Below are 144,179 nucleotides of genomic sequence, written 5' to 3'. Positions count from 1 at the left end.
AAGCAAGAATATGCAACACAGCTGCATAAAGAGAAGTACAGCAAGTAATGTAATCAAACCACTTCATAGTGGGTAAAAGGCAGCCATTCCTCAACTCTCTGTGAATGGTATTCATGGCCTTTGATCAGTGGGTTTTGGTCAGTGGTTGTTGATCAATGGTCATAAAAATTTGCATAATTAAGATTAAGGAACTGACCTCCCAGCCCATTGTTCCTTCAGTGGGCTGGTTTCAGTCATTAATGCAAATGTACTGTTTATAAGATTGAAACCTGCAGTCAGCTGAGACTGAAGTGATTGGATGAGTGACGAAACGTTTCTCCCACAAAACGCTACTCCAGATGAACAGAATCAACTTTTGGAGATTTACTTTCCTGGATGATTGAGAATGCATCAAGACATATTTTCTCATCTAAATGTCCACTGAGCTGTGAACCAGGGGGCGGTAAGGCATCTTAACATTGGTTGCTAACCAGGAAGAAGAAGAAGAAACTGTGAGCCAGGAGGGAGGGGGTGAGTGAGTGATTCGTTCATGCTATGATTCAGCACAGGAAGGGAGGGGGTGAGTAACTGGATCGGCAGGCAGAGGCGGTTTCTCACAAGTTAAGTAGATTATTTTTTAAAGTGGTTTTTTTTTTCCGAAGTCACAAAAGTATGAGTGATAACAATGTGATTGGTCACTTGCAATGTTGAACCTGGAACAACATTTATTATGATGATGTGGGAACAGCATGACACGAGGATATCAGCTTGTGCAGGAGTTTGTTGTAGGAGAAATGCAGACAGGCAGACAGAGGAGAGCTTAAGTTCGACAAGGTACCAAAGCAAATCATTCATACTGTTCAAATAATGTAAATATGCCGGTCTAAGGAGCTTGGAAAGAAAAGCGTCTGGACTTCTTTAAGTTACTTGAAGACGTTTCACCTCTCATCCGAGAAGCTTCTTCAGTTCTAAGGTCAAATGGTGGAGAGTCCCAGATATAAACCTAGTGGGTGAATCCCCCCACAGAGGGACAAAAAATTCAATTCTGTTAAATCCAGAATTGAATTCAAAATCCTGCTCCTCACATACAAGGTCTTAAATAATCAGGCCCCATCTTATCTTAATGACCACCCTATTAGAGCACTTCGCTCTCGCTCTGCAGGCCTACTTGTTGTTCCTAGAATATTTAAAAGTAGAATGGGAGGGAGAGCCTTCAGTTTTCAGGCCCCTCTTCTGTGGAACCAGCTTCCAGTTTGGATTCGGGAGACAGACACTATCTCTACTTTCAAGATTAGGCTTAAAACTTTCCTTTTTGCTAAAGCATATAGTTAGGGCTGGACCAGGTGATCCTGAATCCTCCCTTAGTTATGCTGCAATAGACTTAGGCTGCCGGGGGATTCCCATGATGCATTGAGTTTTTCCTTTCCAGTCACCTTTCTCACTCACTATGTATTAATAGACCTCTCTGCATTGAATCATATCTGTTATTAACCTCTGTCTCTCTTCCACAGCATGTCTTTTATCCTGTCTTCCTTCTCTCACCCCAACCGGTCGCAGCAGATGGCCCCGCCCCTCCCTGAGCCTGGTTCTGCCGGAGGTTTCTTCCTGTTAAAAGGGAGTTTTTCCTTCCCACTGTCGCCAAAGTGCTTGCTCATAGGGGGTCATATGATTGTTGGGTTTTTCTCTGTATCTATGAAGCGCCTTGAGGCGACTTTTGTTGTGATTTGGCGCTATATAAATAAAATTGAATTGAATTGGATTGAATTAATTTCCCCTCTGTAAGCACTTATTGAAATTATCTGAGCACATTACAAGTACATATTTGTTTACTCTGTATGCTCAAATGTGACCCGTTATAGCCAACAGAAAAAAAGCGGAGGCCCGAAAAACAGGTGGGGGTCCTCCACCACCACCACTCACAGAGGCTGAGCAGTTGGCTTCCACATTTTTGATAATGTTGGCAGCATCACATATGATCTTCACAGTGCAGAGAACACAAATTAGCATCCATTACTATAATGAAATAATTTGTTAGTTTGAAATGCTACAGGGAACTATGTACCTGTACATTAATGCTGTGGAAAGACTTCCTGTTCACATAGTCTCCTTCATTTACTGAAGGAGCAATGATTGGAATGTGAGTGCCATCTATACAGCCAATCACGCCTGGGAACCGTGGGAATAAATGTAAAATTTAAGTAGTAGTTCAAATATCACCACATCATGAATTAAGTTTCGTTCATCCTGATACCTGCAATTTTGTGGAATCCCTCTTTGATAAATCGTGTGGGTCTATGACCGGGGAACACCACAGACGAGTACAGGAGACGTTTCAGTGCAACTGTAACATTCCTGACTGCCCGACAGACGGTAGCCTTGGAAACGTGCTCAGCGTCACCAATATTATACAGAAAGCTCCCGTTTGCAAAAAACCGAAGTGCAATACAAATAATATGTACAGAACTGAGAGAATGTCCGCGATGTGTCACATGAGCAATATTAGGCCTGAGGATGTTATTCAAATAAATTATAGATTGTGCTGAAAAACGGTAACGTTCACACAGGAGATCATCAGGAAATGATAAAATGTCCGAACGCGCTCTAATCACTCTCTCCCGGCGGAGAGCTCTGCGGAGAATTTGGGCTTCAACATCTACTGGCTCTTCAAGGAAGGAGCACGCCATATCTGACACTTCCTACAGTCAGGTTTCCGACAAAGAGGCGGAGAAAGTTAGGGTTAGTTGAAGTAAACCTGCTAGGGGGCAGGTTAGCTTCACGGAGTGTGTCGTCATAGTAACTCACTCAGAATTAATCTGAACTCGCTTTGTGAAACCGAAAACCCAGAGTTTTCGTTAACTCAGGGTATACTTACTAGAGATGGCACGATACCACTTTTTTATGTCCGATACCGATATCATAAATTTGGATATCTGCCGATACCGATATGAATCCGATATAGTGTTTTTTTAATCAACAAAACTGTTTTTTAAATATCTTGCTGCATTTTGTATAAGTTCATACTCAAGTTTAAAACAACAACTACACTAAAGCTATTCTGTTATACCTATATGCAAAAAAAAATATTTCACAGTTCAGCAATACTGATCAATCTAATAAACTTAAACCTACACCATCCTCCCTATTCTGGTATTTTAAAGAGTACTTAGCATAAATATTAAGCAACCTAACTAATAGGGTTCCAACTCCCAGCAACAACAAAAATAAATAAATAAAAAATAGGGAACCACCCCTCATGATGCTTAATCGACGTAATCAACCTTAATTTGATGCAGTGTGAAAAAATTGCACAGAAATCAATTATTTTTCAAGAAATATTAAATAGATTCAACATCTTTCTTCAACAAAATTGCAGACTGCACAGATGGTACCTTCCCAAAGGAAAAAGTACTATAGCTTACTAGGGTATATATATTAGACTTAATAGTCACTATATACAGTAATTGACTTCTATTCATTTTACATCAAATTAAAACTTTGGGTGTCAGATAATTATTTATTAAAAGCTAGACATTTTAAATGAGAATAAGAAAGAAAAGTATGTCTTTGTGCCCCCTTTTCCCTGTTAATGCCCTATCAGCCCCCCTGGCTAAACTTTGCTAGATCCGCCCCTGCACAGTTACCAGCCGTCAGCTACGTAGAAAAAGATCCTGGAGTAGAAAGTAATATTAAATACATTCTAACAACAGCTTATCAAGCTTAAACGTGCTGCTGTTGTTCAGCCGCTGGTTTCCTCTTTCTGGTGCAAAGTGGGCCAAAAACAAACTAGAGACACGGACTCGCGACAGAAAAGCCGATCAGCTGATCGTTAAGCAGTTTCATGATTGAAGTAGCAGCAGGAGAGGCAGTCGCTTGTTAAGCTTAACGCAGGAATGCTTTACAAACATTCAGAGATGGACTTACACACTTGCTTTACTTCTCTCGGGATAACTTTGTCGGAGATGAAATGCCGGGTTGCTAGCGAAGCTCCAAATGCTATCCAGACCACCGACAGGTCCCGCATGCCACAGCCGCTCTATCACGTGATGCATACTGCTCCGACGTGCTAACGTTCTGAGGTGAGTTACGGCGTGTTGCAAGTTTTGTGAGGTGCTTTCGTGATATTTAATGAATCGGATTACATTTTTTATTTTTCTCCGATATCCGATCCAGTAATTTAGGTCAGTATCGGACCGATACCGATACGTAATATCGGATCGGTCCATCTCTAATACTTACTCAGAGTTTGCACTAAACCGGCTTCCTGAAATAGGGCCCAGGTCTATGATGATTTTTAGTGCTACTATCATCTAGTTTTGATTCTGGTTCTGTTTTGGTTAAATCCTAAGTAGTCCTGATTTTGAACCATTGTAGTCCTGCTTTAATTCCGGATCAGTTCTGGGTCTCGTTGAATTGGGGTTTAGTCCGCGTGTCTTGATACAGCCCTGATTTTGTTCTGTCTTGCTGCTTAATTAAAAATCTAGTTTAAGGTGTCCTGAATATGTGATATTTTTTTTTTTCTTATATGATGTCAATTCTTTTTTGAAAAAACTCAAAACAGAGCCTAATAAATCTTCAACTTCACAGCATGTTTTTAGTCATTTCTATTTTGCCCGCTTCACACCAGAAAGCGGAAACCAGCGGCTGAACAACAGCAGCACGTTTAAGCGTGATAAGCTGTTTGTCACGGCGAGTGAGCCGTGTGGAGAAATAAAGGAGGATCCAAACGCAGGCACTTGTAAAGGTGTGAGGGTGGTTTATTAAACACAAAATAACAATACTGGGAACAAACTGACTACAAAACACGAACCTGAACATGAATGAGAGCGAGCAGACGCGGTTGACGGTTGACAGCAGGGAAACACACAGACAACGCAGGGTGGATACACAGACAGACCAGCAACTACAAAGACAGAAGACATGACTTAAATACACACAGAGAAACACAGGGAGATTACACACAGGTCGTGGACACAGCTGGGAGTAATTAACGAGACGAGACAAGGGAGGCAAACTGAACACACTCACATGAGATGCAGACCTTCACAATAAAACAGGAAACAAGAGATCACTACACAAAGACGCAGACTCGACAGACAGACAGGCAGAAAATGACACATGGAACTGAACCCACACAAAACATGAGAACAAAAATCCTAAACCACGAGTAAACAGAAACATGGAATTCTAGTAATACGCAACTCAAACAATAGGCAACAATTCCTTAAACCTGAATAAACAGAACATAGAATTCAAATAGTAACTAACAAATCACAAATAATCAAGAAACACCAGACAACCCCAAAGCACTCCAAGATGCAAAATAAACCAAAACATAAGGAACTCAAAATGCTGGGTAGAACCGACCCAGAACCGTGACACTGTTGTTAGAATTTATTTAACATCCTAAGACCCGAACTCTTCCACGGCATGCATTTTTCATTTCTGTTTGATATTTGGACATATTGGGGCCCAATGAATGTAAAAACAGATTTTTAGATTTTTTTTTTTTACCTAATTTTTGTTTCTATGAAAATTGAGTGCCAGATATTTGTTTAAAATTTTGACAGAACAGTAGCAGCATAATGTCCTTGTAAGTGGATATCAGGCCCTTGTACAGCAAAATTCAGTATTTTGGTCTAAATAACTCAAAATGTGATTTCCACATATGTGGACGCCAGGTCCTAGGAGGTTAATATTACTTTGTACACCAGGATCCTTTTCTACGTAACTGACGGCTGGTAACTGTGCAGGGGCGGATCTAGCAAAGTTTAGCCAGGGGGGCCGATAGGGCATGAACAGGAAAAAGGGGCACAAAGACATACATTTCTTTCTTATTCTCATTTAAAATGTCTAGCTTTTATTAAATAATTATCTGAATCTTACACCCAAAGTTTTAATCTCATGTAAAAGGTATAGAAGTCCGTTACTGTATATAGTAACTGTTAAGTCTAATATACCCTAGTAAGCTATAGTACTTTTTCCATCTGTGCAGTCTGTAATTTTGTTGAAGAAAGATGTTGAATCTATTTAATTATTCTTGAAAAATATTTTATTTCTGTGCATTTTTTTTCACACTGCATCAAATTAAAGTTGATTACGTCGATTAAGCATCATGAGGTGGAGGGTGGGGGGTGGTTCCCTATTTTTTATTTTTTTTTGCTGGGAGTTTGCAACCCTATTAGTTAGGTTGCTTAATATTAATAAAAACCAGAATAGGGAGGATGGTGTAGGTTTAAGTTTATTAGATTGATCAGTATTGTTGAACTATGAAATATTTTGGGTGCAGTGTATTTTTTACATACAGATATAGCAGAATAGCTTTAGTGTTGTTGTTTATTTAAACTTGAGCATGAACTTATACAAAATGCAGCAATATATTTAAAAAAAACAGTTTTATTGATTAAAAAATACACTATATCAGATTCATATCGGTATCGGCAGATATCCAAATTTATGATATCGGTATCTGTATCAGACATGAAAAAAATGGTATCGTGCCATCTCTAGTGGTGCCTGTGTAAACTGTAACTGTATTCAATAAAAAGGCTGCAAGGAAGGCTGTTTATTTGAAGTTGGCTAGGAAACAGGTGAGGCGCACTCAGCTCCAAGAGCCTGGTTCCGACCAGCCTCCCTTGCTAGCAAGTAAAATCGATCGATTGCTGTTCGTCTTGCTTCGTTAACGGGAATAAGTCTCTAAACCAGCGGGGCCTGTGGAAGCACAGTGGGGTTTAGTGGGGGGGTTTAAACTTGAGTATGAACTTACACAAAATGCAGCAATATATTAAAAAAACAGTTTTATTGATTAAAAACTACACTATATCGGATTCATATAGGTATCGGCAGATATCCAAATTTATGATATCGGTATCTGTATCGGACATAAAAAATGTCCATCTCTAGTACACACACACACACACACACATACACATAGACACACATAAGAATACGGACATAGTTTGAGCTGTGCAAGTTGGATATAATAATAAGAGAAAACCCTGCAGACAGAAGTAAGATACCTATTTAAAAGGTTTTTACTTTTCTTTCTTTGTAAATGTTATTTTAAATCAAGATCAACAAGATTTAAACCTTAAAGTCAGTTATGATTGTTAATTATGTGGCTACAACTAGCTTTATTTAGCGTTTCCTCTCCAGCTAACACAGTTAGTGTTCTTGTTATTTGCATGAAGTCTACCTGTTGTAAACACATGGAGATACAAACCCCATTCACTGTGTCACCTTAAGCAAAACAGAAAACAAATTTCAAATTTGTTGACTTTGTTCAGTTTCATTTGGAATATATACATTTTCTGAGGCAGAGTAATGTTTATCAGTGAAAGGCACACATTGGTGAACAGGGCCCTGTTTCAGGAAGCCGGTTTAGTGGAAAAACTGAGTAAGTATACCCTGATTTAACGAAAACTCTGGGTTTTCGGTTTCACAAAGCGAGTTCAGCTGCAGCCTGAGTGAGTCACTATGACGACACACTCCGTGAAGCTAACCTGCCCCCTAGCAGGTTTACTACAACTAACCCTGACTGTCTCCGCCCCTTTGTCGGAAACCTGACAGTAGGAAGTGTCGGACATGGCGTGCCACTTCCTTGAAGAGCCAGTAGATTGTGAAGCCCAAATTCTCCGCAGAGCTCTCCGCCGGGAGAGAGTGATCAGAGCGCGTTTGGACATTTTATCATTTCCTGATGATTTTCTGTGCGAACGTTACCGTTTCTCAGCACAATCTATAATTTATTTGGATAACATCCTCAGGCCATATATTACGCATGTGACACATCGCGGACATGCTCTCAGTTCATTGCATATTATTTGTATTGCACTTCGGTTTCTTGCAAACGGGAGCTTTCTGTATAATATTGGTGACGCTGAGCACGTTTCCAAGGCTACCGTCTGTCGGGCAGTCAGGAATGTTACAGTTGCACTGAAACGTCTCCTGTACTCGTCTGTGGTGTTCCCCGGTCACAGACCCACAAGATTTATCAAAGAGGGATGCCACAAAATTGCAGGTATCAGGATGACCAAAACTTAATGTATGATGTGGTGATACTTGGACTACTACTTAAATTGCACATTTATTTTCAGGGTTCCCAGGCGTGATTGGCTGTACAGATGGCACTCACATTCCAATCATTGCTCCTTCAGTAAATGAAGGAGACTATGTGAACAGGAAGTCTTTCCACAGCATTAATGTACAGGTACATAGTTCCCTGTAGCATTTCAAACTAACAAATTATTTCATTATAGTAATGGATGCTAATTTGTGTTCTCTGCACTGTGAAGATCATATGTGATGCTGCCAACATTATCACAAATGTGGAAGCCAAGTGGCCAGGCTCTGTCCATGACTCACAAATATTCCGTGAATGTACACTGAGCACAAAATTTGGACATGGTGAGGTGAGAATACTTTAAAATATATAAAGACCAATTGCTTCAGGGACATTTGAACTGAAGTGTACCCTTCTGTCTTAGGAGAGTTCACTGGCTACTTGCTTGGTGATAGGGGGTATCCATGTTTACCCTATTTGCTTACCCCTTACCCTGACCCTGAACCGGGCCCACAGCAGCGATATAATCTGGCTAATTGCAGGACAAGAGCCAGAATTGAAATGACTATCGGAATGCTTAAGGCCCGGTTCCAGTGCCTGCAAAGACTCAGGGTCACCCCAGAAAGGGCATGTGACATTATTGTGGCATGTGTGATTCTTCACAACATTGCCACAATTAGAGGAGAACACTGTCCTTCTGAACCAAACATCAGCAGTGATCCAAACCATGAACATCCTGACCCTCCCACGGACATACAAGATGGAAGCGCAGTCAGAGACACCATATGTCACAATCATTTCCTTTGACCCATCACCTCAACATGTTGAAAGAAGAATAAACAGATTTTTTGTTCAACTGGCTTTATTGGTCGCCTGTATTTCCTGTACACAAAGTATTAAAAGATGTAAACCTCATAAAGTGTCTCTGTTGCTTCCTCCTCTGTAACAGCTGTCAATGTTTCTTCATTATTTTCCTGTAGTAAAGAAATAAACAACATTGCTGTTCTACTGTAAACTCATATAATCTGTGGAGTATTACTCACAACTGCATGTTGGTCTGGCTCAACAGGAGGCTGCACCAGATGCAGTACACCATCACCATCAACTGATAGAATATGAGGTTTATACAGGTCACTTATAACTTACAAGGGACCAAATGGCAATTAACAAACATACCAATCACCTTACACTTCATTGTTATTATGCTCTCAAAGACAACCAAGACTGAGGGAAGGCAAAATCAGTCGGAAAATAACTTCACTACAAAATAATTCATTATGGTAAAGAGTTTATCAAATGAATGTGTCGCACTGCAAAGGTGACTGTGAAGAAAGGATGTATGCACATCATGTATTATTTTGAATTTACCCCTTATGTAGGCACTTGTGTCTTGCGGGGTTATTGACTCAGAGGATGTCCCCGCAGAGATGCCTTCGGCCACAGGGCGCCCACTGTTTTGGCTGAGGGCCAACTGCTCAGCCTCTGTGAGTGGTGGTGGTGGAGGACCCCCACCTGTTTTTCGGGCCTCCGCTTTTTTTCTGTTGGCTATAACGGGCCACATTTGAGCATACAGAGTAAGCAAATATGTACTTGTAATGTGCTCAGATAATTTCAATAAGTGCTTACAGAAAGAAAATTAATGTAGCCTCTAACTGCAATTGATTTACATCGGACAAAGAGACCAAGCACTATGGCTCATAATACAATTACACCTTACCTGTTTGGACTATATTTTTATATTTCATTTTTACTTGCTGCCAGGAACGTTTGGGGCCTGTTGGGTTGCACCTGCGCTCACATCACATCACAAAATAAAATGTATAAAATAACAAATAAAATAACATATGATAAAATAACGTGTTAAATGGGTGGAAATCCCTAGATCAATGTTTATATTAACACTCACGCATTGACTCTGTTTTGCCATGCATGCTCCCTTTCTTTTGCAGCTGTGGCTGTGTTACTTTTTTCCGCGGAATTTGCATGTTATCGGCATATGCTGCCATCAGAATTTCGGCCTCAAGCGCTGTGAAATACATTGACCGCGCCTTCTTTCCCTCCGTCTCCATGGTGACTCGCTTAATCTGTGCTCCGCTTATCAGGGCTTTATGTATCCTCGTCCGCGCGCTTCACTTGGGGTTAGAGCAACTCCGCGTTGACTGAACTAATTGTTATCAGCCTTTCTGAAACCGAATATTCCGAGTTGGACAGTTCGGGGTTACTCAACCGTGAGTGTCGTTTTTCACTCTGAGTTTTCCAAACCGGCTTCCTGAAACAGGGCCCAGGTTGCAAAGTGCTTGTAAACAATACAAGGAAAAGTCTCGAAGTTCGTGTGAGAGTGGTCTGAGTGATGGGGCTTACTCAGATCGTGGCTCAGATTGGTGAGGTTGGTGGGCAGGGGTGGGATAGTGTTTATTCTGAATGGCCCAGAGGAAGAAGCTGTTTGTGAATCTGGAGGTGATTGACCTCCAGAAGGATGCCCTCAGGTCAGCGTCTGCGTAATGGTGGCACGCACAGATGCAGCAGCTTACAGCAGCTCTCCCTATTTGTGCTATTTTTGTCTATTTGTGTGTTTATCGTGTATTGTACATTTGTCTACCTACACTACTGTACGTTACAGTTGTCTGGACATATTGGACATCGGTTCCCAAATGAACATGACCATCTCCTGAGACTTTCATCGCACACACAACATTCCGGACAAGATAGCGAGACCAACGGGATCTCCATGGATTGTTGTCGGGTCGAACAGGCGACGCGGATGATGAAGAGAGAGGAAACAAAAGCGAGGCTGCAGGGCTGGACTACTGGCTAGGCTGAGGAAGCAGCTAGAGGAGGGCAATATCACCAAAAATATTTATTACGATATACATTTGAAAATTTGCGATTATATTGTCTAGTGACGACATAATTGACACGAGACAAAATACTTTACGACTCCACAACTTTATTAGTGCAAAAACGCATCATGTATTTTCACTTAAACAAGCAGCTGTTTATGTGCATTAAAGTTATATAAAAATTTAACAGTGCAAATGCAAATTCCTTGCTGACAGTTTAACCAAAAGGCATTTCCAGTGGAAACTGCCCGATAGCATAACCATGTATAATATCCACAAAACTTAAAAAGAGGTTATACACACACAATACGGTAATATTATGTTGAAGCACAGTACGTATCACTCCCCGAGGCTCCTGCCTACGATAGCCGTAATGCTCCGACAATCCATCAAGCGGTGCGGCTTCGTAGCTTAGCAAAGTTGTACTAAAACGTTTGACAGATTTTTGAGCGCCGTGTACATAAAATCGTTTCGAGGTCAGTAAACACAACCAGAATTCATACATAAAGCACACGGGATTATAAGGGGCACTGTCGACTTTCAGAAAAATCAAAGCATTGATTTTAAGTGTGCCGTATTTTCCAAAAAACACTACCAAAAATAGTGCTTTGTTGTGTATCTGACGGACGAAAGCTAAACCAGTTCCACACCACTAAAGTTGCAGCATTTTTACAAACCAGTTCTGGTTCATCCGTTTCATTCAACGATCCACTTTCGCTCTTCTCGTTCTGCGTCGCCGCCATGTGCATATGTAAACAAAGGCACTGCGCATGCGCGTTTTACCCATATTCTATCGCGATATTTCATTTTTCTATCGTTGCCCAACATTACACCGGTATTACCGTGAACGGTATGATATAGCCCAGCCCTAGAAGCAGCCACTCAAACCCCCGCTGCCGAGCCTCTACTTACAAACACCAGCTCCATGGTACACAAGACAGACGATTTAGATATACAGCTACGATTAGATATGCAGCTCGTTATGTTTGGGACTGCTGCGTCCTTATCATCACAGAGACATGGCTACCCACACAAATCCCAGATGCCACGTTGCAGCTTGCAGGCCACATACTACACAGATGGGACAGGAATGGTGACTTCGGGAAGAATAGAGGAGGGAGGGCTATGCATCTACGAGAAGGTTGGTATAACAACACTCTCCTGACCTGGAGTTCATGATGGTGAGGTGCAGACACTTTTTCTTGCCCAGAGAGCTAAGTGCTGCAATAATCACGGCAGTCTATATAGCACCGGACGCTAACGTAAACACAGCTTTCCCTCTGCTGCTAAATGCCATCACTTTTCACCAGCGTGTCCACCCTAATGGCGTCCACATCATAGCAGGGGATTTTAATAAGGCAGACCGGAAGAGACTGCAGAGGGTGGTGAACACAGCACAAAGAATCATTGGCTGCCCCCTGCCCTCCTTGTCTGCCATCTACAACTCCCGTTGTCTCAGCACCGACCTGACCGAGTCCTTTTTCTCTTTCTTTGTTGTTATTGTGTTTCTTGTTCTTGTTTTTCTATTGTGGACTGTACTACTCCACAATGGACAATTTTGTTTTTTATCACATTTTTTACGGCATCTGTGTCCGGAGAGTGCGTGAAGGTCCGACCTCCCATTGTTTACAGCAGGGATCAGCTGTTAGCCCTCGGGGCCTTCGCTGTTCTGCCTACCGCCGAGTGAGCCAACATCCCCCATGAGGTGAGGAGGAAGAGAGGTGGCACTCGGGCTGGGATCGGGCGTTGCAGTAAGGTTAGGAGGTACCAGCCAGCGATTCCATCTGTTATTATGGGCAACGTGAGATCTCTCCCCAATAAAGTGGCTGAATTCGCAGCTCTAACCCGACATCAGAGGAGCTACAGGGAGTGCAGCGTGATGTGCTTCACAGAGTCGTGGCTAACTGCGCTATCTCCGGACTCACACATAAACATCGACGGTTTCCATTTGATCCGGGCCGACAGAACAACGGAGAGTAGTACGAAGAGAGGAGGGGGTCTGGCTGTGTTTGTGAATGATAGATGGTGTAACTCTGGGCATTTATCTATCAAAGAGACGCTATGCTGTAAGGACATTGAGCTGCTAGCAGTTAGCATGAGACCGTACTATCTACCGCGAGAGTTTACACACGTGATTATGATAGCTGTGTATGTCCCGCCCTCTGCTAACGCTGCAGCTGCCTGTGAGGTCCTGCGCACTGTAACCAGCAGACTCCAAACACAGCACCCTCAGGCCTTTGTCCTGATCTCTGGGGACTTTAATCACATCTCCTTGTCCTCCACTCTCCCCACCTTCACCCAGTACGTCACCTGCCACACCAGAGACAATAAAACATTGGACTTATTGTATGCCAACAGCAAGGAGGCATACAACTCATCACCTCTACCTCCCCTGGGGGGCTCAGATCACAACTAGGGATGGTATCGTTTAGGTTTTATCCGATACCGGTGTCAAACCGGTACTTTAGAACTGGTGCCGGTGCTTAAACGGTGCTCGAACCGGTGCTTAAAGAATGGAGAACACAAACTTTGTCCAAAAACCTCTTGTGTTTTTATTTTTAGCAGTCTCTTTATTTCTGCAACACGATAACCAAGTTAGCCTTTTCTGTTGATGCAACATACCTCCTTTGGTTGGAACCGGTGCTTTAACAATGGGAAACACAAACTTTATCCTAAAACCTCTCATGTTTAGCTGTTTTTTTTGTAAAAAGTTAACAACGTTAGCCTTTTCTGCAGCTATAGGGCATAGATGATATCACTCTTGGCTGGAATCAGTGCTTAAACAATGGAAAAAACACAAACTTTGTCCAAAAACCTCTCATGTTTAGCTGTTTTTTTGCAAAAAGATAATCATATTAGCCTTCTCTGGAGCGGCATCGCTCTTGGCTGATGGCATGCCCAGCACAAGAGAAAACTCTTTCAGAAGGCGTTGAGGCTGGGACACACAAGTATTTTTCTGATAGGGCAGATAATTTGGGGAGTGTGTCCCTCTTACTCCACCACCAGGCCACAGGGTCTTGTCCAGAGGGAATTCCTGGCAGTGCTTTGTATATTTCAAGCTCCTTCTGTACCTGCTCTGTGATCGAGGGGACTCTACCTGCTTGAGAAGCAGCCTGTTGAAACTCTGTCCTGTTTCTGGACCTTTCTTAGCTGAAAAACGAAAAAAGAAGTGTGAGGTTTGCAAAATAAATAAAGATCAATTTTAGAATGTAGTGGTAGTGGTTGTGTTAGAAAAACTCTGAAATTACATATTTTTCTGGCTTGTCCATGTCTGCATCATCCACCTCGCTGTGTGCTTTGGGGTCCTCGGTGGGAGGCTATGGACACACAGATAGTAAAAGAGCATTCCTTCAACATAGAAACTACGTCATGATGCAAAAGGACAAGATTGTACACATGCAGTGAAAATACTGTGCAACTGCTGCTGTGGCATTTGCAACTGCTGCTTTCTCCAACCTGTCCCAGATGTCAGTAGCTACCTCACCATCTAGCCTGCCTTTAAAACGTGGGTCCATCATCGTGGCCTCCTTCAGAAATTTCTGAAGGTTTTCATCCTTTAAGTAAAACAAGATATAACATAGGAGCTGATACTGAAAAAGGTAACCCTATTTTTCATGCGCATTGATATTGTCTGCAAATACCTGATATCTGTTCTGCAGAATACCCCAGACTTTCTCTTTTATTGAAGAGGTGAAAACACTGTCTTCATCACATCGTCTGAAATGTGCCTCCAGCTTGGCCAGGATGGGGATGATTTGGCTGCATGTGGGAGACTTGTCACTTGGCACACACATGGTTGACGTGTACAGGACTTTCATGCACTTAATAAACTTCTCTGCCTTGAAAAATATTCACAATGTTAAAGGTAACTGACGTAATTTAGCTCTTACAAGTGATGCTGATGTCATTCACTCACTTGTCCTTCTCCATAGGCTTCCTCAGCCGGTGATCCAGAGCAGCTGCCTGGATTGCATCAAACTGCTCCATAAATCTCTCCACCATCAAGAAGAGAGAATTCCAGCGTGTCATAACTTCAAGAATGATATTATGCTCTGGCAAATCTAAAGCACAGATAGACACAAACATATTTTAAATTACTAAAAGAAGGTCATATGAATAACAATACATCTTGATATGTAACTGCATGTGCTACTTACTCGGGATTGTGTGGCAGCAATTATTTTCCCTCCCAAGTGAAATTGCTCCACAACGTTTGATATTTCTTTAGCCACAACTGGACCTGTTTGTGACTCATAAACTGCTTCAGTGCTGAGCACATTCTGCTTCATTTTGCCTTTGTAGATGTAGTGAACAGTGACTGTGAGGAAATGGTCCTGAGCAACACTGGTCCATCCATCACAGGTGATAGCGACCTTGTGCCAAATTCTGGATGAGGTTGCTTTTCTCCACGGAATACCAAGCAGGTATAAGTGTGTTGGATAGATCATCCCTGGATGGGGGCTGATACCTGGGATTAAGGGCAGTGGACATCTCCCTGAATTAAAAAAATAAAAATTAAATTTATAAAAAGAAAGTGTTTTTGACTTGAAATTTAATTCTTTTTTCCACATAAAATAAATAAAACATATAACCCATCTCCCTGAATAAACAGAAAATACATTTGAATTTGAATTAGATTTTTTTCTTCCAGATAAAAAAGAAAAAGTAAAAACACATAGCTCACACTTTATTCAAATATAGTTTACCTATAAACACCTACATCAGTCTGCCCCAGGGCAGCTGTGGCTACAACTGTAGCTTGCCTCCACCAGTGTGTGAATGTGTGTGTGAATGGGTGGATGACTGGGTGTGTAAAGCGCTTTGGGGTCCCTAGGGGGGCTAGTAAAAGCGCTATACAAATACAGGCCATTTACCATTTACTTACAGTGGGGCAAAAAAGTATTTAGTCAGCCACCGATTGTGCAAGTTCCCCCACCTAAAATGATGACAGAGGTCAGTAATTTGCACCAGAGGTACACTTCAACTGTGAGAGACAGAATGTAAAAAAAAAAATCCATGAATCCACATGGTAGGATTTGTAAAGAATTTATTCGTAAATCAGGGTGGAAAATAAGTATTTGGTCAATAACAAAAATACAACTCAATACTTTGTAACATAACCTTTGTTGGCAATAACAGAGGTCAAACGTTTACTATAGGTCTTTACCAGGTTTGCACACACAGTAGCTGGTATTTTGGCCCATTCCTCCATGCAGATCTTCTCGAGAGCAGTGATGTTTTGGGGCTGTCGCCGAGCAACACGGACTTTCAACTCCCGCCACAGATTTTCTATGGGGTTGAGGTCTGGAGACTGGCTAGGCCACTCCAGGACTTTCAAATGCTTCTTACGGAGCCACTCCTTTGTTGCCCGGGCGGTGTGTTTTGGATCATTGTCATGTTGGAAGACCCAGCCTCGTTTCATCTTCAAAGTTCTCACTGATGAAAGGAGGTTTTGGCTCACAATCTCACGATACATGGCCTCATTCATTCTGTCCTTAACACGGATCAGTCGTCCTGTCCCCTTGGCAGAAAAACAGCCCCATAGCATGATGTTTCCACCCCCATGCTTCACAGTAGGTATGGTGTTCTTGGGATGCAACTCAGTATTCTTCTTCCTCCAAACACGACGAGTTGAGTTTATACCAAAAAGTTCTACTTTGGTTTCATCTGACCACATGACATTCTCCCAATCCTCTGCTGTATCATCCATGTGCTCTCTGGCAAACTTCAGACGGGCCTGGACATGCACTGGCTTCAGCAGCGGAACACGTCTGGCACTGCGGGATTTGATTCCCTGCCGTTGTAGTGTGTTACTGATGGTGACCTTTGTTACTTTGGTCCCAGCTCTCTGCAGGTCATTCACCAGGTCCCCCCGTGTGGTTCTGGGATCTTTGCTCACCGTTCTCATGATCATTTTGACCCCACGGGATGAGATCTTGCGTGGAGCCCCAGATCGAGGGAGATTATCAGTGGTCTTGTATGTCTTCCATTTTCTGATGATTGCTCCCACAGTTGATTTTTTCACACCAAGCTGCTTGCCTATTGTAGATTCACTCTTCCCAGTCTGGTGCAGGTCTACAATACTTTTCCTGGTGTCCTTCGAAAGCTCTTTGGTCTTGGCCATGGCGGAGTTTGGAGTCTGACTGTTTGAGGCTGTGGACAGGTGTCTTTTATACAGATGATGAGTTCAAACAGGTGCCATTCATACAGGTAACGAGTGGGGGACAGAAAAGCTTCTTACAGAAGACGTTACAGGTCTGTGAGAGCCAGAGATTTTCCATGTTTGAGGTGACCAAATACTTATTTTCCACCCTAATTTACGAATAAATTCTTTACAAATCCTACCATGTGAATTCATGGATTTTTTTTTCACATTCTGTCTCTCACAGTTGAAGTGTACCTCTGGTGCAAATTACTGACCTCTGTCATCATTTTAGGTGGGGGAACTTGCACAATCGGTGGCTGACTAAATACTTTTTTGCCCCACTGTACATATTTACACCAATAATTTAGAAAAGACTTACAAAGCTAAGCAGCTATGAACATATTAACTTTTACAGTATTATACAGTCTATAAGATATTATTTTTTATGTCAGAGTAATACAAAATTTTTCACCTGAATGATGGTGACTACTCCGTTGAAAATGGATGGGGATCTTTGACTATAAATTTTGTCACTGCCCTATGAATTTTATCGACTTTTTCTTTGGTCATTTTAGCCTTTTTGGCCAGGGTGAAGGGAGTATCTGCCATCAAACAAGAAGACAGCCGCATGTAACTATGACGGTGTTTGCTAGTTCACCTTACGTGCATTAATTTAATAACGTGGTTAGCCTACTCAACGTAAATTACACATGAACAACATTAAGCTACTGACCCAGAGAAGAACGGCTGCTGCTGCCATCATCATCCGTCATCATTTCTGCTACACTGGCAGGGCTAGGGGCCAGGACTCTACTCTTCAGGTTCTTGGGGGATGTTGCTAACTCCGGGTCCGATAACCAAAGATGGACCAGTCTGTCGGATCAAAGCAGTCCTGTAGCTGGAGGATAGCATCATCTGGAGGGGTTTGTTTCCTTCCTTAGAATAGGGAGGGATGAGGAGCAGGTGAGGTGGTCATATTGTCTCAGGTGGGGGAGGGGTGTTGCTCTGTAGGTCTGTTTGATGTTGCACATGGTCCAGTGTCCTGTCCCCCCTGATAGAACATGTTGGTGGAATTTGGGGAGTCCCCAGCAATAATATGGACTTCCTCCAGGTGCTTTCTCTGCTGTTTACTAATGGACGTGGCCTCTAGATCTGGTGGCCTTTAGGTCTGGTTAGGGATGGGTATTGATAAGATTTTCACGATTCCGATTCCATTTTCGATTCTGTTTAACGATTCGATTCTTTATCGATTCTTTTTGAAAAAGGAGAAGACTAAGGTCGAAAAGCTTAGAACTTTGTTTTATATCTTCTCTTTGAACAATATAGAAATTTAGGAGTAACATGACCTTACAAACCCAACAGTGAGATCTTAAGAGATCCACAGCCTACGGCTCTTCAATGGGGTGTCACAGGGTCCCCAGGAAAAGAAAATGTAAATATAAAATAATAAAATAAATATTCTTCTGTAGCAATAACAAAGTATAACATAAATTATTCTGTAGCAATTACACAAGAATATCCAGTAATGTCCTGCCTACAATTAAACACATTCACTTACCAAAGTGAAATCGGGGGCATCTGCTGTGGCAAATGGGTGCAAGCCTTTGACCACAAACTTAGTCACTGCTCGGTGACATTCGTCTATCCTGGCCTGAGCAGTGACGATACCGGTAGACTGCAGCGAGAACTGCCAGCATCTGAGCCAGACTCTGTCTGTCTCTCTCATCATGGTCACCTAAACGCACAGTAATGGCAGGTTTTGTAATAAGGCAGATCGCGCTAACATAATATGCACTGTTAGTTGATTATTTACCTGCCGCATTAATGGGAGAGGACGTGCAAACGTTACCGCTGCTGCTGGGTTGAGATTCACGAGTCCGGAGCGGAATTAAAAACATGACATTCATTTAAGGTCATCGCGTGTTTTGTGAGCAAATGCTTTTGCATATTCGTAGTGTTTCCTCCCTTAAATGAAATATCTACTTTGCAAGTATTGCAAGTGGCCCTGTTGTCATCCGTTCTCGTAAAGTATAATCAAACTTTTGAGCGTTTGAGCCGCCATGTTTCCTGCCAGGTAAATGACGCTCCGCAACGTGGTGACGTCATTCGGGGCGACTGGAATCGATAAGGGAATCGTTTACAAAAATGGCAAACAATTCCAGGGAATTAAAACAGTGGAAACCGGTTCTCAACAAGAACCGGTTTTCGATACCCATCCCTAGGTCTGGTGAGCAGTGACTGTCTATAATTCTACTGTTATGGGACCTGTCCTGAAGCACATAAGCACAGAGCCCACCACCGTTTTCCTTATGGCAGGGGTGGGCAACTCCATTCCTCAAGGGCCAGTGTCCTGCAGGTTCTAGATATCACCCTGGGTTAACAGGGTTAACCTGAATCACCTGAATTATTTTATTACCAGGCCTCTGGAGAACTTCAAGACGTGTTGAGGAGGTAATTTAGCCATTTAAATCAGCTGTGTTGGACCAAGGACACATCTAAAACCTGCAGGACTCCAGGACACTGGCGAGTTGGCCACCCTTGCCTTACAGAGACTTTTGGAGTCCTGCTAACTCCACTGAGGCATCAGGGATGTTTGGATGGAGCCAGGATTCAGTAACAATCAGTAGACAACACCGCTGTCTGCATCACTTGCTGATCAAAGCGTTGCAGGAAGATGCAACGAAAAAGAATAAAAAGCACAAAAAAGATGCACCGTAGTTGGAAGCGCTGTGCTGCCTCATGTGTCCATACGCATCACTATCTTATAAAAATAATAACACAAATAACATACAAATAACAAAGTTTTACAGTTTAGAGAAAAATTATCATCATTTATGATTAATTTCTGTAATATTCTGGATATTTATAAATGAGCTATTTGTATATATTAAAGCAATTTCTTACATTTTGTAACTTTGTAATATATTTGCTTAATTTAAATTAGTTCGGTCTGTTACTGTTCTTAATGTCTTGGAGCTTGTGTAACCTTACTTAGGGAACTTAGGGAATAGTAAACCTGGTGTTACTATTGACTTTAGACGCTCATGTTAAATCTCTGGTCCACTCCTGTTTTTATCACTTGAGAAACATTGCTAAGCTGAGTTCCATTGTATCGCGCTCCGAATTAGAAATTGTCATTCATGCATTTGTTTCACCTCGTCTGGATTATTATAGTTCTTTATTTACTTGTTTATGTAAAGCCTCTTTGAAACATCTGCAAGTTGTTCAGAACGCTGCTGCAACGCTTCTGACCAAGTCAATGTTCCCTCTAATTTTTCACGTGTCTGAGCGAACACACAAACTCCCTGAGTGGTCCCTTTGACCACTGTGAGCGACATCAGACGTGTGCACTGTGGTCACGCCGGCATCTTATCCAAACATGGTTTATTAAAATAATCAAATTACAGCGTTTACATTTATGTTAGACTACTTTTAATTAACTGCTTTAGCCCACTTACAGTAAAAATTAATAAATAAATCTTGTTCATGAGCTGTGTAGTATGTTAACACTATTGGAAGTAAAAATAACTGAACTCCAATTTCGAAAACACAACTTACTTTTTTTTATTTTTATTTTTTATAAAGCTCTGACTTGTATTATGATGATAATAACACAAAAGTTAGGCGCACACAAATTTTATAATAATTTATATAATATAATGTGTTTTTCTGGATACACTGTGCTTTTTCAGCATTCAAAGATTGATGACACCGTGTCAGAGCACTGGCTATGAATTTCAGAAGGATCAGGCCTTAACAGAAAAGTTAGCAATAGTTCTTTTCCTATTACAGCTACATCCACTTCTGTCGTGCCTAGGCTGCTCACTAGGGCTGGGTATCATCACTGATTTCTATAATCCATTCGATTCCGGTTTTCAAAGTCCCGATTCGATTCAACTTAGCCTCAGACAGTCAGAAATATTATAATTCTGATCATTTATCAGTACTGACTTCATCAGAATTGTGAACATCACAGCAGATGCCTTTGTGTGAAAGTAACTGAGAATAAAACACAGAAAAACATGAAGGAGATTTTCCTGGTCTGGCTTTTTATAGCAGATAACCTTAAAAAGATTCTACAATGTTCTGCATATAAAGTTTAAATTTCTTCAATATTGAACAACAGAAAAAAATGGGCTTTCTTGTCCGAGGTCATTTAAGTGAAAAAAAGAAAAGAAAAAGACAGCAGCCACAGCGCTGTAAACAACGGTAGACTGGTGGGTAATAAGCAAATGAATAATACAGAAAACAGAGATTGGAGACGGGAAACTGTTCTTGAAGTACAGAGAGAGATAGAGAGAGAGAGCTAGCTGTGCATGAAGTGTGATTTTAATAGTCGTGGAAGCAAAACAGCAAAATTCATGACGACATTGATCAAATGTGAAGCGCAGTTTGCTGCTTCTTTTGCTGCTGGCTCGGTGAATTTTGGCTGGAGAGACAAAACCTGCAGCTCAGAATCAGCGCAAAAAGACGTAATCACAGCGCGGACCGGACGCATCAGGATCGCTAAGCTCCGACAGCGTGTCCGTCTACGGGCCGTCGGGTGAGAAAGCCGAGAAAGACAAAGTTGATTCTGATGCGTCGGGTCCGTTCTGTGTTTACGTCTTTGTGTGGAGTCCGTGTACCTGCTCTCATTTGCTGTTTGGTTGTTGTTGAAATGGTTTTGTGAGCTTTAATCTGAGAATCTGGCGTTTCTGGCAAAACACAGTTATGTTTAAAAGTCGATTCAGGATTTAATGAATTGATATCGCTTTATTCAAGCTACTCACCTCCCTCTCTCCACCTGCACTTTCAACTGGACCACGGCCAATCAGAGAGGTCCCGCCCCTTACTATCTCTGATTGGTTTAGTCCACGATAGGGGCATAACATGTGTCTGTTGTTGACCACAGGGAAGGTTGCACTGCAAAAACCCACCTCCTTAATACTAGAAAAATACACTTATTTTTGGTGAAGATTTGCTTAAAACAAGTGAAATTATCTGCCCATGGGGTAAGTGTTTTTTTCTTAATAAGATTTCTTGAAATAAGAACAATATCTAGATTTAAATAAAGCTAAAAATAAGTATTTTACACTCATTCCAGGGAACAAATCAGAACATTGAAACTTAAAATAAGCTTTAACCACTTATTGTAGGCCACAAATAAGATAATAAAGCTAAAAATAAGTCTTTTACACTTATTACAGGCAACAAATTAGAACAATTGAAACTTAAAATAAGCTTTAACCACTGATTGTAGGCCACAAATAAAGATAATAAAGCTAAAAAATAAGTCTTTTACACTTATTCCAGGCAACCAATCATGGCTTGAAACCTAAAATAAGCTTTAACCACTTGTTCTAAGTAAAATGTTGAAGAAATTAAATCTGAAAATAGGCATAAAACACTTATTCTAACAAACAAATCAAGGCAAATAATCTAAAAACTAGTACATTAAATCATTTTTAAGAAATTTCTTCTTTTTAAATTTAGCTAAACACTACTTTAAGATTATATTGCTGATTAAGGACAAAACAAAACTGAAACAGAGTAAAAGTGTCCATCTTTATTTGTCCACTTTAACAATAACCTGCAGATAATAAAGATACAATTGAACAGTACAGGTCCAACATTATGAGTTTGTTTAAGTGGTTTCAACATTTCAACAGCCTTAGAGGTTTCGCCATTGCCCCATTAAAATTGACGAGTGACATAGGAAGACCACAAAGATTCAAATTTCTTCCGAATGACACCAAATACCACAAAACTTGTCTGGGTGAGTAAATGAACATTTTCCATTTTAGAAATAAGACCCACATTGAAAAAACAAACAAAAACAAAACAGAAGTGCCCTCTCCTAATCTTATCTGAAATTTACACACTACTTTCCAGTAAATGCATGCCATTCTGCCAGGGCTTTTCTGTAAGATGATGTAGTGTCATGCTCATGAATGGCATCCTGGAGAACTTCTGTCTGAATGACAGACAGCAGGGTTGCCACGCATTTGGGGTAAGTCAGATGGAGTGCATAAAAGTATGCCATCACATATATCATAGCCTCACCAATTTTTTCTTTGTCAAATGTTGTAACTGGTAAATTACCAACAGCAATGACACACTTGCAGCCATCGAACATCACTACTGGACATGACAAGCTTCGTTTCTGGAGGACAGCATCTGGATCTTCTGTAGGCTGCAAGACACAAAAGACATGACAGTCAACATCTTATGTTAATTGTATGTTTTTTTGCTGGGAATTGGTCATAACGTTGGAGATGTCATTATCTTGTTCTTTGTTGGTTACACACATTTTATAGTAGTTTTGACTTATGGTTTATCAAGCGACTCCTTATGTGACCACACTCGTGTACATTAAATACGTTATAAATTAATGAAAACAATAAATTATAGATTTAAGTCTTTCGGCTGAAACTGAAAAAGCATTTTTGAGTCATGTTTGACCGAAATATTTTGTTTGCCAAATTTTCTGTAGATCTTTATAAGCAAATTTTATAAAACTTACCTTCAGGACATGTAGAAATGCTTCAGAAGCATTCCCCATCTTTTTTGGTGGATGGGCAGGTGTGGGAAAGAGGGTTGGAAGAGCCTTCATCAGTGCAAGGTGGGCTTCAGCTGGACAAAGCAGAAACAAACCTTCATAAACATAAATTTTAAAGGATGAGAACTTTGTATTCAAATGGTAAAACTTACTTTTGTCCATGGTCATTGGTGGATTCATTGCCTTCTTTGACACACCGTAGAACTCTACCCTGGAGCAGAATTCTTCCCATCTCAGTTTTACTTGACTGATGAACTTGTTGTTGTGGGGATCCAAAATTCTGCGAAGCTCACCCAACGCCTACAATAGGTTTAAAAAAATAAGTAGACAAATAAAATCAAAATAACTTTACTACCACACCAAATATATTTGAAATTAAAGTGATTATTTATTAACTCTTCCAAAAACTTACATGATGCAATTCTTTAAAGCATGGATATGCATCCAAGATGAGGCAAGCTCTGTTCTCCTCTTTCATGGTGTCTGAGTCAATGAAGGATCTTCTGGCTTCAAACTCGAGGTCTAATAGCTGGGACACATCTTCTTGGTTTGGTTTTGCCTTCTTACACATTTCTTGTAATGTTTTGTAATGTCTTGCTTGTATTTGCCGACTATCCTTGTCAGCTAAGATAGAGAGAAGTACAAGAGCATTTTGGTTTTTCATTGTTACTGAAGTAGACTTCCACAAAACATTAGCTACTACTGGCTGTGTGTTGATAACCATTTTACAAAATTACTAGTACTCACATGAAGTGGAGGCATTGTCAGAATTTCTGACAGGTGATAACAGAGTAGATGCACCACTGGAAGAACTGCGATCAGCATCTTCATCATCAGCTTCTTCATCCCTTGGGTAGAGGTCAGTGAGCCTTCTCTTGGGCCGTCCCCTCTCCGGTGTTGGTCCTTGCCTTTTTACTGGGGTTTTCATATTTTGCAGCCTTTTTTGTAACTTGGCATTAATGCTCTCCTGGTGAAAATACATATATATCATGCCCCCTGAACAAAACAAAATGATTTATATATGAGACACAAATACAAGAACTTACGTGTTTTACGCTTGCATCATTATCCTGCAGCATAGGATAATATTCCACAACTTTTTTAGCCATTGCAGTGATTTCGGTCTTAGAGGGGTATCGCTCCATTTGGCCTTGGCTTGCTCTCAAAAGGGACACCATACTTGTGATTGTATTTCTCACCAATCTGCATCTCAGTTCTTTTGACATGACGCATGCCTGTTCCCTGCCGGAGCAGGCCAACTCCAGGTAACTCTTTCGGCATTGCTCCAACTCACTGTCGGTGTACAGAACATATTCCGGAGGACTGGGGAGCTGCAAGGTTTTCAGCTGGCTTGCATTAGCATCAGCAGTTGGAGGGCCTGTTGCAACTACCCTGGGTGAAGAAGTTGTTTCAGGTTTCTGTGGTAGCGGATGGTCTTCCTGGTTTAGGGTGAGAAAATAAAAATGTCAAGTACTGCTAAAATAAAAGCATACTTTCTGGAGATTAGTTGAACTAAATATTTTTTACATAATACCTCAGGATGAATTATTGACCACACATGTTTTCTTCTGAGAAAGTGCTCAGGCCCAGAAAAAAGGTCCCTCAGATCATCACGGGTCAATGTTAAAAGCATGCGCTCGTCAATGCTTGCAGCTAACAAAAAGACAAACACCAGTTAAACTGTGCAAGCACATAACTGCACAAACATAACTGTTTTTTTAATATATATATATATATATATATATATATATATATATATATATATATATATATATATATATATATATATACACACACACACACACAAATATATTATCAAATATAACCTTTAAGGACAGATACTGTTACATCATCCAGCTTCTCCATTGCTCAGTCACCTGCAAGACAAATGTTTACAATTAGTGTTATGTTAAAAACATTTGAAAAGTTGAATCTTAATTGAGTCCCATGAGAATCAAATTGATTCACGTCAAAGAATCGTTTTGATTGTTCAACATTTTTACCCTTTTTAAAGCTATTATAGAAAAGAAATGTCCAGACAGCCCGGCTGAGGTCTGAAAGGGTTATACAATATTGCCCGGTGAACTTTTACTCACCCAGATTTGTGTCATTGAATTTCATCAATAAGATTATGCTGACTAGGGCTGCCAGATCATGCATCCATTGGACGTAAAATGTACAGCTTATTGCACCAGCAGTATCTGCTCTTACATAACGATCATTAGCTTATAGCTTTAAGTGTTTAAGGTATGTGCTAACTAAAAATAAAGGCAAGATGATAGTTTATTACATTTTAAAGAAATTTGCAGATTGCTCATTGCTATCTAAAATATAAAAGGACACCGGAGTATATTCTCCAGCATCTCACACTTCTGATAATCAGTTGTCTGCTTGACGTTTATTCAGCTGTGTAAAAACTATAACTTTAATCTCAGCCAAACCGATTTACTCAGGAACAAATAAAATACTGAAAAAAGCCAAACAATAACATTTTTAAGTTATTTAAGTGACTTATATATCATGTTCACCTGAGTAGTGAAAGACGGCGGTGGTTTTGAAAATGGTTCGCCCGGAGTCCGGTGTTCTCACGGCTCTAGTGAGCGTTAAACCCCGGCTAGCTATCGAGCTAGTGGGTAACAGACGTCTCCGAAAACGTCGGAGCGCTTTTGAAAATATGTGGTGTCTTGATAAACTGTCCAGATATTTGAAGTTTACACGGCTACATTCTCGCCTGAAAATATGTTAAACGTTTATTTTGTGACCTAGAAAGAGTAATAAGAGAAATTTTAAAACTAACTAGCTGCCGCCATTTTTGGAAACTGAGCTAGGCCGCGCTATGAATTCTGGGATACAGCTTCTTCTTCTTCTTCGGGGTTTAACGGCAGCTGGCATCCTTGCACATACAGTGCTGCCATCTTCTGTTTCAATTTTGAATCGATACACAGCGCTACTTGTTTTACCAACCAGCCTGATTCCTGAATAACACTGTTTTGAGCCCACTTTAATAAATCCAATTAATATCAAAATATTAATTTAAACCCACACCTTGTGAGGGAATACAAGCAGCTAGTAAATCAGTCAAAGACAATTGGAAAACCCTGAATGTGGTTAATTAGCTCTCTTGCTAATTGAAAGAAATTCTCAGTGTGCCTATTAACTTAAGTTAATACAAACGGCTAATACTGCCCCTTATAAATAGCATAGCTAGGAATTCTCACAACATTACAGTAGATACTTCACTAAATAATGTTCTCTGAACCACATGCGAGGGCTGCTAAGCTAACGCTAGCATCCGTTAGCATGCTACATTACTCCTTCCCGCGCTCAAATTAAATTTATTATTCTGTCCGCTTGACTTTAAAACAGTGATTAGACTACACACTACTTACATTCGAAAAATTAAAATTGCTTACCTCTCTTTCTTGACGAAGCTTTCTCTCACAGTTTTTCTTTCAATGCTCAGGTGCAGAAGATTCCTGTGACTCCAAATTCAAACGGAGTTGGGTAACAACTAACATGGAACACGAAGGGGGGTGCACATCTCAATTTTTGCTTCTATATACAATTTAGTGGTTTGTACGTTCATAAAACACAGTCAGTATGATAGGTAAATTTCTTCTTCATTGATTTAAAATAAACTCTTATAGGTGTTATTTCATTTTACCTTATTTGTGACCATTTTTTGTTTTTACAGCTCCAGTTTGTAATACCCCCCTCCCCCCATGAACTTGGTATTTCCCAAACTAGCGCGGCAACAGCTCCACACTGCAACATATTTTTTGCTTGACTTTAGTCTAATACAATGGCCTGTTGGAGGTGTGTGATTTGCTTCATCTTTGTGGCGTTAACATTGAAGTCTCTCTTAAGTCACATTAATACTGCACACAGTCGCAGTCCAGATTTCCGTGTCATTTGTGGAGTCGATGGATGCGCCGAGGATTACCGTGTTTTCAACTCGTTTTACCACCATCTCAGACGCACACATCCACAATACATCTCCACTGGGAACCCGCCTACAGGATGGCTGACAGCTTCATCCGATGCAAATGTATTAGGAGGCGAAAATTTTGGTACAGCCATTTTTGCCGACTATACTGCCGAACCCAGACAAACTGTTAGCAATGGCAATGGCACTGAAGTAGAGCCACCACCACTAGACCCCCCAGTAACATCGGAGGTGTTGGAGGAGGAGCGACAGGAAAGTCAGAACGTGATGGAGCAAGACGCGGCTGAGCTTCAAACACCTCGTCAGAATCAGGTAATGTACTTTATGTGTTTCTGTGTGTACGCGCGCGAATTTTTAATTGTATGTGTGTTGTTTAACCTTAACCAAGCACAGTTACCCCAATTCAGCTTTAGTAAAACCGTAGTAAAGCCTAACTAGAGAAAATGTACTCAGTTCAAGTGAAAATTATAGCTAAATTTAAAGTTATGTGTTTTCTAAGATAAACTACTTGATTAGAATATTTTAATAGGTATGAAGGCCAGTGCTGAATTTCAAATGCATGAATCCGCTGAAATTCAGGCTTGCACAACAATGTAGGCTTAGTTACCATACTTAAACATAATAAATAAACTTATTTACCAGTGTTGTGTACCTGCCTTGGTTGTTGTTAGATGCTCCATGAACCAAGCAGCTTTCAAATTTTTCTTTCAGTTAACTTCAGAGTAGATTCCATAAAGATTGGTTAAGTTTCATTAAATAACTCTTAAATTGTTCATAACATTTGCAGCTTCATTAGCTATCCATTGTAGTATGAATCTTTTAATAGCAAAAATGTACAACAGTTTGGAATATTTCTTTGTTTTGTTTTGCATCTGGTGGAATTTGAAACACATTCTGAGTGAGTCATTTTTCTTACACAATTGTTTTTCTTTTTGTCCTGTAGGGTAAAAGAGAAACTGTTGATCTTGCCAGATGTGCAGCTGCATTTGCTATTGGTGTGCGGGAGCAATGCCACCTATCACAGGTACTGCTTCATCTGATATTATGGGGGTGTCATTGTTAACTTGTTAATAAGTCTGGTTCAATGTAAGGCTGCAACTAATGATTTTTTTTTCATAATCTGTCCACTATCTTTGCAATTAATTGATTGTTTTTCATCGCTGGTTTTATTCAGCTATTACTTTCACCTATATAAGTTATTAAGAACAAATGTACATTACGAAGAAGTTAAGCACAAGAGTTGTGCAGTTCACTGCAATGTATGTAACTCTGGGCACACTCAACAGTTTAAAATAGGCTTAACAGTGTAAAATGTGTTCACTTTTAGGCATAAAAGACAAATGAAGTAGAATTACATAAAAAAAAATAAATGAGGCAATCATTTGTTCACTTTTTCTGTTGTAACCTTTCATGCTCCTCCATCTTGCTCGGTGCAATGTGTTTGTGCCACGTGAGTCATGCATGTGGCATGTCATGCAAAACAATGCCAATTATTGGCTGATTTCTTCTTCTACTGCTCCACTGGTAAATTACAACATTCAGTGGCTCATTAATTTGAGCTAAAGAAATAGAGTTGCATTTTGCTTCTGTTATATTTTCTATTTACGCTTTCATGTCTCTGATGTGTTTTTTTTTCCCCCATCAGAGGAGTGTCAACAACATTGTCCTTGGTGTCCAACAGTATCAAACAGCTCTTCTGACGTCCTTGAGGGGAAAAATAAAGACCATCCTTGAAAGGCAACCTGACAGCAATGGACCTTTACAACAAGAAGTTCTTTCAACACTGGACAACTTTCAGGATCCCTTTCCCATATGTGCAGCTTCAAACCTACAGGACCGTGTAACACAGATGCATTTCAACCCTGTCACACCTGAGGAGATCATCATTTCCAATTATGCCTGTAGAGTTAAAAAGGGAGAATCGAGAGTTCTTGCAATCAAAAACAAGTCTTTCTACTACATTCCTTTGATTGAAAGTTTGAAACAGCTTTTATCCAATTCAAGACTATTTGACATGCTCAGTGCTGGACCTCAGAGTTGCCCCAACGCCAGTTTTTTGTATGACATTAATGATGGAATTATTTTCAAAACCCACCCACTGTTTTCAAAGAAGAACTCTGCTTTACAACTGATACTCTATTCTGATGAGATAGAAATGTGTAACCCCCTAGGGTCACGTGCGAGTGTAAATAAACTACTAATGTTTTATTACACCTTAGGCAACATAGACCCTAAGTTTAGATCAAAGTTGGCTTCCATCAGACTTCTCGCAATCGCAAAGTCTAGGGACATAGATGAGTGTGGGGTAGATATAATACTGCGGAGAATCAATGAGGACTTGAAGTTACTGTACGATGGTGTTATGATTAACACTGTCAATGGGGAATTTTATTTAAACGGAGCAGTTGTTGCTGTGTGTGGAGACACTCTTGCCCAGCATGAGCTTGCAGGATTTAAGGAAGGAGTTGGTTTTGCGTATAGCAAATGTCGTCATTGTGAGTGTACTTTTGATGAAATGCAAGAAAATTTCAATGAACATAGTTTCACCAGACGGACATTGGACGGACACATTAGGCAGTGCATTGAAATAGAAAGGGCAACTACCGAATTTTTGAAATCCTCGCTCAAAACGACTTTTGGCATAAATAGACAAAGCAAATTAGTTGATTTCCCAGGTTTTAATCTCATAGAGCAGATGCCACAGGATATTATGCATGTAATTCTTGAAGGAGTGGCACCAATGGAAATTAAGTGTGTGTTGAAATACCTTGTTTTATCTGGAAATTTGGATTTGGACTTGTTTAATTCTGCCATGCAGAACTTTCCTTTTTCATCAGTGGACATACGTGACAAGCCTTCACCAATTAGTATTGCTACTTTAGCTTCAAGTGACAACAGACTCAAACAATCCTCTGGACAAATGCTTATATTGATCAAGATTGTGCCATTCTTATTGTACAGTGTTGTAGAGAAAAATCCCTTTATCCAGTTTATTTTGGATTTAATTGAAATTGTTAAAATACTTTTTGCCCCAGTTGTGTCTTTACAAACTGTGTCCAAACTAAAAAAAATGATAGAAGATCATCTTAAACAATTCAGGCAACTATTCCCAGAAAAAAATGTAATACCAAAGCAACATTACATGCTGCATCTTCCCTCTCAAATTATTGCCCTGGGACCTGTAATACGTCATATGTGCATGAGATTCGAGTCTAAACACAGTTTTTTTAAACAATGGTCATCCAAATTAAACTTTAAGAATGTGTGCAAGTCTCTTGTAAACCACAATCAGCTGCTGGAGTGTTGCCAAAGTGAAGCAGGAACTGAGCATCCGATATTTGTAAATGAGAAAGAACTAGGTCCTGTATCAGAGGTTGCTAATATGGACCATTTGCAATCAAAGGTTGTAGAGTTTTTGGGGATTGAAGATGCTATACATCATGCCGTTAGAGTAAAGTGGCTTATTTTACATGGAAACAAATACATCTGTGACAGGTCTCTTATACTCATTTCAGCAAATGGTTTAAACCCTATCTTTGGACTTGTAAAAAACATTTTTATTGTTAATAGTGTACTTTATTGTTTTGAATACCAGGTGTATGAAACCTTGGGTTTCAACAAAGACTTTCTTGCCTATGAAATTGCAATTCCCAACCTTGCCCAAGCAACTGAACTGACTGATGTTGAAGACCTACTTGATTTTACGTCATATTACCCAGTCAATTTCAGAAACAGTGTCTATGTTATGACAAAATATAACCTTGAAGATGTCCTTTCTTTAAAAACCTGAAATAAATACCTTCCAATGAGTGACTTTCTTATTTCAAGGAAAAAGGTGAATGTTTCTTATTTTGAGATAATTTTTGTTTTACACTCTATCTAAAAGCTATTTTTGCTTGAAATAAATGTAAAATGGTTCATTTTTAGATATACAGACTAAATAAGGAAAAAAAGTAATATATACTTGAAACAAGTCTAATCATCTAACACATGAGACTGGAAACTAGCTTGTAATGTTCAAAACAAGATGGACAAGATAATCTGGCTAAAATTAAGACAATAAATCTTGTCAAGCTACAAGGAATTTGCAGTGTGCAGATTTTTTTTTTTTGCTACCCGAACAGTTGGTCGCACAGGTGCAACCAAATTTTTTTTTTTAGTCGCACCAATTTGGTCGCATTTGCGACCAAATTGGTCGCACTCTAGAGCCCTGCCGAGACTGTCCAAGCCGGGGCTCGAACCGGCAACCATACAATCGTATGAGTATGAGTCTGTGGTCTGGGAGAGAGTCTGTAACTCTCTGTCTGCAAAACACAGCATATAATGACCAATTTTGGGCAATTAATTATATAGTTACTTCTTCAAAAAAGTAACTCAGTTTGGCAAATAAAGTTTTTTGCAGCTATTTTTTTAAACGCAGCCAATACGTTTTTAAATAAACATTTCAAGCTATTTACAGAACAATCAGCTGTTCTGCATCAAATCTGATGCCACACAAATTATTTGTGCCACTCCAAAAAATATTTCTGTCCACTATGAGATAAAGGAGAACAACAGCCTGATACCTGCAGGCCTGACAACAGGAGATGTATCACTCCTGTAACACCTGTAACATTCAGAAATTGCCTCATTGTTTTGACACACACAACAAAACTATTGACTACACTACACACTGACTACACAAGATTTGCGCTAAACGTCTCAAATCTCTCACATCTCAAAACACCGCCGTCACTCCTAAAACTTCCCCCCGTTTCTTAACAACTAGATGCCACGTCACCATATCATTTTTTGATTTGTTGACATGGTACTTTTTTTGGACCAATAGGAAAGGTGGGGGGTGGGGTTTGTTTTTGCTCACAGGCTTTCGAGCCTTTTTTCTTATAAAACGCCGTTTTTACCGTTTCTTCCTGCAGTAAATATAAACAACGACAGTATTCAGGAAGAAAACCAAACATTGCAGATATTTTTATCACAACTCTGGTTTTACGTGGCCGATCAACACAATTTAAAACCTGGTATAAAGTCCACACTTTTTCCGTCAATTGTTACAAAACAGCTAAAAACCCATCTTTTTAAACTTGCGTTTGGTTGATTTTTATTTTTATGTTTTAGCTTCTGTGAAGCACTTTGTGATTTTTATCTTGAAAGGTGCTATATAAATCACATTTTACTTACTTACATACTTTAAAGTATTCTGATTAAGATTCTTCTCTGGAATAGGAGTGTGACAACTGATTTTTCCTCAAATCTATTATCAAGTTCTTGCTGTTTTTGCTTTTTTATAGGACGAGTATATATTTTCTCTGATTTTAATCTAATTAATTAGGTGCTTCCAAAAGTCTTCCTTTGTTTAAAAGGCTTTGGGATGGCCTGTTGGGCTGTGTTTAAATCCATTCAGTAGTGGCTGTAGCAGTAATTGATATAATCCTCCTGTTGTGTTAATTCCTCCAATATATTAGATATAGGAGATTATAGACAAACTCCAGTATTTACTTGTCAAAAGTTACATATAGTTTAGTTTTCTCTCAGTGCCTCGATGAATCTCCTCCTCAGAGTAACATCTTAGGATGCCTCTGATCCAATGTGGAGCAAACGTCCAAAACAAAAAGCTGCACCTCCACAGAGCCCCTGGAAGTCTTGGAAAGTGGCAGTTTTCCTTACATTATCTTTTCGAAGGACTTTACTATCTAATTTGTGAGGTCACAGTGCCTGTCACCATCTTTCATATACAGTCTATGGATAAGCAGCTTTGTTTTTGCTTGTTGTTGTATTTTCACTTATTCTTCGTTGTTATTGTTTTTAAACTGAATACCGTTATTATTTGTGTGAAGAGAGCTTTCGCTATGTAGCTCATGGCTAATGCTAATGGTGTTTAGTTGTCATAGTTGAGGTAGCTTGATAGCTAATTTGTCAGTGGATTCCATCAGGTTCCCGTCCCGTCCCTCTCCGCTTTGTACGTAATGACGCAGGAGAGCGTCATGGACGGCGTACACTGCGTGACGCGTCAAATCTTCCAACTCAACCGCCGCTTCCTGGCCGGCCCAGGCAGCCGCCTCAGGCCCCGCTCCTCACTGAACCGCTATCCGCTTATTATTGTTATCACACCGACTGAAGAGAGCTCCGCTCCGGCTGCGTGGAGCTGCCGCCGGGATGAGTGGACGGAAAGGCTAAAATTTGCACATCCTCCGCAGAAGTCTCGCCGCTTGGTTAGTGTTTGACTTCTTTTTATTTGTTTGGGTAGTTAAAGGCTTGCAGGGAACTGATTTTTTGTATTTGTCTTCCTCCAATAAGAAACGTTACTGTAAAACTCTAATGGCAGCTAACTCCACGGAGAAGCTCTAAACTGCTTATCACAAGTTTTATTGTCGCAGGAGCTGAGCGCTGCCGTTTTCTGTTTTTATTTTTTGTGTGTGCACGGATATCATCTGCTGCCACTCATTGGATCAACTCTCACAGCCCCATTTTCCTGTCCTTTCACACCCAGCAACATGAACACACAGTGGTACACTCACACATTTATCAGTCTCAATGAAGAAGCTGGAAACCTTCATTACATTTGTTTTAAAGGAGTTTAGATACATATGATGATGGGATTTTTGAGTGGTTGGTTTATTGGCTCTTAGTAATAAAATTGGGAATTTATGTTATTTCATTTCATATTTCCAAATATTATTTTTTTCCATATATATGGATTTATATGTCCGTATATAGGCTTTATTATATGCTTGTCTATAATAAGAATAATAAGTCTAATAAACTGAGTGGTGTGCATTAATCTTGCTATTGTTACAGCAGCGCGAGGCTGAGCGAGGTGCAGCCTGAGGAGCAGCTGCTGTGGTGATGGTGTTGGACTTGGGCGCAGTCTTCATGGATCGGGTCGAGGGTGAAAGAAGTGCTGGGGACCTGTTGAAAACAGACGCTCGAGAAGATCCACCCAAAGCTGTTAAAAGGTGCGGCGTCACAAAAAGGGAGACAGTGTCACACAACGGGCTCGCAGCCCCGACGAGCTGCAGCAGCCAGGTAGTACAGAGAAGATCATCAACATCATCGTCATCAAAATGTGGGACTGCATCCAGAACGCCACTCCGGAGGCCCCTCAGCCTGGAGGTGACATCCCAGCGCATGAGAGGGTCTCAGGAGCAGATGGTGGACCGGAGGATCCTACAGCCTCCTTGGCGCAGTGGTACGGCTGCCCCCTCCCCCCCGGCTCGTAGCCTGACCAGCCCCAGCCTGGGAGTGAGTGGCTGGATGCGCCGTAGTGAAAGCACCTGCTCCGTGAACTACTCCCTGGGGCTGCGGGGCAGTAAGGGGCAAATGCGACCGGCCACCTCCCTCCCTCATATTGCTAAAGGAGTGGGTGGTTCAACACTCCCTACAGCCACCAGGCCCTGCCTGCTCGTTGCCCTCAGACCTCTAAACTTGGAGCAGGAGAAGCAGGCTTTCTTCCAGTCTGACTACAAGTATGAGCCTCAGTTTGAGTATGCGCAGCCTGAGCCCAGGAGCGTGCTGGACAAGTACAGAGAAGGCTCGGGTCTCTTTCTTGAACAGGTGTGTCACATTCAACCAGTCTAACAGTCAGCTCTGAGCTCATGAGATCATGAGGATGATGATAATGATGATGATGTGTTTAACTGCAGGCAGTTGGGATCATGGAGTGTGTCCTGAGGAAGTTTGGCTCCTATGAGAACTTTGAGGAGGTGACTGGTGGCAGCGCTCTGCCTAAAAGTCAGGTGTGGGCTGCTGTGCGCAAATACCTGCAGAAAGAGGGCTGTGTGGGGGAGGTGAGTGCAGTAGCCAGATTTCAGTATATCTCTGCTATATTGTGTCCATTGGCTGAATGCTGAAAATGCTGAAAAAGCAAACAACCCCCCCCCCCCCCCCCCCCCCAGAAGTGTTTTTGGTGAGACAGTAATGTGACAGAACAGCTGCAGAAGTGACAAGCTAACAGTAAACCTACATCTACAGGATTACTTGAACCCTGTGACTGATTTAGCTGAATGACTTTCCACAAAGCAGCCGATGAGCAAAATCTGATGATTTTGTGTGCGTGTTTGTGTCTCCAGGTTGTTGTGCGTCTATCTGAAGAGCTGCTGTCTCAGGCTGTGATGGTGGTGGAAAGCTGTCGTCCTACTCTGACCATTAACCTATCTGGGGCTCGACAGCACTGGCTGGAGGGAATGCTGAGACATGAGATCGGTGAGCAGATAATAATACGTAAGCTTGGTAGAAGTCTTTCCACATGGTTTCTATTCCCCATAGCAGTTGTGACACAAAGAGGTAATTGATTATTATTATTGTTATTGTTAATATGGCTGACATCATTTATGGTTTATAACAGTGGTCCCCAAATCCCGAGCCATGGAACAGTACCGGGTCTCTGAGTAGTTTGGTACCGGTCCGCGAGAGTTGAGGCTCGGGTGTGAAATTTATGGTTTTCAAACTTTTCATGGTTTTTTTCGTTAACTCGGTTTCCCCGGGTCTTTCCCGTGTTGTAGCTGTGCGTCTTATTTTGAAAGAAATATTTATGCGTTACCATAGCGACCGGAGAGCATTAAGGGGCAGAGAGGAGGACGTTACTCTCAGTGTTGTTGTCAGGAGGACGCTGCTAATAAAGTTACACATTTACACAGTGAATTCATGTTTATTATTATATTTACAAACTACCACAAGTTTTTGTCTCAGTCGTATCATTTTATTTTGCTGTATTTATCCGCCACACCGGTCGGTGGCACAAAAAAGGTTGGGGACCGCTGGTTTATTATAAGCTCTAGTCAAATGATTTGATTGAGCTTGAGTTGCAGCTCCCAGAGCAGAAAAATGAAGACTGTTCTAATGTGTCAGAAACTGCCACCAGAGCCTAGCCACGAAAGTGAGTCGGTCCTTAAAGACTCCTGTGTTAAAATACCCAGCCTTACAGCAGAATTAAACATGTGTACACCAATCTATATTTTGGTGTTTATAACAAATTTTCAACTTCATGACAACAGCACGGGGCTGCGTTTTCATACCGTTAGCCTGGCGGTGTCAGAATGGTAGACAACAAACTGACAAATGGTGTCATGCTGGCTATACTTTAATAAATGTCTGTGGTTGAATCAGCAGTCAGTTGCTAAACTTCAAGTGGCCTTGAGGTTTCCATTGATGAAGAATGGACCCACTATCTGTGTACCCCATATACCACACCAAACCATCACTTTTGTTGTTCCAACAGTCTTGGAGGGATCCATCCAATGTGGGTTAGTGTCAGACCAATAGCGGTGATTTTGTTGGTTAACTTCACCATTCACATAAAACTTTTCCTCATCACTGAACAAAATATTCTGCGTGAACTGAGGGTCCTGTTCCAATTTTTGTTTTGCCCATTCTGCAAATTCTGTGCCCCAATCTGGGTCATCCTCATTGAGATGCTGCAGTAGCTGGAGTTCGTAAGGGTGTCATTTGTGAGTAGCTAATATCCTCCGATGTTCGACTAATGCCACTCTCCAGTGACATGCGGCGAGTGCTACGCTGTGGGCTCTTGCTGAATGAAGCTAGGACAGCCACTGATGTTTCTTCATTAGTGACAGTTTTCTTGTGTCCACATTTTGGCAAATCCAACACTGAACCAGTTTCACGAAACTTAGCAAGCGGTTTGCTAACTGTAGCATGGGAGATGGGTGGTCTCGTAGGGTGTCTTGCATTGAAATCTGCTACAATGACCCGGTTACTGCGTTCACCAGATATCAACACAATTTCGATCCGCTCCTCACGTGTTAACCTCTTCGACATGTCAATGGCTGTGAACAAAGAGAAACTTCTAAATAACTCATGAAAGGATAAAGTTACGTTGAAACCAAGCACACCATTGTTTTTCTTGTGACATTACCAATAAGTGTGATGTGTCACATGGCCCTCTTCCTATTGAAAAAACAAAAGTTGTATCCAAGATGGCCGACTTCTAAATGGCCACCATGGTCACCACCCATCTTGAGGAGTTTGCCCCCTCACATATACTAATGTGCCACAAACAGGACTTTAATATCACCAACCATTCCCATGTTATTACGGTGTATCCATATAAATGGCCCACCCTGTATATGTATACAAGTGTGCACATAGCACTGCAGCAGACTGCTGAGGATCTGATTGTTAATAAAGTTGTATGTTCTCTATGTCAAATAAAGTTTGAATTGATGGAGCCTGTGATATTGGGAGTTACAGTGTGCCTGCTCCAAACCCACCCATGTCTGTTCAGAGATTTCCTGCTGTTATGAGAATCTGTTCTTCTCACCGGTCTGCACCTTCGTGCTGATTCCTGAAAGAACCAGATTTTTCCCAGATTACAAATTAATCTGCGGGAGAGTTCAGTGTAATGCCCTCATCAGCCCTGGGCTAAAAAAATCACTGTTACTGCATGCCAGTTAGCATGCTGGTAGCATTTGGGTCAAACCACAGTGGTACATCTGACAGAGTGGTTTTTAGATATGTGTTTTATCAAACTACAGTGTGAAGCATGTGCAGACAGCATGGAGGGCCAGCAAAGTGACTGCAGCAGCTTTCCTTCCTCTCAGGCACACATTATCTGCGAGGTGTGAACAACAGCGTGCAGCCATGGGCCACCGCCGAAGGCAGGAAGCAGTTTGGACTTAAACCAGCTAATCCCACAGAGGAGGGCCTGGCCAGCCTGCACAGTGTGCTGCTACGGAAACAGCCCTACCTGTGGCGCGCGGCTCTGCTCTACTACACAGTGTACCACGCCACCAGCATGAGCTTCAGCCAGCTCTTCAGCCACATAGCACGGTTCGTCCAGGACCCGGACGTCCGCTGGGAGTACTGCCTGCGAGCCAAGAGGGGACAGACGGACACCTCGCAGCCCGGTGAGTGTGCACGCACAAACACACACAAAAAATATGTAAAATTAATAGACTTGGCATTTTCCTAGGCAAAACCTATAAGATTGAATGCAATGAAATGTAACAGTATCAGGTTAGGATTTCATGCAGTGATTAACTTTGACTATTTAGGATTTTTTTTCTTCTATAATGAGTCTCTCCTGAGGGGGGAAAAAGCCTAAAATAACCTGTAATATAATAATATGAACACCCAAACATAAAGCCTGTAATCCACAAAATGATCCCAGCGAAAAACTGTGAAAACGTGTTTTCATGATGTTTGTCATATTGAAATGTTTCAGATGATCAAACAAATTTAAATATTAGACAAAGATAACACAAATAAACACAAATTAAACATCAAGTAACTGTGGTGTATCGCATCTTTGGAAGCATTTACGAGTTCAGTTTCCCAGCCACACCCAGGCCTGATTATCGCCACACCTGTTCACAAACAAGCCCGGCTATAAAAGGTTATAAAGCCACGTCTAAAGCTGCCAGATAACATTCTGGTGATCCCCGAGACTTTTGGGAAAATACTCTGTGGACTGATGAGACAAAAGCATGAATTTTGCTGTTTGCCAAAAAATACTCGTAAATACTCTAGGACAGGGGTGTCAAACTCAAATACACAGTGGGCCAAAATTCAAAACTGGAACAAAGTCGCGGGCTAACGTTAATATTTATTAAAATATATTTATTCCTCCAGATATAAGAATGAATCTTTTCTTATGGACTCAAACACGTTTTGCTGAAAAACTGAATATGGAACAAGCAAAGCTTAATACTAAACAATATATATATATTAGCTGTATAATACCAGTAGGCCAGCTCTAATAGGAATTTGGTATGGCTTCGCGGGCCAAATGTAATTAGGCTGCGGGCCAAATTTGGCCCGCGGGCCAGAGTTTGACACCTATGCTCTAGGAATTACAAGTAAGCCTGCAGTCTGAGAGCAAAGAGCTCTAACGGGGTGGCACGGTTAGATACGGCCTGATTATTCAAGACCTTGTATGTGGGAAGCCAATACAGGAGAAATCTGCTCTCTTTCTAGTCCCTGTCAGGACTCTTGCTGCAGCATTTTGGATTAGCTGAAGGCTTTTCAGGGAGTTTTTAGGACTTCCTGATAGTATAAATGCACAAACTCGTTTTTTAACATCACTCTGAGACAGGAAGTTTCTAATTTTACATGTTACAAGAAAAATGTTTTTATTTCTTTCAGTGCCACTCCCTATATAGGTTTGGACTTTCCCCTTGATAATAAACACGTTCATTTAGAAACTACATTTAGTGTTTACTTGTGTTAGCATTGTCTAATATTTAAATTTGTCTGATTATCTGAAACATTTAAGTGTGACAAACATACAAAAAAAATAGGAAATCAGAAAGGGAGCGCACACTTTTTTACACCACTGTACACCACTTAACACAGCTAATTACTAGTGCTGTCAGCGTTAATCTCGCCAAAATGACATTAATGCCATGACTGCATTAATGCGGCAAATCTCCGTTAGCGAGTCGCCCCGTGCGTGGGGCTGTATGCTGTCAACGCGTTAGTGTGGTTAGCTTGTTAATGCGGTTATGGCGTTAAGATCTTTTTAACGAGTGTAACGCTGACAGCACTAGTGATTAGCTGTCAAGTGTCAGTGTAGCACTCAACTACACCATGCCTCTGTGGACTGTGGTGGTGGTTTTTTGGTTTCATTAATATCAGTTTAGGGTTCTTTTTCAGCAGAGATAAATGATAAAATGAGAATTATGAAAACCTCAACTTCAATGTTCAGATTGTTCACATTTAAATTTTGGAAATATGTGCAAATTGGCTAATATGCAGATATTATTAAAATCCTATTTCTGAAAACCTAATATCCCATAATAGTCCTAACTCTTTAGTCCTTGAAAGGCATCCATCCATTTGCTTCCGCTTGTCCTTTTTAGGGTCGTGGGGGGGCTGGAGCATATCCCAGCGGTCTTAGGGAGAGGCAGGGCACACCCTGGATAGGTCGCCAGTCTGTCACAGGGCTAACACACAGACACAGACAACCAATCACACTCACATTCACACCTATGGGCAATTAACCTATCCACACTAACTGCATGTCTTTGGACTGTGGGAGGAAACCAGAGCACCAGGGGAGAACCCACGCAAACACGCGGCGAACATGCAAACCTCACACAGAAAGATGCCGGCCTGATGGTGGATTTGAACCCAGGAGCTTCTTGCTGTGAGGCAATAGTGCTAACCACCAAGCCTACTTGGAATAACCCTTGAAGTAGAGCAGGGCGATATGACCAAAAATATTTATCACGATATACATTTGAAAATTTGCAATAACGATGTAACTGACGATATAATTGACACGAGACAAAATACTTTACAATTCCACAACTTTATTAGTGTGAAAGACCCCATCAATGTATTTTCACTTAAACAAGCAGCTGTTTTTTATGTGCATTAAAGTTATATAAAAATTTAACAGTGCAAATGCAAATTCCTTGCTGACAGTTTAACCAAAAGGCATTTCCAGTGGAAACTGGGCGACATATCCTCAGCATAACCATGTATAATATGTATAAAAAACAATAATTGCTATAAGAAATTTAATTTGTAGTAAATTCTAAATGCATTTAGGACATTTTTTACTCACTTTGTCTCTTTCACGATGTTATTTCTCTCTCCAACAACGTAGGTTACAATTACATTAGCATGACCTATTATGAAAATTAGGCAATTACGTCATTTGGCGACTTCTAGCGACTTTTTGGACAGCCAATAGTGATTTTCCTTACTGAGGAGTTGCCAACACTGCGTGAGGCTCTAGACTACAGTAGCCGTAATGCTCTGGCAATCCATCAAGCAGTGCGCCTTCATAGCTTACCAAAGTCGTACTAAAACATTTTTTGACAGATTTCTGTGCGCCATGTACCACATAAAATCGGTTCGCGGTCAGTAAGCACAACCAGAATTCATACACAAGGCACACTCTCGATTTTTGAGGAAATTAAAGGATTTCAAGTGCACCTTGTAGTGTGTAAAATACATTATAGAGAAGAAAAGAATATATCGCGATATATATCGTTACCGCACATGCTTCAAATTATACCTTGATATGGTTTTTAGGCCATATCGCCCAGCCCTAGTGCCATAGGGCTCCTTCCATTTCTGAATGATCGCTTGAACAGTGCTCCGTGGGATGTTCAAGGCTTGGGAAATCTTTTTGTAGCCTAAGCCTGCTTTAGATTTCTCAATAACTTTATCCCTGACCTGTCTGGTGTGTTCTTTGGACTTCATGGTGTTGTTGCTCCCAATGTTCTCTTAGGCAACCTCTGAGGCCGTCACAGAGCAGCTGTATTTGTACTGACATTAGATTACACACAGGTGCACTCTATTTAGTCATTAGTACTCATCAGGCAATGTCTATGGGCAACTGACTGCACTCAGACCAAAGGGGCCTGAATAATTACGCACACCCCACTTTGCAGTTATTTATTTGTAAAAAAATGTTTGGAATCATGTAGGGCAGGGCGATATGGCCAAAAATATATATCATGCGGTGGCCCTGAGAGGCCAAACGGACTGCAACTTCAGTAAACACTTGTAAAAAGAAAAACGCTGCAAAAGCACACACAACACAATAGAAATGTTTCTGGGGAGACAATAACCGGACGGACCAGTTGCATGAACCAAAACATGTATGTACGGCTGTATCAAAATTCAGCCTTCTGCAGCCTTACGGTGTGTTCACACCGAACGCGATGGACGCGAATAAAACGCCCCAAACGCCCCTAATTCGACGCGTGTACATTCGTGTCTCAACGCGTGTCCAAGAAAAATCCATCGCGCCTCAAAATATGATATTTTGACGCGCGTGAACCGGAAATGTGGGAGGAATGTGGGAGGGAGTTGTGCCAGACTGGTATCTTTGCAAGATGGCAGCTATCGAGCTAGCGCTTGAAGAGAGAGTCTCCCTTCTCTATGTACTGTGGAGAGCAGAGCAGCAGCGTAAAAGACGTCCTCGCCGTACCTGGGTCCATCAGGTCCTCCAGAGGCATGAGCAGTTTGGTGAGTTTCACCACTTGCTCCAGGAGCTGCGCCTGGATGACGGCCGATTCCAGCGCTATCACCGTCGGCCAGTTTGAGGACCTGCTTTCCCTCGTCGGTCCCAGCATCGCCCGCTTAAACACCAACTACAGACGCTCAATCCCACCTGCAGAGCGCCTGTCCGTCTGCCTGAGGTTAGTAAAACTATTTAATACAGTAGTCCTTTATTGATATCTGTGCTAATATGCTAATCCATCCAGTTATACACTGCTAACATGGATGTGCTATGCTAACAGTGAATGCTGTCGGTGTTTACTGAAAGCAAACTGTGGTACAGAGACGACTCTTTATAATATTTCTAGTGATACTCAGAAGCTCTCATCAAGTCCCGATTTAATTCGATTTATGCTGTTATCAGTGTTTGCATGATAGCATGGCTGTGGTGTCACATCAATGTATGCGCTCGGTGTTTGCTGATATCAAACTGTAGCATTAGGACCACTGAGTTAACCTTTGTAGTGATACTCACTCCTTTTTATTTAGACCTGGTTTAATTCTGGGATAGTTGAATGTTTGTATATAATCCCTGCAGCTGTCAGACTCTATAGCAGGGGTCACAGCCTTTATTAAAACAGAGTTAGATAAAACTGTGAATAGTTTGGTTCATCTCTAGTTACATGGTTCTATCTTGATAAGCTGTCTTATCACAGATTAATTTTTCAAAAATATTAATGATTTAAGCAAGGAAAGGGCTACATGTCAACACACAACTCTTTATTTCTATTAATGTCTTACTTCATTCCTACCTGATTGACATGTTTAGGAATTATGAGTGATTGGCTCACTGTAGTTGTGAAAGTTGCTACCAATCAAATTATGATATGTTAAAGTTAAAACAAAACAGAACTGTTTTAGATATGACCTAATATACATTTTGTAATTATCCTTATAATTACAAAATGTTTTATGTAAGATTTAAGTTTTGTGATTTATATCTGACATCACAAAAGTATTTTGGAATTTGAATAATGTATTTTGTAACTGCAGTACACATAATACTGATTTTGAACAATTTTGTCCAGGTTCCTTGTCACCGGGGACTCCTTCAGGACCATCGGGTTCAGTTTCAGAGTCGGTGTGTCCACGGTGAGCCAGATCACCCCCCAGGCAGCGACGTCCATCTGGGACTGTCTAGTGGACGACTTCATGGCTGTGCCTTCACCTGGAGACTGGCGGTCCATCACAGAGGGATTCCAGGAGCGCTGGAACTTTCCTCTGTGCTGTGCAGCTCTGGATGGGAAGCACATCCAGACAAAGGCACCCCATATATCATATAGGAGACACACACATTGATATACACTAAATATTCATTTCATTTCTTTTTTGTGGTGCCCAAATTGATGCACCTGCTTGATTTTGTTTAAACAATTATTGCACACTTTCTGTAAATCCAGTAAACTTCTTTTCACTTCTCAAATATCACTGTGTGTGTCTCCTGTATGATATTTAACTGACATTTTTTATTGTAACAACCAACGATTTATACAGGAAAATAATGTCTATTAACAAGGTTGCCCAAACTTCTGCATCCCACTGTATCAGTATATTTTGTCATTAGTATAATATAAAATAAATTCTACATGTGTCAAGTTGTGTGCCAACATTTGCTGTGTAGTAGAACTGAGACATTAGTCATTATAAACATTTATTTGAAATAATATTAAAAGTCTCAAACAGAAAAACATTAAACATAAATATATAAAATATAAGAATTTACAGAGAGACAGGAATAAAAAGGACCAGCTGCTCTCCAGAGCAGGAACAAGGCTGAGGAGGAAATGCTCCATTGGAGACTGGTGTGGCCTCTTCAGGGACTCCAGGATGGCCAGCTCCACCGCCGATGGACCGTCCTGGGACCCGTCCCTCATCTGCCTCGGAGCCGTCCTCCTCTGTGGGCCTGTAAAACAGCACAAAACACAAAGAAATGAGAAGGCTGCTACTAGATTTTAATTTCAACATTGAAAAAAAAAAAAAACAATAACAGGATATAATCAGATTGGTTGTAGATATTTAGTAAAGGTGATCACAAGGGAATCCCACCGACTAAAAAGGTATCAGTGCTTGCTGTACATATCTGTGGGTGCAGCAGCAGGAGCTCAGGGACTGGGGATGCTCTGCTGCAGAATCAGTTGGTTCTATCAATACAGTATTAAATGTTAACAGGTTGGATATAATAATCGTAGAGTAGACAGTGGTCCCTCATTTATTGCAGGGGTTCTCAGAATAACTAGCCCCTGGTCACAGTTCTCACAATTGATTCTCAAAGTGCAAACCTTTGTAGATTGCAAAACGTAAAAGTATTATTATGCCGCGGTTTGTCTTCATCTGCCCGCCACTTTCGTGCGCCTTTTTCCCTCACGGTGCAGGTGTCTATTTCCGAATGAGGCTCATAGTTATGGGTGTTTTTGTGCTGTTTTTTCTATTGGACGCGATGGTTATCAAAACCAAACGTGATAAATTTGGCAAGCGCAGGAGATTTGTCAATCAGGCTGCAGAATGCAATGCTGTACTGTGCAATAAAAAATCAGCGAAAAAGCAAAGCAGTGACGGATGAACAGCGGGACCACTGTGTGCTGTTTATTAATAAACAATAAAATATATTCCTAAATGACAACATGCATAAAAGCAGAACGGTATTTGTACGTCAGTGGGAAAATAGCGGTGGCTTGCTAGCTTTTGTGTGGCTTCCCCGGGTCAGTGAAAACTTTCAAAAGAGAAATGAATGAACTTACCAGGTTGCCCGATCTCTTCACATATCTTCCTCCAAGCTCGGTCCTTTTTATTCCTGTCTCGGTACTGAAAGCAGCTGGTGTTGTACAGCTCCGAGTTGTTTGCTACCGCATTGATTAGCCTTCCCCTCCATTGAAGTATGAAAGGCTTTGGCTGGATCTGCCCCTTTGACCTAGGTAACAGCCACGTCACCAGGCTCCTGATTGGTTGTCGCGGCGCGATTTGACGCTGGAGTTCAGATTTTTCCAACTCGAGCGGTAGACGCGAAACGCGCGTATGCACAAAATGCAACACAAAAACTCACGCGCGTGGTTTTATTCGCGAGTCAAACGCGCCAGACGCGCTACACTGACGCGCGTTTCACGCGTTTTGGCGTTTTCGCGACGCAAATCTGCTTCCGAATTTTCGCGGGACCCGCAATCGCGCGTCATCGCGCCTTTCCATTGACTTTACATGTAAACCTGACGCTCTATTCGCGTCCATCGCGTTCGGTGTGAACACACCGTTAAAGTACGCAGCCTTAACGGTCCTCAAGGGCCGCGTACTCAAAGACCGCTGAGGCCGGAAGTGCGAGGCTTGTAGGCTTGTGAAATGGGACGGTCTAGCCTCCGTCGCGCTGCCCAGGTTGCCTAGCAACCATGATACTAACAGCTGGAAACGTTTTATACAGCTTTGTTTGACAGAAATGAAGGAGAACATATTTTGTTCATTTGTTTCTACATGAGCTGTGTGTGATGTGATAAGTATCTGAGGCTGAGACCACAGGACTGTAAAACATGATTTTTGGGCTTCATTTCTATACTGAGCAGTCATTTAAGATTAGCTAGTAAATAACAATTAGCTAATGTTGTTCATGAGACTAAAGTCATCTCACTTTGGTAATGTAAATATAATATGGCCAATATTATATTAATCATTATTAGTTATTACAGCAGTGAACATGAACTCTGAGCTTCAGTAAAGATTCAAGTTGCATTTATTTATATTTCCTATCACCTTAAATCTTCACTTAAAGACAAGTATCTTTGACAGTGTATCTATAGATGTATTATATATAAGAGACAAATATTGTTCTTTTAATATGTTGGCATTATTAAATTTGGCTCAATGCTTATATATATGTGTGGAAAAAGCAAATGTGCGAGCTGTGATAACTGTTTCTGATAGAATGAAGAGTAGACTGATATATGAAATATTCCTTTATTGGGTGAGAAAATCAGACCATGTCATAACTGCTTTAAGTCATACAGAATAGACATCAGAGCCTTAAACAGGCTGACGTCTGCTAAATGGGTCAAACTGGGCAGAAAGTATCCAAACACATAACATCCTTATAGAATATGATGTAACACTATAGATCAACTTAGCTCAGAATATATAAAGCATATAAACAATTACAGCAATATGATGCAACAAACACAGCAGTGCTACTAATCCAAAATACTCAAAACTTCATAGAACTGAAACCAACATTTATTTTTAGCTCCATTCTGCTGCTGATACATACTTTAGGTTTCTGAACATTAAACTTGTTGCTGCCTTTCATAGTGTGTAACTTGAAGGCCCTGAGTACTTTCTCCCACACTGAAAACACTGGAATGATAAAATTATTTGAACATTACCTAATAAGACTGATTCAGGACAGACAATTAGTTATTTTAAACTTTTCTAGCAGTCCTTCACAAACAGGGGACAGTCTGTCTATTCTCTCCATCTGTCAGCTGCTGCTGGCTCTTCCTCCTCCTCTTCCTCACACACTGCTGAGTTTGTCCTGGTGGATCATCAGGGGTGCAAAGCCTCACAGATGATGTGCAGCAGTGGCTCCCTCAGTCTGTCCTCACTCTGGACACTTGCAGTCGTCACACATGGAAATGAAATGTGTGATAAGCTGCAGGATTCAAACACAAGTGTAACTTATAAACACATGTTCATACTTTTATTCCACAATCAGAGAGAAAGAAAAAAAGAGAGAGAGTGCAGGACAGACAGACAGGTGGCAGTCTTAGGTGTACACACTGCTACACAACAGCACCAGAGAAGGAGGATTTAGTGTTTGTGTTATTACGAGTGTAAACAAGTAGAGTTCCCAGATGGTACAGTGGACACACGTGTGACTGCTGTGATTAAGCTCGTTCAAACACACGTTAAAGTCCATTTGGCTCGACACCTCCGAACAGAGGCAGCAATATAACATAGCTAACATTAACAGTGCAGTGAATCTTGCTTGTGCCGTGATATTCAGGACTGCAAACCGAGCAGCATCACTGACTTTCAGCCTGTTGTGTTTGTGGATATATGACTGACTTTAATTATCCATAAAATCATCAGATTCTCTGTAAGATTAAGGTTGACTATCTAACGGCGTATAAAGTAAAGGCTTTAAAACAAAGTAAACACTGAAAGTACAAACATCGCTAATGTCACATAACTTTGCCGGCATGTGGCCAACAGTAATGTTTTAATGTTCTTCATTATTAAACATTTGCACATAAATAAGTGACATAATATTCAGAACTTACTTTTGAAAGTTTACTCTTTGGCCGCTCCGCTTCCACTTTGAAGTGTCTCCCAGTCCCAGTGCACTTGTTAGCATGTTTTGGTTCGTGCAACTGGTCCGTCCGGTTATTGTCTCCCCAGAAACATTACTGTTGTGTTGTGTGTGCTTTTGCAGCGTTTTTCTTTTTGCGGCGTTTTTCTTTTTGCGGCGTTTTTCTTTTTGCAGGTGTTTTTCTTTTTGCAGCATTTTTCTTTTTGCAAGTGTTTTCTGAAGTTGCAGTCTGTTTGGCCTCTCAGGGCCACCGTAATATCACGATATATATTTGAAAATTTGCGATAACGATATAACTGACGATATAATTTCTGCGAGACAAAATACAAATCCACAACTTTACTAGCGTAAAAAAACCCCATCCATTTATTTTACTTAAACAAGCAGCTGTTTTTTTATGTGCATTAAAGCTATATAAACATTTAACAGTGTAAAAGTAATTTCCTTGCTGAAAAGTGGCCTTGCTGTACAAACCTTCATTATTAAAGTACATAAAACAATATAATAAGAAAATAAGCCTTAAAATATATATTTAAATCTCAACATCCTAAACCTTGATCAGCTGTAAAACAGCCTGTTTTAATTTAAGCATTGTTTTCAATAAACTGCATGCTCAAAAAAATGTTTTGTCTCTCTCACATTTCTTTTTGTTGCATGTTGAAGCTGTACTTGGAACCTTGTTAAGATCTAAACATGCAAAATATGATTTTTTTATTTATGTTTTTTCTACATTTTTCAAGTGTGAATTGAATTGGGACTGTATTACAGGTACTGCGCTGCAGTGGTTTGTATCATATCTATCTAATAGACTCCAATTTGTTCATGTAAATGGAGAGTCCTCTTCACTCACTGAGGTTAATTATGGAGTTCCACAGGGTTCAGTGCTAGGACCAGTTCTGTTTACACTACACATGCTTCCCTTAGGCAGCATCATTAGAAGACATAGCATACATTTACACAGCTATGCAGATGACACCCAGCTCTATCTATCCATGAAGCCAGGTAACACACACCAATTAGTTAACCTGCAGGAATGTCTTAAAGACATAAAGACCTGGATGGCCTCAAAGTTTTGGTCATCTTTGCTGCTAAATTCAGATAAAACTGTGTAGGGCTGCAACAATTTGAGTAATTCAAATTATTTAAGTTAAAAAAATTCTCCACCCAAATTCTTAGCTTCAATGCTTCGTTAAATCCACGGCTGTGTAGTGCACCATTGTGTTAAACACAAGTGAGACCCGGGCCCTATTTCAGGAAGCCGGTTTAGTGCAAACTCTGAGTAAGTATACCCTGAGTTAACGAAAACTCTGGGTTTTCGGTTTCACAAAGCGAGTTTAGATTAATTCCAAGCGAGTTACTATGACGACACACTCCATGAAGCTAACCTGCCCCCTAGCAGGTTTACTTCAACTAACCCTAACTTTCTCCGCCTCTTTGTCGGAAACCTGACTGTGGGAAGTGTCAGACATGGCGTGCCCCTTCCTTGAAGAGCCAGTAGATGTTGAAGCCCAAATTCTCCGCAGAGCTCTCCGCCGGGAGAGAGTGATTAGAGCGCGTTCGGACATTTTATCATTTCCTGATGATCTCCTGTGTGAACGTTACCGTTTTTCAGCACAATCTATAATTGATTTGAATAACATCCTCAGGCCTAATATTGCTCATGTGACACATCGCGGACATCCTCTCAGTTCTGTACATATTATTTGTATTGCACTTCGTTTTTTTGCAAACGGGAGCTTTCTGTATAATATTGGTGACGCTGAGCACGTTTCCAAGGCTACCGTCTGTCGGGCAGTCAGGAATGTTACAGTTGCACTGAAACGTCTCCTGTACTCGTTTGTGGTGTTCCCCGATCATAGACCCACAAGATTTATCAAAGAGGGATGCCACAAAATTGCAGGTATCAGGATGAACAAAACTTAATTCATGATGTGGTGATACTTGAACTACTACTTAAATTTTACATTTATTCCCACGGTTCCCAGGCGTGATTGGCTGTATAGATGGCACTCACATTCCAATCATTGCTCCTTCAGTAAATGAAGGAGACTATGTGAACAGGAAGTCTTTCCACAGCATTAATGTACAGGTACATAGTTCCCTGTAGCATTTCAAACTAACAAATTATTTCATTATAGTAATGGATGCTAATTTGTGTTCTCTGCACTGTGAAGATCATATGTGATGCTGCCAACATTATCACAAATGTGGAAGCCAACTGCTCAGCCTCTGTGAGTGGTGGTGGTGGAGGACCCCCACCTGTTTTTCAGGCCTCCGCTTTTTTTCTGTTGGCTATAACGGGTCACATTTGAGCATACAGAGTAAGCAAATATGTACTTGTAATGTGCTCAGATAATTTCAATAAGTGCTTACAGAGCGGAAATTAATGTAGCCTCTAACTGCAATTGATTTACATCAGACAAACAGACCAAGCACTATGGCTCATAATACAATTACACCTTACCTGTTTGGACTATATTTTTATATTTCATTTTTACTTGCCGCCAGGAACGTTGGGGGCCTGTTGGGTTGCACCTGCGCTCACATCACATCACAAAATAAAATGTATAAATTAAAAAATAAAATAAAATATAATAAAATAACGTGTTAAATGGGTGGAAATCCCTAGATCAATGTTTAAATTAACACTCACGCATTGACTCTGTCGGCTATGTTTTGCCATGCATGCTTCCTTTCTTTCGCAGCTGAGGCTGTGTTACTTTTTTCCGCGGAATTTGCATGTTATCGGCATATGCTGCCATCAGAATTTCGGCCTCAAGCGCTGTAAAATACATTGACCGCGCCTTCTTTCCCTCCATCTCCATGGTGACTCACTTAATCTGTGCTCCACTAATCAGGGCTTTATGTATCCTCGTGCGCGCGCTTAACTTGGGGTTAGAGCAACTCCGCGTTGACTGAACTAATTGTTATCAGCCTTTCTGAAACCGAATATTCCGAGTTGGACAGTTCGGGGTTACTCAACCCTGAGTATCGTTTTTCACTCTGAGTTTTCTAAACCGGCTTCCTGAAATAGGGCCCTGCAATAGAAACATATTTAGGAGCAACACATGAATAAAAAGTTTGACAACATTAAGTCCACGCAGCCCTCAGTTTTAAACAAGCAGCAGCTTTCCTGTAACCACCATTAAAACTTTACTGGGAAAAAGCCCGAAGGAGTTCTTTGTTATTTTACTCAGCCCTAAAAAATCTCTGAAATATGGTGCTTTTAATGGGGCTTACACTGGATAGCATTACTTTGTCCCCCAGTAACACTGCAAAGGATCAATCAATCAATCAATCAATCAATCAATCAATCAATCTTTATTTATAAAGCACTTTTCATACAAAAAAAAAAAAAGTAGTACAAAGTGCTTTACATGGTTAAAAGCAGCCCACCCCACCCCACCCTCCAACTCACTCCCCACACTCCAGGGCTGGACTGGGACAAAAAATCGGCCCGGGCATTTTGACTAGAGACCGGCCCACCAAAAATGTGATGTTATTCAGGGGTAAATCCGCAAAGGATTCTGGGAACTTGTGGCAAGAGGTACTAGCGCATGCAGGCTTTCAATTGAACTCAGTTACACAGCGATAAAAAGAAACACAAAAAATGGCAAGAAGCTGTTGTATTATTAACTGCAATAGCCGGTGTTGTGCCAAAAACTGATTGTCTGCCAAAAACTGATTGCTCGTATTTAAATTGGTATAAGTAACTTGTTGGGCTATAATATGTGAAACATATGTCAAATGCATCCCTCAGGGATGACATAAAGTCATCTCTCCGTCTCAATCTCTCTCTGCTGCTCTTCTGTCTCCTCTGTCACAGACTTCTCCACTTTTGATGATAAATCAGCCTGGTGCAACATGTAAGGATTGGCACAATTTGTTAAGATTTTGAGGAGTTTGAGAAACTAACCTTAAGCATAAAATAAAATTTACTATCAGTAACTTCATAGCACCCGCCCAGCAGTATATAAACTCTGTCATGCTAGCTAGTACGCAGTACCAGTTATTCTAAGCGACTGTAAAAAGTCAGCACAACGAAAACAAACTACAACTAAACTTGGTTTATATCTGACACAGATAGACAGCAGGTCATAACTTCTTACCTGAAGTTCAGTTCCTCTGCCACTATGACCGGCGGCCGCCTCGGGTCTCTCCTCCTCTTGCCTCCCCTTTCCCTTATCCACCTGCTGGCCTCCACCACTTGCTGATGTTGCTAAATCTGTGGAAGCTATGCCATAGCTACCGCCAAACAATTCAGTTATTTTTACACATTTGGCAGCGTCTGCCTGAAGGGCTTGTTTCTTTTTGGCCCTAATTTTTTCTGCACCTCCTTTCCTTTTTTTGTTTTCCATTTTCTTTAGTTCGTCTATAAGATTGCTAAACAAGGGGGAGGGTGCATCCGACCTCTTCGGCTGTAATTGGTCCAGCCCAGAGTCGATCATGACAAATCGATCGGCCCATAAAAACAAAATATCGCCATCGGGCATACCGGCCAGTCCAGCTATGCCACACTCTCATTAACATAAACGATGTGAATACACGCATATCCCCCCCTCCCCCCACACACACACACACGCACACTTAAAGAGTAAAATTGGGCTGGGTACGCATGTGCCAAGTGAAGAAACACTATAACAGGGCCACAGCAGCCACGGTCGATCACAGCCCCGGTGCGCAGAGAGCGCCCTCCGAGGAAACACTGGAGATATGACACAATAGGATATGTACAGGGTAAAACGATAAAATAAATAAGAACGGGATACAATATAAATATAAATAGAGTAAGAAGATTAAAAAATTAATAAGACTAAAATCAATAAATATTAGGTAAAGCCTAAATTAATAATAGAATAACCGGATAGAATAAATAAGCAGAAAATAAATAAACGTTAAGTAAAAGCTAAATTAAAAAGGTGGGTCTTGAGCCTGTTCTTAAAAACATGTACGTTCTCTGCGGCCCTGAGCTCCTCCGGCAGGCTGTTCCACAGACGAGGACCATACCACTGAAAAGCTGCCTCTCCGTGAGTATGTGCCCTGACTTTAGGGGCAATCAAAAGGCCAGTACCAGAGGACCTCAGGGTCCGCGAGGGTTCATATGGTAAAAGCAGATCTGAGAGATAAGAAGGCCAAAGACCATTAAGACATTTAAAAACCAATAAAAGAACTTTAAAATCGATCCTGAAACACACGGGGAGCCAATGCAGCGATTCTAAAACCGGTGTAATGTGGGCCCGCCCTCTGGTCTTCGTCAGCACACGAGCTGCCGAGTTTTGTAAAAGTTGTAAAGTTGAAATATTCTTTTTAGGAAGACCAGAGAGCAGGGCATTACAGTGATCAATGCGACTGGTAATAAAAGCATGCATCAGCATCTCTGTGTTGGCCCGAGAGAGAATAGGGCGGACTCTGGCTATATTTTTTAGATGATAAAATCCAATTTTGGTTACATGTTTAATATGTGGGATAAAATCAAGCTCAGAGTCAAAAATAACACCCAGGTTTTTGACTTGTAGCGAAGAACATAGTGAAAATGCCTCTAATTTAGACAAGAGTTTCTCTCTCTGAGCCTCGGGACCGACGATTAAAACTTCAGTTTTGTCCTGGTTAAGCTGTAAAAAGTTTTCTGCCATCCAAGATCTTATATCTAGAATACAGTTAAAAAGGGCATCCATTGGTCTGGTGTCATCAGGAGACACAGAGATGTACAGCTGAGTGTCATCAGCGTAACTGTGAAAGTTCACTCCATGCCTCCTGATGACACTGCCGAGAGGGAGCATTGTTGAAAGTCCGCTTGTTCACTGTAGCTGTTTTATACTACGTTACCCATGATGCACCTCGGTATCTGTACTTCCTGTTGGGAACGTGTTCAGCGCAGCGCTGCACAGATGAGAGGTGTGTCGGAGGAGTAACGTATTAACGTGCATTCGGTGTGAGTTAATACTGCGTGCGTGCTTACCATGTGAGTATTGTAAGATGAGAGTGAGGCTTGTTGACTTTATCTGTGTAATTTGCTATCGCTAAGAGGCTAGTCCCATTGCTATCGCTAAGAGGCTAGTCTCGTTGCTATCGCTAAGAGGCTAGTCCCATTGCTATCGCTAAGATGCGTTTTGTTTGGCCTACTACAGGCAGCCTTGTGTTCAGCCCATATTTCATTCCATATACGACTTACTGTCAAGCATTGTGGTTGTAGGTGGATGTAACTATTTACTATGTTTATTCTCTGAATCGTTGCAATCTGCAGAGGTCTGGTTTGCCAATGTATATACAAGCCAGAAATTCATTTATGGTCTTAGGGTGCCATCTAGTGGCCATGAGGTTATGGCAGATCGTATAACATTACGCTGGAAACCCACAGTACTGTATAAGGGGTACACTGCTATCCATAGTGGTTAATACAAATGTTTGTTCTTTCTGTTTACAGATGACCACACACACACATACCCATATACACACTCACACCCCCGTTACCTGCATGTGAATACTGTAATGCCTCCCTACCAACGCTGTACATCCTGTTGATGTCATCTGCCACCTCTTTAGTAAAGTTATTTGAACTACATCACTGTGGAGTACCATTCCTTCTGACCGAGGACGACTCAGTTGAAGCGTGATCGGCAATCAGTGCAAACATACATTACAAGTGGTCCTTCGAGCCGGATTCGCCTTGGCTGAGTTAATGAGATGGCAAACCCTCAGGATAGAGGTGCATCGAGTAGCCCCCGTCCAACGCGGGAGAAGAAACTTCCAGGACATCTGGTGGACTATGAGCACAACCTAACTGAGCCATCTAGCGCTCCAAGTAGTTCAAGCAGCTCCGACTATGAAGAGGATGAGAGATGGCAGAAGATGGAATCAGTTTGGAGCAGTGTCCTCCAACACATGACTCAACTGCAAGTGTCTATGGAGGAAACTCGTGGGACATTACTGAAGCGGGTGGAGCGTTTGGAGCAAGCTTCTAAACCTGGCAGTCCTCTTCCCCCAGAAACAGGAGCGTTAGAACAACCCCAACATATTTCCTCCATAACAGAAGTTGCACCACTACAACCTAGCAATGAGGTGTTACATGACACCACAACACCGGCGAACATGCCGACGCCAGTGGAAACATCTGCTCCATCACCTCCCCGTAAAGCGAGCCTTCACATTCAGCCAGTGCTGCACCCTGCCACTTATGTAGCTGCATCGACGCCACTCAGGAGACCTGGGCGATGCACTGCTGAACCCTTCTCATATCAGCGATCGGAACATCAGCTCCTGATAAACAGGCCAGGCCAGGTGCAGCTATTACATTCTGCATCCCCAGCTGATCAGCCACTACAACATGCTCATCTTTCAGTGCACCAGCTATCACAGGCTGTGGACCCAATGAGTCTGCAGCAGATGTCACATCCCGCTGCTCCTGTCTTCCAAGTCAGACATCCAGCTAATCCTGTGTACTTGCAGCAACCTTCACGTCCACCAGCGCCTGTGACCCAGCCATCACAGTGGACAGAAGCTCATCGCCCTGTGCCCACCATACTGCATCCTGAAGCTGTGCCTGATCCAGCTGGCAAGCACTATGTTCCTTATCCCTCAGGCAGTCACTACTCATCATCTTCCTCTGCTGAACACCATAATCCGCAGGTTGCCACAACTTACCCAGCAGGAACGCCTCTACCTAACCTGATGGAGATGATGGTGGCATCTTCATATGGCATCCCAAAGCCTAAGCTGGTGATCTTCCGGTCGGGGAGAGAGAGTGACTTCGCCTTATTAAAGAAAGGGCTGGACAGCACCTTAGGGCCACATTCACATCTGGGAGAAGATTACAAGTATCAGGTCCTACTAGATCATCTAGAGCATCCCAGCGCTTTACAGGTAGCTAAGCGCTACATTCACGACCGCACTCCCTACACTAGTGCAATGAGGGCGCTAGAGCAGAGGTATGGACAGCCAAGGCAGTTAGTCCAAAGTGAGCTTAGCACCATATTAAACGCCCCCCCTATTAGAGCTGGAGACTCTCAAGCTATTGAAGACCTCTCCCTGTCGGTGTCCAGCCTGGTTGGGCTTCTCAGTACCATGGATGAAGTAGCAGCCAGTGAGCTTCATTGTGGTTCACATGTGGATAGACTGCTTACCAAGCTCCCTCTGAACTACAGGGACAACTTCATCGAGTACTGTATCACCCGGGGAATCATCCGCAGTGGCAGCAGCCGAACATACAATATGTACGACTTCTCAGAATGGCTCGAACGGAAATCCCAAGTCCTTCAGCTATCCAGACAAGCCTCTCAAATGCCCCCGGACAAGCCACGTCCAGAGAAGAACCTACTCAAAGCCTCAGCAGGGCTCAAGCCACACAACAGATCTGCTTCCATCTACTACGGCCCAAATCCAGCCCAAGCCAAGCTAAAACAGGAGGGAGAATCTACAGCTCCAGATCCGACAGTCCAACCTAAGAAGAAACAGAAGTTCAAACCTTATTGTCCATACTGCGAAGGGACAGAGCATTATCTGAATGGCTGTGATGGATTCAAAAGGCTAGACCTCAAAGCTATGGCTACCTGGATTACCGAGAAGGCCAAATGCTGGCGCTGTGGCCGTAAACATTCTCCAGAGCAGTGCACTCTGAAGAAGCCGTGCAGCACCTGTGGTGACCAGCATTTGTTGGTGCTCCATGACCTGGTTGAGGCCAAGAAGCAGGACCCTAACATACTAACTGTGAGTACTAGTATGGTCTACCTAGACTATTCAAGTCACTCAGGTCGTGTTATGCTTAAGGTAGTACCAATCCAACTACATTATGGGGGCAAATCACTGAATACATTTGCTGTGCTCGATGACGGCTCAGAGAAGACTGTTGTGCTTCCAGCGGCAGTTAAATCTCTAGGTTTGGAACAGGAGGAAGCAACACTCTCACTGAGAACTATCCGTCGAGATGTAATCCAGATGAAGGGAGGCTTTGTCTCATTTCAGGTGTCACCAAGGGCTAAGCCCAAAGTGAGGTACAAAGTAACACATGCTTTCACAGCCCAACAACTGAGCCTAGCTACTCAGTCATGTCCAGTTGAACAGCTAAAGAAGAAGTATCTTCACTTACAGAAAGTCCAGATTGAGGGATTTAACCAGATCCAACCTTTGGTGCTGATTGGCTCAGATAACGCTCATCTCATCACCCCTGTCCGCCCCGTCCTTCGGGGGTCGTCCAAAGGGCCAGTAGCTATCTGCACCAAGCTCGGCTGGGCCATCCAGGGGCCGGCCAGTAGTATGCCTACATCTGAGGGGGACCTGCAGTGCCTGAACATGTGCCTTTCTCCTGCAGAGGCCGTGCATCAAGATGTGAAGCGTTTGTGGCAACTAGATGCTCCCCCCTACAGGACAGAGAAGGAGGTCACACGGTCAAAGGAGGACAGAGAGGCGGTAGCTATGTTGGAGACAAAGACTATCAGAGTCCCAGTAGACGGTGTCGAGAGATACGCCACTCCGCTGCTGAGAAGAAGGGACTTTCCACGGATGTGTGTCTCTCCTGAAGCAGTAAAAGGCCGCCTCAGATCCACCGAACGTAAGCTGGCCAAGAATCCTGATCTGACCCTCACATACAGCCAGGAGATCCACAGGTTAGTAGATTCTGGTTATGTTGTTAAGCTGAGCCCAGATGAGACACATAGCTCTTCCGAGTCATGGTATGTACCCCACCACATGGTATATCACAATGATAAGGCTAGGGTGGTCTTCAACTGTTCGTTTGAGTTTCAGGGGGCCGTCCTGAACCACTACCTCTTACCAGGACCTCCCTTGGGGCCCACTCTGCTGGGGGTATTACTCCGCTTCCGCCAACACCCTGTAGCTGTGAGTGGAGATATCAGAGCCATGTTTCACCAGATTCGGCTGCTCCCAGAGGATTGTCCTCTGCTACGGTTTCTGTGGAGGGATTGTGAAACTGACCGGCCCCCAGACGTATATGAGTGGAGAGTTTTGCCCTTCGGAACGACATGTAGCCCCTGTTGTGCTATTTACGCCCTACAGAGACATGCAAGGGAGCACGAAGACACCCACAAGGACATCTGTGACTCTGTCCACACAGCCTTCTATGTGGATAACTGTTTACAGTCCCTATCCAACCCAGAAGAGGCAAAGCAGCTCATCGACCGAATGAGAGATTTACTCATTCAAGGAGGATTCGAGATACGTCAGTGGGCGAGCAACGTGCCCGAAGTAGTTGCTCACCTGCCCGCTTCAGCTAGATCAGAGAGCTGCGAGCTTTGGCTGAACTTCAAAAGTCTCGACCCACAAGAGTCAACATTAGGACTCAGCTGGCACTGCCCGACAGATGTCCTGGGATATAAGCACCGCCCTATAACCTACTCCACGGTCACGCTGCGCAACGTGTACAAGGTACTAGCTACCCAGTATGACCCCCTAGGTTATATTTGTCCCTACACTACAAGGGCCAAGCTGATTGTACAGGCCCTGTGGAGCACAGAGAGAGGATGGGATGAGCCCATCGAAGGGAATCTACTTCAGTCCTGGCTTGAGTGGGAAGGTGAACTGTCACACCTTCAGCATGTCACCATTCCCCGCTGCTACACTCCTTCTCACAACTCCAGCAATGTGACATACGAGGCTCACATATTCTGTGACGCATCAGAAAAGGCGTATGGGGCTGTGGCTTATCTCCGAGTAATCGATCAACAACTGCCCATCGCCACATCATTCCTGATGGCTCGCTCCAGAATGGCCCCACGTAAACAGGTGTCAATACCCCGGCTGGAGCTTTGCGCAGCGCTCACAGGGGCCCAATTGGCCAAATTACTCCAGACAGAGCTCACCATCCTCCTGAAATCGATCTACCTGTGGACAGACTCTACAACGGTGCTGCAGTGGATCCAGTCTAGTTCCTGTCGCTATAAGGTATTTGTGGGGACTAGAATCTGTGAAATACAGGAGCTGACATCTCCCGAACAGTGGCGGTATGTGACCTCTGACCTCAATCCTGCTGATGACATCACCAGAGGGAAACATCTCGCTGACCTAACTGTCCGCAATCGTTGGTCACATGGTCCACCCTTTCTGTCACAAACTGCTGACACTTGGCCTAAGTCGCCAACAGAGTTCCCGGCATGCAGTGAGGCAGAGCTCAGGAAGACTGCATTCTGTGGGCACGTTTCTGCATCCCCGACTTTACCGGATCCAACACAGTATGCCACGCTAGATGAGCTGATTGCTGCTACCTACCAGACCCAACACGGGGCGGCTGACGCTCCTATTACAGCAGCGGAGCAACTAGAAACAAAAACCATGCTGCTTCGCTCGGCACAGACTGACAGCTTCTCAGAGGAGGCCCGAGCCCTCCAGATCGGGCACCCAGTCCGCTCAGACAGCCGTCTTAGCGTGCTGTCCCCTGAATATGACAGTCTTACCGGTCTCATCAGAGTCGGAGGCCGCCTCCGTCGAGCTGCCGACTTAGATCCAGACAGTATTCATCCCATTGTATTAGCAGCTGAACATCCCCTGACCAAGCTCATCATAAAAACTTATGATGACCAGCTCCTTCATCCAGGTGCGGAGAGGCTGTTTGCGGAAATACGGCGCACCTATTGGATTCTCAGAGGACGTCAAGCCATTAAGAAGCATCAGCACCAGTGTGTGGACTGTAGGAGATGGCGCGCCTCACCTTCTACACCCAAAATGGCTGACTTACCTTCATCGCGGCTGAGACTCTATAAGCCGCCGTTCTGGTCAACGGGCGTAGACTGTTTTGGGCCATACACGATAAAGATAGGTCGTAGAAGAGAGAAACGCTGGGGAATCATCTACAAGTGTCTTACAACCAGATGCGTGCACCTTGATCTCCTCCCTAGTCTTGACACCGATTCCTTCCTTATGTCATTACGCAGATTTATTGCACGCCGAGGAAAGCCATACGAGATGTGGTCTGATCGAGGGACCAATTTCAGAGGTGGGCACAGAGAACTCCAAACGGCGTTTGAAAACATGGAGCCGGACCTCAAGCAGCAACTGGCCAAGCAGACTATCAACTTCTGCTTCAATCCCCCACACTCTCCTCATTTCGGAGGAGCATGGGAAAGGGAAATCAGAGCAGTGAAGTCAGCTCTGCAAGTGGTCCTGAAGGACCAAGTTGTGGTGGAAGAAGTCCTACTCACTGCTCTCATAGAGGTTGAGGGCATTTTGAACTCGAAGCCGCTTGGCTATGCATCGGCTGACATAGCTGACCCAGATCCCATCACACCAAATCTTCTCTTGATGGGGCGGCATGATTCGGCACTACCCCAGGCAGCTTACGGCCCCTCAGGCACTCTTTCTAACAGAAGATGGAGGCACAGTCAGGTCATCAGCGACCACTTCTGGAAGCGGTTCATACAGAACTACCTCCCAGGACTGCAACTCCGACAGAAATGGAGGAGGTCCACTGACAACATGGCTGTGGGACAAGCTGTTATGATTGTGGACTGTAACTTGCCTAGAGGCCTTTGGCCTGTGGGTACCATTGCCAAAGTTTTCCCAGGGATTGATGGTGTTGTTCGAGCTGCCGAGGTCAAGGTTAAAGACAGTACCTATGTTCGCCCGGTAACTAAGTTGGTGGAACTTCCCAAAGTTCCTGAGGACTCAAATGACACTGTTTCAAAATAGAAGGACTCTAGCGGGAGTGTATTTGCCTACAAATACAGGGGCGGCTGTTGAAAGTCCGCTTGTTCACTGTAGCTGTTTTATACTACGTTACCCATGATGCACCTCGGTATCTGTACTTCCTGTTGGGAACGTGTTCAGCGCAGCGCTGCACAGATGAGAGGTGTGTCGGAGGAGTAACGTATTAACGTGCATTCGGTGTGAGTTAATACTGCGTGCGTGCTTACCATGTGAGTATTGTAAGATGAGAGTGAGGCTTGTTGACTTTATCTGTGTAATTTGCTATCGCTAAGAGGCTAGTCCCATTGCTATCGCTAAGAGGCTAGTCTCGTTGCTATCGCTAAGAGGCTAGTCCCATTGCTATCGCTAAGATGCGTTTTGTTTGGCCTACTACAGGCAGCCTTGTGTTCAGCCCATATTTCATTCCATATACGACTTACTGTCAAGCATTGTGGTTGTAGGTGGATGTAACTATTTACTATGTTTATTCTCTGAATCGTTGCAATCTGCAGAGGTCTGGTTTGCCAATGTATATACAAGCCAGAAATTCATTTATGGTCTTAGGGTGCCATCTAGTGGCCATGAGGTTATGGCAGATTGTATAACATTACGCTGGAAACCCACAGTACTGTATAAGGGGTACACTGCTATCCATAGTGGTTAATACAAATGTTTGTTCTTTCTGTTTACAGATGACCACACACACACATACCCATATACACACTCACACCCCCGTTACCTGCATGTGAATACTGTAATGCCTCCCTACCAACGCTGTACATCCTGTTGATGTCATCTGCCACCTCTTTAGTAAAGTTATTTGAACTACATCACTGTGGAGTACCATTCCTTCTGACCGAGGACGACTCAGTTGAAGCGTGATCGGCAATCAGTGCAAACATACATTACAAGCATATACAAATTAAAAAGTATGTGGCCTAAAACCGACCCTTGAGGCACACCACATGTCATTTTATGGGTCTTAGAGGAGCATGTATCCATACTCACCATAAAAGTTCTGTCTGAGAGATAGAAAGTGAACCAGTTGTGTACAGCACCAGAGAGGCCCACCATGTGTTTCAGTCTGTTTAAAAGAATAGCGTGGTCTACTGTATCAAAGGCTGCGCTTAGATCCAGTAGCACCAGGACTGAGAGCTTTTGGGTGTCCCAGTTACATCTAAGATCATTTAAAACCTTTAGGAGAGCAGTCTCTGTGCTGTGGTTCACCCTAAATCCAGACTGGAATATCTCCAGGATCTGTCTATCATTTAGAAAATCAGTAATCTGAGTAAAAACAAGTTTTTCTAAGATTTTACTTAAAAAAATCTTAGAGAAACTTGGAAAAACTTAGAAAATCTTAGAACTCTTGGAGTTCTTTCTGACCAGGATATTTTCTCAAGTGTGTGTATCAAACAAATATGTAACTGCTTTCTTCCATTTTATGGAATATCTCTAAAATGAGAAACATCCTGTCTCAGAGTGACACTAAGTCTTCACCTTACAATATAAGTACGTTGAGGCAACTGTTGTGGTTTGGTGCTATATAAACAAAATTGAATTGAATTGGAAAAAAAGATTTAATTGTGCAACATGACAAATAATCGTAATTGAAAAGTTAGAGGCTATTTAAATCCTGTAAGCATCATTTTACAAGCTCTTCTGTTAATCTCGCTAAATTAAAGAGCTAAACAATCAGAAGTGTCAGTTGACCTTTAAATGAGCAAATCAAAGTGAACTCAAAACTGTAATCTGTAACTTTGATTATTATTTTTGTATATTTCTGTCTTAGGTTGCTTCAGCAAAGATCAGGTGTATCTGGACGGGATCCTGCGGATTCTTCGGCATCGAAGGACAATTGACTTCAAAATGTTAACTTCTTTAGGCAAGGTCAGTCAGACTACCCACAAAAAAGACTTAGAATTAGATTCAGAAGTATTAAATTAAATCATACATGGCATTGAGCTCCCTTCATTGTGTTGCAATATGTGATAATATGTACACTCTCTGCCCTCCACATGGTTTCTACAGTTTGGTCAGAAGTATTGAATAAATGTAAAACTCAAGGACTGGGTACATGAGTTGGCGTTTATGTTGAATGTGGTCCCCCATCTGTTTTGGGGATAACCACCTCAACAGCTACCAACCACCATGCTCCTTGCAGCAGCCTGGAACCCTGCAGAACTAGGCACCAACTCTTTATCCTCTCAAGGATATTTGAGGGTGCATGGCAGTTTGCACATTCAGTTCACATATGTTCTGTGGACTTGGAGAAAGCATTCAACCACATCCCTCGGAGTGTCCTGTGGGGGGTTCTTTGGGAGTATGGGGTGTCCGGCCCGATGCTTTGAGCCATTTGTTCTCTGTATAACCATTGCTCCCCTTTGTCACTGATTCTGTTCATAGTTTTTATGGACATAATCTTTAGGCACAGCAAGGTGTTTGAAGGTTTCTGCTTTGGTGGCTTGGGCAGTACGGTGGCATGGTGGTTAGCACTGTTGCCTCACAGAAGGTCGTGAGTTCGGTTCTACTATCAGGCCGGGAGCTTTCTGTGTGGAGTTTGCATGTTTCTTCCCCGTGTTTGTGTGGGTTTTCCCGGGTACTCCGGCTTCCTCCCACAGTCCAAAGTGGGGATAGGTTAATTGGTAACTCTAAATTGCCCATAGGTGTGAATGGTTGTCTGTGTCTATGTGTTAGCCCTGCAACAGACTGGCGACCTGTCTAGAGTGCACCCTGCCTCTCACCTTTAGACAGCCGGGATGGGCTTTAGCCCTCCCACAACCCTGACATAGATGCTATGGTGCCTTCAGAATCTCATGTCTGCTTTTTGCAAGTGATGTGGTGCTGTTGGCTTCATCACGTGGTGGCCTCCAGCTCACACTGCAGCGGTTCAAAGTCTTAGGCCATGGTTCTCAGTTACAAAAGGGTGGAGTGTCTACTCATTGCAGGGATAAATTGCTGCCCCAAATGGAGTAAGCTTTTTATCCATTGAACAACCAGCTTTGATGCATGGTTGGGATCATTGTTTTGTGGAACATCCTGTTGTTTACAAGAGTCAATCACGTAGCTGAAGATCTGAGGTGAAGTTCAAGAAGTGGGTGGTAGTCCTACTCCTTCATTATATCATCCTCTTTATGCAGTGTACCACTGTCAGCAAAATAGCTCCAGAGCATAATGCTACCACCACCCAGTGCAATGTTCTTAGGTTTGAAAGCCTCGCTTTGCTCTTCCAAATATATCTCTCGTCATTGTTGGCAAATAACTCGGTCTTTGTATCGTCTGACCATAAAACGTTTCCCCAGTAGGTATTTGGCTCGTCCATGTGGGCAGCTGCAAATTTCTATGTAAAACTTGCTTCACTGTGGACAGCGATCCTGGTTTTCCACCAGTTTCCAGTTAATGGTAGGCTTGAGCCTGTGTTGTTCATGAACATACTAACCAGTTTTCAGTCATTTGAGGGTACATATTGAAAAAAGTGTGGGAGCAGTGCTTTATGTTTGGACGGTTCATGAGTCCTTTCTCCCTTGACATTTGTAGGTGTCTTATGAAGATGTGGAGAGACTCCGACATCTGGCAGTGCTCTCCAAAACTAGAATCCCGCATTTCATGCGAGACCAGGAGCGGTACCTGCAACATCTGGACCACATCATCACCATCAATGAGCTCGAGGATTCAACTCTGGAGCACCTTCTACCGTGACCATCCCACCCAAAGAGAAGAGGAACTGGAGGATCTTCAGACTCTACCATGTGGTGACCCAATTCTTGCTTAAGAGATCCAGTATTACTGATGCTTTATTGGAGCAATTTTGTTTTCTTAAAACTTGAATGACATGAACAAAAGGGACATACACACTAACACCTCTATCTACATTTCACCTGTGTCCAATGCATGTTTGTGTGGCTTTTCCACAGAGCCAAGTACAGTTTCTGTGCGCCGTCGCCTTTACTGCTATTATGAAATTACCTCAGTACTAAAACTTTATGATGTAATCAACTTTATATATGTAAACTCACTCATAATCACAGAAATGTTCACAATCACAAGCTTTATTTATGCAATTATTTAAGTTTTTCTTTTTTTTACTTTGAGAAAACAGACTGAATGTTTCTGGTATTAGCTTTATATGTTCTTTTTTAGACTGCGTTGTTTTTATGCCTTTGATTATTTGCATTTTAAAAAGAAGACACCAAGGACACATTTCAAAACTGAGACCATGAATCTTAAAGATATCAAGTGCCAGCAGACTCAGTCTGACCTTCCACCAGGGATAATTAAAATATCAGTGTTATTAAGAAGATAATCAGCTCTTTTATCACTGTCTTAACAGTGTCCTTGGTGGTCTTTGATTATCAGTATGCTACTGTGATGTGTGCCCGAGACCCTGACCCCAACTCCACCCCACTGCGCAACAACCAAATTTTCCTTTGAAATGTCAGAGGAATGGTTGGACATTTTGGGTTGCTTACGTTTATTGAATAACTTGCAGAGTTATATTACGATTTATAGGATTGTCATGTCTTTGTAGTTAAACCGCTTCTATGCTTGTGTTAAAGAAGGCAAATAAGGGTTTGCTTACCCTGAGCTGAGTCTGTCTAAAAATACTGTATTTCATTACTTGGCACATCAGCCTCGTCAGTCTGGTTTTTGCTATGTGCTAAAATTACAGTCTTTTCTAAACAAACAGTAAAAACGTCCTGGCCGGAAAAATGAAGTCACTGCAGAACTTGTGACAATAGGTCTCTGTTTTGACCTCTGCAAACACTTTGCTGCTGAGCTGATGGGCTCAGTCACTCGTTTGGGGTCATAAATGCAAACTAATTAGGTCTGTAAATCTTGGTCATACCATAAAAATCTATATCAAGTGAGTCATGACAACAAAGTCCCTGATATTTCAGTTGAGCTTTGCAATGCTGCTTAATACCTTAATGACTCATAGTTAGTCCTGTGGCCAGGAATCACGATCTTTATTCCCGTTGTAGCAGTGAAACTGAAGCTCAGTTCTCTCGGTGCAAACAAAGAGTCACACAAAAAATTACATTTAAGTTACAGTTCCAGCCAGGCTAAACGTTCCCCGATTAGTGTGTCGCTGTTGGTGGCCTTTAGCTGTGGCTTTATATTTAACGTAGTCTTTTCTGTGATGGAATCAGTCTCTTATGACTCTGCAAGAGAGCAAATGTAGGTATTTCCCCTAAAAGTCTGTCTTTATTGGAAAATGTGCTGAAGTAACATTTTTAATACTGTGTTGGGCTTTTTGAGACCGTCTCATCCAGACTGAGTCTCTTGTTAAGGAGGAAACAGGGGTGTAGTGGGTGTGCCTTAAATGGGTGTAGCGCTCATCTGCTGTAGCTAGCCATGTGTTTTGTAAGCTGCTTTTATTGTGTTTGACACTTCAAACTTTAGATGTGAGTCATTTTGGGCCAAGCTGTCAGTCAGCACAGAGAAACCAGAAGAACCAGGTCACAGCAGCATCACGACACTAGCCTTGAGTTTTTAACTTGAAGATGAAAAGACCGGGCCAACATGTGAACTCTACAAACACGGTGCATTTTAAACACTTGGATTTGAAGATCAACATGTAACCCAATTATATTCTGCTGTGTTTAAGTTTTTAGCCACGTGATAAGCTGATATTTAAGATCTGACCTTAACGGCAGCCTGGTTTCACCTAAACGAATGCACCGATTTATAAACGCACGAATGTTGCAGAAGTGTTATTTTGTGGAAAACAACTTGAATTTCCAGTTTATTTATTAAAATGTACATATACTGTTTCTGGTCTGTTTCATGTTGCACATCACTCACCAGGACAAACCAAACTCTAATCAGGATTTTTAATTTTTAATTCAATTCAATTCAATTTCTTTATTGTCCCACAAGGGGAAATTAGTTTAGCAATTCAATTCAATTTTATTTATATAGCGCCAAATCACAACAAAAGTCGCCTCAAGGCGCTTCATAGATACAGAGAAAAACCCAACAATCATATGACCCCCTATGAGCAAGCACTTTGGCGACAGTGGGAAGGAAAAACTCCCTTTTAACAGGAAGAAACCTCCGGCAGAACCAGGCTCAGGGAGGGGCGGGGCCATCTGCTGCGACCGGTTGGGGTGAGAGAAGGAAGACAGGATAAAAGACATGCTGTGGAAGAGAGACAGAGGTTAATAACAGATATGATTCAATGCAGAGAGGTCTGTTAATACATAGTGAGTGAGAAAGGTGACTGGAAAGGAAAAACTCAATGCATCATGGGAATCCCCCGGCAGCCTAAGTCTATTGCAGCATAACTAAGGGAGGATTCAGGATCACCTGGTCCAGCCCTAACTATATGCTTTAACAAAAAGGAAAGTTTTAAGCCTAATCTTGAAAGTAGAGATAGTGTCTGTCTCCCGAATCCAAACTGGAAGCTGGTTCCACAGAAGAGGGGCCTGAAAACTGAAGGCTCTGCCTCCCATTCTACTTTTAAATACTCTAGGAACAACAAGTAGGCCTGCAGAGCGAGAGCGAAGTGCTCTAATAGGGTGATATGGTACTACAAGGTCATTAAGATAAGATGGGGCCTGATTATTTAAGACCTTGTATGTGAGGAGCAGGATTTTGAATTCAATTCTGGATTTAACAGGAAGCCAATGAAGGGAAGCTAAAACAGGAGAAATATGCTCTCTCTTTCTAGTCCCTGTCAGGACTCTTGCTGCAGCATTTTGGATTAGTTGAAGGCTTTTCAGCGAGTTTTTTGGACATCCTGATAATAATGAATTACAGTCGTCCAGCCTGGAAGTAATAAATGCATGAACTAGTTTTTCAGCGTCACTCTGAGACAGGATATTTCTAATTTTAGAGATGTTGCGCAAATGGAAGAACGCAGTCTTACATATTTGTTTAATATGTGCGTTGAAGGACATGTCCTGGTCAAAAATGACTCCAAGGTTCCTCACAGTGTTACTGGAGGACAAGGTAATGCCATCCAGAGTAAGAATCTGGTTAGATACCATATTTCTAGGCTTTTCAGGGCCGAGTACAATAACCTCAGTTTGATCTGAACTAAGAAGCAGAAAGTTAGCGGCCATCCAGGTCTTTATGTCTTTAAGACATTCCTGCAGTCTAACTAATTGGTGTGTGCTATCTGGCTTCATGGACAGATAGAGCTGGATGTCATCGGCATAACAGTGAAAATGTATGCTATGTCTTCTAATGATGCTGCCTAAGGGAAGCATGTATAATGTAAACAGAATTGGTCCTAGCACTGAACCCTGTGGAACTCCATAATTAGCCTCAGTGTGTGAAGAGGACTCTCCATTTACATGCACAAACTGGAGTCTATTAGATAGATATGATACAAACCACTGCAGCACAGTACCTGTAATACCTACAGCATGTTCTAATCGCTCTAATAGGATATTATGGTCGACAGTATCGGACGCTGCACTGAGGTCTAGCAGGACAAGCACAGAGATGAGTCCACTGTCAGAGGCCATAAGAAGATCATTTGTAACCTTCACTAAAGCTGTTTCTGTGCTGTGATGAGCTCTGAAACCTGACTGAAACTCTTCAAATAAGCCATTTCTCTGCAGATGATCTGTTAGCTGTTTGACAACTACTCTTTCAAGGATGTTTGATATGAAAGGAAGGTTGGAGATTGGCCTATAATTAGCTAAGACTGCTGGGTCTAGAGATGCTTTTTGAGTAAAGGTTTAACTACAGCCAGCTTGAAGGCCTGTGGTACATAGCCGATCATTAGAGATAGGTTGATCATATTTAAGATCGAAGAATTAATTAATGGCAGGACTTCTTTGAGCAGTTTTGTAGGAATGGGGTCTAAAAGACACGTTGAAGGTTTGGAGGAAGTAATTATTGAAGTTAACTCAGAAAGATCAATTGGAGAAAAAGAGTCTAACTTAACATCAATGGTACTAAGAGTAGCTGTAGATAATATTACATCTGTGGGATGATTACTGGTAATTTTTTCTCTAATGATAAAAATTTTATTTGTGAAGAAGTTCATGAAGTCATTACTAGTTAACGTTAAAGGGATGGTTGGCTCAAAAGAGCTCTGACTTTTTGTCAGCCTGGCTACAGTGCTGAAGAGAAACCTGGGGTTGTTCTTATTTTCTTCAATCAGTGATGAATAGTAAGATGTTCTGGCTTTGCGGAGGGCTTTCTTATAAAGCAGCAAACTTTTTCTCCAGGCTAAATGATGATCCTCTAAATTTGTGACACGCCATTTCCTCTCCAGCTTACGAGTCATCTGCTTTAGGCTACGTGTTTGAGAATTATACCACGGAGTCAGGTACTTCTGCTTTGAGACCTTAGTTTTCACAGGAGCTACAGTATCCAGAGTCGTACGTAGTGAGGAGGTGAAATTATTAACAAGATAATCGACCTCTGTTGGAGTAGCGTTCAGATAGCTGCTCTGCTCTGTGTTGGTACAGGGCATTGAAGATGATAATAGTGGGTGGATTATATTCTTAAACTTAGTTACAGCGCTTTCAGAAAGACATCTACTGTGATAAAGTCTACTCTCCACTGCTGTGTAATCAATTATTGTAAATGTAAATGTTATCAGGAAATGATCAGACAGGAGAGGGTTTTCAGGAAACACTGTTAAATGTTCAGTTTCTATGCCATGTGTTAAAACAAGATCTAGAGTGTGATTAAAGTGGTGGGTGGGTTCTTTTACATTTTGAGAGAAGCCAATTGAGTCTAATAACAGATTAAATGCCATGTTGAGGCTGTCATTTTTAGCATCTACATGGATGTTAAAATCACCCACAATAATTATTTTATCTGAGCTCAGAACTAAATTAGATATAAAGTCTGAGAAATCAGACAGAAACTCTGTGTAAGGCCCAGGTGGACAATAGATGATAACAAGTAAGACTGGTTTCTGAGTTTCACAGCTGGGGTGGAGAATGTTAAGCATCAGGCTTTCAAATGAATTAAAAGTCTGTCTTGGTCTTTCATTAATTAACAGGCTGGTGTGAAAAATTGCTGCCACACCGCCCCCTCGGCCTGTGCTTCGAGGTTTCTGGTAGTTAGAATGACTCGGGGGTGTTGATTCATTTAAACTAACATAATCATCCTGCTGCAACCAGGTTTCTGTAAGGCAGAGTAAATCAATTTGTTGATCAATTATTAAGTCATGTACTAACAGAGACTTGGAGGAGAGAGACCTAATATTTAATAATCCACATTTCACTGTTTTACTCTTTGGTTCAGATGTGGATACTGTATTGTTCTTTCTTTGTAATTGTTTATGTTTAAGTTGTTTGTTGCTGGTTTTTAGTTTGTTTTTTGTCTGTTTGGGAGCTGACACAGTCTCTATGGAGATGGGTTTTTGGGGGGGTAGCAGGAGGAGAGAAGCTGCAGAGAGGCGTGTAAGACTGCAACTCTGCTTCCTGGTCCCAACTCTGGATAGTCATATTATGGGGGGTTTAATAAATTTGTCCATATTTCTAGAAATGAGAGCTGCTCCATCCAAAGTGGGATGGATGCAGTCTCTCCTAACAAGACCAGGTTTCCTCCAGAAGGTTTGCCAATTATCTATGAAGCCCACATCGTTTCTGGGACACCACTCAGACAGCCAGCAATTTAAGGAGAACATGCGGCTAAACATGTCACTCCTGGTCTGATTGGGGAGGGGACCAGAGAAAACTACAGAGTCCGACATTGTTTTAGCAAAGTTGCACACCGATTCAATATTGATTTTAGTGACCTCCGATTGGCGTAACCGGGTGTCATTACTGCCCACGTGAATTATGATTTTACTGAATTTAGCAGCAGGATATAAATAAACAGAACAATACTATAAAATAATAATGACAATAATAGTGATAGAAAGTCCAAGGGCAGTTATTTGCCATTGAGGAGACAAGCCCTGAAATTTTGCTAGCAGTTTTTAGCAGAAGTCCCAACCGATTCTTATTCTTCACCGTCAGGTTACCAAACCAGGCAGCGATACAAAAGGACATCACAGATTCGATAAAACTTCTATAAAACAAGGACAACATCTCAGATGAGACATTAAAAGATCTCATTTTCCTTAAAAAGAACAGTCTTTGTTGAACTTTTTTAGTAGTGGCATCAGCATGAGATTCAAAACACAGTTTATGGTCAAGTACCACACCTAGATATTTATAACTCTCAACGATCCCAATATCGGCAGTTTTAATGATAGTGGGTGATGAGCTATAAGAGGACTTCCTAAAATCAATAATCATGTCTTTAGTTTTTGACATGTTAAGTGAAAGGAAGGACTCATCACACCAATTCACAAAATCATCTACAACCTGTCCATGGCCTGACTCGCCCCCACAAGAAGACTGACGATTACTGTGTCATCACCAAACTTCAGGATGTGTCTGTTCGTGAAATTGCTGCAACACTCACTCGTGTACAGAATGAACAGAAGGGCAGAGAGGCAGCATGCTGGGGTGATGCAGTAGAGGAGGAGAGCACATCAGAAAACACATGATTCACCATCACGCATTGTGACCTATTAGTCAGAAAGTCTGTCACCCAGCCGACCAGACTAGTGTCAAGCTTGAAATGATTGTAAAGCCTGTCAGCAAGTAAGAAGGGTTGAATTGTATTGAATGCCGATGAAAAGTCAGCAAATAATAATCTTGCATGTGGGTGGGGGGCCTCAAGATGCTTATACAAGAGATGCAGGAGTGTGACAGCAGCATCCTCCACACCTCTCCCTGCTCTACAGGCGAACTGGAAGGGGTCAAGATGGTGTTCAACATACATTAAAATCTCCTTCTTAATTATCTTCTCAAATGTCTTCATCACTAAAGAAGTCAGAGCCACAGGCCTAAAATCATTCAGTGCCTTAGGAGAACTGCCCTTAGCAACAGGAACAATGACAGCATGTTTCCAAATCTTAGGTACTGTCTGTAGCTCTAAAGAAAGTGAGAAGATATAGTGAAAAATCCCACTCAGCTGATCAGCACAAGTTCTCAGTACCTGTCCACAGATGTTGTCAGGTCCAGGAGTCTTACTTTTAGTGTGTCTAAAGAGATTAGCTACCCCCTCTCATCAATACAAATTGATGGGGGAGTGATGGTCTTTTCCCTCAGTGTGCTGGTCTGCCTAGAAGTCAAAGTTCTCAAAACGAAGGTTAAAAACTGTTAAGACTGTCTGCCAGATGTTTGTCAGAGGTAAACCCCTCTAAAGTAATATTACTTTTACCTTTCGTCTGTAGCCCTGCCATTGTTTTCATACCAAGCCAAGCTCTTTTGAGGTTGTTACTGCTGAGTTCTGCCTCAATCTTATTTCTTTACCTCATCTTGGCGATCTTTATTGCAGCCCTCACCTCCTTCCTCAATATTCTCATAGTGGGAACGTCTCCCTCGTTAAAAGCAATTTCCCTTTTAAGAATCAGATCCTTAATATCTTTAGAGAGCCACAGTTTGTTATTAGGGAAAGTCTTAAATTCTCTGACTGGAACCACAGAGTCTTTGCAAAAAGAGACGTAGCTACACACCACATCGGTGAGTTCATCCAAATCAGAAGTGCTCTCTTGAAACAAGGACCAGTCAGTGCAATCAAAACACCCCTGAAGGGCAACACAACTGTCTTTTGTCCAGACATTAGTCCGCTTCACACAGGCCTTCTCCCCCCTAATCACAGATCTGTAAGCAGGGAGGAGGTGAATAACATTGTGATCCGAAGAACCTAGCGCAGGTCCAGCCACAGACTTATATGCCCCCTTAATTGGTCCATAACACAAATCCAGCGTTTTGTTTTGCCTTGTAGGACAAGTGACATATTGAAAGAAATCGTTCAGTGATTTCTTAAGATTACAATTGTTAAAATCACCAAGAATAAGTGAGAGTCTGCAGATTGTGTACCACTTTAAAAATGGCATCGGCAGCAACTTTAACGTCAGCTTTAGGATGAATGTAAACAACAGTGACAAAAATTTGAGGGAACTCCCTCGGTAAGTAAAATGGCCTGACAGATACTGAAAGTCGGTAAGACACAACCGCTCCGGCACAGTAAAGTTATTACACCAGCCCTGGTTGATATACAAACATAGCCCTCCTCCGTGGGATTTGCGTGTTACTCCACAGTTCCGATCCAATCTGACAGGGGTCCCAAAGCTGCTGATTTTCAGTGAAGTGTCACTGTCCATATCGGTCAGCCACGTCTTGGTAAGCGCCATCAGACAAGCCTCCCTGTATTCCCGTAGATGAAGCACATTTCCTTGTAATTCATCCGTTTTGTTTCTAAGAGATTGGACATTGGCCAGAATCATAGAAGGCAGAGGAACACGATTCTTCCTCTTCGGAGGAAGAATCGGGACTAACTTTTTAGTTAGTCAAGATTAGTCTTAGCGTTTCTTATAAACAGTTATTTTAGTTGTCACGTCAGGACCTGTGCAGTCTTGTGAGAAACAAAAATAAGGTACAGTAGCCTCCAAGGACTGAGTTAGTTACTGGCTACTGGGGCTGTTCGATATAACGATATATATTGGACGATGATATAAAAACGTCTATCGTTTCATTTTATGCAATCGTTTGTTTCGTGGTGTCATAAAATAAAATGTTTACAGCATTATTTTTTTCATGGTTTTGATGGTCACTGTACTGGCTATATTAATTTATTAAAGTTCTCTCTTTCTCTTATATTTAATATAAACACACTATGGACGACAAGCGCTAGTCATTGTTGCGTTTGCGTGGCTCTGCTGTCCGCTTGTTTGTTTTCCATGTAAACCTTTCACAATAAAGCTCAAGATCCTGTTGACTTTTCAAAATAAACTGAATCAAGTGAAAGAGTATGCAGAGAGTTTACGGATGAGAAGAAAAAAAAGATCCGTCAGGTGCTAAAAAATAAACCTTAGACTCAAAATTTGTAACGGCCACCATTTTCTTTCAACTTACATCTAAAAATGTAGTTTCATGCATCAGTTAAAACACTAGAGTCCAGCTACACGACGCCCAGCTGGAAACACTTCACACAAGGTGAGTATTACAGAATTTACAGAAAATATTACATTTTGTGATTTATATCGTTGTCAGGACGATAAATGTCTTATATCGGGATATTAGATTTTTGTCATATCACACAGCCCTACTGGCTACACTAAACTTTAGAGACCAGGTCTGAGCAATGTGGACCATAGTGTTTGAAGATAAATTTCAGTTCAGAGACAATAAAAGTCCAAAAGACACACCTTTAAATAAAAATGGTTTATTCTCTTTTAATATAGCTTTTGTTCTATCCATAGCAGAAAAGAGCCTCCACGCCACTCAGTGCTTAAAACCTGCAACTGGATCTGAAGTCGTCGCTGCAATAACCGACAAAGGTCTTCACAGCAATAACACCAGCTTGATACCCATCCAACAAGTCACGTTGCTCATTTTAAAAACAAGTGGAGATGTTGGCAGGTAGGAAGAGGAGGAGGAAGAGGAGGGTGAAGGGGTCAGATCTGATTCCAGATCTGATTTATTTGTGACTCAGACCAAGCAGCGCAGATTCCCAGGGTTTTGTTGGGAGGAGTTTATTCCGTGCGTGTTTGTTTGTGCTGCAAAATTGACATCTTGCTCCAGTATGGCTGTTGATGTGGAGGCAGAGGTTTCTGCCACGAAAAGGTCACAAGTTGAGGTAATAAAGATTCTTCCTGAATGGACAGAAAAACAAATACTGAAAACTCATCCTGTAATCACAGAGGTGTGAGCAAGCAGAACACAAGCAAAAGGATACCATTTGATATTCATAACAGGCCGGCTTTGTCCAAGCAGGTTCTGTTGCAGTAAATATTTCATACTGAGCCTGTCTACAAATGCTGATGCACAGCTGCTGCTTTTTATTTTAAGGAACAATAACTTTGGCTCGTGAAGGATTTTATTTTGAGTCAGGTAGTTTAAAATCACCCTAAAATTTTCCAGTAATGTTCCGCAGTCTTTCCCGGGTCACCACAGGGTGTCTGAGTAAATAAAGAAGCTCCATTTAAGACAACCAGAGTTGTCTTAAATTTGAGACAACCAGAGTTGTCTTAAATTTGAGACAACCAGAGTTGTCTTAAATTTGAGACAACCAGAGTTGTCTTAAATGGAGTGCGTGAAGATGCCGGGTGAAGAGGAAAGATAACAGTGATGGTCAACATGAGGAGCAAGAGGTGAACAAAATCATCAGATTTCAAAACAACAGTGTAGACAGGCTGTTGGCTGCAGTTTCAGTTTACAGTGTTTGAATCTTGGTCTCAGGCCTTATGCCAGCTCACAGAGTGAACAGGCTGAGGTCCACCTTCCTCCACTGCTTCCTTTCTACTCTTCACTGCGCTCGCTGATTAAAATGTCTCTGTGGCGGGGCGGGGCCTGCGGTGCCGTGCAGAGGAGGCGGACGCACCTGCACGGTACCGCAGGCCATGCCCCGCCACAGTCTCCAAAAAGAAAAAACATTAGTTTTACATCACCCCAAAGTAGTTGTTTTGTCTTTATTGATTACTGTGCTCACTGTGGTAGGAAATAAACTAAAGGAACACAAGAACATACATCGGCACCCCTGGTGATGCAACATGTTCTAACACTGCCCCCTGGTGACAACAAACTGCTACCACATGCAGAAAACAGCCTGAAGCACAAATGCACGACCACGTTACGTGCTGCTAGATAAAAATTCAGGTCCCTTCTGAAGAAGCTCGACTTGTGCTGTTTTTGTATCGTTTTTGGTTGATATTTAACATTCACAGAAATAATATGTAAACAGACTCAGACTAAAGCATCAGCATTTGTAGGAAAGCCCGTAGCTTCTGCGTGCTGCAATGGCTGTAATCATTCGCACACGCATTGGCATGGCATGTAAAGTGGCACATCCAAGCTTTTGCATACCTCTACATCTCTACATATTATAAATAGAGTATTGTTGTGTGTCTTACCTGTTCTCTGGGTATCATGTTGCATTGGAGCTGCTTATTGCCTTTGATCCATCTGTGTTGGCATTTGCTTGTTCCTTCACCACAGGATCTGAGACATAAACACAAAATGTTTTCCGTGAGCTTTCTTGTCGTTTGTTTAGGCCGTCTTCAGGCAGGAGGACAGAGAGAGGGAGAGAAAGCAGACGCAGATGTGGCCAAGCACAACTTTCTGACATGACTTCTGTAAACTCTGCTGATGAGTGCACGGGCTATCACTTGTTATGGGTCACGTTAAATTTTTAAAAATGATGTCATGTTTAAAAACAGCACTTCCTCATCACAACCTGATTACCAGTGGCCAAAATACCTGGAACAACATCAATCTTTTATCCTGCCTACGGACACAGAAAGAGCAGAAGCTGAGAGACGGAAAGAGACGTGAGAGAAACCATAACTCTAAGTCACTGTAGCTTTCTGTGTTGATGGATTTTTCTAACCCAGTTATTATTCTCTTTTTTACTTTTGTCCTTGTTTTCAAATTGCACCATCTTTCTTAATGTTTTTATAATGAATTTAGATGATGTCACCCCTTATTTATCCCCCCCCCCCTTTTTATGTATAATTTATGACCCAGGTAAGAATGCAGATGTGTAAGGATGAAAAAGGAAACCCTGGATGTGAAAAGCTGTATTAATAATCATGCAGTGCACATGCATCTGTAATCAGTACACATAACAGACAGCTTTGATGTGGACTGAGACATTTTGCTTTTTATCTTTTAAAAAGCAAACTGAAAAGTGAATTTCTACATGCTCAAAAAAAGAATTCTCCTGATTTTAAACAATGATTCTGGAAGACGAGTAAAGTATTTTACTATAAATGTTGCTTTGTCAGCATCATAAGGAGTATCAGCTGATCGAGTGAAAATATCAGATCAGGTCCACAAGGCTGAAGATGAACTTCAGGTTACTGTGTGTTTGGCCACTGTGGTCACACATCGCTGCTTTATATTTGGTGAATGGAGTTAACTGATAAAATGGAAGAAGAGCTTGTATAATCTTGAGAGTGAAATCAGATTTGTGACTCATTATTTCAGCAGGCAGCTGTTGTTGCAGACGTGCTGCGGCTCGCGCGGTACTAACAGAAGTACGGGTGCTGCATGGCCTCGGCCGCCGTCAGCCTCTGCTGGTGGTCATAGCGCAGCAGCTTGTCCAGCAGGTCCAGAGCCTCTGGACTCACCAGGTGCTGGTTCTCTGATTGGATGAACTGCTCCCAGCGTTTCCGTGTTTGCCTGGAAACAAGTGACTATTAACATCTAGTTAAGCTGCCTGGGTGTGAGCTGCTTTCAATACATTTGAATATGTTTCAGCAGTTTTACAGGAAGTCAGCGATACTCACTGCCCCAGCATGTCTTTGAAGCGAGTGTCCAGTTCTATGTGATATTTGTGCAGGTAGCCAAAGAGCTCATCGGTGCCGAGAACCTTAGCGATGCGGACCAGCTGGAAAACAAGATGCATACCACGTCAGTGCGCCCCCTAATGGCTCAAATATGTCAGTGCACTGTCACAGCAGAAGACACTGTTTATGAAAGCAGAAACAAAGACAACACAGTCAGTCAGTGGCTTTTTACATCACTGTTCATCGAGACCTGAACTCTGACCTTTTAAAAATAAAATGTTATCTGTTGGCCGTTTTATCCTAATTGAGTGAACTGTTGTTACAGTTAGTGTAGAAATGTCTTGAGTTACAGCTTTCAGAGCATGAAGTGGAGGCTGACACAACAAGCTGTCGCTCCTTTTAAAGCAGCTCCTTCGACTCACTGCTGTCTGGATTTTTCTTAGAAAACACACGGCTTATATTCAGGTCACTACTATGTATTATTATTGGCTTACAATTTATTATAGTTCAAAAGCATAAGTATAACCCACCATAGCATTTTTGTGTCTGACCTGCAGGATCACACATTTCTGAAAAACCACTTCATGTTGTCTCTCTCACCTGGTCATAGTTGTCCTGGCCATGAAAAAACGGTTCCTTCAGGAAAATCATACTGGCCAACATGCAGCCGAGACTCCACATGTCCAAACTGTAATCATACATCTGAAAGAACAACACACAACTAAAAATGAGCTCAGAGAAAACTGAGACGGGCAGGTGACCGTGTTCTGCTGAGTGGAAGCATACCTGATAGTCCACTAGCAGCTCGGGGCCTTTGAAATAGCGCGAGGCCACCCTGACGTTATATTCCTGAGCGGGATGGTAAAATTCAGCCAAACCCCAATCTATAAGACGCAGCTGTCACACACAAACAGAAATCAGAATCAGAATCAGAAAGGGTTTTATTGCCAAATGTTGAGCAGGTTTACAACATTAGGAAATTGCTGCGGTGCTTCAGTGCAAACATACTGTCATAAATTGCGCTTAAATAGACATGAAAAAATAAAAGTAAGAATAAGAATTAAAAGTGCTACGTAGAAAGATATATACATGAGTGCAGGTGGTGATCAGTGCCAAACATGGAATGATGCAGTGAACACAGCGTAGGGTCATGTGTTAGTGGTGGGAACAGTCGTATGTTTATTGTTCATGTGTCCAACAGCAGAGGGGAAGAAACTGTTCTTATGGCGTGAGGTTCTGGTGCGAATGGACCGGAGCCTCCTGCCTGAGGGGAGCAGGTCAAACAGACTGTGTCCAGGGTGAGAAGGGTCAGCTGAGATCCGAGCTGCACGCCGCAGTGTCCTGGAGGTGTACAGGTCCTGCAGAGATGGGAGTCTGCAGCCAATCACCTTCTCAGCAGAGCGCACAACACGCTGCAGTCTCTGTTTGTCCCTGATAGTGGCTCCAGCGTACCACACGGTGATGGAGGGGGTGAGGATGGACTCGATGATTGCAGTGTAGAATTGCATCATCGTCCGTGTTGGCAGGTTGAATTTCTTCAGCTGCCTCAGGAAGTACATCCTCTGCTGGGCTTTCTTAATGACGGAAGTGATGGTGGGCTCCCACTTCAGGTCCTGGGTGATGGTGGTACCCAGGAAGCGGAATGAGTCCACAGAGGTGATGAGGGTGTCAGTCAGGATGATGGGGGGGAGTGGGGCTGTGTGCTTCCTGAAGTCCACAGTAATCTCCACTGTCTTCTGGGCATTCAGCACCAGGTTGTTGTGGCTGCACCAGGACACCAGACATTCAACCTCCCTCCTGTAGGCAGACTCATCCCCGTCTGAGATGAGCCCAATAACGGTGGTGTCATCTGCAAACTTGATTAGCTTGACAGACTGGTGGGTGGAGGTGCAGCATTTGGTGTACAGGGAGAAGAGCAGAGGAGACAGAACACAGCCCTGAGGGGAGCCGGTGCTGATGGTCCGAGAGTCCGAGACATTCTTTCCCAGCCTCACATGCTGCTTCCTGTCCGTCAGGAAGTCAGTGATCCACCGGCAGATGGGATCAGGCACATTCATCTGGGAAAGCTTGCCTCGGAGATGGTCTGGAAGGATGGTGTTGAAGGCAGAGCTGAAGTCCACAAACAGGATCCTGGCGTAGGTTCCTGGGGAGTCCAGATGCTGCAGGATGAAGTGTAGGGCCATGTTGATGGCGTCATCTACAGACCTGTTGGCTCTGTATGCAAACTGCAGGGGGTCCAGGAGGGGGGCCGTGAGGGTCTTGAGATGGGAGAGAACTAGGCGCTCAAATGACTTCATGACCACAGATGTCAGAGCCACGGGTCTGTAGTCATTTAGTTCAGTGATCCTAGGTTTCTTGGGGACAGGGATTATGGTAGAGGACTTGAAGCAGGCAGGCACATGACATGCCTGCAGTGAGGAGTTGTCATGTCATGTGACAAATGACAACATTACACACAGTGTCTTGTTGAACCATTCTGAAGGTTCACATTGTGGTTTGACAAAGTTACAGCTCAAGTATTAGCCGTTCTCCCACTAGTACCTACTCGACATGGTTTTTAGGGTTTGCTATTAGGGGCCAGTATCTGGTACTTTTATAGTACCCACTTGGCCGGGGTTCCAAGCGATCAACAGACAGCATGTGTTTGACTGGTTAGTCAGTTATGTCACTCGACAGGGTATGGGAGTGTTTCCTTCACGAAAATCAAAACTGCCATTTTTTTTAAGGACTCGGAAACGATGGAAAGCCTCACAAAAATGAACCCGTCACCCAAAAACTCCACAGACTGAGCAGCAGGTGTAACATCGCCTAGACTACAAATGACGTCTTGTGGCTAGCACTCGATTGTAATGGATAATTAGTTGAGCCGAGCACGTCCTAATGGAAAAAGGGCTACAAGTGTTTGCAGACACACAACTTGCCAACATTCCAGCATACAAAACAACCCATAGAAGCGTCAGTAGCACCTTCCTCAGCTGGTGGTCAATCATCACATTGTGCGGCTTCACGTCCCTGTGCATGATCCCCATACTGTGACAAAAGTCCAGAGCCTGGAAGAACACACAGAACAGGCTTAGTGAGGTGCTTATCGTGGTGGCGTTCCATTCAAATGTACCTCCAAAAGTCACTTTTCCCCTCCAGGTCCGTCCCATTCAAATTCAAAGGTTGTGCGCATTCAACATTTTCATAGATAGCATTAATAAAAGCACTGAGGCCACTGCTTTGTCTGCTAATGCTCAGGACAGCTTATCTGAACGAATGTTTAACGACGTTCTATCATCAGTGAGTATTCCCGGAGCAGTCCATATGGACTCGTATGTTATTATGTAACGGTGCAGGCTGTTTAACACTTACAAACTTTGCTTTCATTTTTATTAAACTAAAGTGTTTAGCAGTCGTTTTATAACTTTACTTAAAACGTCCTGAATAAACTGTCCCAAGGATGCTTTCATATTTGACTCGTGCTGTGTCATTAGATATAATCCTGGCTCTGCTGCTGGGCCCTTGTGGCGACAGATTCACACTCTGAATTAGGAAGTCCCTCAGTGACCGCAGCACATTTGAAGAGTGGTACTCTGCAGTTCCACTTTGAAAAGTGAGGATCAGTTTACATGTGAAAACAAAGTAATATTACCTTTAGAAGCTCATACATGTAGTAACGGATATCGTAGTCTGTCAGCTTCTGGTAAAGCTCCTGTGGACCGCACGAGAGACATCAATGTATAAAAAGTGTTCTGATGTGAGCAGCTGGCCTCTACACATGTGGAGCAATAACTGGAGGGTTATTCATGTTATTAATAATGGACATCAACGTGTTTGCATGGATGGTAACCCTGCTGGTAGTCCAAACTTGAGTACCTTAAAATCTGTGTTATTGATGTACTCAAAGACTAGCGCTGGTGTTCTGGACTGCAAAGAGAGGACAACACATGGCTTCACTGAGGAGAACAGCAGGTATCACTGAGTTACAAGCATGACTGGATTACATGGCTCACACGCACGCATGCAGCTGCCGGTTTTCACAACTCACCACCGGGTCTTTGACCGTGTCCACCAGGCGGATGATGTTGGTTCCTCCTCGCAAGTTTTCAAGAATTTTGATTTCCCGTTTGATCTTCTTCTTCTTGACAGGCTGAGTAGAGATGGACACTCATAGTCAGCACAATGGAAATAAGTGAAAATGAAAATAGGGTGCTGCTGAGAGAATCCATCTTTGGGCATCCAAACACACACACACACACACACACACACACACACACACACACACACACACACACACACACAGTATTTCCAACATTATGCTGCTCATTTAAAATGTTTAAATGTTCTGTGGATGACAGAAATAGTTACAATAAAGCTGCTACAATAACCATAAAGTGATACCACATAAACACTGAACTTACCTTCATTTGCATCATGTGTTAATAAAAGCTTGTCACGGCACAAAAATATCTACTTATTAAATATTCCTGCTGATTTTTTCTAGATCATCAACAGCTTCTTTATGTTCTTTAGCTTCTTTACCTTTATATTCTACTTAAGGGTTTCTGTAGCATTAACTGCATAGTTATTTGGTAGGGGTGCAACAATACTCAATTCAATTCAATTCAATTTTATTTATATAGCGCCAAATCACAACAAAAGTCGCCTCAAGGCACTTCATACTCGTATCGATATTGAACCGTTCGATACAGTGCTTTCGGTTCGGTACGCATATGTATCGAACAATACAAAATTTTTAATTTATTTGATCAACTTTTCTTCTGACGATGCTGTGTTGAGAGCTCAGTGGATCTGCATTCGACTACTCTGCCTAGGCTGCACTGTCGAGTGCAGATCCACTGAGCGCAGCGTAAGCTAGCAAGACAGAAGCTAAGCTCGTTGCAACATGGCAAATTGAACCTCCCCCACCCTCATTCAGATCTGGCGTTTGGAACTATTTTGGTTTTCATGTGACGTATGACCCTGAAGGTAAGCGCGTCATGGACTAAAGTAAAACAGTATGTCGGATGTGCCATGCAATGCTCAATTACATGGGTGGGAACTAGTGCTTTAGCGCAGTTAGCTCGTTAACGTGTTGACGCCGTCCAGCCCCACGCACGGGGCGATCCGTGGTAGCTCGTTAACGGAGATTTGCCGTGTTGTGGCGTTAACGTCATTTAAGATTAACGCTGACAGCACTAGTGGGAACACAACAAATATGACTGCACATTTATGCCGACATCATCCTAGTGCAAAGATAAGTGGAAGCAGACAAAAACAACAAGCATGCTACTAACTTTAGCCGAGTCATTAGACAGCCGTTAGCACATGATTCTGCTTATGGGGACCTGATATGTTTAATATGCTGCTGAGAATATAGCCCAGAAGAAGTGGATAGTATAGCTTTTATTTTTGAAAGAGCCATTTCTCTGTAATAAACTCTCTTTTCCAAAGATGAGTGATTTCTCGATCAGATAGATTTATTATTTTATTACTTTGTTGTTTCAGCAACATTAAATTTAAGAACTCTACGTTTGAGTTAAAATATATATTTATAATTTTAATAAATGACAAATTAAAAAAGCATGAACATTTTTTGTATTGAAAGTATCAAACCGAACCGAACCGTGAATTTTGTGTATCGTTGCACCCCTATTATTTGGTAAAGTGTTGGGTATCTCATTCACTTGGCTGTTGATGCCACAGCCTTTTTTTTTTTGTTAACTCCTGTCCTGTCTGGCAGCTTATGCAACCAGAGTTATGATCTGAATGCACTGTTGAGCCAAACAACTTGTTATTCCAAGATCAGCTCTATAAATTCTCTATAGGCTCCTCTGGTATACAGTTTGATAATGTATAAGACAGGATGGGTAGTAGAAAGGGAAAAAAAATGGGGTGGGGTGTAATAAAACGACAGGGTACAAACTAGGGCTGCCACGATTTGTCGACTAGTCACGATTACGTCGACTATCAAAATCGTCGACGACTGATTTAATAGTCGACGCGTCGTTTGAAGCTTTGTAAGATCACAAAAGACGCAGGAATAAGTGGCAGGATTTAAGAGTGTAATAACGGACTGAAACAGAAGATGGCAGCACTGCATGTACAAGGATGCCAGCTGCCGTTAAACCCCGAAGAAGAAGAAGAAGAAGCAGCTGTGTCCCAGAAATCATAGCGCGGCCCAGCTTAGTTTCCAACAATGGCGGCAGCTAGTTAGTTTTAATGTTACTCTTATTATTCTTTCTGGGTCACAAAATAAACGTTTAACATATTTTCAGGCGAGAATGTAGCTGTGTAAACCTCAAATATCGGCTCAGTTTATCAGGACACCACATATTTTCAAAAGCGCTCCGACGTTTTCGGAGACGTCTGTTACCCACTAGCTCGTTAGCGAGCCGGGGGCTAGGTCACTAGCGCGGTGAGAACACCGGACTCCCGGCAAATTGTTTTCTAACCCACCGCCGTCTTTCGCTACTCAGGTTAAATATATATGAGTCACTTAGATAACTTAAAATGTTATTGTTTGGCTTTTTTAGGGCCCGAGCACCGAGAGTGCGAAGGCCCTATTGTATCTGCTCCGTTTCTTATTATTAGGGCCCGAGCACTGAGAGTGCGAAGGCCCTATTGTATCTGCTCCGTTTCTTATTATTATTATTATTATTATTATTATTATTATTATTATTATTAGGGCCCGAGCACTGACAGTGCGAAGGCCCTATTGTATCTGCTCCGTTTCTTATTATTATTATTATTCACCCCAAACAAGGGCCTTTTTGAGGGCCTAAACATGCTCAAAAACTCATGAAATTTTGCACACATGCCAGGTCTGGTGAAAAATTTTGTATTTTAATGGTTTTACATATGAGCACTGGGAAATGGCTCTACAGCGCCACCTATGCCTTGTAAAATGCAGCCCTACGACCACATCGTTTGGGCTACATGTATGAAATTTGGCACACATGTGTATCATGCCAAGACGAACAAAAACGTCAGTGGGCCCATTGATGCAAACCCAACAGGAAGTCCGCAATTTAGAAGTGAAGGTGACATTTTGGCTCTAATTTTGCCATTTCCATGCCTCGAACTTTTGCGAACTCCTCCTTGGGATTTGGTTGTATAAGCTTCATCTTTGGTCAGTGTCAACTACACACCTGGGCCATGTTAAATTGCGGAGCTTTTGAGTTTTCACAATACTATGAGGCCGTGGCGCCATGGCGAATTTCGATGACTCGCCATGAAAATCTTATTGCCTCTCATTTTGTCATACATTTTCTGACCTTGACCAAAGTGAACACATATGATAAGACTCCACCCCTGAACATATTTCAACTGCCATATTTGACACCAGGGACAGCGCCACCTAGTGGGAACAGGAAATGTCATGTTTTACACTTTGGGGTACAGTATAGTGATGGGTGACACCTGCAGCCTCAAATTTCTCCAGGAAAGCCTTAAGGAGTTGGTCTTGGGTTACAGTGAAAACTGTGACTTTTCGCAAAAGGGTGTGACCCCAGCAGCATGGCGAACTTTGATGTCACGCCATGAAGAAACAAATTAGTATAACTCAATGAAATCCAGTCTGATCAGTACCAGACTTTACAGGCATGATGTCAGACCCGCCCTGAACAGATTGACGTGCCCATTGTCGGAAATACGGACAGCGCCACCTAGTGGCCACAGGAAATGTCATGGCTTTAATTTTGTTGTACTGATTTTCACAGGTTCATCGTGGCCACCTCAAAAGCGGTGAATATCACCATCAGTCCCTCGTGATGCTTCAGTGCAAAAATTGTGACTTTACACTGAACGGCGCACCCTGGTGGCAACGCGGTTCAACATGAAAGATGAAGTGGCTTTTGAGGGGCTTGGAAAGTGTATAGAGGCTTGAAATTTGGCACACACCCCCAAATGGATGAAGGCTTTGTTGTCATGTGATCATTTTCATTGAATAGCGCGAAATTGCTCCACAGCGCCCCCTACAAAGTTTCAAAATATCAGCCCCTGCTCTGTGTTTTATCTATGAGTCTGAAACTTGGTAAGCTCATGGAAGATATTAAGATGTACAAAAAAGTCTCTTGGAGCAATATCCCAAATCCAACAGGAAGTCAGCCATTTTAAAATTCATGTGTAATTTTGGCGACATTTTCCCCTCTTTTCAGGCTTCATACTTTGACGAACTCCTCCAAGGGATTTCATCAGATTGGACCGATCTGAAGTTTGTGGAATCTAAAGACCTTTGTGATGTTAAATTGCGGAGCTTTTTACGTTCAGGGAAACGGGGTGGTCATGGCGGCACTTAGAGTTTGAATCACTCGCCAAAAAGCAGTAATCTGCTGTCACTCAAAAACACAATATCCAATCTCTCCCAAACGTCGCAGGTGTGATGAGACTCGAGCTCGGAAATGTTTGTTATGCCATTTGTCAGTAATAGTTAGAGCACCACCTAGTGGGACGACTATAATCATGGTTCAATGAGATGAAATGTTAGCTGGTGGTTAAATGCATGAATTCCATCAATGTGACATCACATTGGACGTGCTGGTTTTAGGTGTTGGGCGTGGCTCGACACGCCAGGGTGCGAGGGCCCTCATAACGCTGCTTGCAGCTTTAATTATTATTAGGGCCCGAGCACTGACAGTGCGAAGGCCCTATTGTAATTGCTCTGTTTATTATTATTATTATTATTATTATTCCGGCAAATGAATTGGCCTTTTGAGGGCCTAAACATGCTCGAAAACTCATGAAATTTTGCACACGCGTCAGGTCTGGTGAAAATTTACGTATTTTAATGTTCTCAGACATGGCCAGGGAAAATTAGCTCAGTAGCGCCACCTAGAAAAATGAAAAACGCGAGCCCCCGGTATGGGTATGACCTACATATTTGAAAGTTGGTACACCTATATAACGTTGAGAGTCGAACAAAAAAGTCTATTATGGCAATGTCCTAAACCCAACAGGAAGTCCGCCATTTTGGATTGAAGGTGACATTTTGGCTCTGATTTTACCGTTTCCATGCGTTGTACTTTAACGAACTCCTCCTTGGGATTTGGTCCTATAAGCTTCAAATTTGGACAGTGTCAACTACACCCTTGTGCCATGTTAAATTGCGGAGCTTTTGAGTTTTCACAATAGTATGAGGCCGTGGCGCCATGGCGAATTTTGATGACTCGCCATGAAAATCTTATTGCCTCTCATTCTGTCATACATGTTCCGATCTGGACCAAAGAGCACACATATGATAAGGCTCCACCCCTGAACATATTTCAACTGCCATATTTGACATCAAGGACAGCGCCACCTAGTGGGAACAGGAAATGTCATGTTTTACACTTTGGGGTACAGTATAGTGATGGGTGACATCTGCAGCCTCAAATTTCTCCAGGAAAGACTTAAGGAGTTGGTCTTGGGTTACAGTGAAAACTGTGACTTTTCGCAAAAGGGTGTGACCCCAGCGGCGTGGCGAACTTTGATGTCACGCCATGAAGAAACAAATTAGTATAACTCAATGAAATCCAGTCTGATCAGTACCAGACTTTACAGGCATGATGTCAGACCCGCCCTGAACAGATTGGTGTGCCCATTGTCGGAAATACGGACAGCACCACCTAGTGGCAACAGGAAATATCATGGCTTTAATTTTATTGTACTGATTTTCACAGGTTCATCTTGGCCACCTCAAAAGCGGTGAATATCACCATCAGTCCCTCGTGATGCTTCAGTGCAAAAATTGTGACTTTAAACTGAACGGCGCACCCTGGTGGCAACGCTGTTCAACATGAAAGATGAAGTGGCTTTTGAGGGTCTTGGCAAGTTTATAGAGGCTTGAAATTTGGCACACACCTCCAAATGGATGAAGGCTTTGTTGGCATGTGATCATTTTCATTGAATAGCGCGAAATTGCTCCATAGCGCCCCCTAAAAAATTTCAAAACCACAGCCCCTGCTCTGTGTTCTATGTATGATTCTGAAACCTGGTAAGCTTATAGGAGATATCAAGATGTACAAAAAAGTCTCTTGGAGCAATATCCCAAATCCAACAGGAAGTCAGCCATTTTAAAATTAATGTGTAATTTTGATGACATTTTCCCCCCTTTTCAGGCCTCATACTTTGACGAACTCCTCCAAGGGATTTCATCATATTGAAGCATTCTCCAGTGTGTAGAATCTAAAGACCTTTGTGATGTTAAATTGCGAAGCTTTTTCCGTTCAGGGAAACGGGGTGGTCATGGCGGCACGTAGAGTTTCAATCACTCGCAAAAAGCAGTAATCTGCTGTCACTAAAAAACACAATGTCCAATCTCTCCCAAAGGTCGCAGGTGTGATGAGACTCGAGCTTGGAAATGTTTGTTATGCTATTTGTCAATAATGGTTAGAGCGCCACCTAGTGGCATGACTATAATCCTGGTTGAATAAGATGAAATGTTAGCTGGTGATTAAAAGCATGAAATCCATCAATGTGACATCACATCGGACGTGCCGGTTTGAGGTGTTGGCAGTGGCTCGACGTGCCGGGGGTGCGAGGGCCCTCATAACGCTGCTTGCAGCTTTAATTATTATTATTATTCACCCCAAACAAGGGCCTTTTTGAGGGCCTAAACATGCTCAAAAACTCATGAAATTTTGCACACATGCCAGGTCTGGTGAAAAATTTTGTATTTTAATGGTTTTACATATGAGCACTGGGAAATGGCTCTACAGCGCCACCTATGCCTTGTTAAATGCAGCCCTACGACCACATCGTTTGAGCTACATGTATGAAATTTGGCACACATGTGTATCATGCCAAGACGAACAAAAAAGTCTGTGGGCCCATTGACGCAAACCCAACAGGAAGTCCGCCATTTGGAAGAGAAGGTGACATTTTGGCTCTAATTTTGCCATTTCCATGCCTCGAACTTTTGCGAACTCCTCCTTGGGGTTTCATTTCATAACCTTCAAATTTGGACAGTGTCAACTACACCCTTGTGCCATGTTAAATTGCGGAGCTTTTGAGTTTTCACAATACTATGAGGCCGTGGCGCCATGGCGAATTTCGATGACTCGCCATCAAAATCTTATTGCCTCTCATTTTGTCATACATTTTCTGACCTTGACCAAAGTGAACACATATGATAAGGCTCCACCCCTGAACATATTTCAACTGCCATATTTGACATCAAGGACAGCGCCACCTAGTGGGAACAGGAAATGTCATGTTTTACACTTTGGGGTACAGTATAGTGATGGGTGACATCTGCAGCCTCAAATTTCTCCAGGAAAGCCTTAAGGAGTTGGTCTTGGGTTACAGTGAAAACTGTGACTTTTCGCAAAAGGGTGTGACCCCAGCAGCATGGCGAACTTTGATGTCACGCCATGAAGAAAGAAATTAGTATAACTCAATGAAATCCAGTCTGATCAGTACCAGACTTTACAGGCATGATGTCAGACCCACCCTGAACAGATTGATGTGCCCATTGTCGGAAATACGGACAGCGCCACCTAGTGGCAACAGGAAATGTCATGGCTTTAATTTTGTTGTACTGATTTTCACAGGTTCATCGTGGCCACCTCAAAAGCGGTGAATATCAACATCAGTCCCTCGTGATGCTTCAGTGCAAAAATTGTGACTTTAAACTGAACGGCGCACCCTGGTGGCAACGCGGTCCACCATGAAAGATGAAGTGGCTTTTGAGGGGCTTGGATAGTATATAGAGGCTTTAAATTTAGCACACCCCTCCAAATGGATGAAGGCTTTGTTGTCATGTGATCATTTTTATTGAATAGCGCGAAATGGCTCCACAGCGCCCCCTACAAAATTTCAAAACCACAGCCCCAGCTCTGTGTTTTATGTATGAGTCTGAAACCTGGTAAGCTTATAGGAGATATCAAGATGTACAGAAAAGTCTCTTGGAGCAATATCCCAAATCTAACAGGAAGTCAGCCATTTTAAAATTAATGTGTAATTTTTGTGACATTTTCCCCTCTTTTCAGGCACCGTTCTTTGACGAACTCCTCCAAGGGATTTCATCATATTGAACCAATCTCCAGTGTGTGGAATCTAAAGACCTTTGTGATGTTAAATTGCGAAGGTTTTTACGTTGAGGGAAACGGGGTGGTCATGGCGGCACGTGGAGTTTCAGTCACTCGCCAAAAAGCAGTAATCTGCTGTCACACAAAATCAAAATGTCCAATATGTCCCAAAGGTCGCAGGCGTGATGAGACTCGAGCTCGGAAATGTTTGTTATGCCATTTGTCAGTAATGGTTAGAGCGCCACCTAGTGGGACGACTATAATCATGATTGAATGAGATGAAATGTTAGCTGGTGGTTGAATGCATGAATTTCATCAATGTGACATCAGATCGGACGTGCTGGTTGTAGGTGTTGGGCGTAGCTCGACGCGATGGGGTGCGAGGGCCCTCATAACGCTGCTTGCAGCTTTAATTAGGGCCCGAGCACTGAGAGTGCGAAGGCCCTATTGTATCTGCTCCGTTTCTTATTATTATTATTATTATTATTATTATTATTATTATTATTATTATTATTATTATTATTCACCCCAAACAAGGGCCTTTTTGAGGGCCTAAACATGCTCAAAAACTCATGAAATTTTGCACACATGCCAGGTCTGGTGAAAAATTTTGTATTTTAATGGTTTTACATATGAGCACTGGGAAATGGCTCTACAGCGCCACCTATGCCTTGTTAAATGCAGCCCTACGACCACATCGTTTGAGCTACATGTATGAAATTTGGCACACATGTGTATCATGCCAAGACGAACAAAAAAGTCTGTGGGCCCATTGACGCAAACCCAACAGGAAGTCCGCCATTTTGGATTGAAGGTGACATTTTGGCTCTGATTTTACCGTTTCCATGCCTCGAACTTTAACGAACTCCTCCTTGGCATTTGGTCCTATAAGCTTCAAATTTGGACAGTGTCAACTACACCCTTGTGCCATGTTAAATTGCGGAGCTTTTGAGTTTTCACAATACTATGAGGCCGTGGCGCCATGGCGAATTTCGATGACTCGCCATGAAAATCTTATTGCCTCTCATTTTGTCATACATTTTCTGACCTTGACCAAAGTGAACACATATGATAAGGCTCCACCCCTGAACATATTTCAACTGCCATATTTGACATCAAGGACAGCGCCACCTAGTGGGAACAGGAAATGTCATGTTTTACACTTTGGGGTACAGCATAGTGATGGGTGACATCTGCAGCCTCAAATTTCTCCAGGAAAGCCTTAAGGAGTTGGTCTTGGGTTACAGTGAAAACTGTGACTTTTCGCGAAAGGGTGTGACCCCAGCGGCATGGCGAACTTTGATGTCACGCCATGAAGAAACAAATTAGTATAACTCAATGAAATCCAGTCTGTTCAGTACCAGACTTTACAGGCATGATGTCAGACCCGCCCTGAACAGATTGATGTGCCCATTGTCGGAAATACGGACAGCGCCACCTAGTGGCAACAGGAAATGTCATGTCTTACACTTTGTTGTACTGATTTTCACAGGTTCATTGTGGCCACCTCAAAAGCGGTGAATATCACCATCAGTCCTTCATGATGCTTCAGTGCAAAAATTGTGACTTTAAACTGAACGGCGCACCCTGGTGGCAACGCGGTTCATCATGAAAGATGAAGTGGCTTTTGAAGGGATTGGAAAGTTTATAGAGGCTTGAAATTTGGCACACACCTCCAAATGGATGAATGCATTGTGGTTATGTAACCATTTTCCTTCAATAGCGCAAACTGGCTCCACAGCGCCCCCTACAATATTTCAAAACATCAGCCCCTGCTCTGTGTTTCATCTATGAGTCTGAAACCTGGTAAGCGTATGTAAGATATCAAGATGTACAAAAAAGTCTCTTGGAGCAATATCCCAAATCCAACAGGAAGTCAGCCATTTTAAAATTAATGTGTAATTTTGACGACATTTTCCCCCCTTTTCAGGTCTCATACTTTGACGAACTCCTCCAAGGGATTTCATCATATTGAAGCATTCTTCAGTGTGTAGAATCTAAAGACCTTTGTGATGTTAAATTGCGAAGCTTTTTACGTTCAGGGAAACGGGGTGGTCATGGCGGCACGTAGAGTTTCAATCACTCGCAAAAAGCAGTAATCTGCTGTCACTAAAAAAAACAATGTCCAATCTCTTCCAAAGCTCATAGGCGTGATGAGACTCCAGCTCGGAAGTGTTTGTTATGCCATTTGTACATAATGGTTAGAGCGCCACCTAGTGGAATGACTAACTAATCATGAATGAATGAGTTGAAATGTTAGCTGGTGGTTAAATGCATGAATTCCATCAATGTGACATCAGATCGGACGTGCTGGTTTTAGGTGTTGGGCGTGGCTCGACGCGCCGGGGTGCGAGGGCCCTCATAACGCTGCTTGCAGCTTTAATTAGGGCCCGAGCACTGAGAGTGCGAAGGCCCTATTGTATCTGCTCCGTTTCTTATTATTATTATTATTATTATTATTATTATTATTATTATTATTATTATTATTATTATTCACCCCAAACAAGGGCCTTTTTGAGGGCCTAAACATGCTCAAAAACTCATGAAATTTTGCACACATGCCAGGTCTGGTGAAAAATTTTGTATTTTAATGGTTTTACATATGAGCACTGGGAAATGGCTCTACAGCGCCACCTATGCCTTGTTAAATGCAGCCCTACGACCACATCGTTTGAGCTACATGTATGAAATTTGGCACACATGTGTATCATGCCAAGACGAACAAAAAAGTCTGTGGGCCCATTGACGCAAACCCAACAGGAAGTCCGCCATTTGGAAGAGAAGGTGACATTTTGGCTCTAATTTTGCCATTTCCATGCCTCGAACTTTTGCGAACTCCTCCTTGGGGTTTGATTTCATAACCTTCAAATTTGGACAGTGTCAACTACACCCTTGTGCCATGTTAAATTGCGGAGCTTTTGAGTTTTCACAATACTATGAGGCCGTGGCGCCATGGCGAATTTCGATGACTCGCCATGAAAATCTTATTGCCTCTCATTTTGTCATACATTTTCTGACCTTGACCAAAGTGAACACATATGATAAGGCTCCACCCCTGAACATATTTCAACTGCCATATTTGACCTCAAGGACAGCGCCACCTAGTGGGAACAGGAAATGTCATGTTTTACACTTTGGGGTACAGTATAGTAATGGGTGACATCTGCAGCCTCAAATTTCTCCAGGAAAGCCTTAAGGAGTTGGTCTTGGGTTACAGTGAAAACTGTGAGTTTTCGCGAAAGGGTGTGACCCCAGCAGCATGGCGAACTTTGATGTCACGCCATGAAGAAACAAATTAGTATAACTCAATGAAATCCAGTCTGATCAGTACCAGACTTTACAGGCATGATGTCAGACCCGCCCTGAACAGATTGATGTGCCCATTGTCAGAAATACGGACAGCGCCACCTAGTGGCAACAGGAAATGTCATGGCTTTAATTTTGTTGTACTGATTTTCACAGGTTCATCGTGGCCACCTCAAAAGCGGTGAATATCACCATCAGTCCCTCGTGATGCTTCAGTGCAAAAATTGTGACTTTAAACTGAACGCCGCACCCTGGTGGCAACGCTGTTAACCATGAAAGATGAAGTGGCTTTTGAGGGGCTTGGAAAGTTTAAAAAGTCTTGAAATTTGGCGCACACCTCCAATGTGGTTAAGGCTTTGTTGTTATGTGATCATTTTCATTGAATATCCCAAAATGGCTCCACAGCGCCCCCTACAATATTTCAAAACATCAGCCCCTGCTCTGTGTTTCATCTATGAGTCTGACACTTGGTAAGCTTGTGTAAGATATCAAGATGTACAAAAAAGTCTCTTGGAGCAATATCCCAAATCCAACAGGAAGTCAGCCATTTTAAAATTAATGTGTAATTTTGATGACATTTTCCCCCCTTTTCAGGCCTCATACTTTGACGAACTCCTCCAAGGGATTTCATCATATTGAAGTATTCTTCAGTGTGTAGAATCTAAAGACCTTTGTGATGTTAAATTGCGAAGCTTTTTACGTTCAGGGAAACGGGGTGGTCATGGCGGCACGTAGAGTTTCAATCACTCGCAAAAAGCAGTAATCTGCTGTCACTAAAAAACACAATGTCCAATCTCTCCCAAAGGTCGCAGGTGTGATGAGACTCGAGCTTGGAAATGTTTGTTATGCTTTTTGTCAATAATGGTTAGAGCGCCACCTAGTGGCATGAATATAATCCTGGTTGAATAAGATGAAATGTTAGCTGGTGATTAAAAGCATGAAATCCATCAATGTGACATCACATCGGACGTGCCGGTTTGAGGTGTTGGCAGTGGCTCGACGTGCCGGGGGTGCGAGGGCCCTCATAACGCTGCTTGCAGCTTTAATTAGGGCCCGAGCACTGAGAGTGCGAAGGCCCTATTGTATCTGCTCCGTTTCTTATTATTATTATTATTATTATTATTATTATTATTATTCACCCCAAACAAGGGCCTTTTTGAGGGCCTAAACATGCTCAAAAACTCATGAAATTTTGCACACATGCCAGGTCTGGTGAAAAATTTTGTATTTTAATGGTTTTACATATGAGCACTGGGAAATGGCTCTACAGCGCCACCTATGCCTTGTTAAATGCAGCCCTACGACCACATCGTTTGAGCTACATGTATGAAATTTGGCACACATGTGTATCATGCCAAGACGAACAAAAAAGTCTGTGGGCCCATTGACGCAAACCCAACAGGAAGTCCGCCATTTGGAAGAGAAGGTGACATTTTGGCTCTAATTTTGCCATTTCCATGCCTCGAACTTTTGCGAACTCCTCCTTGGGGTTTCATTTCTTAACCTTCAAATTTGGACAGTGTCAACTACACCCTTGTGCCATGTTAAATTGCGGAGCTTTTGAGTTTTCACAATACTATGAGGCCGTGGCGCCATGGCGAATTTCGATGACTCGCCATGAAAATCTTATTGCCTCTCATTTTGTCATACATTTTCTGACCTTGACCAAAGTGAACACATATGATAAGGCTCCACCCCTGAACATATTTCAACTGCCATATTTGACATCAAGGACAGCGCCACCTAGTGGGAACAGGAAATGTCATGTTTTACACTTTGGGGTACAGTATAGTGATGGGTGACATCTGCAGCCTCAAATTTCTCCAGGAAAGCCTTAAGGAGTTGGTCTTGGGTTACAGTGAAAACTGTGACTTTTCGCAAAAGGGTGTGACCCCAGCAGCATGGCGAACTTTGATGTCACGCCATGAAGAAACAAATTAGTATAACTCAATGAAATCCAGTCTGATCAGTACCAGACTTTACAGGCATGATGTCAGATGCGCCCTGAACAGATTGATGTGCCCATTGTCGGAAATACGGACAGCGCCACCTAGTGGCAACAGGAAATGTCATGGCTTTAATTTTGTTGTACTGATTTTCACAGGTTCATCGTGGCCACCTCAAAAGCGGTGAATATCACCATCAGTCCCTCGTGATGCTTCAGTGCAAAAATTGTGACTTTAAACTGAACGGCGCACCCTGGTGGCAACGCTGTTCACGATGAAAGATGAAGTGGCTTTTGAGGGTCTTGGCAAGTTTATAGAGGCTTGAAATTTGGCACACACCTCCAATGTGACGAAGGCTTTGTTGTTATGTGATCATTTTCATTGAATATCCCAAAATGGCTCCACAGCGCCCCCTACAAAATTTCAAAACCACAGCCCCAGCTCTGTGTTTTATGTATGAATCTGAAACCTGGTAGGCTTATAGGAGATATCAAGATGTACAAAAAAGTCTCTTGGAGCAATATCCCAAATCCAACAGGAAGTCAGCCATTTTAAAATTAATGTGCAATTTTGGCAACATTTTCCCCTCTTTTCAGGCATCGTTCTTTGCCGAACTCCTCCAAGGGATTTCATCAGATTGCACTATTCTTCAGTGTGTGGAATCCAAAGACCTTTGTGTTGTTAAATTGCGAAGCTTTTTACGTTCAGTGAAACGGGGTGGTTATGGCGGCACGTAGACTCTCAATCACTCGCCAAAACGCAGTAATCTGCTGTTACTCAAAAACACAATGTCCAATCTCACCCAAAGGTCGCAGGCATAATGAGACTCGAGTTCGGAAATGTTTGTTATGCCATTTGTACATAATGGTTAGAGTGCCACCTAGTGGAACGACTAGCTAATCATGAATGAATGAGTTGAAATGTTAGCTGGTGGTTAAATGCATGAATTCCATCAATGTGACATCGATCGGACGTGCTGGTTTTAGGTGTTGGGCGTGGCTCGACGCGCCGGGGGTGCGAGGGCCCTCATAACGCTGCTTGCAGCTTTAATTATTATTATTATTATTATTATTATTATTATTCAGGCGAAACAAGGGCCTTTTTGAGGGCCTAAACATGCTCAAAAACTCATGAAATTTTGCACACATGCCAGGTCTGGTGAAAAATTTTGTATTTTAATGGTTTTACATATGAGCACTGGGAAATGGCTCTACAGCGCCACCTATGCCTTGTTAAATGCAGCCCTACGACCACATGGTTTGAGCTACATGTATGAAATTTGGCACACATGTGTATCATGCCAAGACGAACAAAAAAGTCTGTGGGCCCATTGACGCAAACCCAACAGGAAGTCCGCCATTTGGAAGAGAAGGTGACATTTTGGCTCTAATTTTGCCATTTCCATGCCTCGGACTTTTGCGAACTCCTCCTTGGGGTTTGATTTCATAACCTTCAAATTTGGACAGTGTCAACTACACCCTTGTGCCATGTTAAATTGCGGAGCTTTTGAGTTTTCACAATACTATGAGGCCGTGGCGCCATGGCGAATTTCGATGACTCGCCATGAAAATCTTATTGCCTCTCATTTTGTCATACATTTTCTGACCTTGACCAAAGTGAACACATATGATAAGGCTCCACCCCTGAACATATTTCAACTGCCATATTTGACACCAGGGACAGCGCCACCTAGTGGGAACAGGAAATGTCATGTTTTACACTTTGGGGTACAGTATAGTGATGGGTGACATCTGCAGCCTCAAATTTCTCCAGGAAAGCCTTAAGGAGTTGGTCTTGGGTTACAGTGAAAACTGTGAGTTTTCGCAAAAGGGTGTGACCCCAGCAGCATGGCGAACTTTGATGTCACGCCATGAAGAAACAAATTAGTATAACTCAATGAAATCCAGTCTGATCAGTACCAGACTTTACAGGCATGATGTCAGACCCGCCCTGAACAGATTGATGTGCCCATTGTCGGAAATACGGACAGCGCCACCTAGTGGGAACAGGAAATGTCATGGCTTTCATTTTGTTGTACTGATTTTCACAGGTTCATCGTGGCCACCTGAAAAGCGGTGAATATCACCATCAGTCCCTCGTGATGCTTCAGTGCAAAAATTGTGACTTTAAACTGAACGGCGCACCCTGGTGGCAACGCTGTTCACCATGAAAGATGAAGTGGCTTTTGAGGGTCTTGGCAAGTGTATAGAGGCTTGAAATTTGGCACACACCTCCAATGTGACGAAGGTTTTGTTGTCATGTGATAATTTTCATTGAATATCCCAAAATGGCTCCACAGCGCCCCCTACAAAATTTCAAAACCACAGCCCCAGCTCTGTGTTTTATGTATGAATCTGAAACCTGGTAGGCTTATAGGAGATATCAAGATGTACAAAAAAGTCTCTTGGAGCAATATCCCAAATCCAACAGAAAGTCAGCCATTTTAAAATTAATGTGTAATTTTGGCGACATTTTCCCCTCTTTTCAGGCTTCATACTTTGACGAACTCCTCCAAGGGATTTCATCAGATTGGACCGATCTGAAGTTTGTGGAATCTAAAGACCTTTGTGTTGTTAAATTGCGAAGCTTTTTACGTTCAGGGAAACGGGGTGGTTATGGCGGCACGTAGACTCTCAATCACTCGCCAAAACGCAGTAATCTGCTGTTACTCAAAAACACAATGTCCAATCTCACCCAAAGGTCGCAGGCATAATGAGACTCGAGTTCGGAAATGTTTGTTATGCCATTTGTACATAATGGTTAGTGCCACCTAGTGGAACGACTAGCTAATCATGAATGAATGAGTTGAAATGTTAGCTGGTGGTTAAATGCATGAATTCCATCAATGTGACATCGATCGGACGTGCTGGTTTTAGGTGTTGGGCGTGGCTCGACGCGCCGGGGGTGCGAGGGCCCTCATAACGCTGCTTGCAGCTTTAATTAGGGCCCGAGCACTGAGAGTGCGAAGGCCCTATTGTATCTGCTCCGTTTCTTATTATTATTATTATTATTATTATTATTATTATTATTATTATTATTATTATTATTCACCCCAAACAAGGGCCTTTTTGAGGGCCTAAACATGCTCAAAAACTCATGAAATTTTGCACACATGCCAGGTCTGGTGAAAAATTTTGTATTTTAATGGTTTTACATATGAGCACTGGGAAATGGCTCTACAGCGCCACCTATGCCTTGTTAAATGCAGCCCTACGACCACATCGTTTGAGCTACATGTATGAAATTTGGCACACATGTGTATCATGCCAAGACGAACAAAAAAGTCAGTGGGCCCATTGACGCAAACCCAACAGGAAGTCCGCCATTTGGAAGAGAAGGTGACATTTTGGCTCTAATTTTGCCATTTCCATGCCTCGAACTTTTGCGAACTCCTCCTTGGGGTTTCATTTCATAAGCTTCAAATTTGGACAGTGTCAACTACACCCTTGTGCCATGTTAAATTGCGGAGCTTTTGAGTTTTCACAATACTATGAGGCCGTGGCGCCATGGCGAATTTCGATGACTCGCCATGAAAATCTTATTGCCTCTCATTTTGTCATAGAAGTTCTGACCTTGACCAAAGTGAACACATATGATAAGGCTCCACCCCTGAACATATTTCAACTGCCATATTTGACACCAGGGACAGCGCCACCTAGTGGGAACAGGAAATGTCATGTTTTACACTTTGGGGTACAGTATAGTGATGGGTGACATCTGCAGCCTCAAATTTCTCCAGGAAAGCCTTAAGGAGTTGGTCTTGGGTTACAGTGAAAACTGTGAGTTTTCGCGAAAGGGTGTGACCCCAGCAGCATGGCGAACTTTGATGTCACGCCATGAAGAAACAAATTAGTATAACTCAATGAAATCCAGTCTGATCAGTACCAGACTTTACAGGCATGATGTCAGACCCGCCCTGAACAGATTGATGTGCCCATTGTCGGAAATACGGACAGCGCCACCTAGTGGCAACAGGAAATGTCATGGCTTTAACTTTGTTGTACTGATTTTCACAGGTTGATCGTGGCCACCTCAAAAGCGGTGAATATCACCATCAGTCCCTCGTGATGCTTCAGTGCAAAAATTGTGACTTTAAACTGAACGGCGCACCCTGGTGGCAACGCGGTTCATCATGAAAGATGAAGTGGCTTTTGAGGGGCTTGGAAAGTTTATAGAGGCTTGAAATTTGGCACACACCTCTAAATGGATGAAGGCATTGTTGTTATGTAACCATTTTCCTTGAATAGCGCAAAATGGCTCCACAGCGCCCCCTACAATATTTCAAAACATCAGCCCCTGCTCTGTGTTTCATCTATGAGTCTGACACTTGGTAAGCTTGTGTAAGATATCAAGATGTACAAAAAAGTCTCTTGGAGCAATATCCCAAATCCAACAGGAAGTCAGCCATTTTAAAATTAATGTGCAATTTTGATGACATTTTCCCCTCTTTTCAGGCCTCATACTTTGACGAACTCCTCCAAGGGATTTCATCATATTGAAGCATTCTTCAGTGTGTGGAATCCAAAGACCTTTGTGTTGTTAAATTGCGAAGCTTTTTAAGTCCAGGGAAACGGGGTGGTTATGGCGGCACTTAGAGTTTGAATCACTCGCCAAAAAGCAGTAATCTGCTGTCACTCAAAAACACAATGTCCAATCTCTCCCAAACGTCTCAGGTGTGATGAGACTCGAGCTTGGAAGTGTTTGTTATGCCATTTGTACATAATGGTTAGAGCGCCACCTAGTGGAACGACTAACTAATCATGAATGAATGAGTTGAAATGTTAGCTGGTGGTTAAATGCATGGATTCCATCAATGTGACATCAGATCGGACGTGCTGGTTTTAGGTGTTGGGCGTGGCTCGACGTGCCGGGGGTGCGAGGGCCCTCATAACGCTGCTTGCAGCTTTAATTAGGGCCCGAGCACCGAGAGTGCGAAGGCCCTATTGTATCTGCTCCGTTTCTTATTATTATTATTATTATTATTATTATTATTATTATTATTATTATTATTATTATTCACCCCAAACAAGGGCCTTTTTGAGGGCCTAAACATGCTCAAAAACTCATGAAATTTTGCACACATGCCAGGTCTGGTGAAAAATTTTGTATTTTAATGGTTTTACATATGAGCACTGGGAAATGGCTCTACAGCGCCACCTATGCCTTGTTAAATGCAGCCCTACGACCACATGGTTTGAGCTACATGTATGAAATTTGGCACACATGTGTATCATGCCAAGACGAACAAAAAAGTCTGTGGGCCCATTGACGCAAACCCAACAGGAAGTCCGCCATTTGGAAGAGAAGGTGACATTTTGGCTCTAATTTTGCCATTTCCATGCCTCGAACTTTTGCGAACTCCTCCTTGGGGTTTCATTTCATAACCTTCAAATTTGGACAGTGTCAACTACACCCTTGTGCCATGTTAAATTGCGGAGCTTTTGAGTTTTCACAATAGTATGAGGCCGTGGCGCCATGGCGAATTTTGATGACTCGCCATGAAAATCTTATTGCCTCTCATTCTGTCATACATGTTCCGATCTGGACCAAAGAGCACACATATGATAAGGCTCCACCCCTGAACATATTTCAACTGCCATATTTGACATCAAGGACAGCGCCACCTAGTGGGAACAGGAAATGTCATGTTTTACACTTTGGGGTACAGTATAGTGATGGGTGACATCTGCAGCCTCAAATTTCTCCAGGAAAGCCTTAAGGAGTTGGTCTTGGGTTACAGTGAAAACTGTGAGTTTTCGCAAAAGGGTGTGACCCCAGCAGCATGGCGAACTTTGATGTCACGCCATGAAGAAACAAATTAGTATAACTCAATGAAATCCAGTCTGATCAGTACCAGACTTTACAGGCATGATGTCAGACCCGCCCTGAACAGATTGATGTGCCCATTGTCGGAAATACGGACAGCGCCACCTAGTGGCAACAGGAAATGTCATGTCTTACACTTTGTTGTACTGATTTTCACAGGTTGATCGTGGCCACCTCAAAAGCGGTGAATATCACCATCAGTCCCTCGTGATGCTTCAGTGCAAAAATTGTGACTTTAAACTGAACGGCGCACCCTGGTGGCAACGCGGTTCATCATGAAAGATGAAGTGGCTTTTGAGGGGCTTGGAAAGTTTATAGAGGCTTGAAATTTGGCCCACACCTCCAAATGGATGAAGGCATTGTTGTTATGTAACCATTTTCCTTGAATAGCGCAAAATGGCTCCACAGCGCCCCCTACAATATTTCAAAACATCAGCCCCTGCTCTGTGTTTCATCTATGAGTCTGACACTTGGTAAGCTTGTGTAAGATATCAAGATGTACAAAAAAGTCTCTTGGAGCAATATCCCAAATCCAACAGGAAGTCAGCCATTTTAAAATTAATGTGTAATTTTGATGACATTTTCCCCCCTTTTCAGGCCTCATACTTTGACGAACTCCTCCAAGGGATTTCATCATATTGAAGCATTCTTCAGTGTGTAGAATCTAAAGACCTTTGTGATGTTAAATTGCGAAGCTTTTTCCGTTCAGGGAAACGGGGTGGTCATGGCGGCACGTAGAGTTTCAATCACTCGCAAAAAGCAGTAATCTGCTGTCACTAAAAAACACAATGTCCAATCTCTCCCAAAGGTCGCAGGTGTGATGAGACTCGAGCTTGGAAATGTTTGTTATGCTATTTGTCAATAATGGTTAGAGCGCCACCTAGTGGCATGACTATAATCCTGGTTGAATAAGATGAAATGTTAGCTGGTGATTAAAAGCATGAAATCCATCAATGTGACATCACATCGGACGTGCCGGTTTTAGGTGTTGGCAGTGGCTCGACGTGCCGGGGGTGCGAGGGCCCTCATAACGCTGCTTGCAGCTTTAATTATTATTATTATTATTATTCACCCCAAACAAGGGCCTTTTTGAGGGCCTAAACATGCTCAAAAACTCATGAAATTTTGCACACATGCCAGGTCTGGTGAAAAATTTTGTATTTTAATGGTTTTACATATGAGCACTGGGAAATGGCTCTACAGCGCCACCTATGCCTTGTTAAATGCAGCCCTACGACCACATGGTTTGAGCTACATGTATGAAATTTGGCACACATGTGTATCATGCCAAGACGAACAAAAAAGTCTGTGGGCCCATTGACGCAAACCCAACAGGAAGTCCGCCATTTGGAAGAGAAGGTGACATTTTGGCTCTAATTTTGCCATTTCCATGCCTCGAACTTTTGCGAACTCCTCCTTGGGGTTTCATTTCACAACCTTCAAATTTGGACAGTGTCAACTACACCCTTGTGCCATGTTAAATTGCGGAGCTTTTGAGTTTTCACAATACTATGAGGCCGTGGCGCCATGGCGAATTTCGATGACTCGCCATGAAAATCTTATTGCCTCTCATTCTGTCATACATGTTCCGATCTGGACCAAAGAGCACACATATGATAAGGCTCCACCCCTGAACATATTTCAACTGCCATATTTGACATCAAGGACAGCGCCACCTAGTGGGAACAGGAAATGTCATGTTTTACACTTTGGGGTACAGTATTGTGATGGGTGACATCTGCAGCCTCATATTTCTCCAGGAAAGCCTTAAGGAGTTGGTCTTGGGGTACAGTGAAAACTGTGAGTTTTCGCGAAAGGGTGTGACCCCAGCAGCATGGCGAACTTTGATGTCTCGCCATGAAGAAACAAATTAGTATAACTCCATGAAATCCAGTCTGATCAGTACCAGACTTTACAGGCATGATGTCAGACCCGCCCTGAACAGATTGATGTGCCCATTGTCGGGAATACGGACAGCGCCACCTAGTGGCAACAGGACATGTCATGTCTTACACTTTGTTGTACTGATTTTCACAGGTTCATCGTGGCCACCTCAAAAGCGGTGAATATCACCATCAGTCCCTCGTGATGCTTCAGTGCAAAAATTGTGACTTTAAACTGAACGGCGCACCCTGGTGGCAACGCTGTTCACCATGAAAGATGAAGTGGCTTTTGAGGGGCTTGGAAAGTTTATAGAGGCTTGAAATTTGGCCCACACCTCCAATGTGATGAATGCTTTCTAGTTATGTGACCATTTTCCTTGAATAGCGCAAAATGGCTCCACGGCGCCCCCTACAATATTCCAAAATATCAGCCCCTGCTCTGTGTTTTATCTATGAGTCTGAAACTTGGTAAGCTTATAGGAGATATCAAGATCTACAAAAAAGTCTCTTGGAGCAATATCCCAAATCCAACAGGAAGTCAGTCGTTTTAAAATTAATGTGTAATTTTGGCGACATTTTCTCCTCTTTTCAGGCTTCATACTTTCACGAACTCCTCCAAGGGATTTCATCAGATTGAACTATTCTTCAGTGTGTCGAATCCAAAGACCTTTGTGTTGTTAAATTGCGAAGCTTTTTACGTCCAGGGAAACGGGGTGGTTATGGCGGCACTTAGAGTTTGAATCACTCGCCAAAACGCAGTAATCTGCTGTCACTCAAAAACACAATGTCCAATCTCTCCCAAACGTCTCAGGTGTGATGACACTCGAGCTTGGAAGTGTTTGTTATGCCATTTGTACATAATGGTTAGAGCGCCACCTAGTGGAACGACTAACTAATCATGAATGAATGAGTTGAAATGTTAGCTGGTGGTTAAATGCATGAATTCCATCAATGTGACATCAGATCGGACGTTCTGGTTTCAGGTGTTGGGCGTCGCTCGACGCGCCGGGGGTGCGAGGGCCCTCATAACGCTGCTTGCAGCTTTAATTTTTTTTGTATTTTATTTGTTCCTGAGTAAATCGGTTTGTCTGAGATTAAAGTTATAGTTTTTACACAGCTGAATAAACGTCAAGCAGACAGCTGATTATCAAAAGTGTGAGATGCTGGAGAATATACTCCGTTGTCCTGTTATATTTTAGATAGCAAGGAGTTCATTAAACTTCACCGAAACAATCTGCAAATTTCATTAAAATTGAATAAACTATCATCTTGTCTTTATTTTTAGTTAGCACCTTAAACACTTAAAGCTGTAAGCTAATGATAGTTATATAAGAGCAGATGCTGCTGGTGCAATAAGCTGTACGTTTTACGTCCAGTGGATGATGATCTGATTAGTCGACTAATCGCATAAATAATCGGTGACTAGTCGACTATCAAAATAATCGTTTGTGGCAGCCCTAGTACAAACAGAAATGCACAATACATCGCCAGTTAGTGCACCTTAAAACAAAAACAATAATACAGCACCTGGAACAAAATCTTGAAAATGCACAGGTAAATGGTAAATGGCCTATATTTGTATAGCGCTTTACTAGTCCCTAAGGACCCCAAAGCGCTTTACACAACCAGTCATCCACACATTCACACACTGGTGATGGCAGCTACATTGTAGCCACAGCCACCCTGGGGCGCACTGACAGAGGCGAGGCTGCCGGACACTGGCGCCACCGGCCCCTCTGACCACCACCAGTAGGCAACGGGTGAAGTGTCTTGCCCAAGGACACAACGACCGAGACTGTCCAAGCCGGGGCTCAAACCGGCAACCTTCCGATTACAAGGCGAACTCCCAACTCTTGAGCCACAATCGCCCCGGTACATAAGAGCGTGAAAGTTTGTGAGTGTGTATGTGTCACAAAATACACTTGAAAAGAGGGTGAGAAGCAATACTACCCCCCAGCAGGGGTGGGAGTCAAGGACCAGGGGCGATGGGCAGCCAATCCCACTAGAGGCCTGCCACCCCGGTGTGAGCTGAGTTCAGGATCCCAAAGCAACAGCAACGTCCAGTGGGGAGTGGTAGGGGAGGTGAACCCCTTCCTCCAATACCAGGCTCAGCAAATCCACCCATATGACTGCTCTACCCACTGTGACACTGTATGAACAATGTGCCGTATGAGGGAGTGCTGGGATATGTAAGACCAGGAGGACAAGAGCACTAGCCCAGAAGGAGAGAAACAGCAAACAAGTGGCTCAGTGTGCACCCCATTTCCCACGCCCCACCACAGGGGTGTGCAGATGAGCCCAAAGAGACCATTCAATTACAACAGACACACAGCAAAAGGGACATGGCACACTCATCTGGGTCTTGGACGAGCTGCACCCAGCAACGGTTGCCCCCATAACCTGGACACCCTACCCCATCCAATGGGCTTGCAGTTACACACGACCGCCATGGTGCAGACCGGACATCCCAACGTGCGCTAACACACACTACACTGCAAGGCAGTCAACGGGGTGCAGACCAACCCTGTGCAAGAAGGTACCCAGCCGGACACCAGGCAACCCTGGGCACCTGGGCAGCCATCCAGCCTGGGATCAGGACCCACCACCACAAGGACCCCAGGCCCCACACCCTAAGATTGCTAGGCAGCACCCACCCCAGTCCCCACCGCTACCAACTGAGGCAGAGACCCAGACACCCCAAAACAGCAACTGCAGCTCCCAGGGAGATGCCAGATCCCAGTAGTCCCAGAGACCACCTTCATCCTGCTGCAAGTCATACAGGGAAACAGGACTACAACCGACCATCCCCACTAAGTAATGGAACTGATCAGTGGGAACCAGAGAGAAACACATTCATCCAGCTGGTTTTCTGAGGGGGAGGCATTCTCTCCAGACTGATGGGATCCAGAAGTAAATTGATGCCACAGGCTGTTCATAAACCATTTGACCAATAGATGATGCCAGAGTACAATGTAAGGTTTGACAGGATTAAAGAAAGTAATCTGACAAAGAAAAGTCAGCAAGTGCCAAGAAAAGATTTAACAGAAGACATTTTAAAAATGTTTGTGGATTTGATGAGGTTTTCAGAAATGGATAACTGCCAAAGCGAGAAGACTCATGTTACCACAATCAGAGATGGGCAGTAACGCGTTACTTGTAACGTGTTACTTGTAACGCGTTACTGTAATCTGATTACTTTTTTCAAGTAACGAGTAAAGTAAGGGATTACTATTGCAAAATCGGTAATTAGATTACCGTTACTTTCCCGTAGGAACGCTGCGTTACTGCGTTACTAAAACCGTGATTTTTTTTGCGAGAATGTCTCATGACAGTGACGTAAGCAAGTGCGACGTTGGTGACAGCAGCTGTGTGCAGATCAACAATGGATAATATATCGAGTGCGGGAGAGAGTATGAGCGTGCAGCGTTTAAAGTGTGGAAGTACTGACCTTACTTTGAGTTTGATTCCATAAAAAGTGACAAAAACATTAGCGTCCATCGTACGTGGGAAGAAAACTTCTTTTTACAGCGAAAAAAACCCCTAAACATCCGAGCAAGCACCGAGTAGCTGCGACGTGATGGGAAACTCACAGAGACACTCGCGCGGATTCTTCAACTGACCGCAGCACACCTACACCAGGGTAACCCTCCGCCTACCCTGCTCCTGCTTTACAGGTGAAAATAGAGCAAAAGGACCGCTGAGTCTTTGACTTTATTTATTTTCTGCTGTGTTTTACTTGCATCTGTTTGAAAGAGTGAGTGAAAACACAAAAAATATTTTATTTTATGTGCTGGAATGTGTAGAAAATAGGTTTAAATGTTAAACTAATTTATTCAAGTCAGAGAATGTTGCATATAATTAAATGTTTTGCTTGATGCATAAAGTTAAGAGATTAAAACTGATAAAACAAGTTAAAAAAAGAGACTTTTCCATTTGATTACATTTTGTATGATGGATTATGTAGAAAAAGTAGAATTGGGGTGAAAGATCTATCACTTTATCACCTCTTCAGGTTGTAAATCGTGTTTTTAAAAAGTAACTAAGTAACTAAGTAACTAAGTAATTAATTACTTTTGAAAATAAGTAATCAGTAAAGTAACGGGATTACTTTTTGGTTACTGATTACTTTTTTCAAGTAACTTGACCAACACTGACCACAATACAAATTAGAGATTGTAGGTATAAAAGGTAAAAAACAGACACACACACACACGCAGCCCTAGCAAAAAAGTCAGTCTAGTGCTTACCTTGAGGATTTTCACCACCACTTTCTCGTTATTGGTCACATTTATGGCCTCAAACACTTCACTGTACTTCCCTCTGCCCAGTTTACGCACCAGCTGATAGTTGTCTTGATTACTGAGAAAAGCAAAAACACTTTGGCAGTGATTAAAAATTCATTAAAAAAATCATGCTCTCACGAAGCCAACATGTATATATATACCTCCAGTTTGGCACATGAGCATCATAGTCCCAGTACTCTCTGTTCTTCTGTGTATTAACGTCGGTGTAAACCCGAGCTTTGCTGAGGGTCGGTGTGGGGCCAGGCATTGCTAGCTTTGAGGATCCGAGTCGAGGACCTTCACCTCCTTCTAAATACTTGCTGGCTCGATACTGGAAGGCAGCGCACCGACTCTCCAGAATATGCGGCTCTAAGGTCCCCGAGCCGTGCTTACCATTGGCTTTGGCTGCTCGTGGCCTCTGATGAAAGCTGTCAGGCTGGTCTGACACAGTCGCCGTGCAGACTGACAGAGCTACAATGACTGACTGAGTGAAGCCCCTGAGCAAGGTGTTCAGTAGGATGGGATGAAGAGCCGCCAGCTGCAGGAAGACAGGAGAGGAGCATAACTATGGGTCTTTCTTCAAAGTAAAGCTCAGACTCTTTGGAAATGTATGAACATTTCCATGTGGTGGCAGATAGCTGCATAACATTAAGGACACAATAATACAGGTCAACAGGTCAAAGTCATCAGAGATAAGTTTATGTGGGTTTTTCATGCCGATTTCAAATCTGTGTTTAGTTTTTTTTAAGCGCGTAGCTTCTGTGATGAAGCTAGTTACATATTGCATGATAGTTGGAATAATTAACCATAAGCGTATTGCCAGATTTAATGACAGTTCCCTGTGTTTTATGTTACAGACTGAATTAACTGTGATTGATTTCAGTTGTTACCATGCCTAGAAATTGTATCAATCATCCAGACACTTTCAGTTACGTGCAGTTCATTCACGACGTCGCCCAATTACCACAGACCTTAAGATGATGTACAAGTTGTACTTTATCCACTGGGTGACCAGGATAAATCTTGGGCTCCACATGTCATCTGCAACAGTTGTTCCAATGGACTGCGTGACAGCTTAAATCTGCGAAATGCCACTTGCAATCCCGATGGTGTGGCTGGAACAGTGAGATCATCTCAGCGATTCCTATCTTTGCCGCGTGAATACAACAGGATTTTCAAAAAATTGTATATCCCAGTCTGGAATCTGCAATAAGGCCTGTTCCTCATGATGACTTACTGCCTGTTCCTGTACTGGCATATGATGGATTAGCTTCTGTAGAAGGTGACGAGGAACACGGTCAAGCTGCATCTGGTTACAATCCAGAGTCATCAGATCCTGATTACATGGCCAATGAAGATTCAGAGACTTTTACACAAACAGAGCTGAACGATCTTGTTTGTGCTCTAAACCTGTCGAAAGACAAAGCAGAACTTCTTGCTTCGAGGTTTAAGCAGAAGGATTTGCTTAAACCTTTGTGGACCTGGCCCATGTAGACCGCGAAGGCCGGGTCCTCCGAAGAATGCAGCCGACGTTTTGGGACACAGCTATAATGTTGTGCTATGTGATTGCTAGCGACATAACATTAGCACAGTGTTAGCATAACATTAGCACAGTGAAGCTGGAGGATGAACGTCAACTTTTTTTTCCACTCGATAAAAGTTAACGTGAGGGATTCTGGTGGTTAGGGACAAATGCAATCGCATAGCAGGATGCTATACACGGGCCAAACTTCAGTCAGGAGAACAACTGAGATTATTCATCCACTATAGAGATTGACAGACCACGTGACTTTCGCACATTGCATGCTGGGAACTCAGGACCGCAAAACGTTCATTCTCTGGCTCCAATACCTTCTTGGTTTTTCTTTGCCCCCCAAAAAAGGAATGTACAAAACGAAGGAGAACAATGCCGGTCCGTACAAAGACAGACTTGATGAAAAGTCAAAGAAAATATACGAGGACAAAATCAAAGGAGTGAAAGGTTTAGACCCTTACGAGTAGAGCTGGGCGATATATCGAGTTTTTAAAAAATATCGATATATTTTTATACGAGATATAAGATGTGACAATATCCTTTATATCGATATAGTCTATGTTACGTTATAATTATACTTGTGGAGCCGCAAGTTTCCCTCTCTTTCGTCCACTTTCGTCTTTTCGCAACGTTACTCGGACTCGCCTCTCCTTCACTGAACACAACTCCCCCTCCTCCCCCATCGCTTCACCTGCAGGAAGCGACAAGATGGACACGGCAAATCTCCGTTAACGAGTTACTGGACAGCGTCAACGTGTTAGCTAGCTAACCACGCTAACGAGCTAACCACGCTAACGCCATGCAGCCCAGAGGTGCTGCACGGACTAAAATCCTTTCATTTTCTCAAATGTTGACAGCGCGCCTTATGTATGAATTCTGGTTGTGCTTGATGGCCGCGAACCGATTTTATGTGGAACACAGAGCTCAGCAATCTGTCAAAAAATGTTTTAGTACGACTTTGGTAAGCTACGGAGCTGCACCGCTTGATGGTTTGTCGGAGCATTACGGCTGAGCCTCGCGGAGTGATACATACTGTGCTTCAACGTAATATTACCTTACTGTGTATAAGGACCATAAATGGCACCTGTTAAGAGACGTGGTTGCGAAGCAGATTTCAAACTCCAGGCTGTCAGTCACGCAGTACAAGTTGGGAACAGAGCAGCTGTGAAATCTGTCTTTGTTATTGTGCTCAGCGTCTTTTAGTTTACATTTTGACTGCACAATTGTGAGCTTTTTGTTATGCAGAAAAACAACACTGTTTTCTTTTATTTATGGAGCATTATTATTTAATAAATGCTCATAATTTATTTTTGAGTAAATTTTATGTACATCTATGCTCTATGTTAATAAAAGTGCCTGTGTGACATCTGGGACACAGCTTTGACTAAGAACTGTCTTTTTGTTCTTACTTTATGGCTTTAAAAAATATATCGAGATATATATCTTATATCGCCATCCAGCTAAAAAATATCGAGATATAAATTTTTGGTCATATCGCCCAGCCCTACTTACGAGCACACAGAGTGGACAAAAGACGTTAGCGTGCTGCCCAACTTTCACCACGCTCATATTTATAATTATATGGTTCTTGGAGTGAGTGCATACACTCATGAAGTTTAGTAACTACAGGTCACTGCAACAAGCCCAGGTACAGTTTACCGACGGATGGGTACAGGACCTTGAAATGCACCGTGTAGAACGAAAGACCATCGTACGAACAAAGGTAAGTTTACCAGTCTCACAAATCGTCTTCATAAATACACATTCGTTAACCGTTTATTAATAGGACCTTTGAGCTTAACGTTAATTAATTAGCAGTGGAAATAATTTCTGGTACGCGTTACAGAAATGTAGCAGTGACAATAATATTGTATGCTGTAATCGTACTGGGCAATTAGTGATACAAAAAAAAAAAACGTTTTACCCTGTGAATAAAAATATATGTTTTTGTCAATGTAACATGGTAATAACAGAAGCGAAACGCAATATTGTGTCAGGACAATTCACTATTTATGCACAATAAACAAAGGAGCATAGCGCGACAATTTCTGTTCAGCGCCAGACTTGCTTGTAACCTATATCACCAATTATGTTATGAAAAATGACGTATTAACTACTACAAAACTCTGACCTTCGTGGAAATGCTTGGAGCAGACTAACATGTGAGCTGGAGTGTTCTGGGACGTTATATTTGGTCTTTGAATGGCTGCAACCCAGGCCATCCATTGGCTCTTTGTTACTTTGGAAACATGACTTGAACAATTTCTCTTCAACGACGTAATCCGATAACAACCGATCTCTTCCCGTGGCTGACATGCGACTTGCTATTGCAGTTAATGATACAACAGCTTCTTGCCATTTTTTGTGTTTCTTTTTATTGCTGTGTAACTGATTTCAATTTAAAGCCTGCGTGCGCTAGTACCTCTTGCCACGAGTTCCCAGAATTCTTTGCGGTTTTGTCCCTAAATGACGTCACATTTTCAATCTCTATACAAGGTTAGTTATTAATATACTGCAACAACACGGGAATAGAGCAGCTGCGAGAGAATTCAACATTAATGAATCAATGTTACGGAAGTGGAGGAAGCGCAGTTTTTGGCTTTCCCCATATTTCAAAAGTGCTTCATCTCTTTGCTGTGACTTTCGGCATAATTTGCAGATGATAATGGTTGTAGCCACTGCGATGCTTTCGATCAAAACAGGCGCAGCTTGATGACATCATCAACCTGCGCTATCGCGATAGAGCAGTATAGTCAAAATCTCTATTGTTGGCCAAATTTATATCGTTCCTATCATATATCGTTTATATCGCCCACCCCTACCACCAACCTTCCGATCAGTATATGACCTGCTCTACAGCCACCCCATCAGCGTCTATGGCTTTGGGGATCTCAGCTGGGTTCGGTGGGACCAGCTCCACTTGGGCGTAGTGCCAGAAAGTCGCTAGCTGGGGTTTGGAGTATGTAAGAGCGGCGCCGACTAATGCAGGAACTTTATTCACAACTTTCTTAACTGCCTGCGCCATGATGAGGACTTCCCAGGAGGTCACCAGAAGAAGAAAGCAAGTCTGTTTTGCAGGATGAAAGATACAAACAAACTCTCTCAACAGTTGAGTTTGAAGCTTGGGTGGTGTTCAAGTGGCTCTGCAAAAGCTTTCTGGACATCCACAAGTCTCCTGGATACAAGGAAGAAGTTCAGCATCTGCTCGATTCCTACCAGAAGCTGGGCTGTCGCATGTCATTGAAAATACACATCCTGCACTCACAATTTGAGTTCTTTCCAGAAAATGTTGGCATGGTGAGCGATGAACAGGGAGAGCGTTTTCATCAGGATATTCAGTTAATAGAGCGTCACTACCAAGGTTTCAGGAATTGTAGCATGATGGCCAACTACTGCTGGATGCTGTACCACAACAATCCAGACACAGCATGTGATTTTTCTTGTGTATACTAAGTGTTTTTGAAGAAACTGTGGTAGCTGAGCAGTTTTTATGCTTCTTCATTTCACTTTGTAAATATACTTGAATTCAGCTCCTATTTCATTCACATATTATTTGAGCTTTGCATTTACCAATTTTAGATGTCTTATGTGCACCCCTTCCCTTCTTTTTTTATAAAGTTTGATATAAAAGTAAACGAGTGGTTTCTTTTTTAAATTTTGGCAGTTTCAGTCATCCACAGAGGAAGAAAATCACCTGGACTAGATTAAAGCAGCGACTACAGCTCCACGATTATGGCCAAAATATAAACATAAGAATTTTAACATGTAAATGCTTCCACATCCATGTCACGCTACATTCCAACTAATATACAAATCGTTACTTCAAAATAAAATTCATCCTCCATCACGTGAATATCTTAAAAAAATATATGTGTATGTGACAAAAAAAAAAGTTTATCACAAAGGCTTCCAATTTTATATTATGCTGCATTCGTGATAATTTCTTTACAGACATATAAGGTGTTTATTCACCTGTTTCAAGCAGATCTTCACAAAGCAAAGGTGAAAGATTTTCACTCCCTTCACTGTACCTGCCTGATGTGAATAAAACTTGCAGAAAAGTACTCAACAGCTTTGAGTTCCCTCTACAGTTCCCCATGTTTTGCGCAGTAACAAAACCTGCACAAGACTTTCACATATCTTTAGGCAATAAATCTTTGTTACCTGGTGTTTATTGGACACGTCTTTGGCCAAATAAAATCCGAAAGCACTGTTGACTTCACTATATCTTTGGCATTAATTTAAGAACCACATGATTATCTTTTGCTTTGCATTATATTGGTGAAGTATGCATTTTCAATATCGGTTAATCAAGTTAATTTAATGCTGGGAGGCCAAAATTGTGATTGAAATTAAAGCTGATTAACAGTGGAACCCTATTAAAGACTTATCAACGTGCTATTGAAAGTGATTTTCAGAAAAACTCTGTACAATTCAGGTTCAATCAGGTCAGATAATTGTGTGCAGTTGCCTTTTCTCACATGTAACATATGACAGGACAGCGCAATGCAGGTGCACTGTAAAGAACTGGAAATGCCACATTTGCTTTAGGGGAAAGTGCTGCCTGAGTAAAACACGCAGGAGGAAGGACTTCACCAGACTGTGACCTGCTCTAATTTCACATGCAAGTACATTGTGTGATACATACAAATGTTCAGTGCTGCAGTGTGTGTGTGTGTGTGAGAAAAGATATTCCCGTCAGCACCTCTCAGGAGTAAGAGCAGTTTATAGTCATTTTCTAACTACTGGTCATTTTGTGCCCTTTTGTATTATCACTGTGTATCCATTTGTGGTTTTGGGGGTCATTTTTACATCTTACTTTAGTTTATTTTAATTTATTTATTTAAATCTGTAGTAGTTTTGATTAATTTCTTTGTGGTTGTTAACATTTTGCTTCTCTTTACTAAGAACAGCAACAAGAACTGGTCTTAAGAATTTCAAGAATGAGAAACATGCCTCCCAGCCTGTCAGTCCCAGCATGCATTTCTGACAGTTGTGCATTAATAAACAATGATGTCACGCTCATAGCAATGGAACCTTTTTCTCCTTGTTATGTTTCTCCCCTGCATTCAGAGTCACAGATAATAACATAATTGTACTGATGTGAATCTGTGCAGACCTTTGTTGTCTCTGTTCATTTTTGAGTATCTGTTGCAGTGTAATCTTTTTGGGTGTTTCTTTCCTTTTCACCATGTTCGCACTTTTTGTGTTTGTGTAGCTGGCTCTCTCTGCGGTGGGCAAAGGTTTCGATTGAGTATTGGGAGAAACACAATTTAAGATGGGGAAATGAGGGTCCTGTCTCAGAAATGATTGAACATCAGACGATTTCAGGAGATTTTTGTAGATACAGATATTTTACTTACTGGGGGTACAGGTCTCCCGCGTTCCCCCTTTAAATCTACAGCTATTTGCGATTTTGCAGGTGCAGTGCTGGGGACCCTCGCATCCCTTGGGCTCATGCCCAAAAGGCCTGTTTTTAATAATCCATCTCTGCCTGTTTTGAACCAGCGCCATAAACACCTTCCCCTTAAAGACAAACCCTGTGGATTTTTCACCAACCACATTTACACTGTATAACAGAAACTGTAGCATCCAGTCCAGCTGGTCACCACTAAACTACCGTAGCATATCTGAAACATACCCCTAACGCGAACTAGCAACGTTTACCTAGCTAGCTTCCTTAGCATAAAATCTTAAAACGTCAACAATAATGGAGCAAGACAAAGACGATGGATGATGATTGTTCTGTCTTTATGCATAAGGGACACATACACGCCACAGGCTGTGTGTCAGTGTGACATTTCTGTGACGAGAAATCAATAACGGGGCTAAAGTTAGCCTGCTAACCTCGTCGTAGAAATATCCGAGCTCGGAGGAAGTCCGCCCAACATCAGAGTTAGCTCGCGGGCTCCGGTTATACGTCGCTCTTCGTGGACCGAAGCCGCTGCTGCACGTCTGAAGTTATTGAAATGGGTGTGATAGTCACACTGTCAATGATGTGATAGTTATTTCACTGGAGGGGTGGTGGTGATGATGGGGGTACATCTAGCCGCGGTTCGTTAGCAGAAATAGGATGATCTTCCCTTAGACAGTCAACGTCACCCGGAAGTAAAGCAAGCCTTAAACGACATAATTTAGATGTGAAAAATAAGACCCCGTTTAAACGCGTAATTATTACAAAATATTTTCCCACGTATTATTTTCCGTTAGTAACTTTTGAAAGCTGCTTAACATTTATCTGCATTTATTTATGTTTGTTTTTAGTAGCAGGATAGGCAAGTACTGCAGCACAAATCTGCTGCAATTTTACCTTCTACTTGAAATCAACATTAACTATTTTGTCAGTCTTTACTAAACGTTATTTTACAAATACATGTTAATATAATATATGTATCTAAAATAAAGCAGCGGATGGTGTGACAGCAGAGTATCTGCTTTTTCGTCCACTTCTTCTCCTGCCTGGCATCTCCATGTTCAACATGCTTTGTCCAATAAAGTCACTATCCCTCATTTCCAAACCATCGCAGCTTCGCCTCAGTGTCTCCAAACTGCTCAACCCCCATGTCTCCCTAACATCTCTCTCCATAACTCCCAACTACAATCTTCAGTAATGCTGCTGAATTGCTTTTTGTCAGAGCCACTGTCCCCAAACTACACATCAAGTTCAAACCACCATCTTGTAAATTTATCCAAACTACAAGTGAAATGATTTTCAGTTACCAGATTACTAGTACAAGTTGATCTAATCAAATTTATAATAATAATAATAAATAACTAGTAGGGATTTACTGTTGATTGTACTGCAGAATTTTCCAAATTACATTAAAAACAGCTACAATTACAATTCCTACAATACCTAAAAAGAATGCGCTGCTCAACTAAGTTTAGTAAATATTAGCTATTTTATGTAAACCCTCATATCCCAATTTGTTCAGTGGTTAAAAAATATAAATGGAGTTCTCCGTGTATTTGTTTATACCCAGTTATTCTTTCCCTACTGACAGACAACCTGGCGTTTGGCTTGTGTACTCTAAACATATTCAACTTCAGGACATTTATGTTAGTACACGAGGAAGAACAAGACTGCCAAGACACATAAACAGCAAATAAACAATAAAAAACAAAATGACAGAATATCATGTCAGTTTTATTTTTTTATATTTAATCTGAGGAATGTAATGGGATATATCTCTTTTCAGTGAGCTACTGTAAAGGCTTTCCTGTCTTAATAGCAGGTCAATTATAAATTAGTAACAGTTGCACCTTTGTCCCTAAAAACTCACCTCGATGTCCACGTACACCCATCAACGCAAACTTGACAGTACAAAGCAAATTCAGTTTACATTGGAGCTGGAATATTATGATTCAGTTTTATGGTAAATGGACTGGTTCTTATAGCGCTTTTCTACTCTGAGCACTTAACCTCCTTTCAAACGCCAAACGCTGCCGTATTTATTCAATTAATTCTGATTATAAGTAGAATGTACGTTAACCTGCCTTATGTATGGTTGGCTTGAAAGGTCACACCATCCCTGATGTCTATCCTCTTTAACGTTCATCATCATCATCCATTCATTCTCCTGATAATACAGCTGATGAAAACACTGTACACTTTAACTGTCATAAGGGTGGTTTATTTTAATTGTCTGTATACAGTATGAACAGGAGCCTATATTTGATATCCATATGTGTAAATCAGTGCTCCATTACAATTGCTAATCCCATACTGCAGCGTGAAGCAGACTCACCAGGATCTTTTAACCATGGCACACAATCCATCCATCTCACTTTCCCATTGCTAATCCCAGTTTGTGATCTTTTAAACTCCCAAATCCTTCTTTTAAATATACTGCAAAGATTGTACAGAATATAGAAATCCACACAGTAAACTAAAGGTACACACACTTTTTTTTTTTAAACTTTATCCCTGGTACAAACCAACACATAAGTGGCAACTTTGAGGCTAGTCATATTAATCTGCTGAACATCTGATCTGGACCAAGGGGAGGCTACAATCCCATGAAAACATTACAAGGCCAATTCTTGAAAAATAATAATAATAATAATAATAATAATAATAATAACAACAATAAAAATAATAATACTTTTGTTAGATCTATCATACAGTAACTAATGCAGCTAATTTGTGGCAAGTGAGCAACATAATGCTTTGAAGTCCTGTTGGGTTAAACATCCTTCTGGAAATGGAACTAAGGTGCTTGCAAAATACAGCAAGCTCATTCATAGTAAATAGAAAAGCAGGTAACGTAAGCACTATACAGTTCTCAATGTTTACATAGCGTATACACACAATCTATAATATAACAGAGTAGACTATGCCATTAATCAGTAGTCATAAATATTACATTGTGCATGTTCTATTGCACATGTCAAGTGTTCGTGTGACATAATAGGTATAGGTTAGTTACCTACATGTCATCTGTTTTAATACAAAGATGCAACAACACACATTTCATAGGACACTGGCTATACATTTTCACAATCCACTTGTATTTTTTTCCTTCTTCTTGGATGTTTTTCTAAATAAATCAAACCTATAATACAACAGTGATATTAAAGTGTGATAAATATTCATGCACAAACAGATGATACTACCTAAGACCTAGCATGTGAAAAGATACTGCAGCTCAAGCCAACTGCTGGAAGGGAGGACTTTTCTTTGCGCTATACTGGACATAAAATTAAACACCACAAAATGATTGATTGATTTAAAAAAAAAAAATTAACGAAAAGAAAACAGAAAAAACAAACAACAGAAAATGAAGGCACACGGATTGCAGAGGAGCCTACACATGTACTGGAAACAACTATCGGGACTTTCCTGCCATCTTTCTTAACAGAATCAAACGGGTACAAAACAGACGACCACATGCAACCACAGGATAAGGTTCCACACAGTATTAAACAAAATCAAGATCTTTCCACGTTTGACATTACACATCTTTCTCTTGCATTAAAAAAAAAAAAAGGAAAGGAGAAGAGGGAGCCTAACCCCCTCTGGCGATTTACCTTTTACTCAGAGGATGAATCAAGTCTTAACATTACTGATGCTAAAACTCATAGTTAATGGGGGCATGTTCTAAAATACAAATGAGCAAGTGGAGGCTGGCACATTTCCTGCCCAGGGCTTGGCAGCAGCTCAGCTCACGGGATGCAGGGAGCTTCAGGAAAACTCTCGCCCTCTGCGGTGTGCTGGACCGTGTGCTCCTGCAGGGCTGTGAGGTCAACAAAACGCTCGCCACACCACACGCACTTAAACTGCGTCTCACGCGAGTGCACACTCTGGTGCTTGGCCAGGTGCTCACGCTGCTTGAAGCTCTTGTCGCAGTTTGCGCATTTGAAGGGCTTCTCCCCCGTGTGAACGCGGCGATGGCGTTGCAACTCGGACGAATACCTGAAGCGCTTTTCACAGTCGGGGCATTTGAGCGGCTTCTCTCGAGTCGGGTCACAGCGGTGCTGGACGAACTCTGAGGATGACACGAAACGCTTGTCGCATAGCGAGCACTTTAGCGGCTTCTCTGTGCAGTGAGAGTTCTGGTGGCGCTGCAGCGTTGAATTCTTTTTGTAACCTTTGCCGCACACATCGCACTTGTAGGGTTTCTCCACTTCGCCGCCGCATTTGTGCCGCAAAAGTTCTCCCGACTGACTGAACGACTTCTGGCAGGAGGCGCACTTAAAGAGGCTTTCCATGCCATGAACCTGCTGGTGGTACAGTAGGTGGGATGGCTGGAGAAAGCCCTTATCGCAGAGGTTGCACTTGAAAGGGCGGTCAGCTGGGTTCTTGTGAGTGCGACGGTGGCGAACGAGGGCATACTGCTGTTTGAAGCTCATCTGGCACTCCTCGCACTGGAAAGGTCGCTCCTCAGAGTGGGTGCGCTCGTGTTGTCGCAGGTCAGACGGCCGCTTAAAGCTCTTTCCACATGACCCACAGCGGAAAGGCCTCTCGCCTTCTGGCTGGCATTGATGATGCAGAAGCTCGGATGACTCCTTAAAGTGCATCTCGCACAAATTGCACTTGAAAAGGTGCTCGCCTGAATGAGCGTACATGTGCCGCACGAGGTGGGAGCGGTGTTTAAAGCTCTTCTCGCATACAGCACATTTATATGGTCTCTCTGAGCTGTGCGTACGCTGGTGGTGTGCCAGGTGTGAAGACTGACTGAAGCTTTTATCGCACGTGTCACATTTGTATGGCTTTTCGCCAGTGTGTATTCTTTCGTGACGTGTCAACTCTGACAAATGGCGAAAGGACTTGTGGCACACGGAGCACTTATATGGCCTGTCTGGTGCAGAAGCCTCAAATGCAGGAGGAGACGAGGCACTGATTGCTGCGCCTCCACCGGATGTCTCCCCGGTGGAGGGCTGCTGAGGGTTGGCAGCTGACGAGGTGGGGGTTGCGTTCCCAGAACCCGGCCGGTAGGTTTTCTCACAGATGGAACATTTCATTGGATTGTTTCCGTTGCCATGTGAGTTGTGATGCTGAGCCAAGGAGGTGAGTAATGAGAAACCCATCTTACATACACCACACACAAAAGGCTTCTGTTCCACCTGCACACACTGATGCTCTAAAAGGTCTGTCGCCTGACTGAAGATCTTCATGCACTGCGTGCACTGGAAGGATCTGTCTTGAGTTACCATACACTGGTGCTCATGGGGGTTGGCCAGGTGAGATATGTCGTGGCCACAGGCTCCGCACTTGTGCCCTCTCTCGCCCCCTACCTGCAGCGAAGGCTGCTGAGCTTGAACAGCATGCTGCTGGCCATGCTGGGGCTGCTGCAGGGAGGTGTCTGGCTGCAGGACGACTCCATACACAGCGCAACCCAGAGGGTTGTCAGTCCCTTGGGGAAGCGTGTGCACAACAGAGGGTGGAGCCACTGCATGCTGTTGCTGTTGCCACGCCTCCGTCATCTTCCACTTCGCATGCAAGGGCTCAGCACTCGGGAGATGACAGGGGAATTTCAGTCCCAAACTGAGAGAATGGTGGATGTGGTTTTCAAAAATGGAAATGAGCTCACTGACAAGAGCTCAGTGCAGTATCTCTGTTTACACGTGTCCTCTGAGACTAGGAGAGAAAACCTGTTTGGATAGAAGAACATAGATTTAAGTATGATTGGCCAGCGAACACACAAAAGGGAGTGTAAAATATTAAAGCATGCAGTTACCACAGTATGTAACACTCAATATCGACAACAATTTACAAAACTTACTATTGGCTACAACAAACCTGCCTGAATTTCAGGTTTAGACTGTGGTGAGGAAAAACTGAAAAATACCCCAAATTTGAGGCCTAAAACTTGACCCATACTTATACTAGAGACAGAAGTCAAAGTACTTCGTACATTTAGTTAGCTAATGCAGATGTAGAGTGCATGTATGTACTTCTCCAGAAAACCCTAAAACCCTCAGCTAAGCTAGCTTTGAGCATTACCATAACCACAATTATTTGGTTCGGTCTAATTCCTGAAACGTAACTCGGGAAATTAACAGACGAGTTTTTCCAATTACAAGTATGTTTTAAATGCAAGTGGTTTACGAGTCAAGGTTTTGTCTACTTGGTCCTGAAAATAAACGCTTTCTTACAACGTATTTCATTATTTTTTTCCCCTCGGTTCCAGGGAGTAGCTTGCTACCCGACGTTAGCTTGTCAATTGCGAAAGCTAACAGCTAACCACTAGTAACAGCTAACGACACTAAACAACTGGACTTCCTTAGCAAATAATACCGGTTTTCTTTCACTAGAAAACCACTCTAACTTCCCATATTTCTTGGTCATAAACTGCATATCGTGTCGTAAGTCAAACATTGCAAAAGCGACTCAAGTACCACGGGCTTTAAGCTATATTTTTTGGCTTCAAAATGCCGCTTCATGACAGGCCACAATAGCGTTTATACTGGTCTAACATTTGATATGAACCTTCACTGTATGCAGGACCCATATCAAACTAGGCCTCCCCGAAGCTGCGGGAGGAAATCCGCCTCCTGCAGCGGAGTCTCGCACGTTTGCAAAGAAAAAAAATCGCATTCAGAAAAAAATGAATTCACGATAACTTACTTGAGATGCTTAGCATTGCTTTTCACGGCCGTCTTCGGCCTCTGGTCGAAAACCGTCGGTGTTTTCTGGACTCGGAGGACCAGCGGTGGTAGGGATGCGGTTGAAGCCGGACGCCATCCTCTAGCAGACGGACGGACACCGGAAACCGCCACGCAGCGAGCTGTCGTCGCTGTTACTGCGATACTATGTTAGAGAAGCACCGAGGAACCAAAACGAGCTCCGGTGGAGATAAAATAACTCTCGCTGATTGTTGGAAGAGTTTACAATCCACCACAAAGCTAAAAGGTGTTGTTAACGTATCAGAAAGTCTACTTCCTCGTTTTGACAGTAGGGGGAGTGTTTCAACTGTGTACTCTGTCTCATCAGCTCTGTCGTGTACACCATGAACCCCCACAGTCTCAACTGATACCATCGTTTTCAACCGACAGACAAAACCGCACAAGTTAGGTGAAATTCTCAGCAGCGATACTTTTGTCTAATATAAAGCTCATTTCACTTAATGTCTTCCCCAAAAAAGCACCGTTGCCCAAAATCAATGTTAAAGGCAACAATTTTAATAACAATGTATTCATATTTTTCAACATTGTTGATATTGTTCACTCACCAACAGGAAGAACATGTTTCTGTGTGTCACAGGAAGCGAGAGGCAGCCTTCCTTTTTTTACATTCTACATTTTCTCAAGTATTTTTAAAAATTAGAATCCACAGTTTTATTTCTAACGTGGGGGAAAAACCTGTCTGTCTGGATAGATAAATAGACAGATGGGAGAAGCATTCTGTTTATTTAGTAAAATATGCTCTTTATTACCACCAAAGAGGAAGATAAACATTGTTATAACGATGAGTTTAATGGGTTCCTCGGCATCACGGTGGGATCCGCATGCAGCACAGAATTATCACCTTCTGTGTCCTATGGGCTCAAAATGTGGTCATAAATATTTTGTACTTGTAAATCAGGATTTGTATGTGTAAAAAAAAATTTGTGTGTGCGTAAAAAAGATTTGTATGTGTAAAAAAGATTTGTGTGTGGACTTAGACAAAAAAAAACCCTGCAAGTTACAAATACGAATTTTGACCCCATTTTTCTTCCTTTCATCTGATTGGTGAATGTCATGTCAATCACAAATGTAACAATCCAATCAGAGAACAGATGGGTTTGGCTGTCGGAGGGGCACTTTTTTTGAACTGCAGGTCTTTGAAGGGAATAAATGCCTGTTTTCATGCCAACCCAGCGTTTTCCTTCATCACCACGAAGGAAAACAGTCTGTGGTCGTCCGAGTTTGGTGATTTTTGTGTCACAGGTCTACGTGTTTAATACAGGGACTTCCACAGCCTTTTCAACAGCGCTGCGGACCGCGGGGTGGGGGCGGGCAGTGTTTTGGAAATGACAGTCTTCATTACAAAGCTTTCTTCGTTATGAATTAGCATACATGTTTTTATTTAACATTTGAAGAACTAGCAAGAAAAACAGAAACTCTTGTAGAGGACATAAAGTCAGAGATAGAAAAGACAAGGAGCAGGTGCATCTAGTACAGGTAGAGCTGCTGCAAAAACCCACAGAGCCCAGCAGCCAGCAACAAATTCTGGATCCTTTGCTTTTAGTTAGCAGTTAGCATTAGCAGCACATCCTGCGTCCGATGTGAAATGACTTTTATGCTGCGCACTGTGACTCACAGCAATGGTCCCGGGTCAGCCCTGACTTTGTGTTAAACTAATCCTAAAGTAATAATGGTATTTCTAACCACTGATATACCACAACTTTTTCCTTTCAACAGCTACTGAAAGTTAGAGGACCTAGCTGCTATCGGATATTTATATAGAGATCCTCCAGCTTCAAACTGTATCACCCTTCAAGGACCAGCAGTTCAAAAAAGCGCCCCTCTGACAGCCAAACCCATCTGTTCTCTGATTGGATTGTTACATTTGTGATTGACATGACATTGACCAATCAAATGAAAGGAAGAAAAATAGGGTCAAAATTCGTACTTGTAACTTGCAGGGGTTTTTTTTGGCTAAGTCCACGCACAAATCTTTTTTACACACACAAATCTTTTTTAAACACACACAAATTCTTTTTACACATACAAATCTTTTTTACACGCACAAATCTTTTTTACACACGCACACATTTTTTTTACACACACAAATCTTTGTTACGCACACACAAATTCTTTTTACACATACGAAACTGATTTACAAGTACAAAATATTTATGACCACATTTTGAGCCCATAGTGTCCTTTTATCAAAACTGAAAAAGATCATGTATTTTAGTTCAAAGGTGGCAGACTTTTTAACATGGGCTTCAGCTTCCTTAAGCACTTTTCAAACTGTTTCTTTGGATATAGGCGGCTCACTGGAAGCATGGCTGTCAGGAAGCAATCTGAAGGAAGTGAAGTGGCAAGAAAAGAGTGAGTTATGCCACATTATATAAGAACTGGACTGGAAATTGTTGGCAATAGGTTTTGTGGAGTGAGGAATCCAACTTTTAATTTAAATCATTACATTGTTTAGAGGAGGTCAGGAGAGAGGTATGACTGTCTCCACCTTCTATAAAACATGATGGAGACTGTGTCATTTCAGCCACCCGTCCTTCAACACCGTGGAAGCGGTGTGGGAGCTTTGAAGCCTTGAGCTATGGAATTTGGTTGTTTTGGGGGGGTTCCTGACAAGAGTCGACCAGCATCCAAATACGAATGCTTCGAATGTACATCAGAAAGACTGGAGAAATATTCCTGAAGACAACTAAAAGAAATAACTGAAGAGGTTTCAGGTTCAGACTGTGGCGAAGCCTCAAAGTGGACACACCAATTATTAACGTTCAAGTCTGTTAGAACAACACAAACTGTTTGTGCCTTATATAATGTATTTTCACAGACTATTCCCTGTTTCAATTAATCAGTTATTTAACATTTTCATAGCAAAATGTAATTAAAAAAACTGAATAAGTAAAATTAAATTAAATTAAATTAAATAAATAGGCTGCATAAGCTTCATTTGGGCCAAATACAAAACAAAAACTTGCTCCACATAAAGATAAGTGTTGCTGGAGCTTTAGACTTAACATTTTTTGTACTGACTTTGAGCTCATTATTATTCAAAATCATTGTTTTAAAAACTTTTTATTATATCACCCACCATTATCATATGACCTTTTTACTTTAACTGATCCAATACAGTGATAGCAAACTGGATAGCCGTATAGGCTAATGGTTCTGTTAAATGCTGGGTTTTCCATTATATTTCACCAATTGTATAATAAATATCACCACCTGTGCTCCTACAGCTTTGAACTATGGAATTTGGTTGCATTTTTCTTTCACCACATTTGGATGAGCGGGTTGAGTTGGGAGGTTATCAGACTAGCTAGCTAACTAACCCAACTAGCATTACTTACTGTCATATTAATGGAATGTTAATATTAACTAGAAAAAAATATAAAAATACAAAAGCTTAAAACTCAATCAATAAACTGTAACACTGATTCTTCAGTGTCTTTTCAGCCCATTTGCATCCCCAGGGCATGACAAATTTGGCTGTTTCAATTTGACACTTTCAAAAGTGTTACTGTTGTATGACAGTGCATTTTACACTAGAATCTGGTCTTCTCTTAAACTTAACCACTTACCTTTTAATGGCTAAGCCTAACAAAGCTCTTGCTAACAGATGAGCAAAGTTAAAGTAGTACCTCAAAAAGCAGATTCTGTTCATCTGGAGTGTTTTAAGTGGGAGAAATGTTTCGTCACTCATCTGTGTGACTACTTCAGTCTCATCTGACTGCAGGTTTCCCCAGCCGTAGCAAAGTAGTAAGTAAAAGTGAAAAAATAAAAGTGTCTCCCAATCAAATTTAAACCAAAGGCTTATATAAGGCTTTTATACCTGCAGCTTAATTCACTGCTTCACCTCTAAGGTCCAACCGTGGGCTCAGAAATGGAGAAGACTTCTCATGGCAGACAATAATGCTGCAGCAGTTGCATCAGGACAACAACACCAGAGGACACTTTGTGCATAACATGGCATTAAGGAGAACGTGTTGGTCTTTTAGTAGTCAGACAAAATACACCAACTTGTCAGAGCCGCCATGCCAAAGGTTACAGCTGTAATATTCTTTAAAGAGGTGAGTTATCCTTAAATTGCCCCACACGCAGTTGGCATTGATGAGGATATGAACTCTATAGACTGACACTGTTCTAGACTCTCAACGTTTTTTTTTCTGCTGTAAAGTTGGGCATTTTAACATTCATGTCTATGGGGATTGTCTATAGGTGGCCACTGGAGGAACTGGAATTTTAGTAATGGGGCGTCAAACATAAGGCCCGGGGGCCAGATTTGGGCCAGCAAAGACTCCAATCTGGCTCAATGGATGGCTTCGGAAAATGTGGACATGTTAGACTTTTAACTGTATTTTCACAAGTTTTAGAGCTTTTCCTACAGTTAAAGGCCTCCCTATGGCCATTGATACGACACCAAAACAATTAAGTGATATATTTCTATATTTTACACATTTAGTCCTTCCAATTTAAGTCCAAAGAGTCATGTTGACAGATTGCGTTCATATATTACAGCAGTCTTTCTTTACCACATGGGAAAGTTGCACTTCTTTTTCTTATATACTGACAGAAAGGGAAGTTGCACTGGTCCACTTCACACAAGGCCAAAGAGGGCTGTATGTGTAAAACCATGTAAAATGAGTTTGACATAAAGTGCAGGGCAGATAGCTTTTAGACTTCCTGCTCAACATGTAGTCTGTACTGGCTGTAGTATGGGCTGTAGATGAAATTACTTTCAGTAATAACCACACCAAGCTCTTTAATTTCAAACATTTCATTATTTTCTCCACATTAACTTTGAAACAACCTCATAAACCAAAGAGTAAGAAAGAGCATGCTCGGGCATGCAATGATGTCACAACATGATGATGCCACTGGGTGCGAAGTATAAAACATACAGTAGCAGAGAGTTTCTTTTATATCATTCATAAACTCGGGACATTTCAGTATCCACTGAGAGTTAAAAGCTAGCGTTTATTTTACACTGCTCTCCATGTCTCACGTAGCCTTGTGTTGCTGGATAAGAGAGACAAGAGGGAGAAATTCACAAACTGACACCAGATTGAGCAGGCTAAACAAACATGCTGGAAACAAAAATCTCATCCGGTCTCAAAAAAAAAACAGTTTTCTGGAAATGACACCGTAGAAACCCCATTTTTCCCTTTTCGACTGGTCCAAAAGGGGCGACTGGGAGAGAGAGACAAAACAGTGCATGCCATTTCAGGGTGAAGAGGGAAGGGCTGATTGTGTGGAGGGCCGAAGGATGGGGATCGCTTTTTTTTAATTTTCAAGGTTATTTGTCTCCTCTTAGCCTGCCCGTGTGGGGTGTTTGATCTAGGGTTGGCTTTTAAATCAATTTGAGAACCAAAATGAATAAATACGAGGCACTCAGCATTCTCTCTGTCTTGCAAACTGCAAAAAGTAACAAAGTTGAAGAATAATGACACATACACTTATATATTAGAATTAGTGATTATAACATAACAGTCTCAAGGCTGTACAAAGGGGCAAGGCTGATACCTCCTCAGTATGTCAGCAGTTAAATGTGTTTTTTTTTCTTTTTCTTTTTGTTCGGTTTATTATGCACGCAAACGTGTGTTTATGTGGTTCCACTTTACTTGTAATGAATTCAGAAAGTTCCTCTCGGATTAGACCAGGAGGGCTTGGCATGTGTTGGTCGCTGGCATTTGATTTCGCAAATCAAATATGATTTGGTCATACTCTGTGATTTTGGTTGAATGTGAAGTGTCTGACAATCGAGAGGTGACCATCAGGATGAAGTGCGCACAAATGAAGACAGAACAGTGATGTTAAAGGGATAGAAAAATGCACTTTTTAAAATCTCACACAGCCTCATGCAATGGTTGCGTGTTTATGTAGTAGAGGGGAAAAAGAGAAAAGAATAATGACGGAGCCCTTTAAAATGGATCTACTCTTGCAGCATAGTTCTGTAGCGCATAGTGCGAATAGAGACTGATGGATTTGAAGGAAAGGAAAAAGGTTCAAAGGCAAAAGGGGGCTTAGGACTGAGTGTGTTTCTCATGATAACCAGGAACATGGGTTGCTATATTCTTTTCTAGACTGATTTTAAAAAATGGGCAACGCTGCCTGTGCCATCTCCAGTCCACTGATCTGTCAGCGACGGGCATCCGTGCACGTGAGCCCGAAACAACACGCTCGTCTAAAGCTGCATTTTCTTTCTTTCTCGTGACTCTAATTCAACCGCCTTTTATCATGTGGACGTTCTATGGAAGTTATATTGAATGAAAGTCAAAATAAGCATTTGAAAAGAAATGGTGTGTTTGTAGAAACTGAAATGGGCTTCAACAGAGGTGAAAAAGACAGTAGCAACAATAGAAAGGCTCTGCTGTGTCCTTCACTCGGGCTGCGGGCTCCAGTCGAATAGACAGAACGTCCATCTCATTAAGTAATCATATAATATACCGTAGTTATCAATAAGTCTTAGTAGATCATACCTGTATAAGCTTAAATAAAGAAGTGAATGAAAAGAATGGCTACTCCAATATTGAGTAAAATGACCATAACCACCAGAATAGAGCTGGAGCCCTAGGAGACAAGAGAAGAGAGAAAAAAGCAATTAGTCCAGTTACAGCACCAACGATCTCAGTGGAAACACAAACACAGACACTCAGACTCTGGTCAAGATTTAACAATGGACATCTGAGTAACCCACCAGGCTATCAACAAACAGGTTAGAGGTTAGAGTTGGGCTGCACTTTCTGCTCAGGTGCCTTAAAGAGCACAATAACTGGGCAAAATAACGTAACAGATGTGAGTCTCGATTATATTTTCTGCGTCCGTGAGTCTGCTTGGGTCCGAGTGACATAAAGTGACAGCACGTTCTCACTCCCAAAGCGTAACATTTTACACTAGGTGACCAATCGTCAGTATATTATGCCTCGGGAGTGAAAATGAAGGTCCATGTTGTTGCCAGCCCACAGAGGAGTCCGCAGTGACTTAACTTTTTTTTTCCTACATACACTCAAAACACAAGGAGGTTTAGTTACTTATTCTTCAACTAGTTGTGTTTATGGTTTTCCTAACATCTGTTGAAAGTTAACATCCTAAACTATCTTATGTAAGCATGCACTCTGTAAGAGGAAGAAGAAAACCCCGCCCAAAAAAACCTGAAATTTGAAGAATTACAAAAGTAATACCCTAATACCGAAGTGTTTTTGTGAAACTCAAAAAGAATACTTGGTAACTTGATGTTATGCTGATTATTTTAAGGCTTGTTAACAAAGTTAACTATGTACTGATCACCAGACAACTTTGGCCCATCACAGGGCACGTTTAGACCACACTGGTGCAAACTACATGTAAAATTCATGATTTTTGTAAACACAACTTCCTCATGATAATGCCCACCCCACACGTGTCCACGTCTACCTATGGAATAAGAAGGCAATAACAACGAGTGTGTCATCTAGTGGACACATTACAGACTCTGGCTCCTTGGTGTCATTCTTACAATCGTCCACCATGACTGATGCAGGAAAGTCTTGTACTGAAGACACTGTGTAAAGAATGCATTTATATGGGAACAGAAATGAGGAAATACTTCTAAAACCAGAGCACTTCTGGATTTCGGTTCCATTTTAGACCCTTTGTGGTGATGGACTTTTGAATTGTGTAGTGGGAAAATTTTAGGCTAGACCCAGGAGTTTCTTAGCTAATCTCACAGCTACAGACCTGAGTCAGCTGAAGGTGGTTTACCCCTTTTTGTTTTGGTTTTGAGAGTATTCATATTTTGCCTTCATACAGAATCTTTGTAGTTGTTTTCAGACATTTTTCAGTCTTGAGATCCTTTTGAGTTATTTTTTTTTCATTTCCTTTTGTTGTTTTGTGAATCTGTGAGTATTCAGTTTCACTTTGTGCTCGTTTTGAGTCTTTCCGTAATTGTTTTAGGAATCTTTTGGTTAGTTTATACCTTTTTGTTGAGATGCTGTTTTTTTCGATTGTTGCATTTTTGAATCTCTGCATGCAGTAACACCACATGTTAGCAGTTTTAGGGAAGCTCTTGGATCAGTAATCTGTCCATTGAAAGTTCCTTTGTTCAGTGTAAAAATTGAAAATGTAACATTGTGGAGTTAATTGTGATAGTTTCGTACCTTTGATTCTTATCACAGTGATAGATATTTTCCAACACAGGCGTCTGTGCAGGTTCTCGGTCACCCCGAGTCTTAAGAGCTTGAAAAGCTAGAAAGGAAGTGAAACGTCTCCAAAAAACTTCAGGAAGTCCAATCGTCTTCTTTTTATGCTCTTAATAATTTCAAGACAGACGTTTATCTGCTGTGCTGATGATTCAGCAGTGACTTTCATATCCCACTGTCGTCTAACACTGAGAAAAATGATTTTTCTTGAGTTGTTTTAAAATTTCCTGTCTAATACATCTTGGCATTTTGTGAACTAAAAGTCTTTTAATCTGAAAAATCATTTGATTTTTATCATTGAGGCACTGTGACTAAAACGTGAAGTTTTGGTAAACACATAGCTCTTCCTTTAAATACACTGAACAAAAATATAAACGCAACACTTTTGTTTTTGCTCCCATTCCCCATGGGATGGACGTAGAGACCTAAAATTCATTCCAGATACACAATATAACCATCCCTCCCAAACAGTGGTCACAAATCAGTCCAAATGTGTGGTAGTGGGCACATCTGCTATATTGAGATAATCCATCCCACCTCACAGGTGTGCCACATCAGGATGCTGATCTGACATCATGAGTAGTGCACAGGTGTACCTCAGACTGCCCACAACAAAAGGCCACCCTGGAATGTGCAGTTTTTTGCGCTATTGGGGGTCTGGGGACCCAGAACCGGTCAGTATCTGGTGTGACCACCATTTGCCTCATGCAGTGCAACACATCGTCGCATGGAGTCTATCAGATTGTCAATTGTGGCCTGTGGAATGTTGGTCCACTCCACTTCAATGGCTGTGCGAGGTTGTTGGATATTCGTGGGAACTGGTACACGCTGTCGTATACGCCGGTCAAGCACATCCCGAACATGCTCAATGGGTGACATGTCCGGTGAGTATGCTGGCCATGCAAGAACTGGGACATTCTCAGCTGCCATCTGCCCTGAACAATGTGAACCATGATTCATCCGTGAAGCGCACACCTCTCCAACGTGCCAGACGCCATCGGATGTGAGCATTTGCCCACACAAGTCTGTTACGGCGACGAGCTGGAGTCAGGTCAAGACCCCGATGAGGACGACGGGCATGCAGTTGAGCGTCCCTGAGACGGTTTCTGACAGTTTGTGCAGAAATTGTTTGGTTGTGCAAACCAATTGTTCCAGCAGCTGTCTGAGTGGCTGGTCTCAGACGATCTTGGAGGTGAACCTGCTGGATGTGGAGGTCCTGGGCTGGTGTGGTTACACGAGGTCTGCGGTTGTGAGGCCGGTTGGATGTGCTGCCATATTCTCTGAAACGCCTGTGGAGACGGCTTATGGTTGAGAAATGAACATTCAATGCACGGGCGACAGATCTGGTTGACATTCCTGCTGTCAGCATGCCAATTGCACGCTCCCTCATTGCTTGTGGCATCTGTGGCATTTTGCTGTGAGACAAAACTGCACATTCCAGGGTGGCCTTTTGTTGTGGGCAGTCTGAGGTACACCTGTGCACTACTCATGATGTCAGATCAGCATCCTGATGTGGCACACCTGTGAGGTGGGATGGATTATCTCAATATAGCAGATGTGCCCACTACCACACATTTGGACTGATTTGTGACCACTGTTTGGGAGGGATGGTTATATTGTGTATCTGGAATGAATTTTAGGTCTCTACGTCCATCCCATGGGGAATGGGAGCAAAAACAAAAGTGTTGCGTTTATATTTTTGTTCAGTGTATTAACTCTACACTAGTTTTGTTGCATTTAACTGAAATATGTAGGTCTTATCACACAGCTCTTTTTCTTTTTCTTTTTATCAGTGTGTTGTGGTAACAGCAAACATTATGTTATTATGTGTTAAAAAATGAACTGTTAGCCTGACAGAGCACTGCAGACTCACTGAGTTTGATTTGAGGGTGAATTGCTCTCCTTCCTGCTCCAGAGTGATGGGCTGAGACTTTAGAGGTGGGGAGAGGGTGAGGTCCCTGTGCAGTGGCCACTCCTCCAGCTCTGCCCCCACATTCAGGTTGTCCAGCATCTGTACAGAGTCCATGGATCCTTCTCTGACCGGTCGAAGGCTTCTGGATCGCAGCCTGTTGTTCTTGGGGGCCGGGGACTCTTGTCCCAGCCCCCGAGAAGTCTGCGAGTCTGGACAGTGCAGCCTCATGTCGACTGTATAGTCATTCATCTTCTCCTCGTCCTGCTCTGTGAGGCGCGAGTGGGCGGGGCTCCACCTAAGGGTGCTTTCAGCAGTCCAGCCCCCGGTGTGGCCGTCTAGCCTTTGGTCGATTACAGCGTGCTCGTTAAGCTTGTGGTTGGAGTGGTTGTGCTGCTTTGGATGGTGGTTGGAGTAGACATGCTCTCGAGGATTGTAACAAGAAGAAGAGACGTGGTCCTTGGCATTGTGATTGGACAAGATATATTCTTGGGGCTTGTGATTGGAAGAAGCATGCTCAGAAGTCTTGTGATTGGACATGTTGTGATCCAAGGCCTTGTGATTGGATAAAATGTGCACCTGTGGCTTGTAGTTGGAAGAGACATGCTCGCAGGTTTTGTGATTGGTGGACGAATGATCCCATGTTTTGTGATTGGACGATGAGTAGTCTCTTGACTTGTGATTGGAAGAGGCGTGCTTGGAGAGCTTTTGGTTGGACAAGGAATGCTCCCAGGCTCTGTAGGAGGAAGCGTGGTCCCGGGGCTTGTGATTGGAAATGGATTTCTCCCGTGGCTTGTGGTTGGACAAAGGGGCTTGTTCGTGGCCATTTAGTTGTCCCTCCTGCTCTTCCAGAAGGGAGGGCGTAGTGGAGCGACTGCTACACGCTCGATCCGGATACATGTCGTCGCTCCAATTGTTAGCCCCGCCCCTCGGCAGATCCACCCCCCGCCCTTCTACCAGCACCTGGATCTCAGCCCCGCCCTGATCGTCCACGGCGCTCTGGCGCATGAAGCAAGCATTCCTGGGGCGATGGGTGTGTTTGAGTGGACTGTGGGGAGGTGAGGTGGGTACGCTCAGCACGGGGCTGAGATCAGGTGTTATCACAGGTGGCGTGGTGTCAGGAGTGCACAGCTCCGGACTGTCTGTTCCTGTGGAGATGACCTCATGGTCTTTGTCCTTGGTGCCCTGGTGTTTGGGCCGCTGACATTCGAGCCCTATGAAAACAGGAGAACAGCACCAGTGAGGTGATTTGGCACCCAGAGCAAAGCCTACAGCGCGAGTATGTTTGAGTGTCATCGGCACACAAAAGGAGGAGAAGAGCTGCAAACAAACGGAGCCTCGTGCTGCCAGCTTAGAGAGGATTATGAAAGTGAATATACTTGATTTAATTTGAATTCTTACAGGCTAATCCTTTGTAGTTTATTATGAGATTAAAATGCGTGTAACACTGGGCCTACGCTTAAAAGCAAATTCACACTTACTTTATTAATCTGTAAAGGTTCCAGTAGGCGTACTTTTGCATGTAGATTTTAAGAAAATTAGTGCATTTGAATCCTTTAGCTATGACTCATAATTATCTCAAACAAATTTCTGTGGAAAATCTAAAAAATACAGAGTACTATAGAATCAGTGAAGCTAAGAGAAAAGCCTGAAGGCAAAAAACAAATAGAAAGGTTGTTATACCTTTGTTTTATCTTTATAGGTTAATTAGAAAGTGTACATTATTGTACTTTATTGAGCCCCGTGGGGAAATTGCTCTCTGCATTTAACCCATTCACTCAGTGAAGCAGTGGGCAGCCATTGGGCGCCCGGGGAGCAGTGTGTAGGGACAGTACCTTGCTCAGGGGTACCTCAGGGTAGCTGTTAAGGGGAATCGAACCCCCGACCTTCCGATCATGGGGCAACAACTCTACCTACTGAGCTATCCCTGCCCCCTATTTATTTTGCCTCCATAAACAAATAGTTTGTTTATGGCTTTAAAATTGAGATAAAATATACCATATACATAATATCTAAGCAGTCAATTTCTACCATTAATTGACTGCATAATTTGCCAAATGACAAATTCATTTACAGCATTTACTACAAAAAACTGTTTTTTTTCTTCTTTCCTTTTGCAATGCTAAAATTGCGTTTTTTATGGTTTCCAGTTCTATCGAGGTCTGTGGAAAAATGTCTTTCTGTCTTGACCTCCGTGAGCACAGGCACACATCTGAGGTCATACCGGTCATATTGAGAAACACTCATTTTGCGGCTTCACAACAGGGCCTCAGAAACCAGTCGTCCATCAGATGGGGGAGGCCACTCATCTAAGCTAAGCTAGTTAGCATTTAGCTCTTATTTATGCATGCTACATATCATATAACTCATTTGTGAAAGCAGGATCATAACAAGAACATGTAAAGTGTGAAATTAGCTTAAGCTAACATCATCTAGCTACCTGTTACTTGCTGCAGACCCTGTTGGTTAGTTTTGGTAAATGGTAAACAGACTGATTCGCACATAGTGCTTTGCTACATTTGTTACATTTAATGTACTGACACTTGTGCACCTACTAACCATTGCCATAGATGTGAAAGGAGGGTGAAAGCTCTTTGGCAGCTATCCGAGCCAGTCGACACTCCTCCGTGGCTTTCTGCGCCACACCTTCTGCAGCCTCTGCCTTCCCACGAGCGTGGCTCATCCTGAACAGAACAGGCAGAAACAGCAAAGTCAAAACGTGTGTGTATTTTAAGATAAATTATTTTGTATCTATGAAGTAATAAAAATGTTCTCCTAAACAATATCCAGGTATTTGTAATATCTAAGTGAAACTTTCATACGAGACTGCAAAAAATATGTTTTATCGAAAAGAATGCATGACTGTCTCTCAAAAAGTTTGCAGTTAAAAAAACGTAGTTTGATTAGCCTTTGAAGGGCTAAATATGTGCTGTGGCTCCCTATGAAACAATATAGACAATATAAAGCACTACCCCACCACACAGGAACAGATAATTGGTTAGTAATGCAAAGCACACCATAGTTTGTAATATACCACTTGTTCTTTTATTCACGTCTCTGGGGAAGGTATTTGACCAGATTTGAATCCCAAATTTGTGAGGTCTAACGCTAGCTCATTTAAAAGAAATCATCCCCCGGTAATCAGGGGACAAAGACAATGATTATTGTACAACACACTGACACTCATCAAAAATGATTTCTCCAAAAAAGCTAGTTTTGTCAAACAAAGGGCGACGATTAGGCTTTGGACCGAGGGTCGTCACCAGTGATGTCTTAGACTTCAGAGGATTTAATGTTGCTTAATCTTGCTGGGTGCGCAGAGGTGTGTCACCAGCTCTATCTAACGAGATACGTTCAAATTATTCCTACGAAGCGGTGACCAGAATACTGGAAGATCTAACCTCGACACAGCAATCTCTGCTTTCTGCTTGGCGATGTCCGCGGCCTTCTCCGCAGCTTCCACAGCTCGGTCCACCTTCTCTCGGATTTTACTGGCCCTCAGGGGGATCAGGTTCTTGCGTTTTCCGCTCACCAGTACATTCTGCTTGTATTTTCCCTCCTCCTTGGTGCCATCGGGGAAGGTGGTGCAGCCATATCCGTGCCTCTTGTTGCCCGCCCATTCGCCTGCATAATGCAGGCCATCTGAGCGCCTGCTCACGCCCCAGCCAGCTCTCTGGTCACTCCTCCACTCTCCAGCATACATCTCAGTGACAGTGGCATCCACAGGAGCGCCCTGTTCACTCTCACTGGTGTTGGAGTGGATGTCAGATGCAGCAGAGCTGACGGTGCTCATGCCGGCCTCGCTGCAGAAGGAGCTCTGCTTGCTGAGCTGACTGGCTAGAGAACTTTTGGACTCAGAGCGCCGAAGCTTCAGGCCACTTAGGATAGACTGCCGAAAGCGGCCTTTTCTCTTCCTCTGCCGTTCGGCCTCACTCGGTGCCACAAGAGCAAACCCACCCCGGCCCACTGGGCTCCCAGCCAGTCCGGCCACCACCCCATCTGTAGGCGTGGTGGCAGTGCCATCCTCCAGCACAGCAGGAGGGCCATGGCTGTGCTCAGAGCGGAGAGAGTTTATAGATGTTCGCAGAGGGAAGAGGATGACAGCTGCCATGCCGTACGGCACACTCTGTCGCACACCATAGCCGTGGCGCATCCCTCCCAGCCACTGGCCTTGGTAGGTTCCTGAAAGACAGACAGACACAGCACGAGTCAGACATAAGAACTGCATTTTATTTGAGTGTCCAAATATGGTAAATGGCCTGTATTTATATAGCGCTTTACTAGTCCCTAAGGACCCCAAAGCGCTTTACATATCCAGTCACCCACCCATTCACACACACACATTCGCACACTGGTGATGGCAAGCTACATTGTAGCCACAGCCACCCTGGGGCGCACTGACAGAGGCGAAGCTGCCGGACACTGGCGCCACCGGGCCCTCTGACCACCACCAGTAGGCAACAGGTGAAGTGTCTTGCCCAAGGACACAACGACCGAGACTGTCTAAGCCGGGGCTCGAACCGGCAACCTTCCAATTACAAGGCGAACTCCTAACTCTTGAGCCACGATCGCCATATCTATGTGTAAATTCATTCAATAGTTAGATCATTAATTGAATTCTCAATGGACCAAACAGGAGAGTAGCATGCATGAGGAATACACTAATGTATGCTAACTGTTATACAGTAATTGCCAAAATGGTCTTTGCATTACTCAGTGGAAGGTCTTTGCAAACTCAAAGTGCTCACTGAGTAGCAAAGTTGGTGTGCAGGGCTAATTTTAGGCACAACAGGATGGATTACTGAGAACTGGTCAGAGGGCTCCCGTCCACTTCTAAATTGTCAAACTGCCAAGTTTTCAGAAGATGTCAAACCCCAAACTTCACATACTCACATAGCACAGGGTTAGGAGTTAAGTTAATTTAAGCAAATTCCCTTCAAATGTAATCAGCCAGTCGCCTCATGCATCAGCCTCATAGGTAACGTTGTTCTGTGTTTAAGGCCGATTCACATGTGTTAGCACTTGAGGCTAAAAGTGAGGACACGGTATAACACCCAGCTCTGTCTCACAGCTCAGTGTTTAGCATGACCTGAAACCAGTGGATGAAACTATAAAGTCATGTTAAAGGTCAAAGGGAAAGGTAGTTTCCCTCCACTGGGTATTAGAAAGAATGCAGTCGCAGTTTAATTGATTGGGGTTTTTACCCAAGCATTTTGCTAATTTTTGTCAGCAAGTAGTCAGAAATGCAACAGGAAAATGCACAGCTGTCTGTCAGAAATGGCAACTAACGTCTTTCATTCTGAAACAGGAAAAGTCCTGGTGACGTGTATGACAACACTGACACTTCTGAGAAATGCCACATATATTTAGTTTCTGTGTTGACTGTTTATGAACGTTTTCAACAAGGTACAAATAAATCTGCCATAAAATTAAAGCTTGACAAAGATGTGTCTGGACTCACTGTGAGCACACCAGAGCTTTGCATACTAATTTGCATCTGTATGTCAGTCTAAAAATGCCATCCCTGCCTCATGTGGATGGAAGTGTAGAAAATATTCCATAATGTGAGGAGGCTGCTCAGCATCCGATCTAATATGTGATGTGTTTGTGCATCTTTGTGTGAAAACTACACGCTGCCAAGAATAAAATCTTTAAAACACAGCAGTGCTAACTTGAAGCAAAGTGAAATGGCATTAAAATAATAGAAACACTTGAAATAAACCATAAATAACACTTGTTTTTTTGGCTTCTCCCAGTCTGCAGAAAATACACATATGTACTCTGTAAAAACAGGAAAAGCTGTAGTGGAGGAATCTTTATGACTGAGCTGTTGAGGATTTGGCAATTTAGGTGGAGGAGGTGAGCAGAAGACAAGCCAGCATATTATGATACAACGAGGGGGTTGCTGTTGCTCTGAAATCAGCCATAAAGGTTTTATATATGTCAAGCCTCCTCTCTCACTATGCTCCTCTCTGTCTACACCAAGAACAAAAAATCAGCTCCAGTTGATGTCCAGACCTCCTGGAAGAGGGCAAACTCCTGAGAGCAGCCTCCAACCAAAGCAGGTCTGCTCTAAGGAGAGGTCAGCATCCTCTCCTCAAATCCCTGAGGTGATCAGAGCAAAGGGTGAAGTAAATCTAAAGTTTCATGTTTCTGGGAAGGAAACTTACCAGCGTGTTAGTTTCACTTACAGTAGGACTCATTCCTGATTATAAAGCTGGAGAGGTTTATGTTGCAGTCAGCCTTTTAATAGCTGTCTGTTCTCTGTTGCAGATTGGGTTTAGTAGGTACTGCTCCAGCTGCTTCTGATCACAGCTAAAGTCATCAACCTAGCAAGCCAGCCACAACCAAGACTGCAAGTAGTGAATTTTAAGGATTGAAAATTCTGTGTGTGAAAGAAAAATTAAAGATGGGTCACCTGTTTTCTACACACAGTAGTCCAAAACTGAAAAAAAGAGTCGAGATTCAGTTTTTAGAGTGGCTGATTAATTCAGCCTGACCAATCCTTGAGTGCTTGTCAGTGTCAGTGTGTTTCCTGTCTTATTTTGATAGTCCTTGTGTCATGTGCTTGTGTTTAGTTTTGCTTCCCTTGTCTCTGTGTTGAATTTGTTCCACTTGAGTTTCGCGGCTCTCTCCACTTTCATAATCACCGGTCTGTGTATTTATTGCATCACTTCCCCTTTGTCCTTTGCCGGAACTTCAGTTCACTTTCCTCCACGTGTCTTGTCCTTAGTAGGTTTTCCCAGTCTAGCATATGCCTTCATTGCCTTTTGTCTTTTATTTTCTATCCTTGTCTGATCTTCTATCTTTAATAAACAACCTGCCTTTTGTTAAGATCAAGTTCTGTCTTCAAGTGTCTGCTTTTGGGTCCTCTCTTCAAAAACACTATCTGCACCAACGGCTCATTAACTCTTGGTTTAGAAACTCTATTTAATGTCTGACGTAAACATGCCACGTGGCACACATGAAGTTCATTTCATAAATTCTGGTCATTATTAGAGTTAGAAAGGAGGGTAGGTATCCAGAGTATGCTCATTAGCTGCTGACCTGCCAATCACAAGTTGCTTTGCAGTCACATCTACTCCTTACTCATCACATCTGGCTTCACAACACCAAGACAGCAGTGGTGAAAACGGTCAGCTCAGGGCTTCATAATGAGACGTCGCTAATCAGTCTGTGATGTCTGGTCACATGACTTTGTCCATTTCATTTCTATACGGCCAATCTTGAGTCGATCGTGGCTCAAGAGTTGTAATCGGAAGGTTGCTGGTTTGAGCCCCGGCTTGGACAGTCTCGGTCGTTGTGTCCTTGGGCAAGACACTTCACCCGTTGCCTACTGGTGGTGGTCAGATGTTGCCTACTGGTGGTGGCGCCAGTGTCCGGCAGCCTCGCCTCTGTCAGTGCGCCCCAGGGTGGCTGTGGCTACAATGTAGCTTGCCATCACCAGTGTGTAGATGTGTGTGTGAATGGGTGGATGACTGGTTGTGTAAAGCGCTTTGGGGTCCTTAGGGACTAGAAAAGCGCTATACAAATACAGGCCATTTACCAATAGTCTCTGGGTCTTTCTATCTGTGCTTTTAGCTGGCTGTTTCCATGTCTAGAAAGCTGTTGCTCATTTCCAGAATAGGCCTGTGTCAGTGCCATAGATGTCCCAGTGACAATGAGTGAGTTAGCACCCAATATGGGTACTAACATGCACTTAGAAGCTGCTCTTAGAATAATATCAACCCCCCAATATTGGGTTTGTTCATTCAAACTAGGTGAAATGAAAATGAAAGAAACAAAAATCAATACATAAACAAAACATTGATTTCCACTATTGGCAAAGACAAGGGAGGACCATTAATTTTCCTAAGGGACCACATAAGAAACTGGGACTGCTGAGGAGAGCTCCACCAATAGGCTGAACTCAGTTCTGCTCAATAGATTAGAGGGCAGCATTTTTTAACCTATTTGCTTTTAAAATACAAAAGGTGCTGCTTGCCACTAGGCAAAGCAAACAACTGCTTTGGGCTCCAGATCAGTGGGGACGCTGAGGGATACCACACGCTGTGAATCTAGCCTTAAATGTGTGGAGAGACACATGAGTAACCCAACTACCATGAGCATCACATCATTTCTTTTCCTTTGATGTTAGCAGAGCAGCCCAGTGTCCAGTGTGATAGACTTGCTATGGATAGATATATAGATGAAAAAAGCTAGTAGTTACAGTATTAATGCTTCATAATCAGTTAAGTTGCTGTGCATTGTTACTGAAAAAAACAAACCCAATATGTCTATGTTATTGAATATTTTATAGTACGATTGTTGTGCTTGTTGGTGTCAGATTATTTTCATGTGTTAGTGTGACAAATGTTGAAAAAATAAATAAATTTAAAAAACATTTTCTTTGATTATGAAGCGAGCAAAACGCTGTGCATACACAACAAGTTTACTCAAGTAAACACACCCAGAGAGGAGTTCGGTTATGACCACGACAATTCTCATGTCTTCAAACACCCAAATGCCACACGCAGTCTTAAATCTTTATTTTGTTCCAGAGTACATGTGTCCCGCTGCTCTGACGCTGTTTCCGCTCAGCTCTGAGCTCTTCGTGAGGTTTTTAAGGATTTCAGTATCGGAGCTGTCCGCGGTGCTGAAACAGGACAGGACGGCTTTTGCACGAGGCTGCTCGTGGCCTGCTATGGACGCCAAATGCGGCTGTTATGGTTTTTAATGAGCACTTGCTCTGTTGGCAGCTCTGTCAGTAAACCTCTCTCATGTGTGTGTCTTATTTGGGGGGCGGGGGTCTTTGATGGAGAAAACCTGCACATTTATTGGGTTGTGGAAAATGTGTCAGCTCGCGCGTGCTATATTCATCTGTCGGTGGTCTCCCACGTGAGCGGAAGAGAGGAGCAGAGCTGTCGCGTGACGCAGTCTTTTTCAGTTAAAATAGGGCGTATGAACCCGTGCAGCCTTCACACTCGTGCAGGGAGTCGGTAAAAAAAACGATCCACCGCCTCCCGGTAAACAATCTCCACCTTCAGCCCGCACGCGCACACGCAGTGCTTTTATTCCACCTGCATCGCTCACTGACCTCTCGCTCCATCATCTGGGTGCTCGGAGGCGGGCTACCATCGGTGATCAAACGGCCTACATTACAACCCCCCAAAGTCAGAAATAAAGGGAAATGACAGCGGCAGCGAGCCAATCAGAGCAGGAGAGCCGTGCGAGCTGGTCTCTTGTGACACGTTGACCTGCTGTATCAATGTTTCCATGGAGACTTTCATGGCACTGGGGAGAGGGGTGAAGGTGTGTTTTGATAAGTCTGTGTGTCTAAACAGGAGTCACGACTCAAAATGGCTTAATTTCTAATATTAGAGGTGTCCTGTTTTTAAAGCCTGTTTGTGTTCTCTTAAAATCTCAGAGAAAGGCTGCTCAGGAGAGCCTCCACAGCGCGAGCCCGGCAGACAGTCAGCACAATATCTTCTGGTGTCCTCTGTCCTCTTTAGTCCTTTTGCACATTTTTGTACATTATTTTGACATTTTAGGTCTTTCACGGTAATTTTTTAAAATCTCTTGATGAAACATTTTTAAAAGTGCTCACTTTATGGCTCTTGGTTGTCTCTTCATATTCTCTGTTTTTGTGTGGGGGGTTTTTGTAGTCAGCTTGTTTCTCCTTATACTGATTAAATTTTTCTTTGAGGTCAATTTTCACCACTATGTAGTCAATTTATATCTTTTTGTAGCTGCCTTGTATCATTTTGAAGTCAATTTGTGTCTCCTTGTTTTCAAGTTGTGTCTCTGTGGATTTTTGGGGGTTTCGTGTGTCTTTACCGATTTTCATTTCCCAGTGGATTTTTTGTTTTGTTTTGATCATTTAGTGTCTCGCTGTGGTCAATTTACTTTGTATATTTCTTTTTGCAGCTCTTTAGCATCTCTTTGTAATTGTTTCATTTCCCTCTGTAGTGATTTCTCTGTGTCATACAGTTGTGGTCAGAACTTTGTGTCATCATGGGCGTAAATGTCATGGTAACTTTTTCAATAATTTGTTTGAACCATGCTTTCCACACTTGGAATGAATGCACGTCTTTAATGATCAAAAATTTTAAAAAATGGGTGCACGAATTTGAATTTCTTTTGGGTTTGCTCTAATCTACATAGGTTCAAATAAACACATATACATATAAATACTAATAATTGTTTGAATGTCCCTCAGCAAGTTGCACCTCAGTCAGATGCTTTTGATAACCATCAACAAGCTCCTGGCGCAATTCTGACTGGATATTTGACTGCTCTTCTTGGCCGAATTAATAGGGTTCGTTTCAAGTGGTTGGTTTCCTGGCAAGGACCCAGTTTTCAAACATAGTCCGAAAATTTTCAATAGAGTTCAGGTTGGGGCTTTGGGATTCTGAAAGGCTAACCCAGGAACCACCAAGGCTCAAGCCTACCATGAACTGAAACACCAGAGTTCCTGTTCACACTGAAGCCACTTTCATTTGGTCACATTGACAGGAGCCATGTTTGGAGGAGTAAAGGCGAGGCTTTCAAACCTAAGAAAATTGTACCAACTGTCAAGCATGGTGGTGGTAACATCATGCTCCGGGGCGGATAGAACAATAACAGAAAAGGAGAATTACCAAGCAACTTCATCTCAAATCAGCAACTTGGCAGTCAAAGCAATTGGGAGTTCCAACAAGACACTGATCACAAACAAACATGAAAACTGGTTTTGGAAGCTTCATGAATGGCCTTCCTACAGGATCAATCTCAGCGAGGACAGTGTTTGAAAGCCAGGTCTGTGCCAGAAAAACAACTAATTTAAATGAATGCTACCGATTTTGCAAAGTACAATTTGCTAAGGGACATTAAACTAAATATTAGTGGAAGTGTATTTGTAACTTTGTGTGGATTGGAGAAATTCCAAAATAACTAAACTTGTGAACCCTAATCTTGTTTTTTTAAGTCATTAAAAATGTGTTTAATCGAGGAAAAAGGAGAGTTTGAAGAAATCATTAAAAGCCACAACTTACCATGAAATTTGAGCCCATGATGAGTGGAAGTAAACTTGTGAGTACAGCTGTACCGTTGCACTGCTTTGCGCTCACACTGTACACTATCAATACTTTACAATTGCACATTATCCTAAATATAGCCTTTTAACACCTAGGCCTCTGCTGTGGTGCCCAGTAGGAGTCTTTAGTAACCTGTCTGTGTTCATAGATGTGAGCCACACGTTATTTATGTGACCTACATTGGAGATGTGATAAAGTGGAGCTAAGCAGATGAAAACGTAAGCAAGCTGCTCCACTTGCAGCTTGAAAATTAGTTTGTGGAACAAGCTGGAATGTTTTATTCAGAGAAGCTAAAGTGGACCAAGCTGCTCTTTAACCTGGTCTGAAAATCTGTGTAGATATAAGCTGCTCTTAGCTTCCTTACCTCCGTCAGAATAGGTTTCAGTGCCATATCCATCCTGCAACCCATTGCTCCATGTCCCCTCGTACCGGGCCCCGCTGGCCGTGCTCTCCAGCTGCCCATATCGACCTTTGAACCCCTGCGTCCACTCTCCTCTGTATTCCCAGCGACCCTTGGTCTCCACTCCGATGCCATGCCGCTTGCCCTGTGCCCAGGTGCCCTTATAGCTGTTCCCACTTGGCCACGTGTACACGCCCAGGACCTCGAAGCCGTGACTCCAGGCCCCAGCGTACTCACCCTGACCCTGGGGTCCTGTGCAGACACCTCGGCCATGGGCCTTACCCTGCTCCCACCCCCCGCAGTACGACCCCCCGTCATCAAAGTCAAACCTGCCTCCAGTGGACATGCATGAAACAGGTTTAGGCAAATCCTTAGAACGTCAAGAAAAAGAAAAAAACAAGGGCCTGTTTCACTCAGAAGGAGCAAGGAGGGTGGAGGCCTCGTTTAAATCAGGTAGCATACAGGTTCAGGGCCTCGAACTTCCTCTCCGCTTAGTTTAGTATGTGGAACGCTAGCTGGGTGTTTTAGAAACAGCAGGACAGGGCCCACGGAGCATTGCCTCATGACGGAGAAGCAATCCGAGCCTCAGCGATGGGTCTGGAGTGACGTACACAGCTGCCGTGCATGCTGCTTCCCATGGGCATGCGGGCTCAGAGTGCTTCTCATCCTCCTCCTCCACTTCCTCCTCCACCTTCCTGCTCACCACGCAACCTCACAGGCCCTTCGCCTTGGCCGTGCAGCAGGGCGCTCCAGACAAGCGAGGCCTAGGCTTTTCCAGCAGTCCCGCAGGCCCACAGAGTGGCGGCGGTGGCAGCAAGTGAGCGAGCTTGGCTCAATTACACATTAGAGCATCCTCACATCCCTGCATCACCAGCTCACAGGGATGGATACAGGACAGGGATACTGATGCACTCATACGCCATGTTTAAAAAAACTGGAGGAGTTGAAGATATTTTTCTATAGCATGGCCTGGATACAGGCAATCCAGGCTAACGCTCAGAGACACACATCCATAGCAATCAAACGGACTCAGCCCTGCACACACGCCTTGGCGGACATAAAGCAGTGTGAATATCTCCCCGGCTCTTCTTCCCCCTTTTCCTCTCCTCTGCTCGGCCGGGATCCAGGCGACTCTCTCCAGTGAAGATGAGGGATGCAAAAATCAGAGGCGGATATTATTCCTGTCCTTTCCCCTTTGTCTTCTCCATGCCAACGCTCACCTAAATCTGGATTGTTGTTGTAATGTCCCGATTCCACCAAGTCATCTGTCCTCTCTTGTTTTTTGCTCTCTCTCTCTCTAAAATCTGCTCATTACAGGACTGTTCCACCCCAGCCAATACCCCTCCCCCACGCACACGCACACACAGCGAACACACACTCCTTCTCGGAGCTCTTAAAGAGACAGAGGGATGGTGCGAATAACTGCATGTGCAGAGTTTGCTGCTCTTTCCCTGTGGGAATACCGCCTGCTTTTCCTAATTATCCAGCCTCATTTCTCTCTCGCTCTCTCCCTGTGACACTCATCCTCCTCCCAGACACCTGGTCAGTCAGCAGTCTGTTTTCCTCGAGGTTTGTGTGCTCCTTAATTGTTGTTGTTGTTTTTTTCATTTTCATCTCAAAAGCAAACCAGTGCAGTGTAGCTTTCACTCGAGTGGACACCACACAGACCCAGAGCGACCTCCTTAAATGCCAACAAGGCCTGAAAATAAGTGTCGCTGTGGTATGAACTGGAAAACCAGACGTCTACATTTGTAGATTAGTTATCCAGTAAATGTATTGTTATTCACTGAATTGATGATATTAGAAAGTTTTGTGTCAGTTTGGGTGAGCAGGAAATGAAGGACTAAGAGATAATCCACAGGAAATAGATTATAAAGGTCTTATGAATTTTACATTTGCAGTATCTTTTATTCATATAAGTTTGGACCGTGACAACAGAACCTCACGTAATGCCAGGTGCCAGGTTCCTTCTGTGTCTCTCCGAGACACAGAAGGAAAAGGTGTGGCACTTTGTGCTGACCCAGATAGATGATGATATATATAACTTTATAATACAAAATGAGCAAAATTCTAAATTAACATCTTAAAAATAACAATAAAATATAGATTCATTAAGTAAATAAACACCAAATATAATTCATTCATTTGTAATGTTCACTTATTCAATTTCTATTTTTTTTTCTAAATTTAAACATGGTTTTTAATGTATTATTTTTTCAAATTTTCTCTATTAATTCTGGGTTTGTTTGTTTTTTACATTTATTCCACATTCCTCAGTGTTAGCCACATATGGTCTTAACTGATCTTAATTGATCCTAAAAAACAACCGTAAACAGACGTCTTTTTAATGAAATGCAGGTTTTTGCGCTGATTTTGTGCAAAAATCAGAGCTAGAATAGAAAAGAATTTATTGTCATTGTACATGCATAATGAAATTATGGCTAAACCTGTGTTTAATTAATGTAATTCCACAGCAGTTCTTGTTCATTGATTCCCTCTTCTCTGCTCATCAGTGCAGAATTGAACATTTTCTATTTTCACGTCTTCTAAATGACGTCTAATTCCGGTAAAATTGCTCATTGAAGCATACTGATACATGCCAGACCTCCATGATGCTCTTTTCTGCCCGTTAACAAAGAGAATACACAAAGGAATATGGACCCAACTTAAGGTCCAAATGACCTAAATGAGGCAGAAATATAGCTTGAAAGCATCGTGGTAGATGGTTTTCTGAAAGAAAAAAGAAAAGAGAGCAATACTAGATACACACAGATATTCAGTGTTTCTTCAGTGTTTCAGTGATTCTGATGTGGTCTTATCTGTTAAGGGGTTTGTTTATTTCTTGCTTCTTATACAGTCTTAACCACAGGTGCAGAAGAAATGGTTAGTGTCTGCAAATGTATAAGTTCCAAGGTACAAAGCATATTAGTGGAGAGACTTTACGGACAATTTAGCATACAGTATCTGACAAAAGTGAGTACAGCCCTCACATGTTTTAAATATTTTGATATATTTTTTCATGGGACAACTTGGAGTTATGACACTTTGATACAATGTAAGGTAGTCAGTGTGCAGCTTGTATAACTGTGTCAGGGACCAAGCAGTAAA

At 42.5% G+C, this 144,179-nt stretch overlaps 6 protein-coding genes across 9 annotated transcripts; 2 read left to right on the top strand and 4 right to left on the bottom strand.

The window, feature by feature from the left end:
- Nucleotides 1-13,137: 13,137 nt before the first annotated feature.
- On the bottom strand, nucleotides 13,138-26,535 carry LOC112434718 (uncharacterized). Its single transcript, XM_076887568.1, has 15 exons — nucleotides 26,087-26,535; nucleotides 25,385-25,435; nucleotides 25,093-25,211; nucleotides 24,605-24,997; nucleotides 24,306-24,525; nucleotides 23,971-24,182; nucleotides 23,711-23,858; nucleotides 23,523-23,632; nucleotides 22,903-23,192; nucleotides 15,249-15,370; nucleotides 14,792-14,936; nucleotides 14,517-14,655; nucleotides 14,355-14,429; nucleotides 14,124-14,192; nucleotides 13,138-13,185 (listed from the first exon to the last, which is right to left on the bottom strand). The coding sequence occupies exons 2-15, from the start codon at nucleotides 25,422-25,424 to the stop codon at nucleotides 13,138-13,140; spliced, it is 2,130 nt and encodes a 709-aa protein (XP_076743683.1). The 5' UTR covers nucleotides 25,425-25,435; nucleotides 26,087-26,535.
- A 6,922-nt stretch (nucleotides 26,536-33,457) lies between these two features.
- On the top strand, nucleotides 33,458-66,157 carry kiaa0895l. Of its 4 annotated transcripts, none has more exons than XM_024803191.2 (7): nucleotides 33,458-33,713; nucleotides 34,303-35,055; nucleotides 35,145-35,288; nucleotides 35,571-35,703; nucleotides 38,058-38,363; nucleotides 62,178-62,275; nucleotides 63,923-66,157. In XM_024803191.2, exons 2-7 carry the CDS (start codon nucleotides 34,348-34,350, stop codon nucleotides 64,082-64,084), a joined length of 1,551 nt encoding a protein of 516 aa, XP_024658959.2. In that variant the 5' UTR covers nucleotides 33,458-33,713; nucleotides 34,303-34,347; the 3' UTR covers nucleotides 64,085-66,157. The 4 variants fall into 4 exon arrangements, 2 of the variants coding, with proteins under 2 accessions (XP_024658959.2, XP_024658958.2); XM_024803190.2 differs by having other exon boundaries at nucleotides 34,300-35,055; XR_013099316.1 differs by lacking the exons at nucleotides 33,458-33,713; nucleotides 34,303-35,055; nucleotides 35,145-35,288; nucleotides 35,571-35,703; nucleotides 38,058-38,363 and adding exons at nucleotides 53,556-53,720; nucleotides 54,183-60,618 and having other exon boundaries at nucleotides 63,923-63,955.
- Nucleotides 42,211-44,038, top strand: LOC143419353 (uncharacterized). Its single transcript, XM_076885780.1, has 2 exons — nucleotides 42,211-42,614; nucleotides 43,503-44,038. Exons 1-2 carry the CDS (start codon nucleotides 42,355-42,357, stop codon nucleotides 43,771-43,773), a joined length of 531 nt encoding a protein of 176 aa, XP_076741895.1. The 5' UTR covers nucleotides 42,211-42,354; the 3' UTR covers nucleotides 43,774-44,038.
- A 7,409-nt stretch (nucleotides 66,158-73,566) lies between the features above and the next one.
- Nucleotides 73,567-113,508, bottom strand: LOC101475794 (casein kinase II subunit alpha'). Its single transcript, XM_004566386.2, has 13 exons — nucleotides 113,262-113,508; nucleotides 106,042-106,418; nucleotides 105,845-105,956; nucleotides 80,677-80,778; nucleotides 80,505-80,555; nucleotides 80,281-80,340; nucleotides 79,613-79,696; nucleotides 77,433-77,543; nucleotides 77,247-77,348; nucleotides 76,647-76,747; nucleotides 76,391-76,539; nucleotides 75,270-75,357; nucleotides 73,567-74,012 (listed from the first exon to the last, which is right to left on the bottom strand). Exons 2-12 carry the CDS (start codon nucleotides 106,146-106,148, stop codon nucleotides 75,284-75,286), a joined length of 1,053 nt encoding a protein of 350 aa, XP_004566443.1. The 5' UTR covers nucleotides 106,149-106,418; nucleotides 113,262-113,508; the 3' UTR covers nucleotides 73,567-74,012; nucleotides 75,270-75,283.
- A 1,524-nt stretch (nucleotides 113,509-115,032) lies between these two features.
- On the bottom strand, nucleotides 115,033-119,833 carry znf319a (zinc finger protein 319a). Its single transcript, XM_004566385.5, has 2 exons — nucleotides 119,485-119,833; nucleotides 115,033-118,508 (listed from the first exon to the last, which is right to left on the bottom strand). Exon 2 carries the CDS (start codon nucleotides 118,338-118,340, stop codon nucleotides 116,580-116,582), a length of 1,761 nt encoding a protein of 586 aa, XP_004566442.1. The 5' UTR covers nucleotides 118,341-118,508; nucleotides 119,485-119,833; the 3' UTR covers nucleotides 115,033-116,579.
- Nucleotides 119,834-124,276: 4,443 nt separating this feature from the next.
- On the bottom strand, nucleotides 124,277-142,418 carry jph3a (junctophilin 3a). The gene is made up of 5 exons (XM_004566384.3): nucleotides 141,036-142,418; nucleotides 133,019-133,799; nucleotides 132,177-132,301; nucleotides 129,582-130,831; nucleotides 124,277-126,101 (listed from the first exon to the last, which is right to left on the bottom strand). The coding sequence occupies exons 1-5, from the start codon at nucleotides 141,415-141,417 to the stop codon at nucleotides 126,021-126,023; spliced, it is 2,619 nt and encodes an 872-aa protein (XP_004566441.1). The 5' UTR covers nucleotides 141,418-142,418; the 3' UTR covers nucleotides 124,277-126,020.
- Between the last annotated feature and the right edge of the window lie 1,761 nt (nucleotides 142,419-144,179).

The sequence above is a fragment of the Maylandia zebra genome, linkage group LG1 (assembly GCF_041146795.1).
Source record: "Maylandia zebra isolate NMK-2024a linkage group LG1, Mzebra_GT3a, whole genome shotgun sequence".
Classification (NCBI taxonomy): domain Eukaryota; kingdom Metazoa; phylum Chordata; class Actinopteri; order Cichliformes; family Cichlidae; genus Maylandia; species Maylandia zebra.
The sequence above is the reverse complement of the archived record's forward strand: the minus strand, read 5'-3'. Positions and strand labels throughout refer to the sequence as shown.

Coding starts and splice junctions, on each gene's coding strand:
- LOC112434718 (XM_076887568.1), bottom strand. CDS start 25,424: ATGGAGAAGCTGGATGATGTAACAGTATCTGTCCTTAAAG. Junction 15,371..22,902: donor AGAAAAGCCCTGGCAGAATG/GCATGCATTTAC, acceptor TTTTTAATTCAG/GGAGATGTCCACTGCCCTTA. Junction 14,937..15,248: donor CATCCAGAATTTGGCACAAG/GTCGCTATCACC, acceptor TCTGTGCTTTAG/ATTTGCCAGAGCATAATATC.
- LOC101475794 (XM_004566386.2), bottom strand. CDS start 106,148: ATGCCTGGCCCCACACCGACCCTCAGCAAAGCTCGGGTTTACACCGAC. Junction 105,957..106,041: donor GCTCATGTGCCAAACTGGAG/GTATATATATAC, acceptor TGCTTTTCTCAG/TAATCAAGACAACTATCAGC. Junction 80,556..80,676: donor ACACGGTCAAAGACCCGGTG/GTGAGTTGTGAA, acceptor CTCTCTTTGCAG/TCCAGAACACCAGCGCTAGT.
- kiaa0895l (XM_024803191.2), top strand. CDS start 34,348: ATGGTGTTGGACTTGGGCGCAGTCTTCATGGATCGGGTCGAGGGTGAA. Junction 35,289..35,570: donor AAGAGGGCTGTGTGGGGGAG/GTGAGTGCAGTA, acceptor TTGTGTCTCCAG/GTTGTTGTGCGTCTATCTGA. Junction 38,364..62,177: donor GACGGACACCTCGCAGCCCG/GTGAGTGTGCAC, acceptor TTTCTGTCTTAG/GTTGCTTCAGCAAAGATCAG.
- znf319a (XM_004566385.5), bottom strand. CDS start 118,340: ATGACGGAGGCGTGGCAACAGCAACAGCATGCAGTGGCTCCACCCTCT.
- LOC143419353 (XM_076885780.1), top strand. CDS start 42,355: ATGTACTGTGGAGAGCAGAGCAGCAGCGTAAAAGACGTCCTCGCCGTA. Junction 42,615..43,502: donor CGCCTGTCCGTCTGCCTGAG/GTTAGTAAAACT, acceptor AATTTTGTCCAG/GTTCCTTGTCACCGGGGACT.
- jph3a (XM_004566384.3), bottom strand. CDS start 141,417: ATGTCCACTGGAGGCAGGTTTGACTTTGATGACGGGGGGTCGTACTGC. Junction 133,800..141,035: donor TGAAACCTATTCTGACGGAG/GTAAGGAAGCTA, acceptor TCTGTCTTTCAG/GAACCTACCAAGGCCAGTGG. Junction 132,302..133,018: donor GCAGAGATTGCTGTGTCGAG/GTTAGATCTTCC, acceptor TGTTCTGTTCAG/GATGAGCCACGCTCGTGGGA.